Here is a 131,546-nt window from a genome sequence, read left to right on the forward strand (position 1 = left end):
AGTTTCTAAAGGAGTTGTTCCAAGTTTTGTTTCTTCTTTCTTTCGTTTGTTTATCTAGAATTTTGTTCATGTGGATTTTATTGGAACAGTTTTCAGAATTAATCAAACCTAACAGAAAAAAAACGTCCTATTTTGATTAATAAAATTCCCATCATTAAAAAAAAAATATTTTATTGAAAATTGGGCATGACGCAGCATGATAACCTGATTTAATTAGATGAATGATCACATTCACACAGTCACACTGCATGTTGTTTTAGCATGCTTCATAGTTTCTATCATAATTTGGACTGAACATGATAGATCTAAAATTCATAGCTGAGAATCTGTCCCGAAATCAACTTAAACAGTCATAAGAAAACAATTTATATATCTTTCATCCTAATAAATTCTGTGACCTAAACTTAAATGGTTCAATGCCCGAAAATCGTTATAAATGGGAGATCCTAATCATCAAAAGAGATCTTGGAAATTAGCTAGTATGGTCGCAGAAATTTTGGACCTTTGCATGAAAATTAATCTGTTTTGGGAAACCTTGTCCCCTCAGGTTTTTTTTCTTCTTTTATTCTGTTTCCTGATTATTATTTCTGCTGTAATTACTATTGATATCTGTAATTCTGCTGAGATCTACAATAAAATCTCTGTTACTGTTTCAAAAATAGTAATATGGCAAAATTCAAGCATGAAATGATACACATATAATGAACAAAAAAAAAAACAAAGAAGACATGGCTAAAATGGTTGATCCAGAAAGCATTTGATTACTGAATGCTTCTTAATTTAGGCATGTTGTGCTTTCTAATTAATGATCATGAGTCAGAATCATACAGTGGAATAGTAAGGTTCAGTAGAAGTTCATTTGATCATTAATTAGAAAGCACAGTGTTAAATATCAGAAAGAAATATTCTTGAAGAGGATAAATAGATTAAATCAAAAGATCTTTGTTTTTAAGAAAGATATTAAGGTATTGTATAATAATACAAGCAAACAGAAGTACTGGAGAAGGCCATCTATTCAATGATCAATGTAGTTTATATGCTGGATTCCAGTGTTGATGATTCAATCCTTTCCCTTTTGATTTGATGGTAAAAAAGAGGAGGCTCCAATGGGAAATCTCTACAAATTGGAGGGCTATGGTCATGGACCATGCATCCACTGAAGGGATTTTTTTTCTTCTAAACCAATATTTTTTGAACCAAGAACTAGGGGCAGAGGGACAGGAATATTAGATTGAATGAAGTGATGAAAGAATTTATCGAGTTGCATGATAGGAAAATCGTTAAGTTAGTTGTACTTGACCAAGCTAGGTTTGTGTTGTTACCTTTGAAAAGGGAACTCTTAAAAAGTTGGTTTCTGTCCTAAAGTTGAAATAATCTTAAGTTTTTGAAATCTCTAAGCCAAATTGTCATGATAAGACACCATGGTCAAAAGAAGAGACTCAACCAAGTCGAGCCCGAGTCATTAATTCTCGGTCTTCTTTTCAGATCTTCGAATTTTTACCTCCTTAGTTTCTTTTTCCTTTTCATTGTATAATGTTTGCTTTTTCTTTTTCTTTGTTCTGGACCATCTTGGTTTTCTCTTAATGAAATTTATTGCCATTATAAAAAAAAAGTTCTCGAACCAAGATTCAACGATAAGAAATGTTGATCAAGATCTCAACATATTGAAAGCCAGACCACCTCGTGAAGTTTTTTACAGTCAGAAAATTTGACCAACTTAGAGAATAGTTGGGTCAAGTTTCATTTCCATTTAAAGACACAAATTTGAGTTCATAGTGTATCAAGTCTTTTTAGAATTGAAGCAAATTCAATTAGGGCGATACCTCATGCATTTGTATTTTGATTTGGATTTGAGTTTTGGAAACAAAATACATCAATCATCTTCGTGATCATGTTTTGAGAGAGGGGGAGAGGGATGTCTCGCTGCTGCCGGATCAACGTTGAGGAGCAGCAACGGTGAAGGAAGTTGCCACAAATATTGATTTCCAAATAATGTCTCGCAGAACAGATTTGAAAATCGGAATTTTTGCACGGTTGTAGCTTATTTGGAAATCTAAGGATTTGATCCAGTTCAAAATATCAACTAAATCCAAATCTAAATCTTGTGGGTATCCAAACGTGCCCTTAAGTATTTATAAAAAAAGAGGGATTGTAAACTCACTGGCACCCTTGCAAATTTGAGCTCAAAGGGCGATCCTATTGGGTGAAAGTCACAAAAGTGCATTTTTTACTGACTTTTACCTGCTATTCATGCACTTTGGTGATTTTCACCTAATGGAAGCACCTTTTCACCTCAAATTTGCAAGGGCGCTTGTGAGTTTAGAATCCCTCTGAAAAAAAAAACACACAAAACTTAAGTTTGCTTGAAAACGCAATCAAGTGCTGAAAAAAACTAGATGGAGTCCACAATGTACTAGGAAAAATCAGATCATACATAAATAATTTAAACTCGAATAACTTGGTTAAGTACTTGATTAGTTTTTTACTTTGTAGATCTACAAAGAATAGAAATCGCATGCTTTCATGATGGATTACTACAAAATCCAAAAGAGGTATAGCACATACCTCAGCCTTAGAAATGGGTTGTTTATAAACCCCTTGTTCCAGCATGCTGACAGAAAATTTTAAATGGTCAAAAGGATCAGAATCAACAGATCATCTCAAAGATGTTCAGTGAAGTAGCATAAATGAATTTCACAAACCAACATCCTAGAATCACAGAACATTAACAAAGAAAATATTATCACCAACATTTTATTACAGGCACATGATCTAGCGTGGAAATCTAAGAGTTCTTTATTTGTCAATCAAGATAGTTTATGTCAATCAGGAAGGGAGAGCTTTCTTTGAGATGACTTCAAAGGATATTCCATTTTGTTGTAGTCTTTCCAGGAGATCCGTTGGGCCGAAAACAATTCCTGCTGGAAAAACACCTCCTTTCGGCAAGTTCGCGCGTTGACCCAATAGAATAAGAGCGCATTGAACTAGAATAATTGGAGTGGTCACATATCCAACTTCAGGTCCAGAGACTCTGGTGATTATTTCCATATCAGGTTTTTTGTTTCCCTTCGAAGCAAGACTAATGTCACTGTAACCATGCCCTACAAACCACATTTTAAAGGAAGCACTACTCACTTCTTCTTCTGTAGGGCCCGTCTTTCGGAACATTCCAAGGGTAAAGATTTCAGGGTATTTTAAGAGTAGCGACCTTCCAAAGGCAGTACTTCCGAAGAGACCGATGAAAATTCCTATTAAGATAAATCGAAATACCCCCAACAGAGATTTGGAGCCTATTTTTACTCCAAAATGTACTGGCTTCACAGTGGACCAGAAATTCTTTCTTTTCGCAATGTCTTCATCACTGTCTTTAGTCCCAGGAAGGCCATGAGGATTCTCTGTCAGAAATGAAAGTGTTCTTCGGACGACAATGGAGTCTGCAGAAGGTAGCTTTACTGCCCAGAGACCAATTGATTTCTGATGTTCTATTGTTGCTCCTTTCGAAGGAAGGGGGCCTGGAATCTGCAATAAAATCCACATTTTTTTATACGCACAAGTCCCGCACAGCAGTAAAAATATCTGTGAAGAGTCCACTGAGAATTCAAAGCAACCAACATTCTAAAATTCAGATTGTTCTATAAACAAGTAACAGGCCACATTGAGTCCATTATTATAATCTTTGTTAAATTAGTTTAGAGAAGTAGCGAAAATATAATAACAATTAAAAATATTTCATAGCATTTCTTAAATTACTAATGCAAACTTCATTAGGAAACCAACCCTTTCCTAAAATGCGACTTCAAATTTCAGTCAGTATATCACATTTCATAGCATTTCCATTGAGCATACTAACTGGAATAAGGAAAAACTATGTCTTATCTATACCATATACAATGGGAAAACTTGGTTTGTTGAGGACAAGCCCCCAAGTTATTCAAGACTTTTATAATGTAAATTTCCTTATAGACATTAAATACTTTTTAATATACATTTCTTTACAGCCATTAAATATCTTATACTTTATTAATGTAAATTTCTCTATAACAATTAAATACCCTAAAAATAAAAATTTCTTTATGTGTTAAATACCTTACATAACAAACAACTATATTGAAGGTATCTATATGGTGTTGTATGCTATACTATATTATCATTTACATATATGCAGATAAACATTCAACAAAGCCCGCAAAAAGGCTAAACCACTGATTTTTATCGACATTGATCTTAGAGATGGGGCGCCAATATAGCATAAGACCAAGATCATGTAGGTCACTTCATGGGGAACCACCAAGTCAATGGCCATGATCAGAAATGTATGTTATGCAGGGCCCAAGGTTGATCGTATGATCATATATATAAACAATGATCGTTTGGGTAACAAACTCATAAATTTAGGTCAGCTTTCGAGGTCACCAAAAACTGGTCCTTATTTGCGAATAAGGTTATTTCAGTTTAGTCTTATTTCCAAAAGGAACATTGAGGCCTATTTGGAATAATATTACATGCAAAAAATTTTGAGTATCCAAAGAGGCCAGTAAGCTCTTGATTCTTACCATCTCTACTTTCCCTCACACAAACTTAGTCATAAAAGCACATAGTTTTGCATCAATAATGTTCGTTTGGGCATAACACATGCTGATTTTATGTTATGCAAATTGCAATTCTGTCATATCTCTCTGGTCTGCATGATAAAACCAACTCAGAAAACCATCTAAATTCATGAAAACACCTGATTCCATTCAAACACACAGAGATGATTTTCTTATTACAACATAGAACTCGACTCCATATCGAAGCAAACAGGGTAAGAAATTCCACTTCAAGAGATCAGCATTCCACAAAAAAAACCAGAACAATAAAGATCAGAGAATCTTCAGCATGATTTATCTCCCCTGCCTTACAAAATGCAGCTTTTTCAATCCAAAGATTCCAAGCAACTATAAATAACAGACTGTAAACCCATAAATTTCTGACGCTACTAATGAACCCTTAAAACTTTCTGGAATGATAAAAATAAGCTCTCTAAAGACAAGATAGAATAAGAGCTATTCATGGGAATTGAAGAAACTACATATTTCCTTTTCACAATTTAAAGAATAGCCCTACCTAATTCCAGAGAAAAATTAACAGCGTCTACAAAGCAGAAAGTAAGAAAAATTAACAGTGTCTACAAAGCAGATGGTAAAAGAAATTCAAGATGTACAAAACAAGATTGTTCAACAACACAAGCATAGAAAATTTCACAATTTCAATAACAAAGACCAGAGCAAGAACACAAAAGCACCCTTTTTTCAGAAAAAAGATATCACAATCCCAAATAAATAAATAACAGAAAACTAAAACCACACTAGAAATAAGGACCCAGATGAAGATAAACAACACAATCAAAATCAGAATTTCAAAACAAATAGTCTACAACACAACTCTTGCAGTAAGAACGGGCGCGCGAGCACATTCACAAATAAAAAATCATCAACTATCGAACAAAATATTACCAGGACAATACAAGAAGGATTGTTGACACCGAAAGAAGTTTGTTTCAAACTGTGCTAAGGTTAATCTAACCGAGGCTGATATGATTACAGCTACAAAACAGATAGTAAAAATTCAAGATGTAGAAAAGAGATTTTTCAATAAAACAAGGACAGAAAATTTCACAATTTCACTAGAGAGAGAGAGAGAGAGAGAGAGAGAGAGAGAGAGAGAGAGATCACAAAAAAGAGATCCCAAACCCAAATACATAAAATAACAGGAAAATAAAACCAGTCTAGGAATAGAAAATACCCAAATGAATATAAACAACACAATCAAAACCAGAAGCTCAAAACACATAATCTACAATACCAATTCTTGTAGCAAAAACAAAAAACCCAAAACAAACTTCATCAACTTCCAAACAAAACATCACCCAAACAAACCCACAACAAAAAAAAAAAAAAAACAAACCAAAAAAAGATTCTTACCACAGGCCTAGCTTTTCTGGGTCTAGACCTCCTCAATTCCAACAACTGCCCAGCATTAGCCACCCCCAAAACCGCGGATTCCAGCGTTGCAAAATTCCCCACAATCCTCATCTTAGACTCCAAATTCACATATGCCTCAACCCTATTTGGAGCGGCAGGCCCCACCCACTGCCTAGAATTAAACATCAGCCCCATTTCAGCAGGAATTGAATCAAACCCACATGCAGAAATCACCAAAGAACCCATTTTTAAACCTTTCTCATTATATAAACACTCCATTTTCTCCATAAATTCAGGTTCCCCACTAATATCAAGATAGTCAGTACCAGCCTCTACGCAGGCCGCGACTACGGGCTCTCCGTAGAGGCGAAATGGGCCCACACAGTTTAGGACTAGTCTGGTTTTCTTGCAGAGAGATAGAAGGGAAGATGGGTCTGAAATATTGGTTTCTAAGATGGGTATTTGAGGGGGTTTGATTGGGTAAGATGCCCATTTGAGGGTTTGTTCTAGTTTGGTAGGATTTCGACCTGATAAAGCTAGGGTTTTGAGGGGTGAAGATGGGGAATTTAGGAATTTAAGGGTTTCTCTCACAACGTATTTTCCTGTAAAACCAGAGGCTCCAAGGATTACAACATCAAAGGCTCTCTCTTTTTCCTCTTCCATTCCGTCTAAGTTTCAGCAAAAAAGGGGCTGAAAATTGGAATGAACTAACTGGAAGAACAACTATTTAAGAAGGGGGAAAGTGATAAATTTGCTCCCCCTTTTTTTCTCGAGTCAGCCTCCTCAGTGTGTTTATGATCCTCTTAAAATGGCGTGCAACTTGGGTCGGGCTCAATCCGAACTCGACGGGTTCAACCCCACTTTGGCTCGGGTTGGGTTGGGTTGGGTTGGGTTGGGTTAGGGTTGGGAAAATCTGACCTGATTTAATTTCAGGTTGAGTTAGGGTTGAGACCTTGGAAACCCGAACCGACCCGAACCCAACCTCCGTCCTATAATTTTATCGTGACTATTTTAAGATACTTTTTTTTTTCTTGTATTTTTCTGTTTGGCACTAGATGAACCCGAACCCAACCAGACTCAACCCGACCCAATTCAGAGGGGGGTTAGGGTTGACCATCCTCAACCCAAAGGCTCGGGTTATGTTGGGTTGGGTTGGGTTAGGGTTGAGGGAATGCTATCGCAGGTTGGGTTAGGGTTGGCCTCACCCGAGTTGCACCCATAGTTTTTCACACTTAAAAGATGCTGGACTGGGGGAGAACAGGGGGTGGATGTATCATTCCTCTTGAGAAGGGTGTGCTTCCCCATTGGGTGTGCTTGCCCAACCATATTTATGGTTCCTTTAATTTTTAGAAATGATATAGCTAATAGCATCTATAGAGGCTTTTATGTAAGGGCTCTTAATAGTGTAAAATTCCCACTTCCAAAAGTGCCCAACATGCAATAGATGAGCTTCTAACTGCTTCTAACCTATTTTTGGGAAGACTTTTCTTCTAAGGTGTGTGGTTGGTTTTATATTAACACTTGAAGTGAATGTGGAAAGTAAGTAACAAGCTCAAACTAGGCTCCACCCACATGATGCTAATGCCAATATCCAACTCAGTCCTAAGACAACTCTTGTCAAGGGGGGATTGATTTAGGCCAACAATATAACACACATTGTATAATGGCCACAAGTTTGAGTAGAGGAGAGCCAATGCATGTGGAAAATACCTACTTTGGTGGCTTCCCAATATAATCAGGATACAGATATTGGCACTCTCAACTTTTACTAATTGCACAAGCTTGTCTTTTCTTTTTAGTTGGCTTCTGATAGCTTTTTTGGGAAATGTAATAACCTTTGACGTCTGTTTAAATAATAAAAGACAAGATGAGTTAGTGCAATTACTAAATCATGGTAGTGTCTGATATCAATTGCCTAAGAAAAGAACAAAAAATCATCAAAATGACGACTATCCGATGGGCCAACTGATCCGATGGGCCACATGAATGTAGTCTCTTTCATGTGATCCCACCGTCTGATGACCCTAGACCCTGATCGAACTCAATTGACGATAAGAAATCATGGTTCAAAAGAATTCATGAAAAAAAAAATCCCAATTCCAATAGGAAAATTTTTCAATTTTACAAAAAAAATCCATTCATGAAATTTTTCTAAAGGATTCATTTAGCCGACTCCAACTAGTTTGGGACAAAGGCTTTGTTGAGTTGAGTTAAGTTGAGTTGACAAAAAACAAATCCATAGAAAATAAGTGAACAAACTAAGAAAGAAAATTCCATAAAAAAGTTTATTGGGAATCTCTTGCTAGTAATGTTTTTCATCAGCTCCGACGAGGTTTTCTCTCTGCGTTGTTTAAAAGAGTATGTTGTATCGCTTTAAATTAATTAATCAATAATATATTAATAATTTGGGATTTGCTAGGGACCATTGCAGAAAGGCATTTCGTGGCTGGGTGTCTGTTGCATGTGAGAGCAGCCACACAGGCTAACTTTTCAACAGATTTTGTCTTATTCATTTAATTCTTCTGAGATGGTCCCAAGCAAATCCTTAATAATTTTTAAGTAACATATCAACAGGTGATATTAAAATGAAGAATGCTAAACTGAAGGGCACCCTTGCAAAAACCAAGTTGCAAGGGCAACCCATTGGATCCATATCACCCAATCCCATTTCTAATGACACTGAAATTGCAGAATTAAAGGAATGACAAAAGCAGTTGGCTGACGTGGACCACAATGTGGTGCATTTGAGGAATGCTAAATTGAAGGGCTTCCTTAAAAAACTTAGTCACAAAGGTGCCCCATTGGATCCACCTTGTCCAACCACATTTATCGCTCCTTTATTTTTGCACTTTTTTTTCTGTGCCATTATAAGTGTTTTGGTGGTCTAAATCCAATTGAGTGTCGTTGGTTTTTGCAGGGGAACAGTTTACCATTCCTCATTATATAATATAATCTCAACAAATATTAAATTTCTACTAGAATTTGACAACAAATCCAAATAAAGTGGCCTAAAATTTTTTTTTGTACTTGATGGTGTAATAAAATAGGCCTATATAAATTTGAGAAAATAAAGTTTGTGCAGCTGCACAAATAATCTATCTATTTGGCCCTGCCCCGCCACGTTTTAATATGCAAGCGATTATGAATATCCTCTTATTTTAGTGCTGTTTTAGTGTTTTTTTTTAACAGTAAATATTTCTTTTATGCTAGTGATATTAGCACTACCATATTTTGATAAGTGCACGAACACGGCTTGTTTTTTTCTTTTTTATGGGCATTAAAAAGCTTTTTTGAGGTGAGGATTTTTTGTATGGGGCGGGGGCGGGGCCGGATATTGCATCCTTTTATGGGGAATGCAATATCCGGCCCCGCCCCCGTTGCCAGCCGGGAAAATGGACAGACACGTGGATAGGGTCAGTGTCTGTTATGAATCCCAGATCTAAGAGACCGTTCAGAGAAGGAAAAACAAGAACACAGAAGAGAAGAGATGAGGAGAGAAGAAGAAGAGCAAGAAGATAAAAGATATTTTTCATTCATTGCCCTCTTTTACATTCTACATTCCTATATAAAAGGGATTGATAATGGTTTTGCTTCTCTGACATATGTCAATGAAATTACATTTTCCCCCTTTTTACTAAAGACAAAACTTAGGGCTAATTAGGAAAAACTAATACAAATTAACGACTAATTACTTGCTAATGTAATCATCCCTCCAAACAGGGGTGCGCCTGATTCTTCTTCCCTTGTTATTTTCTCCAGATATTTGCTGTTCTTCATGACTGATGGTATTCATCGCCTCTGTTCTATGACATGTGTCCTCTGTAGTTACATGTTGGTCGGCAATGCTATCAGTGTCTGTCCATTTTCCCCTCCAACTTTGATTGGGTTAGAATGATCCTATAGGGCTGATTTTTTGTACACAACCTATCCACGGAAGGGCCTTCCAAATGAATGCTTTGGATCCCAAAAAAATGAACCAATAGGGCTGATTTTTATACCTATCTGTGCTATCTGTGCAGCTGCACATACTTTATTTTCTCTATAAATTTATCTTTTTATCAAATTCGAGTCACATATCTTCAAATACTCAACTCAACTAAGCCATTGTCCCAAACTAGTTGGGGTTGGCTAATGAATCCCTTAGAAAATTTTCATGAAGAAGGTGAATGGATCTACCTGGCTCAAATTGACAAAGTCTATTCCTGACACAAGTTGGGTTTGTCTACATGGATCATTTTTCTTCCATTCTCTTTTATCCAATGTCATGTTCTCTCTTATGTTTCTAGCCCTCAAGTTTTTTCTCACTATTTCTACTCAAGTTCTTTTCGGTCTGCCCCTACCTCTTTTTACTCAATCAACTTGGCACGAGTCACTTCTTCTCACTAGAACATCCAAAGGCCTACGTTGGATATGCCCAAACCATCTTAGGTGGTGCTCTCTCATCTTCTCCTCAATTGTAGGGTTGGCAATTTCACCAGTGAAAATGGGGACCCGCCCCGACCCGAGCCGCACGGGACGAGGATTCCCCGACTTGAAGTGGGGATGGGGATGGAGATGGACCCACCCCGTTTTAATATGCAAGCCATTATCAATATCCTCTTATTTTAGTATTGTTTAAGTGTTTTTTTTTGTTAACAGTAAATATTTCCTTTATGCTAGTGATATTGGCACTATCATATTTTGATAAGTGCACAAACACAGCTTGTCTTTTTCTTTTTTATGGGTGTTAAAAAGCTTTTTTGAGGTGGGGATTTTTGTGTGGGGCGGGGACGGGGAGGGGATGGGGATTCGGTATTCCCCGCGGGGCGAGGACGTGGATTCCCCACCATCCCCGAAGCGGGGACGGGGTGGGGATGGGGAGGGGACGGGGACGGGAAATGCAACATCCGGCCCCGCCCCGTTGCTAGCCCTACTCAATTGGTGCCACCCTTAATTCTATCTAATCTTGTGTGGCCGTACATCCATCTAAGCATTCACATATTTGCTACACTCATCTTATGCACATGTTGCTTCTTGGTGGCCCAACATTCTGAGCCGTACAACATGGCTGGCCTCAAAGCTATCTTATAAAACTTTCCCTTCAACTTGGTAGGTATTCTACGGTTGCACAGAACTCCTGAAGCATGCTTCCACTTGAACCAACCTGCTCTTATTATATGGTTAACATCCTGTTCAATCTCTCATTCCTTATGTAGGATTGAATGTACCATTAAAAATTATTCACTTGTTCGAAAAAAATTAATATGATTATCTTCAAATAGGGATTAATATGATTTTAGAAATAATATATTTAGGCTTCAGATATTAGCACTGCTATGTTTTGATAATTGCACTAACTCACCTTGTCTTTTTAATTAGCTTTTTGAGAGCTTTTTGGGAATTGTAATAACCTTTGACAGCTGGTTAAATAACAAAAGACAAGGTGAGTTAGTGCAAGAATTAAAACAAAGCAGTGCAAATATCAGCAGCCTATATTTTATATATAAAAAAAAAATGGTTACATATAATTACCTGAAAATAGCGAGTACGATAATTTTAGTAATGATATAGTTAATAGCTTGCAAGGAGGGTTTTATGTAAGGGTCTTGGTAGAATGCGTGAAAGTGTAATACTCCTACTTCCAAAAGTACCCAAAATGTAGATGAGCTTCTAACTGCTTTCATACCTACTTTGGGGAAGACCTTACTTTCCAATATGTGGTTGGTTTCTTACATTCCAATGTGAGGTAGAATTCATATTGTGATTAAGTGAATGTGAAAAGTAGGTGACAAGCTCAAACTAGGCTCCACCCACATGGTGCCAATGTCAATATCCAACTCAGCCCTAAGAGAACTCTTACCATGGGAGAATAATTTGAGCCAACAACATAACACACACTGTATACTAGCTATAAGTTTAGTAGAATTTAGAGTAGAGGACTGTGCGGAAAGACCTAGTTCGGTGGTCTGGCCTAATTCCTCCTGATATCACAATAGCTCCTTGAATAAAGCTCCCATTCACTATGTGAAACAACCAATTACTCCAAAAGCTTAAGCTGTTAGAGTTGGTGTTCTTCAATCACTTATACTTCAACACTTCCCCTCACACGGGTCCCCTCCTTTTGGGTTGGCCCTACATGTGGATTTTAAATATCAAGGACTTATTGGGTTTTGAACCCAAAACCTGTTGTGAGGCAATAGCTCTAATACCATGTGAAACAACCAATTAATCCAAAAGCTCAAGCTATTAGAGTTAGTGTTATTTGGTCACTTATACTTCAACACACTATTATCAAAGTGATTGGTAACTTCTTCACCAACTTTTCTACATAGATTAAATTCAGGAGGATGTCTAGAATATATCTCACTTCCTTGAGAACCAATTTATAGCCCAAATTGGTCTCGATACTCATATCACTCATCCCTACATTTTTAAAGTGCCACTATTTTCCATACATATGGGAAGAAATCCTTTGGTGGAGTAGCACGGTATGAAGTAGTGGTGTCCATCACCCAATTTAAATTCTAACATATGAGACCAAGGCATGATTATTTACAGTCCAAAAATATAATTACATCTCCAGCTATATCACTGACTATCAGACTATGGTGTCCTCCTTTCTTTTCCTCCTATTTCTTTTTCTTAATCTTTCGGCATTCTATTTTCAAATATCTTGGATTGCCAAAATAAAAAAAAATTATAACAAATATTTCCTTTTTCTTGATTTGGATCTTTCCTTTGACTTCTTATGGTTGTGCGGCTTTATGTGTATGATAAGTATTATTATTTTTCTATTTCAAAAAAAAAAGTATCTTATTTTTTAACCTATATTATCTTTTAACAAGATGGCTTATTTGGGATGTTGGTTAGTTTGAGTGAGTTAGGTGTCGTAGGAGATAAGTATTAGCTAGTTAGTCAAGGAATCTAGGGATAAGTGTTAGTTGGTTAGATGGGTTTGAGTTAGAGTCCATGTTGGAAGTGAGTCTTATCTGTTAGGAGTCCATGTTAGATGGGTTTCTTAAGAGTCCTGATCGTATGTTATTTTCTTCTTCTTTTAAAAGCTTGTAACTAGAGATTTTAGAGAATAATAAGAAAAAGTCATTTGCAGTTGTCTTTCTTAGAAGATTAGGAGGCCAGTTCCCCTTCGAAGTGGACCATTAATCCATCTTTTGATTGTTAATCTTTGTTTTGAGTTTAGAACGTAACAAAGTGGTATCAAAGCCGAGCATGGAGGAGCAATATTTGGCGCGTTTGGAGAAGAAGGTAAGCTCTTTAACTAACGGTCAAGAAATGAAACTCAAGATGATAAATGAGATGTTTTCGACCATGAATGCTCGCTTTGATCAAATATCCAATAGCCAACTATTTGAGCAAAGGGATAGCTCCCTCAACCAAACTCGGAATCTTCGAGCAAGCGAAGATGAATCAGACGGCAAGCTTGGGGTTGACGAGCCTAACTTGATCAAAGATGGCGGTGACCCAACGCCAGAGATTTCTATGCACGTCTTTGCTGGAGCGGAAGCACTCCAAACCATACGTGTTGAAGGGGTTATTGAGAGAGCCCATGAAGAATCTTTGATGGAGCCAAGGATGAAGAGCTTGCTCAATCGGTCACATGATCATCGCATCCCACTTTGCCAAGACAACAAGCCAATATTTCTATGGCCTTATTGGTACCCTAAGTCTCCAAGGAATGAGGTAAAGAAGATAGTTCTAACCAAGCCCCAAGGCATTATTCGACCAAATTTCCAGATGGCAAAGGTTCCACTTTAAGGGGGGTGGAATGATACATATCTTATTTTTTAACTTATATTATCTTTTAACAAGATGGCTTATTTGGGATGTTGGTTAGTTTGAGTGAGTTAGGTGTCGTAGGAGATAAGTAGTAGCAGGTTAGTCAAGGAGTCTAGGGATAAGTGTTAGTTGGTTAGATGGGTTTGAGTTAGAGTCCATGTTGGAAGTGAGTCTTATCTGTTAGGAGTCCATGTTATATGGATTTCTTAGGAGTCCTGATCGTATGTTATTTTCTTCTTCTTTTAAAAGCTTGTAACTAGACATTTTAGAGAATAATGAGAAAAAGTTATTTGCAGTCGTCTTTCTTAGAAGATTAGGAGGCTGGTTCCCCCTCGAAGTGGACCATTAATCCATCTTTTGATTGTTAATCCTTGTTTTGAGTTTAGAACGTAACAGTGTACTGCGTCTCTAATTTCTTTGACAAGTGCCTTTGTTTGAGAATAACCCATTTGACTTTCATCTTGTGTCTTCATTCAACAAACTCCCCATTACTTGACTCACACTAATAATCCAATGAGTGAGGGGTGATTAACTCCTAATGAACTAGTCACAATTAACAGAAAAAAGATCACTTTTTTTTTTCTCTATAAAAGTTAGCCGCGTGATGAAGAATCGACATTAGAAAGCTGTCTTACGTATATGGGAACACATAAATTATATGATGAATATTGGGCGTATAAACACATACTCATCACCCCCTCCTTGATATTTGATCCAACAACAGCTCACTTTTTAAGCTGCTGTTGGATCAAATATCAAGGATGGTACTTCCATCGTGCCACCTTTACATGTCTATAAGCCCATTCATCATATAATTTCTCAGGAACACAAGTTTGTCTTCCTAGTGAAACTCAATTGCTCAAACCATTGTTTAAGAGATTTACAATTTATCAACTCTTCTGTGTCTACTATATTATTCCTTAATGAATTCTTGTCTGACCTAAGAGTTTTACCCTACCAAGATCATCAAATTAACGAAAAATTGACAATGTCAATTCTTTAATTTAGTCATTCGAGAAAGAGTTGGATCCTTCATGATTGATTGCCCCGAATAATTTGTCGGTTTCGGTTACAGGTACCCTTTTGTTGAAGGACGTTCGACATAGATATTCTCAGATACCCAAATCCTAATTAGGAATTACAAAACCAAAGTCTCTCCCGACTCCAATACTTTAGTCGGACATTTCGGATATGCTTTTTGTCAAACCTTGCGTTTCATCATGCTCAAGTAATTGTAAGACGAGTCTGACAATGTTATTTCCTTACGGTGATGATAAATTCACACCTCTTGTAGGATCATTCAAAGCCCTTTTAACGTAATTGGTAGGGGTGCAACTCGGGTCGAGTTGGGTCGGGTTGAACCCAACCCTAACCCAACCCAAAATAGCATTCTCTCAACCCTAACCCAATCCAATCCAACCCAACCCAACCCAACCCGAGCCTCGGATTGAGGATGGTCAACCCTAACCCAACCCCCCCCCCCCCCCCCCACCCCCCCCCCCCACAAATCGGGTCGAGTTGGGTTCTGATTAATCTAAGGCCAAACAGAAAAATACAAGGGAAAAACATAGTCCTAAAAAAATCACGAAAAAATTAGAAGACGGAGGTCGGGTTCGGGTCGGGTCGGGTTGCCAAGGGGTGTGTATTATCCTATAGAGGGTGCGAATTTATCATCTCCCTTTCCCCTTAAAGTAAATATCAAAAAACATTTGGCAGTTCGAAATCCATTCGTTCTCTTCTTCATCTTCTTCTTACTTTGCTCATCCCCCAAAACCCCTGATTTCTCTTTTTCAGATTCAAATTGCACTAAAAATACGATTCCATAAAATAAAAAAATTCCAAACAGAATATAATCAGGTAATTTTTTGTCCAAAACTTCAGCATTTTTGTAGGGTTTCGACCAAACTTTAGTTATGGCATCGATCTCGTCTTTGATTGTGTGATTTTTCTCTTCGTTTTGTATTCTGATTATTAGATTAAAAACATACTAAGTTTGCGTTTGTACGTACACTAAAGTTATAATCTTGGTGCAATTTTGGTGCAATTTAGATTGCATTATTGCACCAAATGCGCTCTAATTTTTTCCTGGTATTTCTAATTTGTTTGAATTTTTTTTTTATTTTTTATTCGAATGCTTGATTTAGTTAATTGGTTCTGTAATTTTAACATGTGAAACCCTAGACTCCTGCAGAAATCTTGAAGAACGTGGTAAGAGATAGATTAAGGGTAGTGATATTGGCACTACCATGTTTTAATAATTGCACAAAATCAACTTGTCTTTTTTTTTTTGTGTTATTTGGCTTCTTAGAGCTTTTTTGGTAACTGTATTAACCTTTGATAGCTGTTTAAATAATAAACGACAAGCTGAGTTATTGCATTTATTAAATCATTGTAGTGCCAATATGAGTAGCATAGGTTAATTTAACAACAGCATTTTGTGCTATTTTTATCAGGCCCTGATATTGGAACAACCCTGTTTTGATAATTGCACAAACTCACCTTGTACTTTCCTATTTAATTGCCTTCTGAGAGCTGTTTGGGAATTTAATAACTTTTGACTGCTGGTTAAGTAAATAATAAAAGACAAGGTGAGTTTGTTCAATTATAAAAACATGGTAGTGCCAATATCAGTAGCCTTCTATTAATGTAGCCCAATTGTTTTCTAATTGACTTAATAATGTTTAAAAGGTCAACAAAACCCAACCTCTATATTCTAGTTTTCTTTTTGGACTATTTTAGAGGTTTGAAAATTATAAATTAGTGAGTAGGAAATGTACAGCGTATGGGGTGTCTGTCTCTTGGAAGGGAAGTGTTTTTGAGGTGATTAGTGTCGATTTACATGTTGTAAAATACTGGTTTAATGGCCATTTTTTATTAATTGCAGATTTTAGCTTTCTTATTTTCAGTGTTCATGTTGTATTTGAACACAGATCTCAACCTCTATTGTTCCTTTCTTAATGATTTACATAAACCACTTGTGAGAATTGCAATTCATGTTTTTTTTTTAAAAATTTTCTGCACCATAGAGTAGATCATAATGCATTGGTCATTTTGCATAAGGCTATCATAATCATGCTTCTATGCTGATTTATCTATCGTGATCTTTTGGATATTCTTAAATGTGCGGAAGTATAATTATCTGGGCACGTCCACAGTTACAAACACATCTTTTATTTTTACAGGCTTTTCTCTTTTATTTGTTTTAACATTTCTTTCTTTGTGCTTTTTTCTTTTATTGCTTAAATGGCATCCTAGGTTATTACTTTGGAAGATCTTGATACTAAAAGAGTAAATTTTTTAATAGAAAATGCGGAATGTTGTCCTCAAGCATATGATACTAGTGGAGTAGCTGATAATCCATTGTTGATTAAACAATATTTGCTGAGTAAAATGATGCAAGGCATTTCAGTAAGCTCTCTAGCATCACCTGGAAGCAGTGGCAGTTATGGAGCGGTTGCTCTTTGGAGAAGTGATCCTAAGGTTATGAGTAAGACACAGTTGAATTCCGGGGTAGAAAAACAAATACTGAGGTTATTCTTGACAAACCCAAACAGATCAAGTCGTAGGGGTTTAAAGATCAAAGCTACTTGGCTATTTAAAGGCAGTGACAAGGGAATGGATGCACATTCAGAGCATAGTGAGAGTGCTAATGAAGATATCTTGATATTCTTTTTTCAGCTGGACTTGGCAACTCGAATACAGGTTTTGTCCACAGTTTTTTTTTTTTAATAAATTTATATTTTATATCATAATCGTTGTTACCACCACCATCATCATTTTCTTCTTTATTTTTGAATGATATCATTTTGTTCTTGTTATTTTTTTATGCAATTTCTGTTCCCCACAGTGGCTTAGAAAATCTTCTGCTTCATATTGCAAGATTTATGAAAGCCAAATTCGTCCCATATATTGGACAAATGAATTCTAATAGTTGTCTAAACTATGACTTTAGACTTAATTAATTGCAAATCCAAACTCTTATTTTCTGACAGCCATTTAGGTTCTTTAGTTATGTTTGTTGGAAATGGTGATGTGACAGTGTGCTCTAAATATGGAGCAGTATGAAATAGCGCAACAGTTGAGGAACAAGCTTACTGAGGTAATGAATGAACTTACATGTTAGTAGAAATAGTTGATTGTGTTACATAAAAGCTATCTGCTTCCAGTAAGCAGAGCATCAAACAGGTAGAAGCATGCTTAGTTTGTGTTCTTCTTGCAAGGTTGAAGCAGAGGTTATTAGACAGCGAGAAGCTCAAAGGGGACCAACATCCTCAAAGAGTGAGGCACAAGATAAAGATATAAGTATTTTATGTCTACGGTGAGTATTCATGGCATTTCCTTTTATCTACTTGTTTGCGAGACATGTGATGTTGTAACTTTAGATTATTTCCAATTAATTTGATGTTATGTCTTCGTTTTTTTTTTTTTGCTAGCTGCTTCTTTGTTGTTAATGATGAGCCAAATAAATACTGAAAAGACGCTTGGTTTTCTGCTTCTTTCAATTAAACATAAATTGCATTTATTTTGTGTTTTCCTTTTCCTTTCCTAATTACAAAGGAAAAGGATAAAAGATAAATGACAGGACACAAACACCTCATTAAGAACCCCAACGAGAGAAGCAAGAGCCATGGTCTCTTCCCCTTTGAAGTTCATGGTCTCTTCCTCTCTGAAGATTAGTGTACACACTCCCCCCCTAACTACTCTACCCCTAATCTCTCATAACAATCAACGACAAGGGCTCCCTTCTCATACACTAGCCTGTAGAGGCTAGTAAAGGCATGGCATAATGGAACATTCCCCTTCCTGACCGAAAAAAATCCTCTCAAAACCTAATCCTATCCTTCCTTTTCACCCTGTACCTAATGAAAGCGCCAAACTCATCTTTGACTCCACAAACCGACCATGCTGTCACGCAAACATGATTGTGGAAGGTGACTTAATGTTATCCGTTGGATGTAGATGGGGGGAGATATACTGATGCTATAGAAGAGATCTTGGATTGTATAAAGGGACACCCTGTGACTTTTTAGAATTTTCGGTATAGTGATGCCAACCGACTCGCTCGCTCTGGGTGTATAAACTTAGCTTGGAGATTTTTGGCTTTCTTCCTACATAAGGTTGAGTTAGTTATGGCTTCTCCTTTTTTTTTTGTATTGCTCGTATTTTGATCATCTTGGTCCCTATACTAATAAATCGTTTTGATTAAAAAAGTAAAATGAAATTTTACTAAGGGCATCCCCTGCCAACGTGAAAAGAAAGGGAAATAACAGATCCCCTTGTCTCAGGCCCCTTGTACTCTTAAAGAAACCAAAGGGCTCTCCGTTGATCAAAATGGAGAAGTGAAGAGTACATACATCCCATTATCCATTCCCTCCATCAATCACCAAATCCCATTCTCCACCCAATAGGACCGTAGTCCACAAGCTCCCACTACAAAGATTGTACGCCTTTTCCCTATGCACTTTACAAATAACACATATGTTTCCTTCACATTTTCTCGAGTCAAGGCACTCATTTGCAATAAGCAACCCCATCTAAAATATGGTGCCCCGTGCCCCTCAATGAAGGCCTTTGGTTATGAGTGTGGTGTCAGGCTCTGTATCATGTTGATTTTCACAGTCGGACGTGATGTGCTGGGATCTGTATCACACACACACATTGGGAAAAATGATTGTGTTCGGTCGAACGTATAAGCTTATAAGTTCGGTCGGGCAAAAAACAGTGGGGGCCCACATTGTTTGGGTGATCCAAAGCATTCATTTGATGGGCCCTCACATAGATAGGGTGTGCCCCAAAAATCAGCTCCATAAGGTCATCCTAACCCTTTGATTTGTGGAGGTTAAAAATGGACAGATTTGTGGAAAATTATACTCGCCCATTTTAACCAACCCAAATTGAAGGGTTAGGATGATCCTATGGAGCTGATTTTTTGGGCACACCCCCTATCTATGTCAGGGCCCATCAAACGAACATTGTTTTTTGCCCGACCAAACATATAAGCTTATATGTTCGGCCGAACACAATCATTTTTCCCTATATATATATATATATATATATATATATATATATATATATATATATATATATATAGAGAGAGAGAGAGAGAGAGAGAGAGAGAGAGAGAGAGAGAGAGAGAGAGAGAGAGAGAGAGAGAGAGAGAGAGAAAAGTGTAGCTATACATACGTGTAGCTAACTTAGCTACACCGACGCCTTAAAATACAGTGGGCCCCACATTGTTTTGGTGATGCAAACCATTCATTTGATGGGCTCTCACATAGATAGGGTGTGCCCAAAATATCAGCTCCATAGGATCATCCCAACCCTACGATTTGTGGAGGCAAAAATGGACGTGTAAAAACCTTCACAAATCTGTCCATTTTTGCCTCCACAGTTTGAAGGCTTGGGATCACCCAATGGAGCTGGTTTTTTGGGCACACCCTATCAATGTGAGGGCCTATCAAATGAATGGTTTGGATCACCCAAACAATGTGGGCCCACTATATTTTAAGCCGTCGGTGTAGCTAAGTTAGCTACACGTATGTGTAGCTTCACTTAACTCTATATATATCATAGGCCCTCACATTGATAGGGTGTGCCCAAAAAACCAGCTCCATTGGGTGATCCCAAGCCTTCAAACTGTGGAGGCAAAAATGGACAGATTTGTGAAGGTTTTTACACGTCCATTTTTGCCTCCACAAATCGTAGGGTTGGGATGATCCTATGGAGCTGATTTTTTGGGCACACCCTATCTATGTGAGGACCCATCAAATGAATGGTTTGCATCACCCAAACAATGTGGGGCCCACTGTATTTTAAGCCGTCGGTGTAGCTAAGTTAGCTACACGTATATGTAGCTACACTTTTCTCATATATATACACATATATATACATATGAAAGTGTTCCTGAGCTCGAGCTCAAAAACTCATGTGGGCCCACATTTTTGGGGTGATCCAAAACATTCATTTGATATATATGAGAAAACGGTTCCTACACACGTGTAGATAAGTTATCTACACACTAACTTAAAATACAGTGGGGGCTACATTATTTGGGTGATCCAAACCATTCATTTTTAAGGCCCTCACATAGATAGGGTGTCCACAAAAAATCAGATCCAGAGGATCATCCTAACCATTCAAACTGTGGAGGCAAAAATTGGACTAATTTGTGAAGGTTTAAAGACATCCATTTTACCTCCACAAATCGTAGGGTTGGGATGATCCTATGGATCTGATTTTTTGTAGACACCCTATCTATGTGAGGGCCTTTAAAATGGATGGCTTGGATCACCCAAACAATGTGGGCCCCCACTGTATTTTAAGCTAGTGTGTAGAGAACTCTCTACACATATGTGTAGGAACCGTTTTCTCTTGATATATATATATATATATATATATATATACACACATATGAAAGTGTTCCTGAGCTCGTGCTCAGATAAGCTTATCTGAGCTTGAGCTCAAAAACTCATGTGGGCCCACATTTTTGGGGTGATCCAAAGCATTCATTTGAATGGCCCTTATATGGATAGGGTGTGTACCAAAAATGAGGTTGTTAGGATCATCCTAACTCATCCAAAAGTGGAGGGAAAATGGACACATACTGTTTCTCCACGGATCTGTCCAATTTTTCCCTCTACAAATTGAAGGGTTAGGATGATCCTGACCACCTGATTTTTTGTACACACCCTATATATGAAAGGGCCTTTCAAATGAATGCTTTGGATCACCCCAAAAATGTGGGCGCACGAACTCAGATAAGCTTATCTAAGCTCGAGCTTATATATAATTCAAAATCTTTCGAGAGTATAGCATGATTTTGAATAAGTGAATACACTAAAATTTTATGATTTTGAATGTTTTGCATGATATTTTTTATATTCAAAATACTGCAAAAAACTTGCAATATCTGCAATTTTTTTTACCATGTTATTCTGAAGATTTTTTTTAAATATAAACAAGAGAATAGAGTGTAAAAAAAATATGGATAATTTTCTTTCATATTTTATGATAGTTCATTATTTCCTCTAAGTGCTCATTGTTTCACTTTTTTGTATATTATTAGTGTTTTTTTTTTTTTTAACATTTCTTGCATTTTCCTCCTATTAACCCAAGAGAAATGAAAATATTAAAATCTCCCCCTTTTCAGAACTTCCCTAACAATGGGATTTGTGTTTATGAGGGTGTGTTTGGTTGCACAAAATCTTAGCAACCATCGGAATTTTGGTTGAATTTGGGATGCCATTCCTTGTTTGGCTCCCAATATTGCATTGAACTCCCGGGAGACTCCTTGACATGTCTCGAGGTGGAATTATTCTCGCCTCCTTATAGCTTTCAAACCAAATTCCCCCCAAAAGGTGGAATTTTACTCGAAAAATCTTGGGAACAGTCTCTCTCTCTCTCTCTCTGTGTGTGTGTGTGTGTGTGTGTGTGTGGCTCTCTATATTGGTAATGACACCCCCTTCTTATTCCTCTACTCTCCAAGTCTATGCGGTGCAACCAAACACTACTTACCACTATTCGCTGAGGTAATTCCAGTAAAATCCAATGCTTGTCTACTCCTTTTTGACTACTCATTTCACTACTCTACGAGTCTATTCCGTGCTTGTATCCTCATTTTTACTACTCATTCCACTACTCTATGAGTCTATGCCACGCATCCAAACATACCCTGAGTGAAAAGATGGTGAATCTACTGCTTTTGTACACATTTAATAATAAATTTTCACTACCTTAAAAAAAAGTCTGACCCCGGAAAACTTGACATGCTGATATATCCTTATGTTACATGAGTTATATTGAAAGGAATATTTTGTATAAATATTAGTTCATAAAAGCCTAAGATTCCTGAACTGGTAATCGGTAAAATAGAATTGCGTTAAATATTAAAATAATGTATAACTAGTGCTAATGGAAAAGAATAAAAATGAAAATCTTACCTAATGGCTGTTGTTGATCTTTTCCAATATGGACTGGTGGTAGAACATAATTTGTAACAAGCTAGATCACCTCTGCTCTTTCTTGCAGTGCAGACATGCAGAAAGCAATTGAAAGTGAGAATTATGCTTTAGCTGCTGAGTTGCGTGATGAAATTTCAAAACTTGAGGTAAAAAAAAATGAACTAATTTGGGTTTATCAGTCTAATTTTACTAGAGGCTAAGGTTGTTTATTCCAGTTTGCCCATTTTTTTCGTCTCCACATTCTCATGATCTTTAAGTTCTTATAAAATTATTCGCTATCTTTGACTGCAGGCAGAGTCTCTGGCTGCATCAGCAAAGGCTCTGGCATATGAAAATGCACAGTTTGTATTCCGTCTGGGACAGAAAATAAGGCATAAGGTGTTTGGTAAGTGCTTCTATTACCGTTACTTAATTTTTACATGGCCAAGGACGGTGGCAATTTTGCCATAAAAAAAGGGACAGTGGCAATTTCGTCTGTTGTTATAAAGAGTTGATTCTTCATAAAATAGTAAGAAGGCTGGATTGAATTACAGCCAAAAATTGGATCAGCAATTGTAAGATTTTCTCAAATTCTTTTTGAATCTTAATAAAATAGTAAGAATGTTAAACGATCCAGAAAAGTAAGATACGGATAATGAGATCATATTATAGTAACATTCTGTTGATGTATATGTAGTACAAAATTATATAGTCTTAGACTCTTAGTTTGTTAGCTTCAACTCCATTTCATCTTTCTTTGTAAGATAAATTTAGGGGAGTGATAAATCGACCCCCATATATCTTAAATCGACCCTCCATGTGTCTATCTCTCTCCTCTTTCTCTCTCTGACCCAGAGGAGAGAGAAAGACACATAGGGAGTCGATTTAAGATATTTGGGGGTCGATTTATCACTGCCCTAAATTTAACTCAAACTATTGACAATCCTGGGCCTCTCTGTCATATCATCTTTCAGAGAATTGTATGATTCAAGCACTGCTTTTGTGAAATAGGATTCAACTTGGATCAGGAATCCTTCTCTATTGGATTTGACGTTGATAGCAAGATTTGGAACCTAAATTGTAGATTTTTAACTTTTAACCTCTTTGTCTGTTAGGTGATGTGGCAAAAAGTTCCAGGAAATAGAATTCAAAACTAGAACAACCTTAAAAGTTTCGAGCAATTTCTCTGAACAGATGTGGAAAACCCAGTTCTAAATTGATAGCAAAAAATTACAGGCCAGCAAAATGATTTAAGTGGTGCCTAATATAATTCAGATTTTCAATCGCATCACGCTTGAGATTGAGCATCTTTGAAAGAACTGGAGTTCTTATTCTTAGAAGAAAGAAGTATCCAACAATTCCAGAAAAGACTATATATAAACAGTCTCATTATGCTCTAAAGTCTAAACCCTATACATAGCCTTGGAATAGACTCCCACTCCAAAACCCCCTGTGGAAACCCCAACTCAATTCAACTCAACAAAGCCTTTGTCCCAAACTAGTTGGGGTCGGCTAAATGAATCCTTTAGAAAAATTTCATGAAAAAGGTGAAAGGAATATACCCGGCTCTAATCCTGGTTCTAGTTGGGTTCTTCTACGTGGACCATTTTCTTCCATTCTATCCTATAGTGGAAACCCCAAATGCAACCAAAATTCAAAACCCAACTTGCACTATATGTTCTTTTTGTTTTAAAAGCAAGTGTTTAAAGCTGACTTTTTTCCGCTAGTTATGCTAGATGATTTCACAAAACCTGCCTTACCACCTAGAAAACACCACTTGTAAGAGTCACACCCCAGGGGGAGAAATTGAGTCCCAGAGATGCTAGTTTGTATGGCATATTAATAGGGACAAAACCCACCCTATCACTTAAATCACAACTTGGAAGAGTCACACCCTTAAAGTCCTGTTTATAAAAAAAGGGGGGAAATTGAGTCCATAGATGCTAATTTATAGGGCATATTAATAGAGCCCACTTCCTTGGCACAATGGTAAGGTTGCTCCATTGTGACCTGGTGGTCACGGGTTCGAGTCACGGAAACAGCCTCTCTGCAAAGCAGGGGTAAGGCTGAGTACATCTAGCCCTCCCCAGACCCCGCAATGGCGGGAGCCTCGTGCACTGCCACCCTTTTTTTTATTAATAGAGCCCACTTTGTCATTTATATGCTACATATGTTATACGATTTCACAAAACCCTCCCTACCACTTAAATCACAACTTGTAAAAGTCACACGTTAAAAGTCTGTTTATAAAAAAAAAGAAATGAAAAAAAGAGTCCCAGAGATGCAAGTTTATAAAACTTATTAATATGGCCCAATTAGTCACTTATCTGCTAAATATGTTATAGAATTTTACAGAATCCACCCTACCACTTACATCACGACTTGTAAGAGTGGCACCCTCAAAGTCCCTTTTTTTAAAGGGAGGGGGAGTGGGAAGTGGGGGGTTCAGTTCAGAGACTAGTCATGCCCCGAAAGTCCTTTTTATGAAAAAAAGGAGTCCCAGCAATGCAAATTTATAGGATTTGTTAGTAGGGCTCACTTAGTCACTTAAGTGACTTAAATCCCAAGCAACTCCTTTTTAAAGCAATTTAAAACAAATCCCAAACTACTGCCCCCTAAACTGGAAAAAAAAGAATATCCTAACCAAATCCCAAACTACTGTCCCCTATACTGAAAAAAAGAATGTACGACTTTCAAACACCCAAAACCCTTTATTATTCATACACGGATACACCTCTATGTCCCAACAAAATCATCTTAATAAAACAAGAAAGAAAATTTACCGTTCCCCAGAAAATAAGTGATGGAAACATGTGAGCCCCATCAGACTTCTTCATCCTTTTTCTTCTTTTGTGGCTTAATGGACTCTCCACAACACTAAGATATCATCTTGGCAGATTTTGTATTATAATACACCATTAAAAGAGTTATCACAATGAGGTCATTGTATATCTGTGCAGAAAATTCAAATTTCTGCTATCTTCTATCGTCTGATAATCTGATCAAGATTTTATTGCCATATATAAAGTTTGAGCATAGTTACAAAACACACCAGTAGAAAGAGCACATACTATTTTCGAAATTCTGTTAGGACCTTCTATGCACATTGTCACAGATTTAAACTATCCCCAGATTTTAGAAATTATCACAATAGTTTCATTTTTATTTTTTTTTCCTGCAAAAATAACATTGTAACTTCACGATATTTTTTGTTTTGTAATTTTTTTTTAAGTCCATATTTTGGATTTTGTTTTCAATTTTTCCCAGTATAAACCCAAAAATAACCAAAAAACTCAACCTGCCTGAGAAATTTCCCCAGATAAATATCTGTGACTATGTTTATTCTCACCATGGTGGATTATAATCAATGAAAGAATTATTAATAATTTCCTTCTCTCAGTTTTTTGGGTTGCTGAGTTTTTGAAGGTTCATCACTTTGTTTCAGGCTACAGAGCTGTGGTTTGTGGAATGGATCCTGTATGCTGTGAATCAAGTTCATGGATGGAGACTGCACATGTTGAGAAGTTGTCTCGTGGGTCTAATCAGCCATTTTATCAGGTGAGCTTTATTAGTGACAAGCAATTGGGATGTGAATGTTGATTAGGTATGCGTGCACTTGTAATCTATATTATGTTCTGAACATAAGTTGTTTACTAAGTCAATTCATTGTTTCACGAAAGTTAAGTTTTCTTCTTAATCAATGCATGATTGTTTTAGGTTGATGCATTTAGATGCTTTTGAACTTTTCATCTGTAGTCGCATGGAATATCTTATTTAGTTATTGAAATGGAGTCACATGGTATATCTTGAAAACAAATTATTGTTTCTATGGCTGTGGAAGAAGCATTTAGTGACCGCTATCATGTGAACTTGGGGGAGGAAAAGGGAACCTCATCTCTGCAACACCCTCCCGACTAGATTTGTTATTTGTTATGGCTTCTCGTTCCCATCTTTTACAATGCATGTATATATTCCTCAACGGTAAAGGCATTTTTTTTTCTTAGTAAGTGGAAAAGGAGACAATTGGTTCTATTTCGTGGATGCTTTGCTGTGGTTTTGGAATCACTTCCTAAGTTATATGAAACTGTTGTCTCATGGATAATCATCATTGTTAAAGTATAAAAGATAAATAACACCTTTCTCCAACAACTTAAGCTTTTGGAGAAGTTGGTTAGTTAACATGGTATCAGAGTCAAAGGTCTCTAGTTCAAACCTCCCGGATAGCAAAAATCCACATGCGATGGTCGGCCCAAAGTGGGACCGCATGTGCCACGTGTTTGCCAAGTGGGCCACATGTGCGGGGGAGTGTTGAAGTATAAAAGATAAATAACACCTTTCTCCAACAGCTTAAGCTTTTGGAGAAGTTGGTAAGTTAGCAATCATGCGAACATTTACACTGTTCCTATTAAAGTTGGTGATGGAGTTCAAATACACACTTCGTATGGATGAAAGGAGGAGAATATTTGAGCGGAAAAGAAGAGGAGAGAGGAAGAAAAATAGAGGAAGAAAGGGAAATAATGAGAGAAGGTCCTAAAAGATGGCAGGACGAAGGAACGTGATCACAGGCAATGAATGGCAGGGCCGAAGGAAGGAATCAGACAATTGAAAAGTGGAAGGAACCAGGAAGAGGACGGTAGGAATTTTGTCCCGAAAAAAATGCTCATTCCTCAGACACACAAGAGCAAGGAATCCCTAAAAAGGGTGGATATTGACGCTCTAATGGTGACGAATCAACTAAATGGATGGTTTCTTAGAACAAAGAGACTGAAAGCTTGCAACCGCTAGTCATACAAGGAGAAGGGTTTTAGGGATTGGCATTGTTCGTGGTGTCTCTTTATTAATTTCTGCTTTAGAGTGGATTGTGTATGGTGCGACAAAAGATGGGCCACTGTTGATATGGAGATACCCCAATCTGATAAAAACGAAGTTGCAGGTTCTTACCAAGTTGAGAATGTATCTGATGGCGGGATATTCAAAGAATGGTTTCTCTCCCCTGAATGAGCAATAGAATGGAGTAAATATAATGATTTCCAGAAAATGGCCAAAGGTAGCAGAGGATCCAAAAAATCTATATCTCCGCGCTTACGACTAACAACAAATGATGTCTCTTCCCTAGTCTCCTTCCCCATCGGTCAATCAGTCGGTCTCAGAGATTCAGTTGTGATTCCGGAAGCTATGGTGGAGCTAAAATATCACCAAACTAGCGCACAATGTCATCGGAATCATCTTGTCAGAATATAACCCATTGGAGGAGCTTAGGAGTGTTTCAGCCGAATGATGGAGATTGGTAGAAGGCTTCAAGATCTTTTTCCTAGACCTATGAGGTATTGCTATATGTTGCATCGATAGATACATGCCCGCACCCCCTTTATCTCTATGTTGGAATGATGCCTTAATAGGTCACTGTCACCATTGTCTTTTTGGTTAACTATTGTTGGTGTTCCCTTCCATGCTTGGAAAATTGAGACCTTCCAATTGATCAAAGAAAGGATTGGGATGATTGCCGATGTCAATGAATAGTGCTCTTTCTTTTGGCTTGGGAATGAAGTAGAGAGATGAATCCACATTTTGATCATTGACGATTTCCCGAGGCTGATCTGCTGATCAAGGGAAGTTGTTCTGTCTGCCTCTGCAGGCAATCCGAGATTGAGTCTCTCATGATATAAAAGGTGTGCGAAAACCCATTTGAGGATCGTGCATCAATGGAGCTTTGTGACTTGGGATGACTCAGCTTGACTCAGTGGGAGGCCAAGGATAACTCGATATTCGTCAGATCATTATCCCATGAGGTGATCAATCACTGTCTATCCAGGCCTGGTGTACGCTCAGGATTGTAGGACATTAGTCATGACAACGCCAGACAGGTGTGCAAATGCAACCGACAACTGCCCCTTTTGAAAAGAAATTTCAAAAAGGAAGAGATCATTCGGGCACCAAAATGAGGATAAAAATTAAAAGTTTGAATGGATTGGATGGCGGTGGTCGATTTCAAGATAAAGTTAACCTCTAGGCCTTCTAGAAAGCTCTATCTAATGAGAAGAGGGCTGGGATTTTTAAGTTTCTAGATGCTAAAAAATGTAAAGGAAAGTCTTTGGATTTATCCATCGAAAGCCCATCTTGTTCAACCCAAACTTGCGAGGTAACCCCATCTTTGGCACAAGTCAAATAATCTCTGATGAAATCATTAAGAATGTTTATGAGATTATATCCTTAATCAAAATGGATATTATTAGATAGGCAATTACAGAGAATAGGAATTGGACTTAGTCTCTCACCGAAACTTTTCGATGTTGGTTTGCGGTCGTCAATAACAAAGTTTCTAAGAACAAAATTTTCCCGAGGTGGAATCCTCTGCTGCCTAGCATAATTAATCTTAATTTTGATGGGAATACAAAAGGCAATCCTGGTTTGACAAGTATTGGTAGAGTTATAAGAAATCACAGGGGTGAAATCATTAAAGCCTTCTCTGGGTCGATTGGTGTTGCTGACTCTAATGAAGCCAAGCTTAGAGCGCTTATGGAAGGTCTAAATCCTTTTGGCTTCTCAAGGAATCAATACTCAGTGTGAAGGCAACTTAGTGGTAATCATCTCTTGGGCTCGTAGTAACTCGGTATGCACATTCATGACATCAAAATGGAGAATATAGAGTTTCTTCACATTCGTCATTCGGCAAACGGAGTTCTTGGCGAGCTGGCTGAAGTAGGAGCGGATCGTGGGGAGTTTGTAATCTCTGATTTTTTCCCCTTTACAGTCCTTTTATTTTCTTGTGGTTTCTTAGAAGACCACCTGAGCCCTCACTATACCTTCTGTTTGGCTCACGGGTTGGCTCTTTAATTTTACCATTTAAAAAAATTAAACAAATTCTATTAGGGACATCCACATCCTAATGATGATCCCTATAAACTTAAAATAAATAACTAAAGTAAACACATGATTTTAAATTTCCACTGAAACCGACTGGAAACGGCCGAAATGATATGTTTTCATCCTCACCAAAAGGCATACCAAAACTGAAACGCTTAATGAAACCATTCAAAAAAGTGTATATATTACATTATTATTTCAATTGAAACTTGGAAACACATGATTTCATAGGGAAATTTAGTAAAAATCCTATAAAATCATTTAAAAAAAAGTAAAAATATGCAAATGATAAAACTTAAGCTGAAACTTTAAGAAATAGTAGAAATTAGGAAAACAATTAATTTCTTGTATTAAAATATTAAAAAAATTATTTTAAAGTCATAAAAATTTAGCGAAAATGACCAAAAAACCCTTTTTTGCAGGAATATTAGAAAGACAGGGGTGTTTTGAAAACAACCAAAGAAGAGTGGAATCCATTGTTCATATATTTGGGAGGACAAAAATGCCCCTCCCGCCCATTCCCACTGACAGAGATCTTGTCACTCACTAAAAAGTAAGATTTTAACCTTTTTGCCTTTTTCTCTTCTCATTTTCAGCTATCATCTTCAACCTTTTACCTTCTCCCTTTTTCCCCTTCCATTTTCCTTGGCCATGGTGAAATCAAACTATTAGAGGCATTTGAAGATTCGATTCCTGTGTAGGTACTCTCTCTCTCTCTCTCTCTCTCTCTCTCTATATATATATATATATATATATATATATATATATATATATATACACACACACTAGTAAAAAACCCCGTGCGATGCACGTGCCAACAAAGAACTGTACGGACCACATCATAGGTTGATCCAAACCGTCCATGTGATGGAACACAACATCAATAGGTTGTGCCCGTAAAATCATTTCCATAGGCTGATCCTAGCCCTCCAATCGATAGAGGCTTCCATAATGAAAAAAGCATAACGGCCGGGGTAGGATTGAAATTATGTGGCTTTAATGAGTGCCTTTGTTAAAAAGCATAAAGGAGGGGGTAGGATTGAAAATATGTGGGTTGAATGGGTGCCTTTGTTATAAAAAGTCAAAAAAAGTGATGTGTAATTCTCATAGAATTTTGGGAGAAATTCAAATAATTCTCTCCTTTTCTCTTCTGCTATATATATATATATATATATATATATATATATATAGAGTTAAGTGAAGCTACACGTACTTGTAGCTAACTTAGCTACACCGACGGCTTAAACTACAGTGGGCCCACATTATTTGGGTGATCCAAACCATTCATTTGATAGGCCCTCACATTGATAGGGTGTGCCCAAAAAATCAGCTCCATAGGATCATCCCAACCCTTCAAACTGTGAAGGCAAAAATTGATAGATTTGTGAAGGTTTTTACACGTCCAATTTTGCCTCCACAAATCGTAGGGTTGGGATGATCCTATGGAGCTAATTTTTTGGGCACACCCTATCTATGTGAGGGCCCATCAAATGAATGGTTTGCATCACCCAAACAATGTGGGCCCCACTGTATTTTAAGCCGTTGGTGTAGCTAAGTTAGCTACACATATGTGTAGCTACACTTTTCTCATATATATATATATATATATATATATATATACGGAAAAGTGTTGCTACTCGGTCTTGTAGCTAAGCTTATCTACTCAGTCGGGTTAAATACAGTGGGGGGGCCCACATTGTTTGGGTGATCCAAACCATTCATTTGAAAGTCCCTTGCCTAGATAGGGTGTCAACAAAAAATCAGACCCATAGGATGATCCTAACCCCTCCAACAGTGGAAGGAAAAAATGGGAACAAATGGACAGACACAGTTTGTCCACAAATCTGCCCATTTTTCCGTCCACTGTTGGATGGGTTAGGATCATCCTTTGGGTCTAATTTTTTGTGGACACCCTATCTAGGTTAGGGACTTTCAAATGAATGGTTTGGATCACGCAAACAATGTGAGCCCCCACTGTATATATGTATATATATATATATATATATGAGAAAACAGTTCCTACACATATGTGTAGAGAGTTCTCTACACACTAGCTTAAAATACAGTGGGGGCCCACATTGTTTGGGTGATCCAAGCCATCCATTTTAAAGACCCTCAAATGGATAGGGTGTCTACAAAAATCAGATCCATAGGATCATCCCAACCCTACGATTTGTAGAGGTAAAATGGATGTCTTTAAACCTTCACAAATTAGTCCAATTTTTGCCTCCACAGTTCGAATGGTGAGGATGATCCTCTGGATCTGATTTTTTGTGGACACCCTATCTATGTGAGGGCCTTAAAAATGAATGGTTTGGATCACCCAAATAATGTGGCCCCCACTGTATTTTAAGCTAGTGTGTAGATAACTTATCTACACATGTGTGTAGATAACTTCTCTCTCTCTCTCTCTCTCTATATATATATATATATATATATATATATATATATATAGAGAGAGAGAGAGAGAGAGAGAGGAAAGGGTTCCTGCCTAGCTGCTAACGTTAGCGTAAAACAAGGGCGAGCCACATTGTTGGGCTGATCCTAAGCATTCATTTGAAAGGCCCCATTATGGATGGGGTGTGTACAAAAAATCAGCTTCATTGGATCATCATAGGATGTCCATTTATGGGGATGAAAATGGACATATATTGTTTGTCCACTAATCTGCCCATTTTTTCACGCCACAAATGGACACCCTAAGATAATCCAATGGAACTGATTTTTTGTGGACACCCTATCCATGAAAGGGCCTTCCAAATGAATGCTTTGGATCCCCCCAACAATGTGGGCCCACCTTGTTTTACGCTAACGTTAGCAGGTAAGCTTACCTGCTAACCTTTCCTCATATATATATATATATATATATATATATATGAGGAAATGGTTTCTGCGCTTGAGCATAGAAACAGGGTGGGGCCATATGGGATCCAAAGCATTCATTTGATGGGCCCTTTCATGGATAGGGTGTCCACCAAAAATCAGCTCCATTGGATCACCTTAGGGTGTCCATTTGTGGGGCAAAAAATGATCAGATTTGTGGACAAACAGTATCTGTCCATTTTTGGCCCCACAAATGGACACCCTATGGCGATCCAGTGGAGCTGATTTATGGTAGGCCCCCCATCCATTACGGGGCCTTCCAAATGAATGGTTTGGATCACCCCCCAATGCCCCCCCTGTTTCTGTGCTCGAGCGCAGAAACCCTCCTTCTCTCTCTCTCTCTATATATATATATATATATATCTATATATATATATATGAGTTAAGTGAAGCTACACATACGTGTAGCTAACTTAGCTACACCGACGGCTTAAAATACAGTGGGCCCACATTATTTGGGTGATCCAAACCATTCATTTGATAGGACCTCACATTGATAGGGTGTGCCCAAAAAATCAGCTCCATTGGATGATCTCAACCCTTCAAACTGTGGAGGCAAAAATGGACAGATTTCTGAAGGTTTTTACACGTCCATTTTTGCCTCCACAAATCGTAGGGTTGCGATGATCCTATGGAGCTGATTTTTTGGGCACACCCTATCTATGTGAGGTCCCATCAAATGAATGGTTTGCATCACCCAAACAATGTGGGGCCCACTGTATTTTAAGCCGTCGGTGTAGCTAAGTTAGCTACACGTATGTGTAGCTACACTTTTCTCTCTCTCTCTCTCTCTCTCTCTCTCTCTCTCTCTCTCTCTATATATATATATATATATATATATATATATATATTAGGGGTGGACATGATTCCGGTTCGAACCGGGGAACCGAACTGAAGCGGCACATTTGGTTCGGTTCCGGTTCGGAAAATTTGGAACCGGTGGATATTCGGTTCGGTTCTGGGTTTGGGATCCAAGAACCGACCCTACTTACTTGAGGAATTGGTTTAATTTGATTTTTGCATTGGATAGTGGATATTAGGGCCTGTTTGTAGTCCATATATAAATGTTATCCCAAATTTGATAATGGATATTAGGAATTGCCCAAATTTGTAGTTCATAACTTCATATATAATTTGATAGGGCTTGTTTGTAGTCCATATATAAATGTTATCCGAACTTTGATATTCATTGGATAATGTACATTAGGAATTGCCCAAAACTTTGATATGCAGGTATATGTACCTGTTTGTAGTCCATATATACCTGTTCACATATAATTTGATAGGGCATGTTTGATAGGGCTGGTTTGTAGTCCATATATACCTGTTTGGCTGTTTGTAGTTCGGTTGGGTAAACCTAGAACCGAACCGAACCGATTATATATGGTTCTGGTTCGGTTCGGTTCCAAACTTATAGGTTCGGTTCTGGTTCCAATTTTAGGGAACCGATTATATATGGTTCGGTTCTGGGTATGCCCCAAAACCGAACTGAACCGAACCATGTCCACCCCTAATATATATATCCATTTTCATTTGTGTTGTGTATTGGTTGAGCTAAATCCGGTGGGTTGAGCTAGACTCATTTTCAACCACTATTTAGTGATAGTGAACCGCTATGTAGAGTGTTTTATGAAGAACTATTGATAGTAGTTATTGTGAACCACTATCTAGAGTTCATGTGCTATAGTGAACTACTATCTAGAGTTCAATCTATTGATAGTAGTTATCTTGAACCACTGTGTAGAGTTCAATGTAGACTTCAAAACGGGTTGAGCTACTCCTGTTTTGAACCACTATTTAGTGATAGTGAACCACTATCTAGTAGTTCTTGTGTTTACATAGTGTTTAGTAAGTGTAAAATAGTGGTTAAAACTGTGTAAATAGTGGTTCATAGGGTATAAATAATTAAATAGTGGTTCCAACTCTGCCAATAGTGGTTCATTGGTGTAAGTAGTGGTTAAAACAATATAAATAGTGGATTCAGGGGTGTAAATAGTGGTTCATTTGGTTGGATTCCATGTAGTTTAAATTGGTTCATTGGATTGGATTCCATCTATTTCAATAGTGGTTCAGGAGTGTTAGAGTAGTGGGTTATAGTGCTGGAATAGTGGTTCATGTATTTACATAGTGTTTCCTAAATGTAAATAGTGGTTAAAACTGTGTAAATAGTGGTTCATAGGGTATAAATAATAGTTCCAACTCTGCCAATAGTGGTTCATGGGTGAAGTAATGGTTAAAACAATATAAATAGTGGTTCAGGGGTGTAAGTAGTGGTTCATTAGATTGGATTCCATGTAGTTTAAATTGGTTCATTGGATTGGATTCCATCTATTTCAATAATGGTTCAGGAGTGTTGGAATAGTGGGTCACAGTGCTGGAATAGTGGTTCATGTGTTTACATAGTGTTTCCCAAGTGTAAATAGTGGTTAAAACTGTGTAAATCACTCATAGGGTATAAATAGTGGTTCCAACTCTGCCAATAGTGGTTCATGGGTGTAAGTAATGGTTAAAGCAATATAAATAGTGGTTCAGGGGTGTAAGTAGTGGTTCATTGGATTGGATTCCATGTAGTTTAAATTGGTTCATTGGATTGGATTCGATATTTCAATAGTGGTTCAAGAGTGTTGAAATAGTGGATCATAGTGTTGGAATAGTGGTTCATGTGTTTACATAGTGCTTCCTCATTACTGCTTTCGCCTAGATCGACTCCGGAGACGACTTTAACTCTACGGCCGCTTTCGCCATATAGGGTATTTTTTTTTTAAAATGCGAAAGAGAGTCGACTCTGGAGTCAGCTTTGAAATTATTGTTATGATCAACATCGACCCCAGAGTCGACTTTAAAGCTACTGTTAGGTAGTTATCGACTCTGGAGTCGAGTCCGACGATTCTGTCGCATTTCGTATACCTGAATAGAATCCTTTTGAGTCGACTCTGGGTTCAACTCAGAAATAAAAAAATTCCACTTAGAAATTCAGTTACAATATCAAAAATTCAGTTACAAATTCAGTTACGTTTCACATTTTGTTGCATTTCATAGACCTGAAAACAAAACAATGAACTTTTCCTTCCATTCAGTTGCATGTCACATTCTGTTACATTCAGTTACATAGAATAATTACAGAAATTAAAGTGGTCATTCAGGTCGGTCCTTCCATCTACATTCAATTACAAAAAACAATCAACGTTGCCAAAGTCCTATATATTGACACGCCCATACACACCCTCTAAGAATTCATCGAGTAGAGTTCTTATCATAGCAGTAATATTAGCTTGCACGAAGTCAAAACTTTCATCTATGCTCAGGCAATCAATTTCCTTAATAACAAATAGTCCACAGTCAAAGCTGCAAGGAAGGAAGACTATACGAAGTTAGAACTAAACAGATTTCAAAGTTATATGGACCAGTTCAAATTAGTTTACATCACCCTTTTTTTTGAATGGGCCGTTGAGTAGGTACAACCACTTGAAATGCACTTATATCTACTTTTTTGTTTCCTTGAAGAACTATTTGGACACTATATACACTTTGAACCACTAAATATACACTTTGAACCACTAATTACAAAATTCAAACACTAATTTCTCACTACATACACTTTGAACCACTATTTGGACGCTTTGAACACCTATATAGACACTTAAAAACCACTAATTATAGATTTCAACCACTAATTTCAAATTATAAACCACTATTACACCTACTTTCACATTTTGAACCACTATTTGGACTCTATAGACACTTTGAACCACTCATTTCTCACTATTTGGACACTTTGAACCACTAATTTGTTACTGTAAACCACTATTACACCTAGTTTCACATTTTGATCCACTATTTGGACACTATAGACACTTTCAACCACTTTCAACCACAAATTACATATTTCAACCACTAATTTCTCACAATAGACACTTTAAACTACTATTTGAACACTTTGAACCACTAATTACTGATTTCAACCACTGATTAGTTACTATAAACAACTATTACACCTATTTTCACATTTTGAACCACTATGTCGACACTTTGAACCACTACATAGACACTTTGAACCACTAATTACATATTTCAACCACTAATTTTTCACTATAGACACTTTGAACCACTAATTACAGATTTCAACCACTGATTAGTTGCTATAAACCACTATTACACCTATTTTCACATTTTGAACCACTATTTCGACACTTTGAACCTCTAATTTCATATTTCAACCACTAATTCCTCACCATAAACCACTATTACACATATTTGGACCACGATAGACACTTAGAACCAATTTCAACCACTAATTTCTCACTATTTGGACACTTTACATCTATTTCCATATTTTGAACCACTACTTTTACACTTTGAACCACTACTAGGGGTTTAGAAGGTTCTCAATAGTGGTTCTCCACACATAAAAACCCTAACAAAACCCTAAATGCAAAACCCTAACAAAGCCCTACGTCTACTTTGCAAAACCCTAATATGCATAACCTATCGCCGTTGAATCTCTGAAATCTGTAAAAAAAAAAACTATGAAGCAATATGGAAGATGAGAAAACATACTAGCTAAGGTGTGCTTCAACGGTGTGCTTCAATGGCAGGCAAAAACGGCGGGATTCACCAGCGATGGCATACGTTTTTTCCGGCGAGAAAGAGGTAAAAGACAGAGAGAGGTTTTTTCTGGCGAGAGAGAGGCAAAAGATAGAGGTTTTTTTCCGGCGAGAGAGAGATAGGTTTGAAAAAGTTAAAAAAAAGAGATGTGTGAATAGTTTAATCCAAAAGGGTAAAGGGCATTTTTGTCCTTTCCAAATTATGAACAGTGGAATCCGCTCTTCTCTGGTCGTTTTCAAAAGCAAACTGCATTTTTTATATTCGTGTGAGAAAGGGATTTTTTTTGGTCATTTTCCCAAAAAATTATGAATAAAATTATATTAATAACATAATATTTATAATATTATAACTTTTCGTTTTTTTTTAAATTAATAAAATTGTTAAACTTTTAAAAAACTATCAAAATCTAGGCATGTGCAGATTTAGCATGTTTGTTATACATAAAACTATTTAAAGCATTTGTGGTATACTATACCGATATATGTTACATAATTATATTTATATGAATTGAACGTGAAATGGTGTATGTATTATGTATAAATATTGATATGAATTCATATGAAATGTGACATGTCTTGAATTATTAGACATACATGACAACTCATGTCACTTGGTGTTCAATGTTAAATCACTTTTGAGTGCTTTTCTTGCTTATTTGATGGTTTTTGAGTGTGTATTTGTCCCTAGTCTATTATTTCTTGAAATTTCATCTTAAACATCTATCATTTCCATACGTTTCTATGATTTCATAGGATTTATACTGAGATTTTCATCCGAAACCGACTTTTTTATTTCTGTCACGATCTCATTCTGTAATTGAAACCTAATTATATAGAGCCTAGATTAATTTAATTCTTTTACACCCCACTCAAGCTGAAGCTTGGACACCAACATACCCATAATCAAACAGAACACTTTCGTACTGACTTTGGATGCTTCACTTTGCGTAGATATCAATCTCCCCCTAACAACATAGCATGATCATCTGCCAAAACTTCACGAATGAGCAAATAACTCGTCCCAAGAATAGTACTTCTATCCACGGGTATCACCATGTAGTAGCAACTCACACGCTGAAGGTACGAGAAGACATAATGGCCCACAGAAGTTGCGTAATAGCCACACAAGAAATGGTGTAACAGCCACAGGAATGGCTCGGCAGCCATGGGCCACAAGGAAGGCGTCTCAACAACTCGCATAGAAGCTTTGCAAGAGCCCACAGAAAAGGCTCCAAAGAAGTTCACAATAGCTCACGTAAGGGCTACAATAATCCAAACCAAGCCACACAAAGTAGCAGCTTCGTATAGTCCAACAGGTTCACGAACACCTTGCTTAGCAGTCCAAACTTTTTCTTTCTTTTTTTTTTTTTTGGTTTTTGATAGGTGAGCTTGGTTTGAACATATGACCTTAAGGTTGATGTTCAAAGTCTCAACCAATTGAGCTATATGCCCAACCCCACATAGCAGGCCAAACTTGATGAACGTGCAGTCCTTACACAACGGCAAAGCAACGATAAGAGAGAGAGAAGAATAACCTCATAAATACACTGTCCTTACGCAAGAAAGTGTAGTAGGCCATGAAGTTCAATAGCTCCATAAACGGATGGCGAGGAGAAAATTCTATCACATACGTATCAACATGGTAATTCATTCCTTTTGAATTTATCCAACAATATCTTATGCTTCTCCTAGATTTTGGGTAGATCTAGAATACCTGCTCTGATACTGTGTTAAAGTCATTGATGAAGCCCAAATACACACTGTATCGATGAAAGGAGGAGAATATGTGAGAGGAAGAGAAGAGATTAAGAAAAATGGAAGAAGGAAAATCGTAGGAGAGAATTTCCATTTACAGGTGCAACTGGGATTGATTTTTGGGAATTCGGATGGAGCCTTTACTATAAAATCGGGTCAGGTTCGCATTGATTCCAATTCATTTATTAGCTAAAGCTCAACGCGATCCGACCCAAGTTACACCCCTAGTTTCACTTCCATGTCCTAATGATGGGACCCATCAACTTAATGTAAATGACTAAAGTAAATTCTCAAAGACGCACACCTAAATTGAAGTAAACACACTGAAACATAACTAGATGGGGCGTACACTAATTCAATTCTCTAGTAGTTCCAAACATTTAATCCACATCTTTGTGGCTCATGCACCGTACAATTCTTGAGTATATTTATTCCTTACTTTACCACTGTTTTATGATTGTATTTAACTATTATAAAATAGTGTGCATTTTATTAAAAAATCATTATGTCAAAAAACTAATTTAGAGTTAATCTGTAATTTTGTGGTGCTTCATCATGATGGTACGATTCCAAGTTTTATAAATAAAATGATATGATCAACTTGAATATAATATAGTAGTTTTCAGTTTCAAGTCATATTTTATTGTTTTGCAGGTGTTGGTTGATGTACATGCAGACCCAAACCTACTGGTTGCATATGGTAAAATAACTGATTTTAATCTTCTCCTTTCAGCAGATATTAAATTTTCTTTTGTGTTCCTTAAATCAGCCTCTCTACCGGTGTGTTATCCGATGAATATTGCACGTATTTCAATACTATCTAAGTAATAGCTGAAAGCTAGTGTAACCTAGAAACAACCATGTATGTTTCCATTAGACTTAGTCACAAATATCTCCAACATTTATAAAATATTGCTATATTTTGCAATTTTTTGATAAAATGAGAGAATCTTGAAATTTTCTCAAGCTTTTGAAAAATCATAGAGATATCTTCATATTTTATTTTATTTACCTTGAAAATATCACCAAAATATCATGATGAATTCATGATATTATTTGTTGTCCTAATTTTGTTCTTATATTTATATTTTTAAATATTTTATTGTTTTCAGTTTTTTTCCCGATATAAACCTGAAATTAACAAAAAAAAAAACTTAAAATATTTCGAGACACACCCTTCCCGAGAAATTCCGGAGACAAATATTTGTGACTAAGCAGTTAGACACAGGTGAGAAGGTGTCACTCAGTCAGAAGTCAGAACAGTGACCCTGGAATACCCAGGCATGTCCGTGAAGTTATATGGTAATGTTATATTACTGTATAGCCATTATTTGGTGCCAATATAAAATATAGAGAATGACTTCAAAATTCCAGATCATCAGAACTGCTATGGCTTACTATGTAAGTGGGCTGTAATAATCATTCTGTACCCAAGAGACGTGTGCATAAGTGTACCTTAAAAAAGATGGGCTCCCAAAGCCATAAAGAGGTCAGGCGTGTATGAGTGTACCTTAAAAAAGATGGGCTCCCAAAGCCATAAAAGAGGTCAGAAAATTTACATAGAAGGCAATGGGTATGATGGATGTGAGGGTTGAAAGGGATTAAACTCTACTAAGACATTTATTTTTCTCAATTACCCTTTTTTTAGAGACTTATGATTTCATTTCTGTGTGAAATCTTTTATGCATCTTGGATGTAATTTGAATTATGGAATAATGTGGCGTCGAGTTACATTAAGATTTCTTGACTGGGAAAGTGGGAATGGTTAATTTACACTACATATATCAGTGTATGCTTTGATCTAAAGGTGCCCTTGAACTAGGTTGTGTAACTCATATGTTGATTCATTTCAATTTACTATCCTGTGACTTGTTTTGATCCTTTTTTTATTTTCTACTAGTGACCTAATGATAAAATGTTTGCAGTTCCTGAGGAAAATCTGTTAGCCATTGATCAACCAGACTCGGTGAGCACACAGAACTTAGAATTGCACCATTAAAAATAATAATAATAATAATAAAAAACAAACCTTAGAATGGCAGGGCTCTTGTTACCATTAGCTTCCTTTCTCTTACCATTATTTGATGATCTTATCACATGCAGGACAGGTTTGACCATCCTTACATTTCCTTCTTGTTTTATGGTATGGATGCCGCCGGAGACTTCATCCCTATCAAGCAGCTGCGAGAGAAGTATAATAGACCCCGCCACGAAGTGCCAGTAGACCCACACAATGAGGAGGGCGGCAAAAAAGACACCTAGGTAGGATTTTTTATTATCTGCTACAGTTTTCAATGTTATTTTTCATGTTCTTGAACGAAGTCACAAATATCGTTCTCGGGAATTTCTTGGCAAGGGAAAATCTCGGGATATATTAAATTTTTCTTATTGTTTTTGGTTTTGTATTAGGAAAAATGATAAAATAAGATTATTTAAAAATATGTTATTTAAAAAATTATAAAATAAACCGTATCGTAAAAAATATTGTGATATTACCGCAATATTATCATTTTTTTTTACAGTAAATGATAAAAAAAATAAAAATATCGCTACATTTTTATGAAATCTCGGGATTATTTTTGGATTTTGTTGTTTTATCATTTTGAAAATGTCGGGGATATTTGTGATAGTTCTTGAAGGGGTGCAACTTGGGTTGGGTCTGGTTGAGCTCTTGCGAGTAAATGAATTGGTATCAACCCGAACCTGACCAGATTTTATGGTAAAATCTCAACCCGAATTCCCAAAAATCGACCCGAGTTGGGGATACCCTACGTCATAAAAAAAATAAAAAAAAGTCAATCGACCCGAGTTGCCGCTTGAGATCTGCCCATCCTATCAAAGCGCACGACATGCCGCTCTATGAGTATCTTATATATGAATTTCCTCAATGTTTTATAGGTAAGCTGGGATCAGACCTGCAACCAGACTATTAGTATACGCCCGTATATCTGCATGACGACAAGGCTCAACAGTATGTGTTCTTCTCCAGATGTATATATGCTCTCCGGAAACAATGGAGAATTTTCTTGCCATTGACCATTTGATCTCATCGGAGAATCACCCATGAAACCAATAAAGACTAAGCATTGGCTTATCAAAACAGTGTAGCTATAATTGCTTCAAAATGGGTACAAGATTTATGTGTTTTCATGTTTGATGAAGAGATGGATGCTTGGAATTTGGTGGGAACTTGTCTTGATTACTAACCTTGTTTATAGTAAATGCTATAACAGAGATGATATGTGACAACCTTTGTCCTGTTAATGAGTGTCGCCCTTGTTCATCATGTATTTGGCGCTTGTGCAATGTGATCTTGGCCATTGATCTGGTGGGTCACCACTAAATTAGATGGGATGGCCCCACTTATTAGATGATCCTCATGCTTGCCGGGTTATCGATCAAAAATTGTTATTTAAAATCTAATATTTAAAAAGTATATTCCAAGCTTTGTAATTGTGCCTTTAACCTCACCAGTGATCTACTAGTAGTGAGATATACTAGTATGATCTCAACCATCCAATCAATTATCCAATAGCAAATTGTTAAATCCAACAGCTCATATTCTACGAGCATAATCTACGGATCAGATGGCTAAGATTGTCCAATCTGTGTGATATCTGGAGATTGGCTCATCTGGGTCCCACTAGATGACCAGTTCTAATCATCTATAGAATTGTACGGCCGAGATTGCAGACCACCATAAATTAATACATTGGAAAATGAAATTTCCACCCCCTGACGACTCCTAAATCAATTAAATTTCAACTTTCCACCCATTTTCTCAATGCTACTGATATTGGCACTACGAAGTTTTGATATTTGCACTGACTCACATTGTCTTTTCATTCTTAATTTTCTTCTAAGAGCCTTTTGGAAAGGAAATTGTGATATCCGTTGACAACTGGTTAAATAGGAAAAGACAAGGCGAGTTAGTGCAATTATAAAACTACGGTAGTGCAAATATCAACAGCCTTTCTTAATTTAGTAATTTACCATACCTTCCCTCAATCAGTTAATCCTACCATTCCTTGATGAACAATCCTATACTCAATCCAAAACTAGAAAAAAAATATAGTTCATAATTCTGTCTAGTAGTTCTCTCAAACAAGAAAATGACTTTATATATGCCCATCTTTAGATTTTGCACCACCATAAGAACACTCCTACAACTACATGCCCATCTCCTAATTTCTGGCCATCAAAGAGATGCATTGGCTGCCACCAAACTCATTGAATCTTATGCTAAAATGGGTAGCATTCAATCTGCTAGATGGGTCTTTGATACATTCTCAAAACCAGATTCTTTTATGTGGGGTGTATTGATCAAAAGCTATGTATGGAATCTCTTCTTCAAAGAAGCCATTTCCCTCTATCATGAAATGCAGTATAATCAACCTTTGCTCTCTAGTTTCATATTTCCATCTGTTCTTAGAGCTTGTTCAAGTCTTTCTGATGTTGGTATGGGTGCAAAGATCCATGGAAGGATAGTTAAAAGTGGGTTTGAATCTGATCATGTTGTTGAGACTGCCTTGCTTCACATGTATGGAGAGATGGCCAATTTAGAGAATGCTCGCCGGGTATTTGATGAAATGTCTCAAAGAGATGTGGTTTCTTGGAGTTCAATTGTTTTGAGTTATGTCAAAAATGGCAGAGCTGATAAAGGCCTAGAAATATTTAGTGAGATGAATTTGGCAAAAATTGAACCTGATTCTGTGATGATGAGCAGTGTAGTTCAAGCTTGTGCTGAATTGGGTTTTCTAAAACAAGCAAAGTTGGTTCATGGTTATATTGTGAGAAGAGTGATTGACATTTCTGGGTCATTGGCAAACTCACTTGTAGCTATGTACAGTAAATGTGGCGGCTTCGATAGCGCAGAGAAGCTTTTTAAGAAGGTATCTGAAAGGAGTGTTGTCTCATGGACTGCGATGATTTCGTGCTACAATCAGCGGGCCCGCTTCAAAGAAGCATTAGAGAATTTTCTTGAAATGAGAGATTTTGAAGTGAAGCCCAATTCAGTGACCATGGTGGGTGTTATAATGGCTTGCGCTCAGTTAGGATGGCTTAAGGAGGGGATGTCAGTTCATGGTTTTGTTATCAGAAATTGTATGGACCCAAATTTTGATCTCTTGGGTGCAGCACTAATAGATATGTATGCTGGCTGTGGGAAGATAAGAGATTGTTGGATGGTGTTTGAGACGATACAAGAGAAAACACTTGTGTCGTGGAATTCAATCATAACAGTCTATGCTCAGAGTGGCTTCTCAGAGGAGGCATTGACACTATTTGTTAGGATGCTGAATGAAGGACTGTTTTGTGATTCATTCACCTTGGCTAGTTCTCTCTCAGCGTGCTCACATATTGGTTTTTGCCGGTTAGGGAGTCAAATCCATGGCCATATTGCCAAAATAGGATTTGAGAATAACGAATTTGTTCAGAATTCCCTCATAAATATGTACTGTAAATGCGGGTTAGTGGATATGGGGCATGAGATCTTTGATGAAGTGAAAGAAAAAGGTGTAATAACATGGAATTCAATGATAGGTGGATTTGCTCAGAATGGTAATTCAGTAGAAGCAGTTATGCTATTTGATAGAATGCATTCTGGAGGTCTAGACATGGATAGATGTACCTTTGTAAATGCAATTCAAGCTTGTTCCCATTTGGGTTTTCTAGAAAAAGGAAAATGGTTTCATCACAAGGTTATAACCTATGGTTTGGAGAAAGATAATTATGTTGACACAGCTCTTGTAAACATGTATGGAAAGTGTGGGGATATAAAGATGGCAAGGAGGGTCTTTGATAACATGACAGAAAGGAGTGTGGTGTCATGGAGTGCCATGATATCTGGGTATGGAATACATGGCCAAGTTGACATTGCCATATTTCTTTTTACTCGAATGATAGATTTGGTAATAAAACCAAATGAAGTGACTTTCTTGAGCCTTTTATCTGCTTGCAGTCATTCTGGATCTGTGAAAGAAGGGGAATTCTATTTTGATTCGATGAGTCGGGACTTCCATATTAAGCCAAACTTAGAACACTGTGCATGTATGGTCGACCTTTTAAGCCGTGCGGGCCATCTTGACCGTGCATGGGACTTCATCAACTCAATGCCCACAGCACCAAACGGTAGTATTTGGGGGGCTTTGCTCAATGGTTGCCGTATTCACCGAAGGATGGATATGATTGGTAGGATACAAAGAAGCATTTTAGATTTAGAACCTAATAACTCAGGATATTACACACTCCTTTCAAATGTTCATGCACAAGAAGGAAATTGGGATGGCTTTGGAAAGGTTAGATTGATGATGAAAAATATGGGTCTTAGGAAGGTGCCTGGATACAGCACAATTGAACTAAATAAATGCATTCACAGATTTAGTGCAGGGGATACTTCCCATCCACAAAACAAGGAAATTTATAGTTTTTTGGAAGGTATTGAAAGTCTAGCGCAAGAACAAGGTTATATGTCATACAGAGTTTCTCATGTGCTTAGCGCAGACAAATGTAGAAAGGAACAGAATGTTCGAAGTCACAGTGAGAAGCTTGCACTTGCATTTGGGATTATCAACACAAGTCCAGAAAAAACATTACACATATATAAGAATCTTCGTGTTTGTGATGACTGCCATACTTTCACAAAATTTGTATCCATGATCACAATCCGAGAAATTATCATGAGAGATTTAAATAGATTCCACCATTTTAAGAATGGAAGTTGCTCATGTGGAGATTACTGGTAATGGTATGATGACTATTTGCAATATCAAGAGTTATATTTATCCCTAAGAGACTCAGATTCTTAGAAACAATTTGATGACGTTGTACATTCATCTCTAATAAGTCTATATAAGTCACAGGCCATTACATGATGTTGTAGTTAAATCATGGTTCATTAGGATGAGTATTCTATGGTTTGTAAGTAACAAGAAAACTATACATCACTACTCCACCTGTTGGAGGGCTGCTATTTTTCACATAACACGGAAGACGGTCTTCTATGGCAACCTGAGTCGTAGGGAGGATTCACTGTCCGATCATTCTTTCATCAGCTGTGCAACGAGGAAAGGGTTGATGCCTGTCGGAAAAACATATGGGGCCAATCAATCCCGCCAAGAATCTCGGCATTCGCTTGGACAGTGACACGTAACTGCATAAACACTGAAGAAAGGCTTAAACAGCGGCGTTTTCAAATAGCAAGCAAATGTGTATTATGCGGTGCGGCAGAGGAGACAATTGGTCATCTTTTTATCCATTGCTCGTATGCAAACAGAATATGGAATGGCATGTTTAGTTCATTCGGGATCCAATGGGTAATGCAGGGACAAATATATGATGTTATCCTATATTGGCGTGAGGCATTCTACAATTGTCTGGGTGAAGCACTAAGGAGTCCCCTACCATATGCCATTATATGGTCCATCTGGAAGGAACGGAACAATAGAATTTTCACCGATAAAGCCCGGCATTGGAAGCATGTAGTGCTGGAAATAAAATTATCTCTCATTTTATGGGCAAAGGCAAAAGGAAAAATCCCATACTCAACTGGGATGGCTCTGAGAAATTGGAAGGTGGTGTTACACGAAAGAAAACCTCGGATAGCAATCACTCCGGAATGGGTGGCTCCTGGAGAGGGGTGGTTAAAACTTAACTTCGATGGCAGTTCACTAGGAAACCCTGGACTGGCCGGTTTTGGGGGTTTAATTCGTGATTCCTATAGTAGAACTATAGTCTCCTACTCCGGATCAGCCGGAATATGCGATGCCAATGAAGCCGAGGCTCGGGGGTTGTTATTCGGCCTCCGGTGGTATGCCAATCGTAATTTAGGGCCGTTGATTGCGGAGGGGGACTCGTCAAATGTGATAGCTTGGGCCAGCAATCTTGGTGGTGGGCCGTGGAGATTGCAGAATACACTTGATGAGATTCGAGACCTCGTCAGGAGTATGCGTCCACTTTTAGTTCATCGTAGGAGATCGGCAAATTCCTCGGCGGATGAGTTAGCAAAAGCAGGGGTTCTTCTAACGGAAACAAATGTCACTTGTATAGAATCTCTACCATCTCAATAGGCTGATGGCCATTGAATTATCACTTGTACTCTTGAGCTGGGACATCTTGTCCCAATTTGAATCTAATAAAATTCATTGTTAATTTTCAAAAAAAAAAAAAAAGTAACAAGAAAATACTGTATTCAAGCAATGAGAAGGCCACTTTTACCTTTATATTCTTAGAAAAAAGAAAATCAAGACCAGCTATAATTATCTACAATATTCAATGACATTGGCAGCTTACTGGCTTTGAAATCCCAAATGGGGCTGTAACAAGATCCAAATAGTTATTGAAGGTCTTGAAAACTGATTGCTAGATTCTATTGTTCATGGAAAAGAGTGGGGACCCGGGGAGGACCTCAAAATTTTATTTATTAAGCGAAAAAAACAAGAGGACAAACCACATAGCCTCGAAACAAAACAGGGGAAACCATCACCCTCCCATACCTCAAAATTGTATAAACATTGGACGGATGGGCCATCTTCAAGTCCTTCAACTGTGCTATTGTTTGGACTAAGCTCAACAGAGTCACCCAGTTAGGATCCAACCCTTCTTTCTGCATATATCAACCAATTCTAAATGCTAGATCATCAGTCAATTGTGCATACCCAGTAATTATTGCTGTATAAGCAACAAGATCCCTCTCTGAAATATGATCGATCACTAGATGTGGATCCTTAATGTGGCATTTGAAGTACGAACCTATAAGTGAAGAACCCAAGGATTGCTGTCAAAGGATTCAAAATGATTGCTGGATTCTATGGAAGAGACCCCCTAAAGGAACTCTTAAGCTCAACATAGATGGAGCTTCGAAGGGGAACCCTGGAGAAGCAGGTGGAGGAGGAGTTATTCGAAATGAAAAATCAACGGTTATCTTAGCTTTCTCTCTTTAATACGAGAAAGGCACTAACATGGTTGCGGAAACTCGTGCGCTCTTGGACAGGCTCCGCTGTTGCAAGGCCTTTAATATGAGCAAGATGATCGTGGAATCATATAGCAAAGTTCTGATCGATCTCATCGACGGGAAAGGGCAAATCCCTTGGGCAATCCAATATCTCTGGAAGGAGATTCAACCACTTCTTTGCATTTTGTCTCCCACTTGCAATCACCAATTCAGAGAGGGAAACTCAGTTGCAGATGCCCTTGCAAACTTCGGCTGCTCATCAAGATCCAATTTGTTCTATCCCTCCTGGGCCTCTATGCCTCGCCTGGCAAGAGGGGCAACAAGATGTGATGCACTTGGCCTTCCCAACATCAGAAGCAAGATCAACTAAGGGCACTCTCCCTTATAAGCATTGATTGTTGTCTTTTTCCTATGGCTTTAGCATGCTATTTTGTCGAGTTAGAGGCTTCCCCTCCTCCTTACTCTCTTTCTAGGGCTACGGCTTCCTATATTGATGGCTAGGAGGTTTTCCCTCCTCTTGTATGGTCCCAACTTTTTATATATAAACTTGCTGATCCGCCCCGGGGTCGTTATCTTTCCGGGTTAACAAAAAAAAAAAAAGTGAAGAACCCAAGAATCCATCACTATTTAGGCTAAATTTGAAAGCATCTACTTTAATTACTCTGTGAGTTCAAGAGTCCCAAAACAAGTCTGAAAATTTCTTTTCTTTGAACTCATCTTCCAAGTTAGAGTGATGTAGACCAATACCCGGAATATTCTCATTTTTAATAACTAAAACCGAAATGAGAAAAGAGGCATTTTTATCTATAAAAATTATTGTTACATGGATTCTTCTAAATGGGCGAAGAATTCGTATCGGACACGTCTCGGATTCCAATACTTCAGGATTCCCCGAAACACTTCTATATCTCTTTTATCTATTGCTTCTGAATACTACTAGCACAACTTCACAATTATGATATGTTTTGTGTTTTACCCATCCTAATATAAGGGCTCTGGATTGGATCCACATCATTTTCAGTTACATTTGATGATGTGGATCCAATCCAGAGCCCTTTTTTGGCTCTTTATGCAAGGGCTCCCTTGTATCTATCATTGCTCATAGTCATATTATTATGTAAAAATAAATAAAAGTTGAGAATTAATTAAAATATTTTGGCGAATCCACGAATAGTTCTTTTTGACGTTTTCCGAATCCGACACTTGATACCAGTAGTGATGCAACATAGTTTGAATTTCAATACAAACAGAGTTTTATGAGGGGTATTGGTTGGGTTTCTAGCAAAACAAAAATAATCTCTCTGAATGGTTCTTGACAAACTGACCATTCTCCAAAACTACAGTGCAAATCTCTCTAAATGGTTGTTACTAATAAATAGAACCCAGATCGGAAGATGGGCATTTCTATCATTCAGAAGAAAAAAAAAGATCTTATATCTCAATTGCAGACAAGGTCTCTTGAGAGTTGATCAGATCTCTTGCAAAAAAATCTCCTTACAATCTGTAGTTCTTTAGTGACTGAACCTTCCCTAAATCTACGCTGAAAAGTTTTGCTCTTTCCATCATGTTTCCAGGGTAGGTTGCTGATGGATGATTTCTTTGGTTAATAAACAAAACCCAGATGGAAAAAGAGGCAACTGAATCACAATTGCATGAAAGGGTGATGAACTTATTTCATTTTAAAGAAATACAAAGCTCTGTGAAATAAATAGTTCTTGAGAGACTGATCCATCTCCAGCAAAAGAAGACTGAAAATCTCTCTCTTTTTTTGTTTAGCTATCAAGGTAGAATGCTCATGCGTAGTGAGGAGCGCATTTTCCTGGATTAACAAACAAAACCCAGACGGGAAAAGTGCATGTTGCAAGCAAAAAGTGTTGAGAAGTACATTTATTAGTTCTAGGATTTTGTCTGGGTTCTCAACAAAAAATTAATACTCTGGTTGGTTGCATGCAGAGTTTCGAGAATACTAGGCTTGTCTACTTGTCTCCCCCTTGTCACCAGCAAACTACTAGCAAAATCCAAGAAAAACTTACCAAAAGAGTATTTTAGTAAGAGAATTTTGGGATTGGTGCTTTTTCTCTATCTCTCTCTTTGTATTGGTAATGACACTCCCTACCACTACTCTATGAGGTCGACAACCAAATGCTACTACTTTAACTCTACGAGGTAATTACGACAAGACTACTTAGCCTGTTTACTTCTTGTTGATCAAATAAGTTCTAACCACTACTCTACGAGGTAACTATGACAAGACTACTTAGCCTGTCTCCTCCGTGTTGACTACCTAAGTTTTAACTCACCACTACTACACGAGGTAACTACCTGCAACCAAACGGAGCGTAAAGAGAAGAACTATTGTTTTTTTTATCGGTCCCCTTTACTGGTGTCTTCTGTGTGCGAGGTGGAGAAGTGGGGACTGATCATCCCACAAAAACTTAATCATCAACAAATCAAATAGTGTTCATCTACATGAGAGAGTGCAATTACCATTTTTCTGCAGAAAATTCAATATCCAATTGATACTTGTATTTTAAGAATGGAGCAAGGATTTGGTTCAATTACCCTCATCGGTCCTTTTGAAAATAGGGGGTGCAACACAGGTCCAATTTTAGGAATAGGCCCTATTTGGATTGGAGGAATTTTATGGAGAAGTTTGGGAGGAAAAATATTTCTAAAATTTCCTACATTTTTTACACTCAAAAAACCATTTACTTGAACTAACCTTATTCAATTTTTACTTAGAGGGGCCTTCAATTAATGATAATTTCGCTCTAAATTAATCATAATGCTACTACCATTTCCCTCTAAATCATGGGAATAAAAATTTTCCTTGGAATTTTCTTCGTCATAAATGTATTTCTTGCAATCCAAATAGGGGCTTAAGAAAATAACTAATAAAGCATATGTATGTTAAGAATTTTGTGCTCTACCTTTTATCATTTATTTTTCTTCAATTTCTTTATATTACTTTCTGCATTTGTTCTGCATTTCTTTATTGAAATACCAATTTTGAGTAAGCTTGGGAAAATAAAGTTGTAATTTTAGAGATTTGCCATTGAACACAAAGTAGTTTTGATTTTTGAGTCAGTGCATGAAAAACCTTAAACTGAAATCAGTTTTTGAGTTCATCACTTCAGATTCAGCTTAAACCAGACAAGCTCAAGGGCTGTATTCAACAAGAAATGATGCAACACTGTTTGTTGATTATACAAAATTCTCCATAAGGTTACAGAGTTGACAATTTTGCTTCCCAAATTTCTATATTACATAAAGGAAGGCCTTTTCTTATATGGGCTATTGAGTTATTCTCTTAAACCAGTGATTTTCTGTAGCTTATCAATAACACCCACTTGGGTTTGGGCCTGGTAGATAAATTGGACAAGGCCTTGTGGCTCGACATTGATGTTGCAGGTTTGGTCCCAGCATATCTGATAGAATAAAAAGAACATTATGAACTGCAGTGTTTCATAAGAAACAATGAGACCATATTCTGGAAAATACAAGTTGCCTATTAATTTCTTACTCTCAAGATTGTAACAAGTTCGAATTTATGATGGAAATTCCATGAAAATTAGGATTGAAACCTCATGAAAAATCTCAGTTGATCTAGTGAATGAACAAATCCGATCACCCAAGTTATTGGTATGAATTATACAAGTGGATTATTTTTTTATGCAGGAACACAGATATTTATGGAAAAATCCTCAACTGGTATCAGTGGTTTTTTTGCAGCTCAAACCACAGCAGTTGAAGTGCTGTATTTCATAAAAAACAATGTCACATTATTATGAAATTATACAACTTGTAAACTCAAGACAGATAATCAAGAGCCCAAATTTGGGCAAAGAAGACATGTACAAGGCATCCCATGGCCTACAACTACCTCACGCTAAAGCCACAGAAATTCCTACTTTGATTTCCCTTTATATAACTCTCATACTAAGTTAACAGAGCAGCAGCATTACCAGTTGGAAATCTCTGCCTGCGCCGTCTAATAGTTTTTCCCCACCCTTGTAGGCTTATCCTCTCGAGTTCCACATCGCTATTACTGGGATGTGTAGGTGGTGGATCCACAAAACTCCCTGCCCAAGCAGTGGCCGAGCCTCTCGACCGCCCCCTTCCCCTTGTATGCCATCCGTTTCTAGCAGCATTCCTCCTAGCCAACCCGGATTGCCAAAAGCATCCTGAGGCTCTCATCAGCCCTCCAAAAGTTTGGAGATCTTCGGTCACCTCGTGCCTCGACAGAGATGTGAGACCTGGAAGGATATCTTTCTGAAAGTCCCTCCGTTGCCTCCCCCTCCTTGCCTGGCCCCTGCGAGGCCGGGTTAGCAATGGAGTGGTCCCCGTTTCTTCCACTTTTTGATTCTCTTGCTCCCAAGGCTTACAACAGTCCTCCAACTTGGTCTCACTCAACTTTAATGTCATGGCCTCAAAGAAATCAAACTCGTCATCTGAGTACTCCTGATCAGCACCACTCTTTTCCCTCGAAACTTCCAGAGTGTTCTCGAGATCAATTGCATTCGAGGAAACCACCTCTGAAAACCAAATGAGAGAGTCCCTCAGAGCAATGGGCGACGGACAACTAGTGTTGTCCAAATGATTTGAGACACTTGATGACATGGTGATGATAGCTTCTGCGGCCATTTTGGCTAGTGTCGCCTGTGGGTCCTCTCTTTCACGCTCTGCTAGTTGGACTAGTGCAACCACTTGGTCTGTTCGTGGAGATTTTATGCCATCAACAATGTCCTCAACCACCTCGGGACTGATTGGAGCCTCCAAATCTATCTCAATGGTATTCTTTTTTGGAATATCAGCATTGGTTGTATATAAAATCTCCAGCGACTTTGGCTTCTCCTTACGTGCTTCAATTTCAGAATTCAAATTAATGGCATAATTGAATCCCTTAGGGCTGTCATCAATCCCCATTTTGACGGTTGGGTTATCTGCACAAAACTGCTTTTCAGATTCGGGCAATGTAATATCACAAGACAAGTCGACATTAAGTAAACCATCCTTGACCCCATTCCCTGTATCATTAATTTCTGATTGGTCCCGGCATGACATGGAGGGTGAGCTAAAAACACACTGATTCAAATCCATTTGGGTTGTACCCCCTCTTATGCTTATAGTATTCTCAGGTGGTAGCTTTGTTTTAAGCCAAGACATCCCTCCCAATGGATCTCCATGCTCTTCTTCCCCATCAATGAACATAAGATCTTGTTGCTGACTAATTCTGTCACCGAAGCCATTTGGAAGACACAGATTCAAATTCATATCTTTCACAGATTTCACATCTCTGCAATCCAAATCCTTCAAATACTTTCTGGAACCACGATCTTCAATATGTTCGTAAGCTAAATTATTGCTCCCATTAGCGTGATTTAGCTTATTGAATTTGACCAACGGGGAGTGCAAAACTGACGAATTAGTCTCCGATCCAAATGGACTGTGAAAACCATTCTGATAGGAAGCTTCACTTTCACAACTTGGCTGTGATCTGTGATTGCCGTTAAGATACCAGTTTCCCCCAGTAACATCAGGGCTTTTAATCCACTTTTCTTTGGAAACACCTGGGCTTTGAATAGATGAGTTAGAACTCTTACTCCGGGTATTCAATCCCGCAGATCCATTAAAGCATGGAAGAGCTTGAACTGCTATTGGAGGAGCTGACAGTCCTGAATAGTTAGAGACGGTGAGACTGTAATTTCTTTTAGAGATCTCTACACCACAAATTGTTTTTTCTCTAAGATGTGCTTCTTTTTTACTCTGATCAGACCGAAGAAATGGTGGAAGTTCATGAGCATTCTTAAGCCCAAGTTGTGTCAATTCAGATGATGTGGTAGATTTCTCATGACAGAAAACTGGAGTAAAGGGATTTGTATTGCTGCTAGTTTTCCCTGTAAAACAAGTATCTGCATGAAATTATAAGTTCTAAAAAGCCAACTACAGAAATGCTACAGATATAAAGCAATATCATGTGCCTGAAAGTTTTGAGGACAAAACTAAAAATTCCTATCTTTGATCTAAGCTGTGAATAAACCAAATTTAAACTGCATCATCAACAACAATTCAAGCTGGATTAAGTGACCACAAATCAATTGAAATATAGATAAATGTGAAGTAGTGTATCAAAGTATTTGAATGATAAACATGCAAATGTTTAATGGTAACATAAATTTATCGAGGTAAAATATATACACAAAGAAAGACTCAGCAAGGTCAAGTTAAATATTAGGCATATAATGCTACGATTAGTAAAGGGAAATGATAAATGCGCCCCTTTTCATCACTTGGGACACCCAGCTGCATTCTACGTGGCAATCAGGTCACTTCATTCCTTCAAATGTGAAGTACATCAGCACCTTTTCAGTCATAGATACACTGTAGCCGGGTGTCCCAAGTGATGAAAAAGGGGGGCGCATTTATCATTTCCCTTAGTAAAGGGGAGTATTTATATGATAACTTGACAAAATAATGTTTTTGGGTAGACTCGTGGCTAGGGGAGCCCTTGTTGTGCCATGCATTCCCAAACCTATACTGTCTACCAATCGATAAAGGGGCTAGAGTGTGATTATGTGGAAAGGAGGAGAGGGGTGTTTTTTTTTTTGGCTGGGGGGATGCGGGGGGATGAGATAGAAAGTCGATGTTGGGCTTAGAAGAAACCTTAAGGATGATGAGACGGAGAGTCTTTCCCATTTACTTGGCCTTCTGGTACCCAATATTGCTCTCTCTTGCCCTGATTCCATATTCTGGACTCCTAACTTACTGGCTCTTTTTATGTTCGTTCTTTTTTTTCATAGGTTGATTGATGGTGTTGGGTCGGGAACCCTCTACACTATCATTTAGCTATCTCCGGCTCCACCTCGAGTCAGTCCCTTTGTTTGACAGTGGCAAACAAAGGAATTGATACCTGCGGGAGTCTCAAAAGGAGAATCCACCTCGTCAGTCATGGATCATGCTTTACTTCATTGACCTTTCACACTTTGGATTTGGCGCTCTATCATCAAAAGATTTGGTTTAGTTTGGGTCTTTCACAGATCCATCAAGAAGACAATTCTGTATTGGAGTACCGGACCTGCCAGTAAAGGACGGCAGATCCTCAGGAGGTTAGCACCTTTTGCTTTGATTTGGCACCTATGCAAGGAGAGGAACAAGAAAATCAAAATATACAAAGAAATCCCCCCGAACCACAAGCCTCATGGGGGGGGGGGGGGGGGGGGGGGGGAATCAAAAGATCTCTAAAGCCGCCCTCCAAACACCTGCCCTGGCTAACATGTTAAACGCACAAGAAAGTCCGCCGCTCTATCCTGAATTTCATCGATTATGTGGGCAAATTTCCAGGGCAGGGGTTGCTGCCATCCATCCACCTGATGGCATTAAGCGAATCTCCCTCCACTATCAACATGCTAAAAACACTAAGATCTGAGATTCTGATATCCGGAAGGACGGCTCTCAACTCCGGCTCATTAGAATCTGTGATTCTAATGGGGGCCAAAGAAATCCCACCTTAGGGAGAAGTGGAACAACTGCATATGTGAAGATAAAAAAGAAGCTTTGGGAGGATTGTAACAAAAATTAGGACTGACCCTATCTCATGGGGAAGAAATAAAAACATATATTATCTCATTATAGCAGAGGGGGGATCCTAAGAAATTGGAGCACGGTTAATGAGAAAGGGAGGAAGCTTGAACTAGATCCTAGGTGATTCCATCCACTCTTTGAGTGGGCGGAATTTAATTTTGATGGGTGTTCTAAAGGCAATCTGGGTCGAGCAGGCATTGCCAGACTCTTTCGTGATAATAACAGTCGCAATATCTTTTGCTTTTACAGGCCAGCAAGGGAGTGTGATTCCAACGAGGTGGAAGCGAAAGCCCTCCTTTGGGGTTTGATGGTACATGAGTTCAATGGTGGGACCTCTAATTATTGAAGAGGATTCAGAAAAAATGTTGGCACGGGCATGCAAAAAGTCTCGAGGTCCCTGGAAACTGGGAAATATCATATTGGAAATCCTAGACCTACCTTCAATTGTTTGCCTATAGTTCATCCATATGACGAGTCCTGCTCATGATTGAGCTAATATGCTTGATAAAGAAGATGGTATGGTAATTTTGACGACCTCCATTCTTCTCTACTTTAATCACCACAACTTAGGTAACCTCCTTTTCGTTTACACTAACATGGTTCATCAAGAAATTCGGAACCAGTTTGGCAGAAAATGTCCGTGTACTATGTTCTGATAATGCTAAAGAGTATTTATCACAAGATTTCAAAAATTATACCGGCAGTTATGGAATTCCGCATCATACCTCTTGTTTAAATACTCAACAAAATAGAGAGCCAAAACATAAACATTGTCATCTTATTGAAGTAAAACATACTTTTATGTGAGATATGGGGGTTCCAAAAGTATATTGGGGAGATGCTTATTTGACTGCATGTTATTTGATTTAATGTACATACAGTCGTCAGTCTTGGAAGGAAAATCTTATTCCATTCTCTTTCCAGCATTGGCTTGTTTTTTATTCATCCTCATGTATTTGGTTATGACTGCTTTATTCATTCTATGGGTCCAGGAGTTGATAAGTTAGATTCTTGTGTTATTAAATGTTTTTTTCTGATATTCTCAAACTTCAAAAGGGTTATCATTGCTATCTTCCTCGTTTTCAAAAGATGTTTGTATATTGGTGTTACTTTGAGAACTTGTCTCCTTCATATAAGAATTTAAATTTTGCATTGTCTCTTTCTTCTATATCTTCACTTAAGACATGTCACGGAACACTTTCTCATGATGGATGAAAAAAGAGATATACGGATGATGATTGTTCTCATATGAAACGATATGTGAGAGTTTGCTGATTCATCAGATAGAAAGCATGCAATTGGTTGTAGATCGGTCTATGCGGTCAAGTATCTCCCTGGTGGTAAGGTTAAGAGGCTAACAGACAGGTTGTGACAGCCAGGAGACAACTTGTATTTCGAGCAATTTAGTATTTCATGGGAGGATTAAACATATAGACGTTGATTATCGCTTTTTTAGAGAAGATCCCGAGTAAACATTTTTTTTTTTGCGGTGTTTCATGGTTAGAGCCGGGATTAAAGCTGGGTAGATTCCTTTCAGCTTCTTCATGAAATTTTATTAGAATGTGTTTTTTGTGGTTTATTTTATGTTTTAGTGGTTGGCTTTATGGGCTGTGATAGGGCCCTTTATCAATGATGGCATTATTATAAGGCTACTGTTATTGGAACTACCGTGTTTTGATAATTGCACCAACTCATCTTGTCTTTTATTATTTAAAAAGCTGTCAAAGTTTATTACAGTTCCCAAAAAGATCTCGGAAGCCAATTAAAGAAGAAAAAACAAGCAGAGTTTGTGCAATTATTAAAATATCGTAGTGTCAATATCAGTAGCCTATTATAATTTTTGTTTTTCAGCCCCTTCATACATGTAAAACTATGGATTTTGTGGGGTTAGACTTCCAACCCATGGTTTTAAAATTTCGGTGGAGACCGAAACCGAAATTTGCCAAAATTCCGGATTTCGCGAAATACCAAATTTCGGTCTGAAATTTCGAGAAAATGTATATTTAAAAAAAAAAAAAGAAAAAAAAAAAAGATTACAAAATTTTGGAATTTCGGTCCGAAATTTCGAAATTAATTAAATAATATTTTTTAATTATTACCAAATTTCGACTCGAAATTTCGGATTTCGGTGGGGTCCGAAATGGGTACCGAAACCGAGATTGAAAACCTTGTTCCAACCATATGAACTCCTTTCTCTCCACAACTCGGGTGGTTTCCTACAAGTGATTTCTCCTTTTCTATTATATAACAATACCCATGTTTCATTTAGCATCAATACTACTCAAGCCCAAGATGGAGGATTCAGATCATTCAACTTCACTAGGGAATCTGGATTTTCTAATTATTCTAATCCCCTACGGAAATCTTGATTTTCTAATTAATCTAAATCCCCTAGTACCAGTTTCCTTTGATTAAGTTGAGAAATCTAAGAAGATTCATCTGAACAAGTTAGGAACAAGAATATTTGATGATTACAACCAACAGCACACACAAGATAGTTATTCGAAAGAACCAAATGTGAAATATATATATATAAGGTTCTCTAGTCGATCGACTAGAAACCTTCAAGAAGAGGCCTTGCACTCCACAGATAGTCTTCCAACAACATTCAAGTTTGATTCCATCAGAAACCCAAGATATCCAACATTTGGTTGAAAGAACACAAAAACATACACCAAACCCTCAAAGCACAAGAGATAGAAGCAAGACCACATCTATCTGATTAGCTCATAAAAATGATCCAAAACAAAAAATAAGAGAGCAGAAGCGACTAGAAAGATATTAGAGCAATCTTCTGCATATTTGGGGTTTAGAATTTTACTTTTTCAAGCCCACAAAGGGAAATAAAATCCTAATCAAATACCCTCAAAGAAATTGATTGCATACAGAATAAATATTTAGAAATCAAGACCTTCTAGATGAACCCTCAACCCTAGAAATTACAGTCACGGGACAGGGTGGGGGTGTTGTTCATGTCACTTTCAACAATATAGCTCTACTCGTTGTGATCATACTTCTAGAATCAAACCGGTAATTTGGTGGAAGGAGCTTTGTAGATCTAGAAATATCCTTACTACCAATGGTAAGTTTTTTTTTTTTCGAATGCTAGCAATTAGATTAAAAGAGGGCGACCCTTGGCGCAACGGTAAGGTTGGTCCATTGTGACCTGGTGGTCAAGGGTTCGAGTCACGGAAACAGCCTCTCTGCAAAGCGGGGGTAAGGCTGCGCACATCTAGCCCTCGCCAAACCTCGCAATGGTGGGAGCCTCGTCCACCGGGCCGCCCTTTTTTAGCAATTAGATTAAAAATATGGAAGGATATAATACCCATGATTGAGATGCTATATGCTAGATGCCAAGGATAATTTGTACCTATCTCATCCATCTCATAACATTGAGAGAATCTCCTTTAACAATGGTTGTAGTAAGCACCTTAATTCGTCTCCTTAAAGCCAACACCTTTGCTTCATTAGAGTCCATTTCACTTGCAAGACCAGAAATAACAAATCCCGCCTCACCTCCATGGTCTCTAATTACATTCCACCTACTGGATCCAGGTTCTGATTGCATGACCCTAAAATATTCAGCTTCAATGCATCAACAGCTAGGGCTTCCTATTGTATAGTGATTTTTTCTCGAAATTTCAATATTAAACAAATGGTAGGCCCACATTTTCTATCCATTCCCCACCTCCTTATAAATGATCCTCCAAGCATCTCCATCAACCTTGCCACCGGTGTGATCTCCCATTCCTTTAAGTTACTATGAAATGGATGAATCCCATACCACATGCCCTCCTTTCCCCTTGCATAGGAACCTACAACTCTGGCTACCATATCTTTAACCACCCTAAAAAGGGTAGTATAGAACGCCCATCAGTGCAAATATCATTCGCTGCCCAAAGATCATCCTATCAGTGCACCGAAATCCATTTAGGTAAAACCATATCTTTAAGAAGAGCGCATCACGTTTACAATGACTATTTGTGGGATTTCAGTTCTTCTGTAGGGTCTATTATCAGTTCTGTATGATATCTTGGCTGTGAGAGTTGTAAAGCAAGATTTGTACCTTGAATCTTTTCTCTTCTTTAATAAAGCTCTGTCATTACTTTTTTTAAAAGGCAACTTTTGTCATTAATATAAGAAAAATGAAAGAGCTAGCATTTTTAGGGGATTGATATTTATAGGTCATTGGGAATAACATCTAAGAAAAAAGGGTTGAAATAATGAGATGAAAGTACATACAAAAACAAGGAGATACAGCTCCTTTGCTTATATATTCTAGTCCATGTTATATTCCCCAAAATTTTAAAAAATAAATTATATGGAATCTGGTTACATTTTGTACACTTTATACTTATACAACAATTTACCTTTCAATTATAATATAACTTTACAAAAACAAAATTACCTTTCAATGTTACCAATTAATTGTATAGACATGCATACATCCTCTCTCTTTTTTTCCTCTTAAACGACAACAGAGGGTAAAAGAGAACAAGTAATTTAACTTAAATCTACTGTTGTCTCTTTAACAAGTACGAATATCCAAAGCACATATATGAAAGAATCCATATAAATAAATTAAATTCTGCTTCTTCCACATCATGAAGCATTGGGTAAAGAAGCGTTACCAGGTTCAAGGTTAAAGCATAGTCTTTCACATCTAGTTCCCTCATTCTCCGCATGCAAAAGGCTTGAGAAAGTCCTGTGGTCTCTGCCTTTCTGGTTATCTTGGAAGAAATCCCTCGGCGAGCCTAGGGTGCTTAAATTTGATTTCACGGACCGTTGCCCTTGAGTCGCTCCATGGGAAGCCACGGGGCCCACAAAATTAATGGAAGCCGAAGCCGAAGCTCCCTCATTGCCACAGGTGGGCTCATTCAAGTCAGCCAAATAGTGAGTGTTCAAACCATTTCGAAAATGTGACCCAGATTTCCAACCATCTCCAGAAGTACTAGGATTCCCACCAGTGCCGAGAGTCAGTTTCACATTACAGTCAGGCTCAATACCACAATTCTTATTGCATGAGTATGTTGCCTCCAAAGACACATCACCAACCTTTTCTTCTTCACTGTCAATATATTCATCGGCTGGAAGTTGAAGGTCAAATGTCCTTCTCGGAAACTTCCTGGGTTTGGATTCCGAGACGTCACAATCATTTACACTACTTCCATTTTGCAATGGACTAGAGCCCGCCTGCACGATGCTTTCCTTTAAAAGGTTTAAAGGAGATTGTATGTTGTCAGTGCTTGAAATAGATGGCACATAACAATTTGAGTTCACCATGGAAAAGGCGGGCATTTTCCATTTCTTTTGGGTGTCTTCATATGGCACTTGGGATGAAAATGGATTTGCTTGTGATGTTACTGCCGATGTGGAATATGTGTGAAGTTCTTTCTTTTGAAGATCCTTCATCAAGTCCCTTTGTATTCTATAAAGGCGGTGGAGTTCATAAACCTGGAACACAAGAATGTCAATGCGTTTAAAAAAGATAATTGCGGTGTTTAAGGGGAAAAGAAAGGTGATTTATAAATTTCAAAGTTCGCAGATCCCATTTGGTGAGGCCAAGGGACTCACTGTGATCACTAGTGATCATAAAGGCCCTCATCGTTTTGGATTTTGAGAATTTATTTTGAGTCCAAAACTAATTATTGGACTCAAAATCAAACACAGCCTAACTACTTCAGACAATGGTTCCCACCCATAGTTCTTAATTGAGAATTTATTGACAATGAAATCAGATTCTATGATAAGCTTTTAGAACGTAAAAGACTCAATCAAGTTGCTAGTCAACTTGTACTTGGGCCCTCGTTGAGTTGGACTTGACTCCTAAGCTTCTAAACCTTGATAAATTCTATAAGATACTCAAATCAGACTTGCCACAATATCCACCAAGATGGCAAAAAACCACAAGAGGCAAAAACTTGCAAAAATGCTATTAATTTTTGCACAGTTCAAAGCCTCATTACAGATCAAGTAATTAGAAAGTGCTAAGCATACCTGCTTTCTGAATACAGCTTCATGTTGAATCATGGTCTGCTTTAGTAATTCTTTGTCATGATCCAGATACCCATCCACAGGCCTCTGTGTGAAACCATTGTAATATTGTGAAGTCTTAAACATTTTATCTTCGCATAAGAGCGACCAATTACCAGTATTGGCATCCTCATTTAGATCCCCCATGAAGTAATATCCTGGAAAGTAGTTTTTAGACTGTACTTTTGTTCCCATTCCTGCCAAGTTCGAAAAAGAGAAAATGAGAGAAGCAAAAAAGAAAGCAGAAAAACATACTTTGACAAAAGCATTTATCCATTCTTGTCTTGCTTTCCTTTTTAGAATCCTTTTCTTGCCGTGGTTAGCTATTGTTAAAGTATAAAAGATAAATAACGCCTTTCTCCAACAGCTTAAGCTTTTGGAGTAAAGTGGTAGTTTACATGGTATCAAAGCCAAAGGTCTCGAGTTCAAACCTCCCGAATAGCAAAAATCCACATGCGATTGTCGGCCCAAAGTGGGACCACATGTGCCACGTGTTTGCCAAGTGGGCCACACGTGTGGGGAGTGTTAAAGTATAAAAGATAAATAACGCCTTTCTCCAACAGCTTAAGCTTTTAGAGTAAAGTGGTAGTTTAACACGTGCGGGGGAGTGTTAAAGTATAAAAGATGAAATAACGCCCTTCTCCAACAGCTTAAGCTTTTAGAGAAGTTGGTAAGTTAACATGGTATCAGAGCCAAAGGTCTCGAGTTCAAACCTCCCGGATAGCAAAATCCACATGCGATGGTCGGCCCAAAGTGGGACCACATGTGCCACGTGTTTGCCAAGTGGGCCACACCTGCGGGGGAGTGTTAAAGTATAAAAGATAAATAACGCCTTTCTCCAAAAGCTTAAGCTTTCGGAGAAGTTGGTTATTTAACAGCTATTGACATGCTTCTTTGGAAATTGCAAAACATAGTAGATGAAGAGCAGCAATTTCGCCCATAATGAGACTTATGGGCAACAGACTAGATGTAAGCGTAAATAAGACTGTTGCATTACAAATATAAGTATGAAATATCAACATAAGAGAAAGTCCTTTCATATTGATCTTATCACTAAAATCTTATAACAGACTAGACGTAAGAGCAAATAAGACTATTCAAAATTTAAATCTTATAAATCAAAATTATAATATCTTAGCGAAGCAGCATAACCTCGTATATCAGTTGAGGATGAAGTGGATCAACATGAGAAAAAGTTTCATCCAAAGGTTGTTAAAATATATGTAAGGATAACCAAAGCCAGGTCCAGTCATGACCCAGAAATGGACTAGCAGCATGAACCAAAGAAGAAAGGAGTTGGGGCAGTTTGTGAGACAGATTCTGACATAGATGGGCCCCATTTCAATGCATGACAGTTTTATGCCAATGAGGCCCAATTCAATAAGGCGCAAATGAAGAGATTTATTTATGTTTTAAACAGACATTAGTTAGAGAGTTTAAGTTATTAGAACTAATGGTATTGGAGCGATGTATCAGTATCAGTCCTTCCTTCGATCGTCCTGCATCACATACACTTCAGTACAGTTGTATTTCCTTAAACCAAATGCCACCCCACGCATTCTACTAAAGCTCCTCTTGTTCATGCCTCCACTCTCCAGAGAATGATAGGAAGCCATCGCTCTAGGTTCAATGCAACATGAAATATTATGCTAGAATGGATAGACCAATGAGAAACCCGTTAATAATGGTTTTCCATAATGTAAATGAAATCTCAAATAGTAATTTAAGAAATTGAGATCTCTATCCCCACCAACTCAAGAAGGTACCAACAACTTGATACAGAATTCTATTAAATCATGAATGGTCAAGAGCTTCAACCTCTCATATGCTCAATTGACATATATCTAAATATACAGATTACAGACATTACAATGGTAACCAAAACACTAAATGCAAGCACGTATGTTGACCAAGAGAAGTTCAAAGAAAAGCTCGCCTAGGTTCCCACATTCTAGTAAACTATAAATTTTAAGAAGGACGTTATGATCAGATATGTGGTGTGGTAAGATGCCCCTCAAAGAAAGATTTCCAGACATTTTTTCTTTGGTGATGGAGCCGAAGAGGACCTTGAAAGACTTCTTTGATAGAGGTCACGACAGAGGAGTTGGTCTATCCCTTTTTGCATGAATTCCTTTGATAGAGAGCTTGGAGAGTGGGTTTACTTCTGGAGTCTCTGAAGTCATTATATTAAGAAGGCTGGAGAGGATAGGAGAGTCTAGATTTGGGACCATGAAGGAGATTTTTTGTGTTCATTCTTTCTATCAACACCTAACGCAAGTTTTGTATTCCTTGTTGGCACAAAAGATTTACAGGATTCTGGCCACGCCTAGAGTATGCACGCTAAATGATTTTATTATCCCTTGATCCCTGTTCGGTTTTTCTCTTTCCTCTTTTTGTTTGGCTTGAAGGTGACCAAGAGGCGCTGCTCCTTTTCTTTTTATTAATATATTGTTACCATTCAGTAAACTTGTCTAAGAGATGTCAAACCTCGAATTTATTCCCGAGAAGCAGATTGTAGAATTTGAATAGCTAATGGACCATGAAACTGTCATCAGAAAACTTCATATCACACTCACTTTACCGCAACAAAATGATACTCAAACTCGAATCCTAAAATGGGTAATAATCCCAAAGACTAGCATTTAAAAAAAAAGCCAATCCCAAAGACAACTCATAAACCATAATGTAGTACAACAAATCGTACATCTTGTTTGGCAGCTCTACAAACAGCACAGAACCAACATTCAATCCTTCAAAGTAAAGCCTATATCATTCATCTAATCAACTTTTTACCCGTGATGAAAATCAAGCCTGAATATTATATTTACACTCATCAAGTTAGTGCAGGTGAGCACGGGTCTTCGAGTACAATCAAAACAAAACAATGCACAGTGATATAACCTTCCAAGTATAGAACAAAGATAAAACCAAATAATCTTTCCCACAGCAAATCGTTTGACTATTAACTTAAGAGCATGAAAGAACAAACAATGTGATCCGCAATTATAGGACATAACAGAAATCCGGCTCAGGTGGTCCAAAACTTAAAAAGGTAAATTCTTAGGAAAAACTAAGTAGTCAAAAAAAAAAAAAAAAACAGCATATAAACATCATAATTATAATCACTGGCTTCTGTGCTTCCAAAAAAATCCTACTTTGCAAAGTAAAATTGCAAGTTGGAAAAAAGAAAAATAAAAATAAAAGAGATCCCAACATCCAGTCACAAAGAGAAGAGCAAAGAAAAGAGGAATGCATCCCTAAATTAGAAATCCAAAACCCTCAAGGTCACCCAAATCATCAAACACAGAAACCAAAAGAAAATCCAAACAAAAAGAAAATCCAAAACCCTCTAGGTCACCAAGATCATCAAACACAGAAACCCACCAAAATCCAAAACCAAATAAACTGGAAGAACAAAAACAAATCTTAAACACAATAACCCAAATCACAAAACACAAAAACCCATCAAACCCCAAAACAAAATACCCAAAATACAAGAAAAGAAAGCACCAAATCCCAAGAAAATAAAAGCAAAAGGACATAAAAATAAACACTTCAAACCCAAATAAAAAAATGCAACCAATGAAAAAAAAAAAAAAACCCAAAAAGGAACAAGAAAAATGAAGAAAATTTACCTTAAACCCAGATGGGAATTCACAATGAAGAGAGAAAAAAACAAAGTGGGTTCTTTTCTGACGCCATTTAAGAAGGCTTAGATCATCATAAGGTAGAAGAATAATGGATTGAGATTTTGATCTGATGGGCCAGTCTCTGAAACAAGGGAGAGAGATCCCAGATAAGAAATCTCCACAAAAACAAACGACCTTCTAAGAACAGTGACATAAAATTTGTCAACATCCGGTCTTTTTATTCCTTGCCTTTTTCCCTTCCCTTTCATTTGTTGATTTTTTTTTTCTGGATTTTTGAGGATAGGGAGAAAATTGGGTTTGTGTAGATTCTCTCCACCTTCCTTGCTTTTGGGTATAGAAACAAAAATTATAGAAAATAGAAGCACACCTGCCTTACTGCAACAAACTCCCAAATCTCCAAACCCAGCTTTCTTTTTAATTTTTCTTTTTTTATTGATTTTTTTCCTCTTTGAATTTCTGTCTCTTTTTCAATTCTTTATCTATTTCCTTTTTTTAATGAATTTGAAACAGTAGACAGGAATGGGCCCCATTTATGCAAGATAATATATGGTGTGTTTATTTAGAGGGATCTTTGATAATTCCCTTGGTTTCCTTCATAATTACAAAAGTAGGATCAGCTCTTCCTTTCTATATGGCACCCATGATTATCTTCTTGGATTTTTTATTTTTTTATTTTTCTATCATATTCTCTCAATTTCAATCATCCGTTTTTTAATAGATTTATGCATATATTAAAGGGATAATTACATTTACACCCCCTCTAGTTTCTGACACATCCACTTCCACCCCTATAGTTTAAAACGTGACAAATACACCCTTGTAGTTTCAATTTGTTTAAGGTTTGCCCCCCTCAGCTGAAGGTTCGTCTATAGATTGAAGGGTTAGGATGATCTGATGGAGCTGAATTTTGGGCACACCCTATCTATGTCAAGACCTATCAAATGAACGCTTTGGATCATCCAAATAATGTGGGCCCATACCCGAATCCAAAGCGTTTGGTAGTGTTTGGATTCGGGTATGGGCCAACATTATTTGGATGATCCAAAGCGTTCATTTGATGGGTCCTGACATAGATAGGGTGTGCCCAAAAAATCAACTCCATCGGATCATCCTAACCCTTCAATCTATGGACGAACCTTCAGCTGAGGGGGCAAACCTTAAACAAATTGAAACTACATGGGTGTATTTGTCACGTTTTAAACTATAGGGGTGGAAGTGGATGTGTCAGAAACTAGAGGGGGTGTAAATGTAATTATCCCTATATTAAAATAGACTCTTCAGCCTCTTAACTTATAGATTTGCATTTTTCTTAATCCTTTTCCACTTTCTTATCTTACTTGCTTATCCTTTCTAAGTTATTGTAAGATTAGAGAAAGCATGGGGACCCCTTTTTTGTATAAAAAGGGGCTTTGGGTGCTATGGAACTTGGATAAATATGCTTTTCTCAAGAAAAATATGAGTGGCATATTATTTTTCATATAGAATGGACAAAATTGCCCTCTTGGTAACATAAAAATCAGCCAAGTAAAATCAAAACACTTGATTTTGTACATAATTGCAAGAATAGGACTGGTGCATTTCTTTACCCTTTTGTGGGCTAACATAAATTGCTCCCCATCACAAGGCTTATGTGTGCTAGGGTTAAAAGGAGATTTATTAGTTTTACTTCTTTTATTTTTCTGTGTGGTTGACTGCTCTTTTATCCATTAGTATTAGTAAGGTTAAAAGGAAATTATTAGTTTTAATTCTTTTCTTTGGTATGGTTGACTGTGACTATTCTTTTATCTGTTAGTGAGACTAATGAAGTATTGGTAGGGATTAGTTCAATTAATCTTTCCATTTCTTTCGACATAAAACGGGTGTAAAATAAAAGTTACGCCACTTAAAAATGGGTGTAAACGGAATTGAGCCTCTAGCTCAATGGGAAGGCTTTGGTCTTCAACCTTGAGGTCGGAAATTCGATCCTAGCGTATACATACCAAAAAAATGGGCGTAAATTTTGTTTTATGCCCATTTTACTTCGAAAGAAATTGACGGAGTCTTTTACAAAAACAATAAGTGACAACAAATCTAAACACCCATGTTTAAATTCTGCTTAAGATGATGTTCTAATGATAAGAATTATCTAAGATTGATTTATTATACAACATATTGATGGTTATCTAACTGTCCAGTCTTCGATTCGATCTCGCCTGCCATTACATCAGGGATCTAAGGCCAACATTGAATGCAGATGCCATGATAAAGATTTCATTTATGAACCTTACTTCCTTGATAGATCATAAGTTTTATGTCAGCATCCTTTTTCATGCAAGCCACTATACCCCTCTTAGGTCATGCTTTTCCAATATGGTATGCTGGTGGTACCATATTTTTTGTACCTCACTTCACTATAAGGGCTATTTGCAAGGAAAATATTTAAGACGGAAATTTTTTCTTAGGAATTTACTTTCAACAGTTAGAGGAAACAATATAATTATGGTTAATATAGAAGGATATTATCATAAATTGAAGGTCCCTCTTAGTAAAAATTGCATAGGGTTGGTTCAAGTCATCTTTTCTTGTGTGTGATAAAGTAAGAAAATCTAGAATTATTTTTCCTTTCCAAACTTTTTACAGAAATTTCTGCAATCCAAATAGGGCTTTGAATTTGATAGGGGGACCATCACTTAAACCAATGGACGCTTGCCAACTATGGCATAACTAGGGCCCTATTCTTTTTTAGATTTTGAGTCCAAAATTTAGTATTGGAATCAAAATTATGTATAACTTTGTGTTTAATTTTGATCCCAATAATCAATTCTAGACTCAAAATCCAAAACGAATAGGACCAAGACTTAGAACAAAAGGAGTAAAGGACTTGAAAAGTGGATGTCCATGTAGGGTTATTTTGGTCATTTTAGTAGGGTAGAATAAAGTACAATTTTTTTAGTTTTATATAATGGGGCATGTACTTGCATGTATTTTAAAATTTATAATGGGGCCTAATCCATTCGATGATCCTCGAGTGGATGTCAATGTAAGGTTATTTTGGTCATTTTAGTAGCGTAGATTAAACTATTAAAGTACAATTTTTTCAATATTTATATGGTGTTTGTAGGGGTGCAACTCGGGTTGGGTTGGGTCGGGTTGAGGCCGACCCGAGGAACCCTTTTTCCCAACTGAACCCGATTTCCAGGCGGACGACGTTCATGCCGACCCGACCTGAGGAACCCCTTTTTTCCAACCCGAACCCGACCTAATCCGAGTTCAACCCAACCCAACCCGACTTTTTAAGCTTACAAAAAAAATTGATAAAAAATTATTGGTTTTCATTCAGTCGAGCTGCCCAAATCCTCAACCCTAGCCCGCCCCGACGTTTTTTTGGGTTGAACCAAACCCGAGTTGCACCTCTAGGTGTTTGCATGTATTTTAAAAATATATGATGGGCCCTACTCCATCCGATGATCCAAACCATTCATTTGTTGAGCTTCACTGTAAAGTAGGCCGTACCCCGAAAATCATCTCCACAGGATAATCCTAACCCTCCAATCTATAGTGTTTTCTACATTGTATTATCATTTACAAAAAATCAGAGGGTTAGGATCATCCTATGAAGATGATTCTAGTGGATTGGCCTATTAGTCCCAAGAAATGAATGGTTTAGATCATCTATTGGAGTGGGCCCCATTCATTATTTCAATTAGTGTAAGTATGTGCCGACACTATGTACAAAAAGACTGGTTTTTTGTTTTTGGTTAATAGGGTTAATCTTGTAGTTTTATGGAATATTGAGGGTTGTCTTATTCGTCCGTACTACTACTTACACTCTCGAACCCTTGCGGCGGAAATTCCTCCCGCGACCCACTCTCCCCCAATCCCGAGGTCGATCTGCGTCCCTGAATCTTGGGCTCCTAAACGACTTTGCCCCTGAAATAATATACCCTTTTTCTTGCCCAAAATAACAGATACGCCCTTATAAATTTAGAGGTCAAAACTACCCTCGTCCCACTCTTCTCTCTCACATCCCCTCACACGCGACTTTTATCCAATTGGTTATCTGAGTATGCGGAAAATAATAGAGAAACTATTTAGTGTAATCACTTATAGTCCCGTATTTTTATAAAAGTACTGGACGTCCTGCACCATAGGATGATCCAAACCGTCCATTTGATGGGCCTCAATGTAAATAGGTTGTGCCCAAAAAAATATTTCCATAGGATGATTATAGCCCTTTGATCTATTGACAAAATGCATATTGTGGGCAAGGTTTTAAATTTCGGTTTCAGTGCCTATTTCGGCGAAATCCGAAATTTGGTATTAAGCTTCAAAAATTTGGGACTGAAATTTCGGGCTGAAAATTTGTAACATTTTTTTAAAAATGCCATTTTCTCGAAATTTCGGATTTTGGTCGAAATTTAAAACCATGATTGTGGGAAACTCTATAGATGAGAGGGGTTGAAATCATCATAGGAATTTCCGAAATTCCGAAATTCGGCCGAAATTTCGGATTTTGGTCGAAATTTAAAACCATGATTGTGGGAAACTCTATAGATGGGAGGGGTTGAAATCATCAAACGTAAATGATTTTTTGGGCACAACCTATTTATGTTATGGCTCATCAAATGGACGGTTCGGATCATCCTATGTAGTACTTTTAGAAAAATACAGGACTATGGGACCAATATGTCATGGCTTGTGTGCCCCATCAGGTACTTTTAGAAAAATCATCTTAAGGCTTATTCCATATAAAATCTAGAGGAAAAGGTAGGGATGTAAACGGATCTACTTGGGATCCGATACCTTTATGTCTTAGTCACGACCCGTTTGGATCTGTCATTGAATCCGAAAGTGAAAAAATGAAGGGTTTTCTTGTTTTTTTTTGGTAGTTTGTAGGACTTTATGCTACAAAAAAAGAAGAAGAGATTTTATACTATGTGTGCGTAGTGAAGTCAAGTACTCTTTTTAAAAAGTACAATGGAGCCAATGATCCAAACCATTCATTTGACGGGCCACAACGTAAATAGGTTCGTAATTCATCTCCATATGATGATCCTAACCCTCCGATCTGTAGAGGTTTCTGTAATGTGCAGTCCCTTTTCAGATTGGAGGGTTAGGATCGTCGTATGGAGATAATTTATGGGGGTACGACCTATTTATGTGGTGGCCCATTAAGTGAACAGTTTGGATCATCCTAATAAGTGGGCCCCACTTACTACCCATCATATAAAACCTCCAAAAATACCCCTCAGACATAAATGGAGAAAGTTATGAAGCCTGGAAATAATTTCGGATCTTAGGATATTGATCCAATGGGCATGCTGGGATACAATTATTGTACGTACAAATCATATTGGGTCCCAACGTTGAATGATCTAAACCGTTCATTAGATAGGTCCTGCTTTAGATCTCCAGTAAGTGACCTAAAATTAATGATAAGTGGGTCCCATCATATATCACATTGGGCGTGCCACATGAGGTTGTGCCCTAATGAAATAGTCCTCGGGTCATAGATGTTGTGCATGGTGTGGACCCTAGGGCACACGGTTTGAACCACTTTGGATGTTAACAATTGCATTTGAAAAGTCACCCAGTTGACTCCAAAATCGACCGAGTCGACTTAGATAGTCCACTATTCTACAAAGAAATCGAAATTACAAGGGCTTTAAATGTGGGCCCATTTTGAAATTACAAGCCATTGATGATGCTTTATTTGCTCAATCTGTCTACAATCGACAATAGACTAATGATCTGAACCGTTCATCACGTGCCCTCGACCTGGATCGATCACTACAATCGACGATAGCCTTAAACAATCTCCCAGGTTGAAGAATTAAAAGGAGATGTATAGCTAATGGGCGACGTTCAACTGGAAATCCTCTATAGTTGGTATGTTTAATTGGTGAGAATTATAGACCCATGCCACGTTTTAGGGGTGCAACTCAGGTCAAGCTTTTACTACAAAATTGGGTCGGGTTTGGGTTAGTTCCCATTCATTTTTAGCAAAAGTTCAACCCCACCCGCACCCAAGAAGTTGCACGACAACCTCATGTAGTCATGTTAGATGTCGATAGTCTTCAAATATATTGATAGACTACAAATATTTGTTCTGGTTATGGCATTTTCTTCTTTAGCAAAAACAAAGTGGTTCCATCTTGTCTACTTCAAGCAATCTCTTTATATCTTTTGGGGGAGACCACATACAATCAACATCAGAGGTAAAAATGAAAATCCTCTGATGCATTAGCTTCTCTATATGAGATATTTCCACGTTGTTTCCATCAACCAAGGAGGTCTCTTTCAGAGATAATGACTCTTCACTAAAAACATAGAAACCCTAGAATTATTGTTGTAGAATCACCTTCAATCCAAAGCTTAGAAATTCTAAATCTAACCCGAATTACCATCTTTAATATCTTGCTTGAGATTATCTTTTACTCCATGTTTGGCAACCGTGAAATTTTTTTTTTGTCATGGAATATTAGCTTAACCAAGTGGCCGGAAAAAAATAAAAAATAAAAAATTTTCATGTGTTTTCATCATTAAAGAACCATCAAAGGATCTTTAAACACCGACTCGATGAGGGCTTAGCCCTAATAATAATGTGAGGATTGAGATAGAATGGGCAGATCTTTGAATTGATGTCTCCTTTCATTTTTTCATCAATTGCGTTGGTCCCGTCTATCAACTGTCTTGATTTAATGTTATCGGATTTGCTAAGCGATTTCGTGGAAAGTCATTTAGCGGCTCACTTTTTCAGAAAGTAAAGTGGGAGCCACTTCATAGGATGATCCAAATCGTTCATTTGTTGGGCCACAAATTAAATAGGCTGTACCACATAAATCATCTCCATAGGATGATCCTATCCCTCCGATCTATGGATGTTTCTATAATTAATGTGGATTCCCTTTACATATCGGAGGGTTAGGAACAAGCTATGGAAATGATTTTTGATTTACAACCTATTTACATACTAGATAAGCTGGGGTTTGGGGACTATTTACATACCCATTTACATTGTGGCCAAACAAATGAACTGTTTGGATTAGACGAAGTAAATGAATAAGACAAAATCTGCTAAAAAGTGAGCTGGTGTGGCTGTTCTCTCCTGCAAAAGTGAGCTGCGGAATGGCTTTCTGTGGAATTGCCGAATATTTTCATGCCCTTTTCCATCATTTTCACTTGTCAGGCTTCATGAAAATCATGGCATTTTCAACTTTTGTTTGTTTTTCTTGCAAATAGTATGAACCCGATAATGTAGCTTCACAAGTGTGGATTATCCAATTAATGATACGACACGCTCTCTCACAAGTCACAACTCACAAGTCACAAGTCACAAGTCACAAGCCAATTAAATACTTGGACACTAGCAATGAGAGCGTGAATAACAAGTCATTGAAGCGCTGAGATCATTACCCTAATAATATTAATCCTTATTATAGTCGATCTCTTCGTAGGAGTTTTTATTAGGCACCTCGGGTCGGGTAGGGTCGGGTTCAGGTTGAGTTTTCTCTACGCGGGTTGAATTCAGGTTGAAGGCATGGGCAAGCGGACCTGAGTAAAACCCGACTTTTTTATCATTTTTATTTTTACTAAGCATAAAAACTCGGATTGGGTCGGGTTGGAAAAAGGGGTTCCTCGGGTCAGGTCGGGTTGAACCTTATCGCTTTGGAACTCGGGCCGGGTTCGGGTTGGCCTCAACCCGACCCAACCGACCGGAGTTGCATCCCTAGTCTTTATATGGTGTTTCAGGAAAGGAAGCACACATACTTTTCGAAAAGAATAGGAGTGTGATCCAAACGGTTCATCTGTTGGGCCACAATGTTAACAGGCGGAGACCCAAAAATCCTTTCCATAGGTGTTCCTAACACTCCTATCTGTAGAGGTTTCTATAATGTTCAGTCCCTTTACAGATCGGAGGGTTAGGATCATCCTGTGGAGATGATTTTCGAGGTACAACCTATTTGCGTTGTGCCCCAACAAATGAACGGTTTGGATCATCCTATGAAGTGGACCTCACTCTATTTTTTCAAAAACACGCTTTTGCTCGGACACTACAGAAACTCCTCTAGCTATGTATTACCTTCATGGTTAGCATTATCCATCCAAGATGTTGGAATTGATACATACGCCCCCTTTTCTTCTCCAGGACACCCCCTTGTAGTTTAAGAAGAGCAGTCATAATTCATAAATAAACCAGAGGTGTGGCGGGATGAAGAAAACAGGGTAAATATATCACCTGTTTTTTAGGTTGAAATGAGAGGAAAAACTCACCCTTGCCCAGGGCCAAGTCAGCTCTAGTCAAGTCATAGGCCAAGTAGTACAAAAACAATGAATCAAAATAATCTAATCTAACTAATATATATATATATATATATAGTTCATAAGGTGTCACCTCATATAGCTTATATGAGGTGGCGCTTAAAAACATAAGGGGCCTTCTTTGTTTGGATTGTCCAAAGCATTCATTTGATAGGCCCTCACATAGATAGGGTGTGCCCAAAAAATCAGCTGCATAGGATCATCCTAATCATTTGATTTGTGGAGGTTAAAAATGGACAGGTTTGTGAAGTTTATACACGTCCATTTTAACCTCCATAAATCGAAGGGTTAGAATGATCCTATGGAGATGATTTTTTAGGCACATCCTATCTATGTCAGGGCCATCAAATGAATGATTTGGATCATCATTAACGTGGGCTCACTGTGTTTTTTAGGCACATCCTATCTATATATATATATAGAGAGAGAGAGAGAGAGAGAGAGAGAATAGAGTTCCTAAGGTGTTACCTCATATAGCTTATATGAGGTGGCGCTGACAAAACATAAGGGGCTCACATTTTTGGGGTGATCCAAACCACTCATTTGAAAGGCTCTTAGATGGATATGGTGCCTACAAAAAATCAGGTCCATAGGATCATCCTAACCCTTCCATTTATGGAGATTAAAAATGGGCAAATTTATGGAGGTTTATACCCATCCATTTCAACCTCCACAAATGGAAGGGTAAGGATGATCCTATGAAGTTCATTTTTTGGGCACACCCTATCTATGTGAGGGCCTATCAAATGAATGCTTTGGATCACCTAAACAAAGTACGCCCCTTATGTTTTGAAGCGCCACCTCATATAAGCTATATGAGGTGACACCTTAGGAACTCTATTCTCATATATATATATATATATATATATATATATATATATATATATATATATATATATATATATATATATATATATATATATATATAAGACAAAATGATGGGTTAAGTTCTTTCACCTTTGCCATTATTTCCGCTTGTGTCCCACTGCCATAATTCCAATTGTATCCCACATGTAAGGGCATCTGTGTCATTTGCAGTTATTTCCGCTTGTGTCCCACCTTTTGATCCACATGTCAGCATTACTCTTTTACCATTAACCCCTTTGCTGATATCTGACATTTGTCTCTATGAGAAATTATTTGAGGGTAAAATCCTAATCTACATACGAATACTAAGAAGAGGTAAAGACATATGACAATGACTAAAGAACTACTCATGCAGGACACTTGCAAAATATTGATGGATTCCGGGCACCTGAAAATGAACAACAATTATGGAAACCCCTATCGATTGGAGGGCTAGGATCAGCCTATATCGATTAGAGGGCTAGGATCAACCTATGAAAATGGATTTAGGGGCACAACCGATTGATGTTGTGTTCCATCACTTGGACGGTTTAGATCAACCTATAACCCTCTATAGATCGGAGGGTTCGGATCAACCTATGAAAATTATTTTTGGGGCACAACCTATGTAAGAAGTGGCCCATCCAAAAGAAATTTCTTTTCTTTTTGTCTGGGATTTACACGTCAGCATTACTCTTTTACCATTAACCCCTTTGCTGATATCTAACATTTATCTCTATGAGAAATTATTTCATGGTAAAATCGTAATCTACATACGAAAAGTACTGACACAGGGTACGGGCCATACCGTACATTTTAATAGAGTGAGGAGTGCGATCATCAAAATACGGTGAGTAGTGCCATTATAAAATATGGTAGTAAGAACATTAGCACTATATATAATTTCAAACCGTTGTTGTAACTTGGATGTTCCCACACAGGTCGGGCTCAACCCGAACCCGACGGGTTCCACCCGAATTTGGGTTGGGTTGGGCTAAGCTTTTTCGCCAATCGGGTTGGGTTGGGTTGGGAAAAATCAACCCCAATTGGAAATCGAGTTGGGTCAGGTTGGGCTGTCGAGCAACCCGACCTGACCCGAAACCTGAATTTGGGTTCCATCTGATGAAGTTCTGTATATGTGTGTTTTTCTTTTTCAACATTGAAATAGTCTCTACAATCCACAATGGACGGTTTGGATAATCCTATGGTGCGGGCCATACCATACTTGAATAAAGTGAGGAGTGTGATCATCAAAATATAGTAGTGCGCACAATATTTTCCTTTGTTAATTGTTAGTCCCTGTTTGGTGTGGATTTTGAGAACCGATTGTGAGTTAAAAACTGATTATTGGTGACTCACTATTGGTTCTTAAAATCCAAAACAACCCGGCTTGAGTTGAGGTGGTCAACAATTGGTACCATATCAAATCGGGTCAGCCCGACCCAACCCAACCCGAATTGGGTCGGGTTGACACCCAAGTTGCACCCTTAACGATGATGAAAAATCTACTTTTCCTTATTCACTATGTGCGGGTCAAATTACAGAAATGTTGATATTACGAATGCTAGACACTTGTCAAAATATTGACGAATTCTGGGCACCTTAAAAGGAACAACAATCATGGAAACCTCTATAGATTGGAGGGCTACGATCAGCCTATGGAAATGATTTTACAGGCACAACCTATTGATGTTGTGTTCCATCACATGGACGGTTTAGATCAACCTATGATGTGGTCTGTACAATTTTAAATGGATAGCACGTGCACATTTTTACTAGTAGACATAACATCTCATAGAGGAAGAAAATAAAAAAATTCTAACTCTGCTCTAGTCACTCCCGCACAAGCAAGGTGATCCACTTCACAATTTGCCGACTTCTTGACGTGATGGTCAGGGGCGATGCCACATGAGAGGAAAGGGGGGCAATTGCCCCCCTTATTTTTTTGGAAAAAAAAAATATGCCTTTATTTTTTAATAATTTTTTAATACTTACCCCCTTTTTTTAAAAATATGCCCCCCTTTCCAATAGAAAATAAGTTTAAAATTTTAATTTTACCATTTTTATCTCTCTTTTTTGTGCAAAATTTACTATAATTTTTGCCCCCTTGTGCAAAATTTCAGATAGAAATTTTTTCTATCTTAATTTCAAGATAGATAAAAAATTACTATAATTTTTGCCCCCCTTGTGCAAAATTTCTGGCATCGCCCCTGGTGATGGTAGCGAACCGAAAGACCCTAGTGTTGCAGAATTGGGGCTCAAAATCAGCCCTCCGTGATGACCCGTTAACAATCCGAACACGAAAGTGTGTTTCCGGATTTTCGTGTTAACAATACGCAGCGTTTCCAAAGTAAATTTGCAAAGAACGAAATAATAAGGTGCAAGCCAAACCAAATATAAAGCACACAAGAACACTAAGATTTTACGTGGTTCACCACACGATGTGTGTAGCTACGTCCACGGGAGAAGACTTCAAAAGATTTCACTATGTGGAAAATAAATGGGGTACAAGAAGCACTCAACGGATAACAAAAGCCAAAAGCTTTCTTCGGATTACACAAGAAATAATCCTTACGCCATCTAGGATCCAAGCGCCTTTACTCCTTATCGGCCCATGCTTCTTCTTCTACAAGAGACCCCAAATCAGTTGTATACTCTTCTCTTGTTCTACACAGGATAGATGTACAAGCCCAGGAGATGTTTTTCTTTTTTCTTCACTCGGTAGAACTTTTTTCCAATAACGTATTTTCGTTATTTTTCTTCTTCTGTTGAAGCCGTACCAAGTCGAGCCTTGCTTTTCGCTTTGGGTAACTTCCCAAACGAATAAGCCGTACTTGTGGTTATTTTTTAAAAAGCTGATGCAAGAGTCCAATTTGAAAAGGACACGTAATATGCCTCTGAGAATTCAAGGCAATAACAACACCTAGACCAGATCCAATATCTCATCAAGGAACTCAGAAAATCTCCTTGGGTGGGGAGAATGGTCTTCCAACCATTTGATGATATTTTGAGAATTGCCCTCCACAATAAGGTCATCCAATTCTCTTTCCAACAACAGTCTAAAGCCTCATATCCTCTTCATTAGAGTCCACAATTCCTATCAGCCCAAAAGGCCCACTTTGTGAAACTGTTCTCCTCTATAAGAACACTGCCCATATATGAGGTCCCCGGGTTGCCCAAGCTAGAGCCATCAGAATTCAGTTCCAATCACCCAACGACAAATATATTACTCTCCTTACTCTCATGCGTGTTGAAGGTGTGTTGGAGAAAAAATGCAAATCGGAGGCACAATTCGGTTTTTTAGGAGAATTCGCACCTAAAATAGGGTTTAGGGCCATGTTTAATCATGTAGTGAACTAGACACACATTCATTACAAGATTGGGAATGCATTAGGCACAACATTTCCGATGAAATTTCTACTTGCTAACGGGAGCCCTAAGGGCACTCGTCAAGGTGCATTGGGAAAGGAATTTTCCAATCATTTTTCACATTGTTTGAGAATTTTACAAATGTTTTGAATCATTTTTATCAAAACATTTGTAAAATTCCTTTCCTAAGGCACCTTAACGAGCACCCGTTAGCAAAAGCCCATACTTAAATTGGCTTAAATTGATCTTTAAAGTTATATTTGCAAATAGATAAATACATAATAGACCTTGTAGCAGAAAAAAAATTAAATAGTTAGAAGAATTAGGTCACCTAACACCTTTATAAACATTGGTTTATAAAAAGGCCACTGAAATGGGCACTACCATGTTAACATGTTTTGATATTTGCACTTACATTGTCGTTGCTTTCTTAAATTGCTTCCAATAGCTCTTTTGGAAACTGTGATAACCATTGACAGCTGGTTAGATAGTAAAAGACGAGTTAATTTAGTGCAATTATAAAAGCAAGGTAGTGCAACTATCAGTACTTTAAAAATTAGAGATGAAATTACACTTGAGAAGCTAGTGTAAAATTAGAAGATCTGACGGAGTATGGAAGATTTTATATACTCTGTGACGATAGTCCAGTATTTTTTATAAAAAAAAACTCTATAGACCGGAGGGTTAGGATCATCCGATGAAGTGGGCCCTACAGTACTTTTCAAAATACACTAGACTTCACGTGCACATACCATCCTATAGCTATTTAAGTCAGTGTTTAAAAATGCGGATTTGACGCGGAACGCGGCCAGGAAAAATCCTTGTCGACTCGGCGCGGACGCGGCCAACAACGTGGTTGACGCGGTCATAACTTGGGAGAGTCTCGACTCGGGGGAGTTCCTTGTCGAGTCAAGGAGTTTTTAAACACTGATTTAAGGAGTGGACTAACAAATGAATGGTTTGGATCATCCTATGAAGTGGGCCCTACAGTATTTTCTGAAAAACACTAGACTTTGTGGGCACACACCATAGAAAATCTCAGGAGTACATGCATCTGAGATACAACATTTATTGAAACATAAAAGAAAGTATGAAGACAATTTATTCATTGGAGGAAACCTAAACATCCTACTTCTCTAACTAGCCCTTTATGTTTACTATTTTTTCACACCTCTACCCATCATTATTTTTACTATCTATACAAAAATGAAATATTCATTTATACTATGCTTCCCATTATTTGGTCTTGCCTTGTTTTCCACTACTTCTATTACCTTATAGAGGAAGTCATGATGGTGATGTGCGGCCAATAGGAGAGCCCTTTCACCTCTTTTTTGCAAGGGCGCATGATGGTGATGTGTGGCCAATAGGAGAGCCTTTTCACCTCTTTTTTGCAAGGGCTCCCTTCAGTCTAGACTTCCTCTAAAATAACTAGGCGAGCTAGGCCTTATTATTTTGGTGGGAAGCCAAAATAGATAAGGTGTTGTTTTAGGGTATAAAAAGTCTCCATGACAAAGAGGGAATAAATAAGGAGAAGGAAAAGACTGCTTATCTCTTGGATCTCGTTTGGTTGCATCTGGGAAAACCTTAAGAAAAAGATTTTTTTTTTTTTTTTGGAAATGTTATCAGCACAGCCATATTTGATATTTGCACAAATCCAATTGTCTTTTCTTCTTTAATTAGTTCGTGAGATATTTTTGGGAAAAACAAACAATAGAAAAACAAGAAATTGTGAAAAAAATTTCTTTTCCAAACATTACAATAAAACTCCTGCAATCCAAATAGGGCCTAAGAGGGAATTGCACCATTATATGGTGCAATTGAGTTGCAACTTTTCTGATGAGTTGTTTCATATATAGCTCTTTGGGAATCGTAACAACCTTTTGGCCATGTTTGGCGGCCTTGAAAAAATATTCCATGGAGTATTTGTAAAAGCCAATTGCTAGAGATAGGAAGGAAAGGGAGAAACTTGAGAGGGTGGGAATGAGGGAGGCATGACAAGCCTCTAAAAATTGCTTACTTTCTTTATGCCCGATTGTGACTGCTACTGATTTTGGTATATTTAGAAACCCTACATTACATATTACGGGAAAAAAAATTAGGAAAACAAAATTCCAATTTTAAGTGGGAAATATCAATCAAATACCTCAAGCTACTCTCACATGCAACTTCAATTAGTCAATTGCATGCAAGATGAGTGGGGTTGCAATGGTGTGCTAGTCGCGGATCGACGATGAGGATTGCCTAGCAATGGGATACTTCCGGGCATTCTTCACTAGCTTCAAGAGGGCCACTTGGCCGAGATCAAGTCCGCACACATCAGCAAGGCGAACAAGGTAGAGTAAAACATCAGATAATTCCTCTTCCAGATGCTCTCTATAGGAAGGAGACCAATTTGGAAGCCCTCTTCCAACCTCGCCCTTCCACTGGAATATCTCCGACAGCTCTCCTACCTCTCCCACCTACAAGAAGGTGATGCATATCAATAGAGTAGTGTTTAAAAACGTGGAACGCTGCTGAAGAAAATCCTAGTCGACTCAGCACGACGCGGTCAAGTACTCGGTTGACATGGTCATAATTCGGGAGAGTCAATAGAGTGTTTATTGAATCACCGGAGCAAAACATGGAATGCGGTGGCAAAATGCAGAATGCAGGCTAGGTAAAAGGGAGTCGACTCGGGGGAGTCCACAACGACGCAGGGGAGTTTTAAAACTATGCAATAGAGATGCCACATTTTCATATAAGATTATTTGTATATAATCATATACAACGACGCAGGGGAATCCACAATGACCATTTGTATATAATCATATATATCTTGCCCTCTTATGATACCCTTTCAGTATTCTCTGAAGAAGAAATAATCTCATTTGCAAACAATAATTATAATGGCTTTATATTTAACTTTGGATGATGTAGTTAATGGCTTCCAACAGCTTAAGAGCACCCTTGCAAAAACCATCCTCAAGGGCACCCCTTTGGATCCACTTCACCCAACTGCATTCATCATTCTTTTAATTTTGTTTTTTAGTGCCATTTTAAATGTTTTTCTGTGACGTGGATCCAATGGAACGCCTTTAACGCTGGGTTTTTGCAAGGGCGGCCTCAATCTAGCATTCCACACACACACACACAATTTTTAGAGGTATCCAAAGAAGCCCCAAGTTTTTATAGGAGTTACCAGGGCTAAGAGAAGGTTTCTGGGGCTATGGAACTGATCCCATTCCCTTGCTTTAGCAAACTCTGCAACCATGTCTCTTAACTCTGCAAGGGAAACATCCTTAGCTGTTAGGGGATATTCATGAGAATGCTCCGTCCCTTCTTCACCTTGGTCGTTTTACACTCCTCACACCCATGCAGACTCAAATATAAAGGGAGGGAATTTTGTGTGTGTGTGTGTGGGTGGGGTGGGGGGGATGCTATTAATATCCGAACACTCGATGCTCTTTAGAGTTAGTGGATACCTGAGTATTCCCATAAAATAGTAAAACATGTGAGGTATGACAAGATTTTCCCCATATTCTCATTCTTGACTTGATGCCACTTAGTCTAGTTGCATAATTTTCTTCATTGATTGGCCGATTTGTCTGGCTCTTCTTGCTCTAGCCACTTATCCATGAATCTAGGTTTTGTAAAAAAGGAATTGGGTTCCTTCTTCCCCTTTCCACAACCCACATCTTATGAAAAGATTTCTATTCGAAGAGGACCATATATGGTGGCTGCACCATCTATTACTAAGGGTATTGTTTCCTATCCCTTAAGTGCTGAGACAAAACATACGTAATAGGGGCACTTTAGTGACACATACTGAATTTTTTTTTGCAAAATAGGTTAACTTCCATTATCGACCTCTCGACCTGATATGCGGGCCTGCGTCACACAACTTGCCCACACATCTATGGGTGAGTCAGATATATATAGATGGCGGTGCATGTTAAACTACATGACTAGAATCGATCCCTTCGATCCTTGGCATTCAAATCAAAGAAAAGCTCCTCATCTAATTAGAGATATACCTAGCGCAATTGCCGCTTTAAAAATCTTTTGAATCTCGCTTTTCCGTGCACAACACCAACCAGGAAACGCCACTTGCTCTTCTCTTCCTTCTACTCTCTACTCGGTCAATGGGAGACCTTCCTTTTGACATGAATTCTCTCTTACAAAAGGAGATGGAAAACATAAGAGAGAGGAAGAGGGACCAGGGGCCATATTATAAGCGAAGAAAGCTCCCATAAAGCTTTCCTATCTAAGCCATTTTCATTTGGTATTGTGGGCCCCCTTTCCCTTTTGCCTGCAAAACTTCTAACCTCAGTGAGAGCTCCTATTAGATAATTGGTTGAAACGACAAGAATAGCAACTTGGTAGAGAAATATTTGGAGCCCAAGAACCTTCCAAAATCTTAGTGAATAATTGACACAATCAAGAATTGCCTTATTGCAAAGGCCATATAAGGTTAAAAAGTTCTAAGATTAGAAACTTCTAACAGTGCATGCTTGCATTGTCTTTGTGTCCATCTCTGGGTCACTGTATGTATGTTTACATGTGCACACGGAAATTAATTAGTTAGTTGCTCTTACATAAGGGATACATGTTGAGACAGGACATATGGGGTGCTTTAGTGACACATATACTAAATATAAATATAAAAAAATATTTGCGCTAGGGGTTTCTTCTGGTGATAAAATCCGCCGGGCAAATCATTCCGATCGTGCACAAATTAACGAAAAAGATAAATCAATTAAAAAAAGCCACAAGATGTACACCAAGATTTTATGTAATTTGACCAAGCGTACATTCACGGGCAAGAAACACGATCTTCCACTATGAGAAAAACAATATACAAGAATTAATTACAATGGATTAAACCCGCAGCCCGCAACCCGCAACCCTTTCCTTTCTTCTTAACCCATGACCGTACACCCCAGAGAGAAAACCCCACGAGAAAACTCCAAGAGAAAACCCCAAGAAGAAAGCCCACAACAAGAACGCAAGAAAAAAACTCTCTTCTCTTGTCTCTTTTTCTCTCTCTCTTTTCTCAAAAGGTAGCCGACACACCTCACCCAACAAACCTTGCCTTTGGAGAATGTTTTATCCCTAGGTTATCAAGAACCTAAAAAACCCACTTTCCAAAACATAATGGAGCTTCCATTTTGTCTCTGCCTTGTCCCTTCCCACCGACAACCAGCAACCTTGTGCCTACCAGCAACGGTGGTGGGAAATAAGGCAACTTTCCCAACATCTTCTATAGTTGACACACATGACATGTCAGCATGCTACCCACAACGGCGTGTGCAGCTATGTGCCTACACATCCACGGCTAAGTCGGATAGGTATTAGGCGGTGGTGCATGCATGCGCTGTGTCTCTCTACATGTGTGCGCGCACGCACACACGAGCATTCATTAGCGGATGTCACTTAATTATAGGATAAAAATGCAAACATATATCAATATAGAGTAAGGGCGATGATAAATTCGCACCTGTAGGATAATTCACACCCTTTAAAGGAGGGTATGTAGCAGACTTTAATGCTTTTTTACGTCAATTCATGTTAAAGGGGTGCAAATTATCCTAAAGGGGGTGCGAATTTACCACTGCCTTAAGAGAGAATGTGAGATGATAAATAATCCATAGATATCTAAACAGAGGAAACCATGCTTCGTTAGGGTGCAAATTCTTTGTAAATGTTGGGATTGTGATTTGTTTTCCAAGATAGACAAGTGGGACAATCCAAGTTTTAATGAGAGTTTCTTTCTCTTTTGGTTCACTTGTTTTAATATGAGACAAAGAGATAAATTTTTTAGGTTCGATCTTTTGAGTTGAGAATGATCAGTTAAGGGATTGACTGTGATCCCACGAATATAGGCGATTGTCAAACCACGTAAACTTGTGAAGATCTTGTCGCTCATGATTTATTTATTATCAAAGTTATGGTTGGAGTGACTGTTACTGAACAACAATCACGAATGATGTGGTTTTGAAAGCTTGACATATATTCTACTTATAGATGGAGTTTTATAAAAGTTTGTTACAATGTAACATCAATTCAAATATCTGAGTGGTTTAGTTTTGATTTTGAGGTTGTGGATTGATCAAAGGAGATTCTGAACGATTAAGAGTCAATATGAGCAAAGCTCTCTTGGATTTTTGAAACTTGTATTCATGTATCTAGATGATCGCAGTTTCACACAGTTGTAAAGCTAAAGTTGAACTATTTCCTTTCAAAATTTGTGGTGTGATTGGGATTGATCTAAAATAGTGGCAAATGAATCAACATCAAAATTTGAGATTAAAAAAAATTAATTAAAAGAGTAGAGTGAAGGATATCATAGTTCAATAGGTTTTTGTCAAGGCATTGAAGGTAAAGATGAGAAGCCGAAGAAGATGCGGAGTGCCAGACATCAAAGAGGAATGTTATTTCACAGGGGATCCAAAAAGTAGTAGGTCTAGATCTAGAGTTGACAAGAAATTCGGGCAGTGTTATTGTTGTAACCATAGTTTTAAAACTCTCCCACGTCCGCATTGACTCCCCTAGTCGACTCCCTTTTAGCTTGGCCGCGTTCCGCATTAAACCGCATACGCATTCCATGTTTTGCCCTCCAAAGTCAATAAAAACTTCTTTGCATGACTCCCGAGTAATGACCGCGTCAATCAAGTATTCAGCCACGCCAACCATGTTCTTAGCCGTGTCTGCGCCGGGTCAACAAGGATTTTTCTTGACCGCATTCCGTGCCACATCCACGTTTTTAAACATTGGTTGTAACAGTTACAGTCAAATAAGAAGGCATTGCCTAAAGGGAGCTGACACGACAGATAACATAACTGGAAATACGATGGCAGCAATAATGGATGAGCAGGGTCAGTTAGTTGTAGATGTCCTTGCGGTCTCCATAGATAGATTAACTTTTCGGGATGATTGAAGCTTAGATTTTGGTTGTTCTATATTCTCATTATTCCTTGGGAGTATTTTGGTATTTTAGATCATTAATGGCACGACTGTAATAAAGTCGAAGAATGAGGGCTTTTTGTTTGCTCTTGAGAGTGTAGAGATTTTGGGGATAATTTGGGAATTACCAAGTTTCTTTTCTCTATATAAGCGAGTTTATGGCTCATTCTCTACACATGTAATATTCTCTCATCCCTCTTCTTCTTCTCCCTCTAGCATCTTTCCATCCACCATCGATCTCATTCGTCCATCTTCATCGGACTGAGATCTAACGGGTGTACAGTTACAAGCACCCTAGTGGTGTACGTACAAACCCAAACCCCGTCAGGGTTTGCAATCATCTTCCATCTCATTGTTTTGTAGCCTCTTTCGCTGCATTCTACGTGATTACGCGCCTGGTTCGGAGATCCTGGAGAGAAAAATGTTGAAGTTCGCTTCCGCATCAACGAACAATGGTATTAGAGCCATATGGCTCGTTTTGATATTAACTTCCTTTTTGGCTTCCGTATTTCTCGAGCAGAATCACATCTTACACAGCTCCGTACTCCATAAGGTTTTCTTATCTCTAAGGAGATAGAGATGAGATGGCGAATTCATCTAGACTCGTGTGAGTCGTGTAGGAGAGTCGTGCAGCCTAAGGCAGGGATTCTCTCGCCCTGGTATTTCGGGAACAATGACTACCCTGCTTGAGTTGTCGTGACCTGTGCGAAGACCGGCTCGAGTGGGAATAAGAATAAGATAAATATTAAATCATTATTTAATATGATTAATTCTGATTCAACTTGAGGTAATTGGAGGTTCTTAGAATTAATTATCAATGAGCTTTCATAATCATGTGGGCCCTATCTCTACTGTGACTATATTGCAATCTCTTGTTTATGTTTTATACTGTCTATAAGTGAATGCATTAAATATTAATGGCCTATTAGAGGGCTACATGAACCCATAAGTCAAGGGCAATGATTTTGCCAGTTGTTTAGACCCTGTGTCTATTGGAGTGTGTCCCACTGAACATTGTAACAACTAGTGGGCCCATCCAATTGTAAAAATATTGGAAATACCTACTTAATTTGTACACCTGAGTATAGTGAGAGTTTCCAATGTTTAGAACTGGTAGTTAATTACTTCTATATCAAGGTCTCATATGCATGGGACTCTGATTATGTGAATGCATTTTAGTTGTTAATTTGAATTATATCATATCATCTGTGTGATTGATTAGATACACATTTTGAGGATTGCACATAAGTAATACATGTGAGTGCAGTGAGTTGCACATATGATAGTTTATGGGGAATTATCTGTCATGTAAATCAGGAACTAGTCTTTTCTGTTAATTTACTATATACTCTGAATTTGATTTCTCATTCCTGTTGGGTGTTTTTTCGGTTCAGAGATATGGTGACTAATTGAAAACACTACTTTCTTATAGAGTATGTGACATCATGTTGATATCATTTTTGATAATTTTTGAGAAATTATCTTGAGTAGGTTTTCAAGATGGAAAACCAATTTAATAAGCAAAACAAAAAGCTTGCATTATCCTTGTAAATGCATGTGTTCTGGTATTGATGGCTTTGAATAGCATTAATTAGGATCGAACAATAGAGCAACGCTGGCCATGTCCCATTGTAGAGGTTTCATGTTTCTCTATTTTGAGTATAGAAAAAAATGCTACCTTGATTTCTCGAGTCAAACCCTATGACACACCGAGAGTTACTAATTGACATTGAAGACTTTGAGGAATATCTCAAAGTGGTAGTTGATGCTAAGGGTTGTGTTTTGAGCATCTAGTAAGGACCTTTGTTTTATCACTATTGAAAGTGAGCAGTGTAGCCTCTGTGATGTAGAAGTGTTATAGGATTGACAAGTCATCACTTGATTTGATTCTTAGGATCATGTCTTAGATTCCTAATTTGGAACTATGTCCAAATAAGGTTGCATTTGATCTTAACTTTTATGATAATTGTATCCCGTGTCGAGGGGATGATTATCATTCCATTAATGAGTTTTGTGTTGGCCTCTTGAAAATCAAGGAGCCTAGAGGACATGAACTTGATTTTGAGTTTCTTAGATACTAGGTTCTTTTATGATAAGACTTGGTATTGGGAATGCTTGTCTTGACTGTTTGCTCTTTTGGTGAGCTTTTCATTAAGGTTATGTGTACCTGAGTTTGCCTTTTTGAAAAGTAATCCGATCTTAAAGAAAACCAAAATTCTATTAATGACATTGTTCGAAAGCTCGTCTATGTGAATGGAATTCACTTTAGGTCTAAGCATTTGCATTGGGTTATATTCGTACATCTAGGGTCTTGTCCACTGAATGTATCTTACTGTGTTTGAGCAAACTTGGAGTTTTTATTTCGAAGGAGTCATCCATTGACTGACTCGAGTGTAACATAGTGTATAATTCTAGATAAGAATGTGTTCTATGTCTTTCTTTTGAGGATTTTCTAAAGATTTATTTTTGACATGGTATTGTTTGCATATGGTAGAAGGTCGCATTCTTTTGGGACAAGTGACCATTCTAGAGTTTTGCGGATGATAAAATCTTGTGAAATGTGAAACTCTTCATTAGAATATCCAGCATCTTTGAGTGTCATAGGATCGTCTTTCCTTTGTACCCAAGCACTGTAATTTATGGTTTTACACTCCAATATTATTTGATTGATAATTTTGGAGCCTAATACTTCTTGATTTTTTTTTAGGTACTCTCTTGTGTTCCTAACCAATTGAGGGTTTGAGATATAAGTATTGTATAGCCTGCTTGTGTTGAATGAGCAAGGTGAAGGTTTAGAGAACTGTCTATTATGAAAAGTATCCTCAATCTTTTTAGAAATCATCTTGGGTCTTTTCTTAGATACCGCATCAGAGTAGCGCAGCTGATGAGAGCAAACTTGTCTAAGATTTGTTTCTTGGAGACCGGATGTGTTCGATGGTCTTGTGATGTATTGAGAATGTCACAAGCACATAAGGTTTTAGGCTCTCTTGTCCTGTGCATGACAAAGTTTGATCCATTTGAGAATGGATCTTAGTTATCCTTTGCATTGAAATTCATTTGAGTTTAGACCTAGTCAAAACTGAGATTGCGTCCTAGTATGAGCTTTCGTGTGTTTTCCAAACCAGCTCTCTATGGTAATACCTAACTCCCAAGGGATATGCTGATAGTTAGTGGGAGTAATCCTCTAGTTACTAGTGATAGTGTGAGTGTGCTTCTATTATTGGCATTAGCTGGAGAGCAATAAAGCTTAGCTATGAGATTGGTTGGATTGGACTTTTGGATTGGCTACATTAAATGGAATAAGTTTCCATGTTCGTATAAAGGTACCTCATGCCTATGTGATGGGCATCATCATACGTGTCATAGTATATGTACTTTCGGGTATGCGTTATGAGCCATTAGTTGGATAGTGTGATGTCTTAAAAGGATGTGCTATGTGTCGTGCTACCATTCGAGTGATTATGGTGCTATGGTTCCCAAGTGCTTGGTAGAGAGGCATTTGGTGATAGTTGAGGATCATCTTTACACTGTGTGTGCTTGTCTGATGGAGATGAGATCTTTATTTCAAGCTTGAAGTTTTGTCGTATGCTCTATTGTCTATGAAGGGTTAAAAGGTATTGCTTGTAGAGTAGTGTGTCATTGTGATTTGAAAATTGTTGATAATTTTCTGAGAATTGTTCTAAAATGAGAGTTTTAGCTAGTAGAATCACTAGATGAGGTACTACTATTTAATCCTTTGGATCTTATACCAGAAATGTAATTTGAAGCGCATCAATACCAAATACTTATAGCCTTGTGTGAAGGCAATTGATAAGGAAGATGCCTTGACATGCTCTCATGTTATATGTCAGTGTATCCATATGTGGCCTTTGTTGAAAAAGGCTTTAGAATCTCTTGTGCGAGATATATGTGCTGGGTACTTTGCTTGGCAAAAATTTACTTTAGGCCAAGTGGGAGCTGTTAGACATTGGTATGGCCTTTTAGTCAATTTTACTTGGATATGGTGAATGCTAGCTATTTTAAGCATTATAATAATTGTGATTATTTTTGCTTAGTATGCAGAAGCTTGTTTTTGCTTATTATTGCATTATTGTAGAGATGCATGTTAAGTAACTAGATGGATTTAATTATTTGTTAAGATTGATTAATTATCGTCAACAGTTATGGTCTGCTACTCACACGGCATAGACCGGCCCCGACATTTGGGATGTGCGGGATGAGGCCGATTACGAGGAGGTGATACCTGCCCAACATCTAGGATGTGTGGGATGAGGCCGATCACGAGGTGATTGGTCGCCTCGACATCTGGGATGTGCGAGGTGGTAATTGGCCGCCCTGATTCCACAGGAGATCAGGATGATTAACCTGTTTAAGAGCCAGGATGAGGTATTCCCGAGATGAGTCGGATGAGCCTTATAGTTGTTGAAGACTGATCCTGCATGGTGTAACCGTATGACGATATATCTAGTTTTGGATAGCTGTGTACTTTCCAGATTTACACCATGGCATGTGCACCGGGTGCAACACGTGGTTGAGACCACTACCTACAGGTGCAAGATTATCCCTTTTACCTCGCACTGTATGTGAGGAGCCGATTCCGTAGGTAACCCTTGTGCCCTTAGGACCCTTCATTTTGCTATGAAGTTGAGGTCTGATGCTCGCTATTTTGGCATGCTAACCTGCGGTTGTGATCTATTCGACCTACTGGCGCATTGCTGAGAAAGCAGTTACTGATGCGGAATAGCATTGTGGTTGGGGAAGATCCTATGAAATTTACACTATAGCTGGGCTATGGCGTGCACTTGTTTCTCTTTATCGGCCACGACATTTTTATCGAGTTTTATCGGTCTTATTGCATTTTGTTTTCTAACTATATTTATATAATTACATATGCTTATTTTGGAAAATGATTTTACAAAGCATTGGTTTACTCGACAAATGAACAAGTGCATGCTGACGTGGATGGGAGCACTTTGGGATTAGAGCAGTTCATCTCGGTGTATATCGTTGGGGGTCTAGGGCAGGCTAAATGGGATTGTAATGTTGCCGTACTGGTCAGATGGAGATTTGGTACGGTGCTCTCGTTGAGGAGATGATTGGTCTCTAAGGTCTCACCTGTTAGGTTTCATTATTTGAGATTAGGTGTGGATGGTTAAGATTGCTATAAGGTTAGTTTTGTGATGTTGATCTAACTGCCTTTTGGGTTAGGCAGGTTGGAAAACATCATTATGCCTTGGGGGTATTTTGGTATTTTAGATCACTAATGGCACGACTGTAATAAATTCGAAGAAGGAGGGCTTTTTGTTTGCTCTTGAGAGTGTAGAGATTTTGGGAGTAATTTGGGAATTACCAAGTTTCCTTTCTCTATATAAGCGAGCTTATGGCTCATTCTCTACACACGTATTATTCTCTCCTCCCTCTTCTTCTTCTCCCTCTAGCATCTTTCCATCCACCCTTGATCTCATTCGTCCATCTTCATCGGACTAAGATCTAACGGGTGTACTTACAAGCACCCTAGTGGTGTACGTACAAACCCTAACCCCCTCAGGGTTCACAATCATCTTCCATCTCATTGTTTTGTGGTCTCTTTCACGGCATTCTACGTGCTTACGCGCCTCGTTCGGAGATCTTGGAGAGAAAATTTTTGAAGTTCACTTCCACATCAACGAACAGAGTTTACTAATATCTGAATATTTGATGGAGTGGTCAACACTTTGGGTTATGTAGCATATATCCCAAAGGTGTGAAGAAATCTTGTGTCGCTAGGCCTGATGGATCCTTTCGTTGCAAGTACTCGGTTGACTGATACAAGACCAGAACAAAATATTCGAAGGACTCTTCCGACCAGACAAAAAATCTGTAATTGTCAGCAAAGTTGCAGGTGGATCTATGAAAATCACACCCAACTCATGTTCTTGATGAAAGGGGAGTAGTGTCACGTTTGTAGTATCATCTGGTAACGCAATGAAATATGAAGTTTTTAATATCTAGACAGGTGAATAAAAATAGGATACATGGAATCACAAGGCTTTGTATAGGATTTCTTTCAGTAGGTGCGGAGAAAGGTTTATAAGTTGTAGACAATAGTGAGGAGGTGACAATTCTTGTTAGTAGAGAGGACAAGCTGAGGTCCCTCTTTACATCGAGTTAGCTAGTTGAGAGTTGACTCGGGGCAAGTTACATATATGTATTAGCTAGTTGAGAGTTGACTCGGGGCAAGTTACATATATGTATGGAACATGTTGATCGAGTCATGTCGAGGCAGTACCAAGTTGGTTCAATAACGTGTAGTTAGTATTTTCAGAAGGCCCAGAGATGTTTGTGATAACAACAAACATAGAGATGCCAATAAAAAAATTTCATTGTGACGGGGAATCGAGCCAAGATATATAGATAGTTGGGATTGCATCTCATTTCCCAATAGAGACAACGGGAGCGCTAAAGTAAGGACTGTTCTTTCTTGGGGCAATACTGATAACAATAGTGGGATAAGCATATCCAGACCTACCTATGCCCCAGCATAGGGTGCTCTCGCTACCCATTACTCATCTATAAGGGGTCTCTTCCTCTCCCAAAAAAGGGCTAGTGTGATTGTACTTTTTACCAAACTCTATTCTATCTTTATCCTCCCCCCCACGAAAGACCATAATTCTTGCGATTTTCGTCTCTGTCTCTGCCTAGAAGTTTGTTTCACTTGTAGTTTACTTGTTTGAATATGAGACTCAATGAAATGAGAGAGAGAGAGAGAGAGAGAGAGAGAGAGAGAGAGAGAGAGAGAGAGAGAGAGAGAGAGAGAGTGCTTAGGAAATCTAAATCTATAAAACGTAGTATTTTAACTCATGCAAAGTGATAGAAGAAGATATCTTGAACTCATGAGAAATGAAAGTGTTAGGTACTCTTCGTTTCAATCTTCGGAGTTGTGAGGTTGAGCATGTAAGGGTTGAATTAAAGGATTGAATATGATCTTCTTGTAATCATGTACTTGTTGCTCATAGTGAAAGATGGGTTCTCTCCATAGATGTAGACAATCTTGCCGAATCACAGAAACTCTTGTGCATCCTGTGTAGTTTACAATTTCTATTGTGATAGGCCAGATTATATACAATAGTAATGCAAGAGGCTCAATGGCTCTCACATTTGACTATTTTGGGGTGTCCGTCTGAGAGGCCTTCGGATCTCCCATGGAAAAAAAAAAATCATTTTCCACCCAAAAAGAGAGATGTTCATCTATCTCTTGCCATGCAAAAAATAGAAAGCGGCATTTTTAGCTTCTAATATGAATATCAGGCTTGGTGGATAGACATTAAATGTCAATTTGAACAAAAATAGAGTAACAATACATGCATAATATCACTGAGATTGAGAGATATTCTAGTTAGGGAAGGTATCCATAGCTAGTGAACCCTTTCTAGCGAAGGAGCTAGTTTGTTAAGACACCCAAAGGTAGGGAACTAGTTTGTTAGTGACATCTATTTTTGCACTCCCCCTTGGGGACCTATTTGAAGTCCCATTTGTACACTTTCTTACACTCTTGGCATTACCCAAAATTACACTTTGAGTCACCAAACCTTCCTTTCTCCCATGAGCCCTAAGATCTCTTCCCATAATCCACCATTCCCAACACTATTCAAGCCAATTACACTTGGGCTACAGGCAACAACCCTCCAATATCCAGCTTTGATCTCATCCTTCAATTGCTCTTTCTCCCACCCACAATACCCATCAAAAAACCTGAAGTCCCCCACTCCAACCACATTCCTCTTCACCATCTCAGCAGCACAACCCACACTCTCTCTAGTCCCATAGTACAATCCTTTCATCACCTCTTCAAAGACCCCACTCTTTCCCACGCCATCATCCACCCCTTGAGGGCTCACTAAGAACAGACCCTCCTCTAAGGGCCCACCAAAGAACAATGGCCGATCAGAAAACGTGCCACTGAGGTCTAGACTTGTAGATTTCATCTCCTTGATGGACATCAGAGATGGCCGATTGAGTATGATGCCTGTGGGGCCCACCGGGCCCGTCGATACGAGAAGAATGACTGTCTTTTCGAAGATGTGGACCCCATCTAGCTTCTCAGTGGCAATGAGTAAGCAACCCCTCTCTGGACCGTGGATCGGGTGGGCCCACTTCTCCCCTAGCTCGACATGTGGAGGGTTGTTTTCCACTGTATCGGGGTCGACCCAAGTGGCGGGCTCTTCTGATCTTGACGCGTGTTCACCTGCGACTAGCCTCGCTCTGAAAGATCGCCAATCGGAGTCAAGTATGGGTTCACCGTCATCATCCGACGGTGATGATCGAAGATTGCAACCTGTTGTTTTGCACACCAGCATCAATATTTTTTCAAAAAAACAAAGGAAAAACATCAATTAGCAATAAAAAATGGTTACTCACTTGCTCAATTTTCAAATAATGGTGAATAGAAATGTTATTTTCACCACCCTCCCTTTTCTTTGCAAATTTGGACTGATCTCTCTCTCTCTCTAAACTGTGGGAGAGAGATTGTAAATTCTCTAGGACCTGTTTGGATTGCAGGAATTTTCTTGAAAAGCTTGGTAAAGGAAAATTATTTCTGAAATTTCTACTTTTTTCCAAAGAACAGAAAAAAAAAAATAACATGAACCAACTCTATTCAATTTTTACTTAGGGTCCATCAATTTATGATAATATCCCTCTAAATTAATCATAATCATGTCATTTCCCATTAAATCCTACAAAGAAACAAAAAATCAGAAGTTGCAATCCAAACAGGGCACTCAAATCCCACTCTCAAAACCAACTGCAACCATCTTATTTTGAAATTTTCATTCTCCCATTATAATTAACTTGGCTACAATGTAAACTATCTAATATAGTAGATATAAAAAAAAAAAAAGGAGAATTAAAGAACTTACTTGTTATAGAAGAGGGAATAAAACCTCCATTTCTATAGAAAATTTGACTGACTTTTCTCTTAGAAAAGGCTGGCACTCTTGCCTTGAGTGAAGGAACAAGGTCTATGGTTTTTGTGATTGATTTGGAAGTCAGAAAACAAGCCTCCATCATCATCATCTTCTTATTTCTCTACCCTTTTCTTCCTTCTTTTTTTTTTTCTTTGTGAAGATGGTGAGGATAATAGGATAATGGCTTATATATATGAGAAGGTTATGAATCTACACCACAAGGTTTTCCAACCCCAATTCAAACTCTCTTTGTAGCTTTCACAAGAAAAAATGGATAGAAAGACCTTTACATGTGGCACAAAAACAGGGTTAGGTGGGCTCCTCCACGTGCACTCATGGACTACTTTAACCAGCTTTATTTGGGTCCAAGTATTCATAGTATGGGCATGTAGAATGACGTGGGATACTCACATCCAATGGATTAAACCCTAAACTCAAATTAAGAACTTGGATTAACAAATGGAAAATGGTAACAAAATAGGCTGTTAGGCTCCTTCCTAACAGACAATTATTGGGTCTCTCTTGTGCCTCTTGTACATGATCGGATGTGAACGGGGACCATAAGTCTGGACAAATTCCGTTGAGAACATCTTGGTTGGATGATCTTGGGAGCTTGACCCATCCTGCCCTTGGATCACTTGGATTGCCTTTCTAGGTGTCATCAAAGTTGAACTTAACTCATCCATGGAGGGAGTAGAGAGGGTACCATTGAACTTCGAATGTGTTAGAATTGATCAGACCTTGACCATTGATTGTAAGGAAATCTTGACAGTTAGATTGGGGTGTGATAAATCAGCTAGTTTGGATAGATTAGGTAAGTAAGCTAAATTTAGTAGTTAGGATTTGTATCCTTGTCACACTTTCCATGATTATGCTAATCTCCTTCTATGTTTATCCTTTGAGTGTGATATATAAACACTCATTAGGGCTTTTGTAATCAATCTAAGAATTCAAGATTAATAAAAATCTCGCATCCTAGAAATCTACGTTTTGATTTCTTTTTGCATGAGTTTCAAGGGGGTTTTCTTGCTGTCCTCGAGAGTAAGAGCGGGTCTCGTACTCGAGGGTTACCTTCCTTGCACACGAGCCATGCTTTGCAGCTGCTACGTAGAAGAAAGGTTACTAATTTTGTACACATAAGTTGGTCCAAATTCACTTAAGATGATGTAAAATATGCCACACTAGTTTTGCTGAGAAAGACTTGTTCATCTAGGCAAGATTTCATAGTTCCAAGTCTTACATTCGCCTTTTAAGAAGAAATGGTCTCCCATTTAATCATACGAAGCCCCTTACAATTGTCGGATTCGTGGTAGAAGAAGTTGTAAGACCTTATGTGGGTAACATTGATCTTAAATCTATGCTTTGGATTAAAGAAGAAGATTAAGTGTGAAATTACATGATTTACTTATTACTTAATTGATTATTAAAGGGTAAAGAGGTAATCAGTGCATCTAAAATGTCCGACTCTAACATGGATGTTTTAGTGTGGCCCTTATTAAACTAATGTGAATTAGTAGTTAATTGAATCAATCTCGATTAGATTAATTAATTGATTAGAGTTTTTTTATGAGTAGAGCACTAAGGGGCCGTTTGGATACGCGGATTTTAGAATCTTGGATATTCTCAAAATCCTGGATGGGAGACTAGAGAAGAATGAGAGCGTACGTCGTTTTTTTTATGAATTTTTGCCCTTTTTCCATCAAGCGAGAGAGTAGGAGATCGTCCTGTGTTTTCAGGATTCAGAAATCTCAAGATGGGGGAGGGAATTCTAAAACTTACATTCGTACTTAAAATCCAGGATAATGGATTGTAAAATCCGGAATTCTAATCATCCAGAAAGTCAGTAGAGGATCCGGTGCATATTGATTATCTTCCATGTTAGTTTCAGATAACTTTCAAAAGATCTGTAAGATAGTTTGAATAGATCTGTTGTATGTGCTGATGTCATTCTAGATCTATAAATTATGAGCTTAGATGAATATATATTTGAAGGTCCTGATCCTAGATTTACTGAAGTTTAATTTCTTTGAAGTTGCTTAATCTATGAGCGATGTATTGAAGTTGGCAATTTGACATACGCAAAGGCATGGCTAGCAATTGTAAGATCCCACATCGGAAAGGGAGATCAAGAAAGTTCCTTGGCTATATACGTGAACTCTCCTTCTCCCTATGTAGACTTGTGTTCAGCATCTCCAACGGGTGGCCCCCCAGAGTGGGTCAAGCATTGTTAGTGCTGCTGGAAAACAAAACCGGGGAGGGTAAGAAAGCCTAGAGCCAGACAATATTTACATAGTGGGGTCAGGTCATGACAAAATGGTATCAGAGCCGTACTTCTCATAGTACGGTGTGCCAGCAAGGACGCTGGGCGAGAGTGGATTGTAAGATACTACATCGGAAAGGGAGAGCAAGTTCCTAAGATACAAATGTGAACTCTCTTTCTCCTTATGTGGACGTGTTTTTAGCATCTCCAAGGGGCGGGCCTTGTAGAGTGGGTTGGTCATGGCCTTGCGGAGTGGGTCGAGCACAATTATTGCTACAAAACGGGGGAGGGTGGGAAAACTCAGAAGTTGACAATATTTACACAGTGGGGCCAGGGCATGACAACAATACTATTCCCTTCATAGATTTGATGAGGGTTAACTGCTGAAAGCTCCATAGGAGGAGCACACCCTTCCACCTGGAAACCTGTTGGCCATATGTCTCTTGGGGTTGACTTGTTCTCTTATATTGAGGATGAAAATTGTTAGAGAACCCAAGGTGGAACTTCTTCTTGTTAACTTTGAATTGATTGAAACTTACGGCGGACACTTTTATGGCATGGATATTTTTAAGAAAGGCCTTTGGGAACAGTATAGTGTCATACGCACAAAGGAGGGGTGTGATGATTTGACCATCCTGAGTAACCTTAATCGGTGTAAGGTTGGAAAATGTTTCAATACAAATAGACCTGGCAAGAATTGACCCGGACCCGCGGGTCGACCTGGCCCGCCCGTAATTTCCGGGTCCGGGTCAGCATTTTGTGACCCGTTTCTAAGTTGACCCGTGGGTGCCCGTAGAAGTGAAACAAAGTAGTTTTTCAGTAATTATCATATTTCTTTTTTTTTTTGAAAAGGAGTAATTATCATATTTCTATACCTCTTTTTTGTAGTTTTTCCCATAATTGTCATATAAAGGTACCCTTTTCGTTACTTTTTTCCGTAATTTTTCTACTTTACAGTACTTTTCCCGTAATTTTCCTCCAAAACTTTATTACCTCATGATTATTATTGCTATCTTCTTTCAGTACTTATTATTGCTAGCCACCTTTCTTTCCAGAAACAGTATTTCCGTGTAGTTTTCACCACGTCTAATAAGACAAATCTCTCAACATATACAATTGCAAAGGATGGGCGAGAAGTAGCCTTTGGAGAAGGTGGCTAGCAAATACCTATAAAAACAAAAAAAAAAAAACAAAAATTTACTAAAAACTGTGACCCGCGGGTCTACCCGGCCCGTACGTGCCGGGTGCGGGTCCAAGCTTAGTGACCCGTAAAATTTTCCGGGTCATTTTGACCCGGACCCGTACTGGCCGGGTCAAACCCGGCCCGCCCTTTTGCCGGGTCTAAATACAAATGAGACATAGGTGTGGGGAGAGTGGGTAATCTTGTCGATCTAATTCCTTTGTTGGAGTGTACCATGTAGTAGGGTGCCATTACAAAGAATGGAAAGAGAGGAAATGGAGATTAAGGATTTTCCGCCACTTACTTTAAATCCTATTGCAACTAGAGTTTTGTCTTTTGAACTATTAGCTTATACCATATAACATAAGCCTTTTCCATGTCAATTTTCACACAAATAGCCCTATGCTTATATGTCATCCCGGGTAATGTTGAGAGCATCTCATGAACAAAATGAATTTTCTCAGTAAGTTTCTTCAGAGACATCCGTTAAAATTGAAATGATACAAAGATTATTAGCATGGCCTCTGCACAAATTGAGAAATGAAGGGAAAAAGGGGACTTTCCCAGTATGACATCAAAAGAGAGAGGGGACATTGGGATTTGGAAATGGTCTTAGGAAGAAAAGTATTTAGGCATGCAATTGAGTAAGAGCAATTCTTTGCTGACTTATGGGCCTCTTTGGATACCGTAAAAATAATGGGAAATGATATCAACACTCCACCGTTTCAATAAGATGCACGAAAGCATCTTATCGTTTAGTATTTAAAGGGTTGTCAGGGGAATATTACAGTTCTCAAAAGCTCTTTAAATACTAAACGACAACATACTTCACGCATGTTAAAGTAAACTTATCTTAAATAATGGCTTCCAAATCAGTTGTGTTGTCACACTTACAAATAAGCCTAACTTAAAATAAACTTATTTTTAAAGAAAATATCTGTATATCTTAATTAATGGCTTTCAATGCGGTTGTGATGTCTAACTTGCAAATAAGACTAACTTAGAATAATCTTATTTTTAAAGGAAATATCTCTTAAGACAAGCAACATTTTTGTTAAGAAAAATGCCCATGTAAAGCATGGAACCACTTGCACATGTACATCAATCGATAATCTAGTCCTTGAATATTGATTGCCATCACAATTTCAGCTTTAATCCCTTTGAAAGCACCCTCATGGGATGATTCTAGACCTTTTATCGACCAAGATGAAAAATAAAGGGATATGATATTTTCACCCCTCTGCAGTACGCATTCGCCCCCTTTTAACGTGAACAGTGGGCAACTTTAACGCTTTTTGACGTCAAAATCACGTTAAAAGGGGGCGAATGCGTACTACAGAGGGGTGAAAATATCGTCTCCCAAAATAAATCCTATAGATTTATTTAAGCCGTTGATTTTTTTACGTTTGTATTAGATTATGGTCATTTTTATTCTTCGAGACGAGATGAAGAATTTTGAATTTTCACTCATTCTTGGATGAATTTCAAGGAGAATCAGTCGTGCTTATATAGAGCACTTACATGATAAATATAGAACGAAATCAAGTTTACCATAGAAAGAAATAACTATAGAATATTCTAATCTACCCTACTTACTAATTCAATCTAGCTGCCTAATCTAATGGGTTTACCTCAATCGACCAACTTGCCTAATCTGACACCATATGATCCAACGGTGAATCTCAAACCATCTCACATATTCTAACAGAAGAACATCTTGCAAGTCAATCTCATTTGTAAATAAGAACAGATATTAGTGGTATCGAAAGAGACCCTTCATTATTAAATTAAACATTTACTAATTATAGAGTTAATTATTTGTTAATCTAGATATCAATCTCACTTATTATTCTTTTAGGGCACGATTGGCAACCATTAAAAAAATTCATGGAATATTTGTATTCCTAATGTAAGAAAAATAAAAAAAAACTATTACAAATAGCAAATTTAGGCAATGATAAATTCGCACCCCATGTAGATGATTCACACCACTTTTAACTGATTCCTGAGAGACGGACTTAGTCACTCTCTGTACCATTATAAACCCAAAAAGGCGCTCTTACATTTGGATTTTTTAAGGGGGCCCTTGAGTTTAGCATTCCTCGCCTTTACTTTACATATGTCATGTGTTAGCTGCCGTTGACGTTCACCATCTACGCAACCACGTGGCGCCTCACACGCCACGTTGTGTAATTTTAAAAGTAAATGATAGATTCGTCCCTCTTTCTTCCCTTGGCCACCCCAATTGGGAAAAAAATTAGTATAAGTACACCGCAGGTGGGTGGTCGTAGGAAGAAAATGGGGCAAAAATATTCTTACATTTTCAAGTCTCAAACCACGTGGCTATTTCTAGCTTTGGTTCTTTAGTGCTAATTAAAAAGAGAGATGATTTTTTCGCCCCCCTGTCGGATAATGCGCCCCACTTAACGTGAATTGAGGCAGACTTTAACGCCTCATAACGTCAAATCACTTTACAAGAGGGGCGAATTATCTTACCAGGGTGGCGAACAAATCAGGTCCCCATTAAAAATCTAAGTTTTATTCTTTATACCATTTCTGTTGTCCAATTCAAAGAACGCCAGCGTGGTGTTTCGTAAGAAAAATTAGCATATAATAATCTTCGGGAAATGTTATATTCTCCCCGCTTTCTTCCTTAGGCCACCTTATTTAGTATAAAAGTGTAGATAAATATACTAGAGGGGGCTGTCCAAGGGAAGAATAAGGAGGCGAATATATCATTTCCAAGAAATATCATATATGGCCCACGTGGCCCCCACCTTTTATTCCCTCCTCCGCCCCTCCCTTTAAATTCTTCGCTCTCTCAAAATCCAATTAAGAGGAATTTCTAATCTCAGATCTGAAGTTCCAAATCCCATATTTTAAGAAATGAAGAGAAAAACTTCAACAGGAGTGATTCTGTGTCTCGGATTTTTAATCGTCTTCTCGCTTCATCAAATCTCTTTCTGGAGAAGTTCAAGAAAGTTTCCGATGAGTTCATCAGAGATTAAAGGTATGTTGATTCGTGAATCCTTGATTTCTATTTTAGTTTCTTCACCTTTCAATTAAACAGATTTACTTCTCTTTTATCTGTTAGGGATTTGCTATGGATTGTGAAACACAAATCCAACCGTCTATATTCATGGCCACAATAGATTGTACCTCAAACATATTTACATATTTCGTCTGAAATTTCGGAATTTCGGTCGGAAAAAACGAAATTTCGTCCCGAATTTCCAAAACTTAACCCAAAAACCTGTTTTTTAAAATTAATTTAATATTCTACTGAGATTTCGGTTGGAAATTTCGGCCGAAATTTGGTATCGAATAAAATAATGTTTTTATCGTTTCCCCGGATTTCTGTAGAAATTTCGATTTTGGTGGGGTCCGAAACTGGTACCGAATCAAAGTTTTAGGATTATGCTGCGGTGATAATTGTATCAGAATGGTCTATTTACGTTGGGGCCCAACAAAGGGAGACTTTGTATGTGGCGAGTCTGGCGACTTTATCAGCGACTCTATTTACACTTCCCTAATGAGAAATCATATGTGGACCCTACCTTTCATGGGCAATAACTCTCCCTTTCCACTCTTGTCTCATCTCTGCCTCATCTCCTTCGGATTAGGTATGCTTCTTATTCAGACATTAAAAATAAAATAAGGGAAATGTTATCAACACTACTGTATTTTGATGAGGGCACTCCTCACTTTATTAAAAAGTACTGTATGGCCCGCACCATAAGATGATCCAAACCGTCCATTATATGGGCCACAACCTAAATAGGTTGTACCCCAAAAGGTTGATCCTAACCCTCTGATCTACAAGGGTTAAGATCAACACTCTAAGATTCAGATCGGAGGGTTAGAATCAGTCTATGGAAATGATTTTTTGGGCACAAATTATTTAGGCCATGACCATCTAATGTACGGTTTCGATCATCCTATGGTGCGTGCCATACCGTACTTTTAATAAAGTGAGGAGTGCCCTCATCAAAATACAGTAGTGCTGATAACATTTCCCTAAAATAATTAAAAGAAATACAATATATTTTTTCAGCAGCATAAAAAAACTTTATAAAAATGAGGAAAGGGTTCTTGGCTTCCTGCTAATGGTGGCCCACATTGTTGAGCTGATCCTAAGCATTCATTTGAAAGGCTCCATCATGATTGGGGTTTGTAACAAAAATCAGCTTCATTGGATCATTATAGGATGTCCATTTGTGGGAGTGAAAATTGATAGATACTGTTTGTCCACTAATCTTTCTATTTTTTTACCCTACAAATGGACACCCTAAGATGATCTAATGGAGCTGATTTTTTGTGGACACCCTATCCATGAAAGGGCCTTCCAAATGAATGCTTTGGATCCCCCCAACAATGTGGGCCCACATTGTTTTACGTTAACGTTAGCAGGAACACTTTCCTCTTATAAAATACAAGATGGCACCAAAACAATCTAAAACATATCTAATGGGGAAAAAATTGTTATTGTTTTAAGCATTTGAAGTGAATTTAAAACTTTTAACAATAGAAAAATTAACACATCTAAAATTCCACCTTGGTGACCCATCATTTTCATCTCGTAATCCCAAAGATGTTTCATTTTAAAAGCTTATTTGTTACAAAAAGTAAGAGATATATTAAGAGGACGCAAAAAATAGGCAGCTAGCCGCCTTCGAATGACCAATTCTTTCTTGCCACATTTCTCAGTTGCTTTCAACAAGCATCAGTTCTCCTATCATTTTCCATAGAAAAAATGTAATAATAAAAAGGAATTGTCTAGACAATCCTTAATAATATAATAAGGGAATTGATATTTCCGCTCCCCTTTTAGACCAATCCACTCGAACTTGGAGTGGATTGGTCTAAAAGGGGAGCGGAAATATCAACTCCCCTATGGTTTGGTTATTTCCGCTCCACCTTTAGACCAATCCACTCCAAGTTGGAGTGGATTAGTCTAAAAGTGGAGCGGAAATATCAGCTCCCTATAATAATTGTAAAGTGAAATATTCACCCTTTTTTTTTTTTACTTAGGGACCACCTCTAGTGTATTTATGAATACTCTTTTACACTAGAAGCGGCTGTCCCAAGTAAAAAATGGAGCGAATATATCATTTCCCTAATAAAGGGTCCCAATATATAAAAAAGTATGTAGGAGTGCCAATATCATCTTGGGCAAAAAATTATAAGCTCTGCATCCTTTAATTTGATCTTTGTCGTGCTTATATCAACTTATTTTAACGACACAATGAAGGTAGTATTTTCCTTTAGTGTAAGAATTGTGCACAGATGGATTTGTTATCCTTATCGAGTGTCAAACCCCTTCCCCTAGTTTTATCCCAGTCCTTCAACCAAAGGTGATTATTTATAAATGTGGGACGATACATTGATCGGGGCTGTTGATCTGGTGGACCCCATGTGTCTAATCGATCCGATGATCCCAGCCCTTTTGCCAATGGTGACTTAGAATACCACTTTTGGCTACATATGTTCAGGCGGTTCAGCCATTGGTTCTTTGCAAGCCAATATATATATATATATGAACAAGATGATGGGTTTCCATTTGCCATGGGACTAGAACCCATTGTGTTGGCTAGTGGTGGTGCCCCACCAAAACAATGGTTGTGATCACCAAATTATAGGGTATCTCAAAAATAATTAAGGAAGTGAAATATTCGCCCCTTATTCTTTCCCAGGCCCCTCTCTAGAGTATTTATAACCATGGTTTTAAATTTCGACCAGATTTCGGTGAGGACTGAAACCGAAATTCTCGAAATTTACCAAATTTAGTTCGAAATTTCAGGAATTTTGTCGAAATTTGTATTAAAATAATAATATTTTTGAAATTTTGGTAATTTCGGTCGAAATTTTGATCCCAAAAATTAGGCGTTTCAAGAGCTAATACCAAATTTCGCCCGAAATTTTTGGATCTCGGCTGAAATTTCGGTCTCGGATAAGTCTGAAATTTTAGCCGAAACCGAAATTTAAAACCATGTTTATGATTGCTCAGGAAAAGGGGGCAAATATATAATTAAAATATTATGGTTACCTTTAATATTAACAAAATGCTACTAATACCCCCCTGACCATGTTTTGATAATGGAACAACTCACTTTGTTTTACACTTAATCTTCGAGAGCTTTTTGGGAATTGTAATAGCCTTCTACCTGTGGTTAAAACATGTAAAACAAAGTGAGTTCCTCTCATTATCAAAATATAGTTGTGCAGATATATGTCCTCTAACAAAATAAAGTTTCTCAAAAGTCACTCTTTTTTTGTGTAGAGGTATTTTCTAGCATATTTAGCTATTACTAAAAATTTCCCAAGGTTTATACCTGAAAAACAATTTTTTCAAGCTTTGATAATTGATAGAGGAACTCTAAACTGAAGGGCGCCTTTGCATAAATACGGTGAAAGGGCGCCTCAATTGGTTGAAAGTAGATTTAATGCTTTGACTTTTACATCTTCGGCACTATTATAAATGCGCTTAAATGCACTTTCAACCAATGGGGACACCCTTTCACCTTATTTATGCAAGGGCGCCCTTCAGTTTAGACTACCTCTTGATAGATAATGCCTTTTTTTAGCTTGGCGTAGGAAAAAAAATTAAGAAAAAATTATCATGGTTGTAGCCAAATATTGTGACTGCTCAGTTTCAAAAGTAGGTGGATTCATCTATATTTGTTTAGGATTTCTAAAAATATGTTATCTTTTCTCATCCTCGTGTCTCTCGGTCTCTCTTTAGGTGTTATATCTTTGTCGTGATCAGTTGGGTTTTGCTTTATGAGGTGTAACCCTTTAGGTTATAGAAGGTACCCTCCCTTCAAGGTACTCCAACATTGGCTCAAAACATTTTCTACCTACATCCCTTCTTGCCCTTGAAATGGAAGTCTACCTCGTGTCCTTGAATTGATAACCATGCATCTTTTGAAGAACCTAGTAGCAATAACCTTCACCCCAATGGACCAACAAGGGGTAGTATGAAAGCCTGCTTCAAAATGGAAGCACTAGAGTACCTCTTAATAATGAGGATTTTGAAGCCTCCTTCAAGGTAAAGCTTGATACATGATTGTGGATCATCTATATCTGTGATTTCACGTTGAATAAAAAAATATGTATCTTCTCCGGTTGAATATTCACATGTTGAAATATTCACCTTTTGTCCATCAACTAAATACAAATTCTCATAGGACCCATTTCGATGCCTCATATTTTGTATTTGGATTTGGAATTGAGTTTTGAATACAAAATGAATAGATCCACCAGCTCATGGTGAGGGATACAGAGAGGGAAGAGAGGGGACTTCCTAGTGGAGGGGAGAGGTTGAGGAGCAAAGAGGGTGAAGGAAACTGCCGATGTAGAGGCTGGATACCTCATATTTTGTATTTGGATTTGGAATTGAGTTTTGAATACAAAATTAATAGCAGCGAGGAGCCAGTTTCCATGCAAAAAAAAAAAAAAAAAAAAAAAAAAAATCTAATAAAAATTTTCCATTTTCTGAAACTCTCGAATAATTTGACTTTTACTTTTTTGTTTTATTTTTAGAAATTTTTTCGTATACTAAAAAATTTTCTTTTCTTCTTTGCAGAACAAATAGAGGACTGGCGGGCCCCAGTGCTCAACGAACCACCAATCAATTGCGATCGCTCCAAATACCGTTATGATCTCTGCACTCTCAACGGCCCAACGGTCATGAACCCAACTAACTCTACCTTCCTAATAGTGGACCCCACCACCCAAACCCCACCCACAACCCAAAAGATCCGTCCTTACCCTCGCAAATGGGAGACCCACGTCATGTCCCAAATCAAAGAGCTCACCCTTTCCACCTCCGGCGCCCTCACCACCGGAACTTGTCATTTCCGGCACGATGCTCCTGCACTCGTCTTCAGCTCCGGCGGGTACACCGGGAACTTCTGGCACGATTTTAATGACGGCCTCGTCCCCCTCTTCGTCACCATCCATTCTTTATTCCGCGAAGATCCGATCCTTGTCATTGCCAATTGCCGCAATTGGTGGCTCACAAAGTATGTTGAGATCCTCAGGCAACTTACGCGATATCCGATCATTAATCTTGATAACGAAACCGCGGTTCATTGTTTCCCCTCCGTAACCTTCGGCCTAATAAGCCATGGTGATCTCTCCATTACCCCCTCCCTCATGCCCAATTCCGAGACCCTCCTCGATTTCCGACAATTACTTGACCGCTCTTACTCCCCGGCTAGGGACCATCACCTGCCGCCACCCACCACCCGCCCACGGTATTGTTCGATATTTTTAAAATAGAAAAATGAGATTTTTCTAAGACTTCTGTTCTAGTGGTGCAACTGGGGTCGGTTTTCTGGGATTAGGATTGAGCTTTTAGCTTAAAATTGGGTTGGGTTCAGGATCATTTCAACTCATTTTTCAGCAAAAGCTCAACCCGACCCGACACAAGTTGCGCCCCCTATATATTCTTTTTATTTGAAATGGTATTTCTACTCAAAAGCCACTTATGTTGTGAAAAAATGCTATTTTAAAATGTAAGGGAAATTTCATATGAATTCATACTGGAGCATTTTCTGCATCGGTGGATGAAGAATCGCGAACATCAGAATTTCTGGTCTTTTTATCTTCTACAAAAGAAGGCTTAAGGTCTCATTTTCAATAAGGGCATTCTCCTCTTTTACCCTTCTCCTTTAAGTAAGGGCATACTCGTTGTCTTGAACTCGGGGTGCAGCCCTTGTTCTTGGCGTAGGCATTGTATCCTCAGGACTTATTTCCGTGAAGTCACCTGCATAAGTAGGAAAATAAAGTCTATAAGAGAAAGCTTCTTCCTTTGTTCTAAATCGCATTTTGTTCATCCACCATTACAATTTGTCCCGACAGGTTAGTACTGGTCTCTCGGAAAGGCAATGTCAGCCGTGTGATCCTCAATCAGGCCGATGTGATTCGAGCCGCGGAGGAGGTAGGCTTCAATGTGGAGGTTTTCGAGCCCAACAAGTTCACATCTCTACCAGAAGCATATGGGCTGATCAACAGGAGCCATGCGATGTTTGGTGTCCATGGCGCGGCACTGACCTACTCGTATTTTCTCCGGCCCGGCGCCGTATTCATACAAGTGATGCCACTTGGGCTTGATTGGGTGTCTGAGAATTGCTTCGGCGCGCCGGCCCAGCAACTTGGATTGGACTACATGTTGTATAAGATCAAGGTTGAAGAGAGTAGTTTGGTAGAGAAATATGGAAAGGATGATTTGGTGTTGAAGAACCCTAAAGCTGTAGTGAAGAACAATTGGCAGAATACTCATAAGATATATTTGAAGAATCAAGATGTGAGGTTGGATTTGGATAGGGTTAGAAAGTATTTGAAAGTGGCTTATAAGAAGGCTAAGAGATTCATGGAAAAAGAAATTCAGGGTTAACGTTTAGACCTTTGGTTTTTTCAAGAACTAGGAGCATGTTTACAATTCTTTCTTAGAAAAAGGAATTCTGTCAGAAACAGAAAGGAAAAAGGTGAAACAATCACAATACACAGGTTGTTGATTAAAGATATGTGATATACATAGCAAAATTCGTGAAAGGAAGCATCAATAGCCTCCAAACATCTTTTCTCAGAGACCAGGTATCCTCCATTTATTGGGTTTTTGAGAAGGGATGGCATTTTAAATTTTTTTTTTCCCTGGATCATTTCAGTTGTGGATGTTCTTGCAGAAACTAGACAGTGGAAAAAGGAACCTCCAATTTTATAGTTGAATACTAAATAGAAAAGGTACATAAATGAAGATCTCGTTTCTCAATCTCTTTTTGATTTATTTCATTTTTTTAGAGGTGGGGTGGGGGAGGACATTTCCATGGAGGGTGGTGATTTACTAATCTTTATGCATCTTCCCAAGTGAAAAGTGTGAGTATTTCTAGGGGTAGATCTTTTGAAGGCAATAATCTGGTAGCTTGGTCATCTCATATCTCCGCAATCCAAAAAAAAATAGGAGCATTTCATCTTCCATAATAAATAAATCCAACTGGCAGAGTTACTCTGCAAGACTGCAACCCATCAAAACTTAAGTCCACACCAATGAAATTAAACCATAAAAATCCTCCTAATTATCCAGAAGAACAATTACTCACATGTCTCAAAATAAAATAATAAATCCAATAACTAGAAACTCAAAAAGCTAGTCTACGACTCTACGTAGCCACTCTCTCTGGTCCCAAGCAATGTCAAGTCTGAGAATCTAAAAAAATGAGAACAACATGAGTGAGCTCGAAAGCTAGTTAGAAATATAGCACAGCCCAAGATGGGTCTTAAGCATTCCAAGAACAAAAGGCTAAAACCGACGATTAAACATAGCATTATCAGGAATGACTGGGCACGCACCATAATATCAGAAATTTAAAACCAAAGCGGAGTACTCGTAACCATATAGAAAACTCAGAATCTCATGTGCGTAAGCTGATCACATCACAGACTCAACTGCTATTTCACTGGCAGCACAGATTGAAACAAATTTCTCAGAGTACAAGTCGGCAGGGCCAACATATCACTTCCTATTAGTGGGAAGGACAACGTATCACATCCCATTGGCGGGAAGGGCTAACATATCATGTCGCATTGGCGCGAGGGGATCATAGCCAACATGAGATGCCACATAAAATGCGAGCAAAATAGTTTTTCTGATCATGATCACAAAGTAACTGAAACATGTAGAAGAAGGCATGCTAGACCCTATTTTATAAAACAGAAGTTTGTTAAACACAAATGCTTGGAAATCATTCAGGAAAGCCCGAGAACACAAGTAACTGAAATATCTCGAACAAGGCATGCTAGAGTCTATTTTATAAAATAGAAGTTTGTTGAACAAGGCTAGGTACAAATCTAAAAGATTTCAGTATCGGTACGAAATTCCGTCCGAAATCTCATAGGGCTCAATAGGAAGCAATAGTTCTAATAGGGCTCTGTTCATGGGAAAAAAATAGTATAAGTACACCGCAGGTGGGTGGTCCTAGGAAGAAAATGGGGCAAAAATATTCTTACATTTTCAAGTCTCAAACATTTCCCCATTTAAAGCTTTGAATAATGATATGGCATTTCACAATGTAGGACCCACCGTAGACATGGCATTTCCTAATGATCAGCACTGTCGAGGCACGATCAGCACCGTTAGATCAGTGGCAAGCCCGATATAAACCACGTGGCTATTTCTAGCTTTGGTTCTTTAGTGCTAATTAAAAAGAGAGATGATTTTTTCGCCCCCCTGTCGGATAATGCGCCCCACTTAACGTGAATTGAGGCAGACTTTAACGCCTCATAACGTCAAATCACTTTACAAGAGGGGCGAATTATCTTACCAGCGTGGCGAACAAATCAGGTCCCCATTAAAAATCTAAGTTTTATTCTTTATACCATTTCTGTTGTCCAATTCAAAGAACGCCAGCGTGGTGTTTCGTAAGAAAAATTAGCATATAATAATCTTCGGGAAATGTTATATTCTCCCCGCTTTCTTCCTTAGGCCACCTTATTTAGTATAAAAGTGTAGATAAATATACTAGAGGGGGCTGTCCAAGGGAAGAATAAGGAGGCGAATATATCATTTCCAAGAAATATCATATATGGCCCACGTGGCCCCCACCTTTTATTCCCTCCTCCCCCCTCCCTTTAAATTCTTCGCTCTCTCAAAATCCAATTAAGAGGAATTTCTAATCTCAGATCTGAAGTTCCAAATCCCATATTTTAAGAAATGAAGAGAAAAACTTCAACAGGAGTGATTCTGTGTCTCGGATTTTTAATCGTCTTCTCGCTTCATCAAATCTCTTTCTGGAGAAGTTCAAGAAAGTTTCCGATGAGTTCATCAGAGATTAAAGGTATGTTGATTCGTGAATCCTTGATTTCTATTTTAGTTTCTTAACCTTTCAATTAAACAGATTTACTTCTCTTTTATCTGTTAGGGATTTGCTATGGATTGTGAAACACAAATCCAACCGTCTATATTCATGGCCACAATAGATTGTACCTCAAATATATTTACATATTTCGTCTGAAGTTTCGGAATTTCGGTCGGAAAAAACGAAATTTCGTCCCGAATTTCCAAAATTTAACCCAAAAACCTGTTTTTTAAAATTAATTTAATATTCTACTGAGATTTCGGTCGGAAATTTCGGCCGAAATTTGGTATCGAATAAAATAATGTTTTTATCGTTTCCCCGGATTTCTGTAGAAATTTCGATTTTGGTGGGGTCCGAAACTGGTACCGAATCAAAGTTTTAGGATTATGCTGCGGTGATAATTGTATCAGAAAGGTCTATTTACGTTGGGGCCCAACAAAGGGAGACTTTGTATGTGGCGAGTCTGGCGACTCTATTTACACTTCCCTAATGAGAAATCATATGTGGACCCTACCTTTCATGGGCAATAACTCTCCCTTTCCACTCTTGTGTCATCTCTGCCTCATCTCCTTCGGATTAGGTATGCTTCTTATTCAGACATTAAAAATAAAATAAGGGAAATGTTATCAACACTACTGTATTTTGATGAGGGCACTCCTCACTTATTTAAAAAGTACTGTATGGCCCGCACCATAGAATGATCCAAACCGTCCATTATATGGAAGGTTGATCCTAACCCTGTGATCTACAAGGGTAAAGATCAACACTCTAAGATTCAGATCGGAGGGTTAGAATCAGTCTATGGAAATGATTTTTTGGGCACAAATTATTTAGGCCATGGCCATCTAATGTACGGATTCGATCATCCTATGGTGCGGGCCATACCGTACTTTTAATAAAGTGAGGAGTGCCCTCATCAAAATACAGTAGTGCCGATAACATTTCCCTACAATAATTAAAAGAAATACAATATATTTTTTCAGCAGCATAAAAAAACTTTATAAAAATGAGGAAAGGGTTCCTGGCTTCCTGCTAACGTTAGCGTAAAACAAAGGTGGGCCACATTGTTGAGCTGATCCTAAGCATTCATTTGAAAGGCTCCATCATGGGTGGGGTTTGTACCAAAAATCAGCTTCATTGGATCATTATAGGATGTCCATTTGTGGGGGTGAAAATTGATAGATACTGTTTGTCCACTAATCTTTCTATTTTTTCACCCTACAAATGGACACCCTAAGATGATCTAATGGAGTTGATTTTTTGTGGACACCCTATCCATGAAAGGGCCTTCCAAATGAATGCTTTGGATCCCCCCAACAATGTGGGCCCACATTGTTTTACGTTAACGTTAGCAGGAACCCTTTCCTCTTATAAAATACAAGATGGCACCAAAACAATCTAAAACATATCTAATGGGGAAAAAATTGTTATTGTTTTAAGCATTTGAAGTGAATTTAAAACTTTTAACAATAGAAAAATTAACACATCTAAAATTCCACTTTGGTGACCCATCATTTTCATCTCGTAATCCCAAAGATGTTTCATTTTTAAAAGTTTATTTGTTACAAAAAGTAAGAGATATATTAAGAGGACGCAAAAAATAGGCAGCTAGCCGCCTTCGAATGACCAATTCTTTCTTGCCACATTTCTCAGTTGCTTTCAACAAGCATCAGTTCACTCGAACTTGGAGTGGATTATCTAGACAATCCTTAATAATATAATAAGGGAATTGATATTTCCGCTCCCCTTTTAGACCAATCCACTCGAACTTGGAGTGGATTGGTCTAAAAGGAGAGCGGAAATATCAACTCCCCTATGGTTTGGTTATTTCCGCTCCACCTTTAGACCAATCCACTCCAAGTCGGAGTGGATTAGTCTAAAAGTGGAGCGGAAATATCAGCTCCCTATAATAATTGTAAAGTGATATATTCACCCTCTTTCTTTTTTTTTTACTTATGGACCACCTCTAGTGTATTTATGAATACTCTTTTACACTAGAAGCGGCTGTCCCAAGTAAAAAATGGAGCGAATATATCATTTCCCTAAGGGTCCCAATATATAAAAATGTATGTAGGAGTGCCAAGATCATCTTGGGTAAAAAATTATAAGCTCTGCATCCTTTAATTTGATCTTTGTCGTGCTTATATCAACTTATTTTAACGACACAATGAAGGTAGTATTTCCCTTTCGTGTATGAATTGTGCTCAGATGGATTTGTTATCCTTATCGAGTGTCAAACCCCTTCCCCTAGTTTTATCCCAGTCCTTCAACCAAAGGTGATTATTTATAAATGTGGGACGATACATTGATCGGGGCTGTTGATCTGGTGGACCCCATGTGTCTAATCGATCCGATGATCCCAGCCCTTTTGCCAATGGTGACTTAGAATACCACTTTTGGCTACATATGTTCAGCCATTGGTTCTTTGCAAGCCAATATATATATATATGAACAAGATGATGGGTTTCCATTTACCATGGGACTAGAACCCATTGTGTTGGCTAGTGGTGGTGCCCCACCAAAACAATGGTTGTGATCACCAAATTATAGGGTATCTCAGAAATAATTAAGGAAGTGAAATATTCGCCCCTTATTCTTTCCCAGGCCCCTCTCTAGAGTATTTATATCCATGGTTTTAAATTTCGACCGAAACCGAAATTCTCGAAATTTACCAAATTTAGTTCGAAATTTCAGGAATTTCATCAAAATTTTGTATTAAAATAATAATATTTTATTCTAAAATTACCAAAATTTCGCTTCGGTCGAAATTTCATCCCAAAAAATAGGCGTTTCGAGAGCTAATACCAAATTTCGCCCGAAATTTTTGGATTTCGGCTGAAATTTCGGTTTCGGATAATTCCGAAATTTTAGCCGAAACTGAAATTTAAAACCATGTTTATGATTGCTCAGGAAAAGGGGGCAAATATATCATTAAAATATTATGGTTACCTTTAATATTAACAAAATGCTACTAATACCCCCCTGACCATGTTTTGATAATGGAACAACTCACTTTGTTTTACACTTAATCTTCGAGAGCTTTTTGGGAATTGTAATAGCCATCTACCTGTGGTTAAAACATGTAAAACAAAGTGAGTTCCTCTCATTATCAAAATATAGTTGTGCAGATATATGTCCTCTAACAAAATAAAGTTTCTCAAAAGTCACTCTTTTTTTGTGTAGAGGTATTTTCTAGCATATTTAGCTACCACTAAAAATTTCCCAAGGTTTATACCTGAAAAGCAATTTTTTCAAGCTTTGATAATTGATAGAGGAACTCTAAACTTAAGGGCGCCTTTGCATAAATACGGTGAAAGGGCGCCTCAATTGGTTGAAAGTACATTTAATGCTCTGACTTTTACATCTTCGGCGCTATTATAAATGCGCTTAAATGCACTTTCAACCAATGGGGACACCCTTTCACCTTATTTATGCAAGGGCGCCCTTCAGTTTAGACTACCTCTTGATAGATAATGCCTTTTTTTAGCTTGGCGTAGGAAAAAAAATTAAGAAACAATTATCATGGTTGTAGCCAAATATTGTGACTGCTCAGTTTCAAAAGTAGGTGGATTCATCTATATTTGTTTAGGATTTCTAAAAATATGTTATCTTTTCTCATCCTCGTGTCTCTCGGTCTCTCTTTAGGTGTTATATCTTTGTCGTGATCAGTTGGGTTTTGCTTTATGAGGTGTAACCCTTTAGGTTATAGAAGGTACCCTCCCTTCAAGGTACTCCAACATTGGCTCAAAACATTTTCTACCTACATCCCTTCTTGCCCTTGAAATGGAAGTCCACCTCGTGTCCTTGAATTGATAACCATGCATCTTTTGAAGAACCTAGTAGCAATAACCTTCGCCCCAATGGACCAACAAGGGGTAGTAGGAAAGCCTGCTTCAAAATGGAAGCACTAGAGTTCCTCTTAATAATGAGGATTTTGAAGCCTCCTTCAATGTAAGGCTTGATACATGATTGTGGATCATCTATATTTGTGATTTCACGTTGAATAAAAAAATATGTATCTTCTCCGGTTGAATATTCACATGTTGAAATATTCACCTTTTGTCCATCAACTAAATACAAAATCTCATAGGACCCATTTCGATGCCTCATATTTTGTATTTGGATTTGGAATTGAGTTTTGAATACAAAATGAATAGATCCACCAGCCCATGGTGAGGGATACAGAGAGGGAAGAGAGGGGACTTCCAAGTGGAGGGGAGAGGTTGAGGAGCAAAGAGGGTGAAGGAAACTGCCGATCTGGAGGCTGGATACCTAGCATTAACCTTCGTCCCAATGGACCAACAAGGGGTAGTATAGGAATATTTATGTGTTGTAGTCCATCAACTACAAAGCCTGCTTCAAAATGGAAGCACTAAAGTACCTCTTAATAATGAGGATTTTGAAGCCTCCTTCAAGGTAAAGCTTGATACATGATTGTGGATCATCTATATTTGTGATTTCACGTTGAACAAAAAAATATGTATCTTCTCAGCTTGAATATTCACATGTTGTCCATCAACTATAAGTTCTCTTAATTTTTTTGTTATTTTATGTTGAAATGTTCACCTTTTGTCCATCAACTAAATACAAATTCTCATAGGACCCATTTCGATGCCTCATATTTTGTATTTGGATTTGGAATTGAGTTTTGAATACAAAATGAATAGATCCACCAGCTCATGGTGAGGGATACAGAGAGGGAAGAGAGGGGACTTCCTAGTGGAGGGGAGAGGTTGAGGAGCAAAGAGGGTGAAGGAAACTGCCGATCTAGAGGCTGGATACCTCATATTTTGTATTTGGATTTGGAATTGAGTTTTGAATACAAAATTAATAGCAGTGAGGAGCCAGTTTCCATGCAAAAAAAAAAATCTAATAAAATTTTTCCATTTTCTGAAACTCTCGAATAATTTGACTTTTCCATTTTTCTTTTATTTTTAGAAATTTTTTCGTATACTAAAAAACTTTCTTTTCTTCTTTCCAGAAGAAATAGAGGACTGGCGGGCCCCAGTGCTCAACGAACCACCAATCAATTGCGATCGCTCCAAATACCGTTATGATCTCTGCACTCTCAACGGCCCAACGGTCATGAACCCAACTAACTCTACCTTCCTAATAGTGGACCCCACCACCCAAACCCCACCCACAACCCAAAAGATCCGTCCTTACCCTCGCAAATGGGAGACCCACGTCATGTCCCAAATCAAAGAGCTCACCCTTTCCACCTCCGGCGCCCTCACCACCGGAACTTGTCATTTCCGGCACGATGCTCCTGCACTCGTCTTCAGCTCCGGCGGGTACACCGGGAACTTCTGGCACGATTTTAATGACGGCCTCGTCCCCCTCTTCGTCACCATCCATTCTTTATTCCGCGAAGATCCGATCCTTGTCATTGCCAATTGCCGCAATTGGTGGCTCACAAAGTATGTTGAGATCCTCAGGCAACTTACCCGATATCCGATCATTAGTCTTGATAACGAAACCGCGGTTCATTGTTTCCCCTCCGTAACCTTCGGCCTAATAAGCCATGGTGATCTCTCCATTACCCCCTCCCTCATGCCCAATTCCGAGACCCTCCTCGATTTCCGACAATTACTTGACCGCTCTTACTCCCCGGCTAGGGACCACCACCTGCCGCCACCCACCACCCGCCCACGGTATTGTTCGATATTTTTAAAATAGAAAAATGAGATTTTTCTAAGACTTCTGTTCTAGTGGTGCAACTGGGGCTCGGTTTTTTGGGATTAGGATTGAGCTTTTAGCTTAAAATTGGGTTGGGTTCAGGATCATTTCAACTCATTTTTCAGCAAAAGCTCAACCCGACCCGACACAAGTTGCGCCCCCTATATATTCTTTTTATTTGAAATGGTATTTCTACTCAAAAGCCACTTATGTTGTGAAAAAATGCTATTTTAAAATGTAAGGGAAATTTCATATGAATTCATATGAAAGGGTGCCTTCATGTCTTTTTATCTTCTACAAAAGAAGGCTTAAGGTCTCATTTTCAATAAGGGCATTCTCCTCTTTTACCCTTCTCCTTTAAGTACTCGTTGTCTTGAACTCGGGGTGCAGCCCTTGTTCTTGGCGTAGGCATTGTATCCTCAGGACTTATTTCCGTGAAGTCACCTGCATAAGTAGGAAAATAAAGTCTATAAGAGAAAGCTTCTTCCTTTGTTCTAAATCGCATTTTGTTCATCCACCATTACAATTTGTCCCGACAGGTTAGTACTGGTCTCTCGGAAAGGCAATGTCAGCCGTGTGATCCTCAATCAGGCCAATGTGATTCGAGCCGCGGAGGAGGTAGGCTTCAATGTGGAGGTTTTCGAGCCCAACAAGTTCACATCTCTACCAGAAGCATATGGGCTGATCAACAGGAGCCATGCGATGTTTGGTGTCCATGGCGCGGCACTGACCTACTCGTATTTTCTCCGGCCCGGCGCCGTATTCATACAAGTGATGCCACTTGGGCTTGATTGGGTTTCTGAGAATTGCTTCGGCGCGCCGGCCCAGCAACTTGGATTGGACTACATGTTGTATAAGATCAAGGTTGAAGAGAGTAGTTTGGTAGAGAAATATGGAAAGGATGATTTGGTGTTGAAGAACCCTAAAGCTGTAGTGAAGAACAATTGGCAGAATACTCATAAGATATATTTGAAGAATCAAGATGTGAGGTTGGATTTGGATAGGGTTAGAAAGTATTTGAAAGTGGCTTATAAGAAGGCTAAGAGATTCATGGAAAAAGAAATTCAGGGTTAACGTTTAGACCTTTGGTTTTTTCAAGAACTAGGAGCATGTTTACAATTCTTTCTTAGAAAAAGGAATTCTGTCAGAAACAGAAAGGAAAAAGGTGAAACAATCACAATACACAGGTTGTTGATTAAAGATATGTGATATACATAGCAAAATTCGTGAAAGGAAGCATCAATAGCCTCCAAACATCTTTTCTCAGAGACCAGGTATCCTCCATTTATTGGGTTTTTGAGAAGGGATGGCATTTTAAATTTTTTTTTTCCCTGGATCATTTCAGTTGTGGATGTTCTTGCAGAAACTAGACAGTGGAAAAAGGAACCTCCAATTTTATAGTTGAATACTAAATAGAAAAGGTACATAAATGAAGATCTCGTTTCTCAATCTCTTTTTGATTTATTTCATTTTTTTAGAGGTGGGGTGGGGGAGGACATTTCCATGGAGGGTGGTGATTTACTAATCTTTATGCATCTTCCCAAGTGAAAAGTGTGAGTATTTCTAGGGGTAGATCTTTTGAAGGCAATAATCTGGTAGCTTGGTCATCTCATATCTCCGCAATCCAAAAAAAAATAGGAGCATTTCATCTTCCATAATAAATAAATCCAACTGGCAGAGTTACTCTGCAAGACTGCAACCCATCAAAACTTAAGTCCACACCAATGAAATTAAACCATAAAAATCCTCCTAATTATCCAGAAGAACAATTACTCACATGTCTCAAAATAAAATAATAAATCCAATAACTAGAAACTCAAAAAGCTAGTCTACGACTCTACGTAGCCACTCTCTCTGGTCCCAAGCAATGTCAAGTCTGAGAATCTAAAAAAATGAGAACAACATGAGTGAGCTCGAAAGCTAGTTAGAAATATAGCACAGCCCAAGATGGGTCTTAAGCATTCCAAGAACAAAAGGCTAAAACCGACGATTAAACATAGCATTATCAGGAATGACTGGGCACGCACCATAATATCAGAAATTTAAAACCAAAGCGGAGTACTCGTAACCATATAGAAAACTCAGAATCTCATGTGCGTAAGCTGATCACATCACAGACTCAACTGCTATTTCACTGGCAGCACAGATTGAAACAAATTTCTCAGAGTACAAGTCGGCAGGGCCAACATATCACTTCCTATTAGTGGGAAGGACAACGTATCACATCCCATTGGCGGGAAGGGCTAACATATCATGTCGCATTGGCGCGAGGGGATCATAGCCAACATGAGATGCCACATAAAATGCGAGCAAAATAGTTTTTCTGATCATGATCACAAAGTAACTGAAACATGTAGAAGAAGGCATGCTAGACCCTATTTTATAAAACAGAAGTTTGTTAAACACAAATGCTTGGAAATCATTCAGGAAAGCCCGAGAACACAAGTAACTGAAATATCTCGAACAAGGCATGCTAGAGTCTATTTTATAAAATAGAAGTTTGTTGAACAAGGCTAGGTACAAATCTAAAAGATTTCAGTATCGGTACGAAATTCCGTCCGAAATCTCATAGGGCTCAATAGGAAGCAATAGTTCTAATAGGACACTGTTCATGGGCGTATGTTCGATTTGCATTAAACGACGGAAAGGAGTTTTATCTAACAAATCCTTATGCTCTCTTCTAAGTTCTAGGGATTTGTAGCACATGTGCAACTTGGAGGCGGTGCAACGGGAGTCATATGGAATCTGCACAAGATTAATATACAGATTTTACAATACAGAAAACGCCATAGTATATGTGAAAATATCTAACAATAGCTCTATTTACGGCAACATTAATCGATATAAAAATATTACATTAGGTTTAGGAAGGCAAAATTAGGTTACCTGTTAAGTAAAAAGGAAAATAACTCGCATATTTCTTTGGGTTTTCTTCTCGGGTTTTTCTCATGGGTTTTCTTGGATTTCTTCTTGGGCTACTCTTTGTGTACGATCATGGTTGAGAGGACAAGGGAAGGGTTGCAGGTTTTTGTGTGTGTTTGTTAATCCATTGAAATCCTTGTATAATGATTTTCTCGTGGTGGAAGATCCTGTTCTCGCCTGTGGATGCAGGTCCGTGTCGAACCACGTAAAACCTCGATGTTCATCTTGTGGTTTGCTTCTTATTTTACTTTTCCGTTAATTTGTGCACGATCAAATGGGATTTTCCCGGCGGATTTTCTCAACGGATAATAAAGTTTCTTTCACCACTACTTGCTAGAGTTTATAATAGAAATATAAATATATATATATATATATATATATATATATATATATATATATATATATATAGAGAGAGAGAGAGAGAGAGAGAGAGAGAGAACATTTCCTACACACTTGTGTAGGTAAGTTACCTACACACTAGCTTAGGGCCCACATTGTTTGGGTGATCCAAACAATTCATTTGAATGATCCTCACATAGATATGGTGTCCACAAAAAATCAGATCCATAGGATCATCCTAACCATTCAAACTATGGAGGCAAAAAATGGACTAATTTGTGAAGGTTTATACACGTCCATTTTACCTCCACAAATCGTAGGGTTGGGATGATCCTATAGATCTGATTTTTTGTGGACACCCTATCTATGTGAGGACCATTCAAATGAATTGTTTAGATCACCCAAACAATGTGGGCCCCCACTGTATTTTAAGCTAGTACGTAGGTAACTTACCTACACAAGTGTCTAGGAAATGTTCTCTCATATATATAGGGTGATCCAAACAATTCATTTGAATGGTCCTCACATAGATAGGGTGTCCACAAAAAATTAGATCCATAAGATCATCCTAACCATTCAAACTATGGAGGCAAAAAATGGACTAATTTGTGAAGGTTTATACACGTCCATTTTACCTCCACAAAGCGTAGGGTTGGGATGATCCTATAGATCTGATTTTTTGTGGACACCCTATCTATGTGAGGACCATTCAAATAAATTGTTTGGATCACCCAAACAATGTGGGCCCCCACTGTATTTTAAGCTAGTGTGTAGGTAACTTACCTACACAAGTGTGTAGGAAATGTCCTCTCATATATATATATATATATATATAAGAATAAGATTGTGCGGTCGGCCGCACCAAGCTTAGGTGCGGTCGAGGGCCCCAAACTTATGTGGGCCCACATTGTTAGGATGATCCAAAGCATTCATTTGAAAGGCACTTACATAGATAGGGTGTGTACAAAAAATCAGCTCCATAGGATCATTATAACCCATCCAAAAGTGGAGGGCAAAATGGACAGACACAGTTTTCCACAAATCTGTCGATTTTTTGCCCCCACTTTTGGAGGGGTTAGGATGATCCAATGGAGCTGATTTTTTGTACACAACCTATCTATGATGGAGCCTTGCAAATGAATGGTTTTGATAAGCACAAAAAATGTGGGACCCATGTGTTTGGACCCTCGACCGCACCTAAGCTTAGGTGCAGTCGACCGCACACTCCTTTTCCTCATATATATATATATATATATATATATATATATATATGAGAAAAGTGTTCCTACGCGATGGAGTAGATAAGTTATCAGGCTTAAAATACAATGGGGGCCCATATTGTTTGGGTGATCCAAACCATTCATTTGATAGGTCCTCACATGATAGAGTGTGCCCAAATATCAGCTAAATAGGATCATCCTAACCCTTCGAACTTTATTCAAATTTAATTGATTTTTTCTCTTTCAATTTTTGATAGAAACCTAGAGCACAGATGCATGTGATATTTAATCATTTATACTTGAGGAGATGGGGATTATTCCTTCAAGGAAGGAGGAGGCTCTGGTACGGTAGGTGCAGCAAAATCACTTCTAAGGTGACGACGAGATGGGTTTTGTACTTATGAGGAAGGAATCGAATCTGGTGAGGACCGGGTTTGTACCTGATAAAATAGAAAATTTCTATTAATCTTGGATTGAATTACATAGAGCAAGTGTTTAAATTGAACACTCAAAAGATAAACATAGAAAGATAAGAAACAATAAAACAATCAAAAGATAAAACACAAAAAGAAACAAGAGAAAAGCGTTAAGGAGCTTAACTGTGCTTTAGTGGTTTATAAAGCCTCCCATTGGTTCCTTTCTTGCGGACCTGCTACATGTTTCAAAGGATGACCCTCTATACGAACCAATGGGAGGCTTTATAAACAACTAAAGCGCAGTTAAGCTGCTGTTCTGCAGCGGAGGAACTCTTTTCTCAAGATACAATGCAACATAAGACTGAAAAGATAAACAATAGAAAGATAAAGAAGCAATTGTAGAAAGAGATAAGAGATAGAATCATTCTTAATCTAACCAGTACGTCTAAGAGATAAAAGATCAATACAAGTCTTACAATAGCAGCAAAAGGACTTAAAATGCATAACGCAGAACAAAGCTCGAGGACGTAGAAATCTGCAACGTTTGTGGGAAGCACATATAGAGTGACATGGGAAACGAGCGGGTGCGGACTATGGAGACACAAGGCTCTTCGTTTCTGAGAAGTGATATATTCTCCTCCTTTTTTCACTTGGGACATACCCCTTCTGGTGTATTTATGAGACAATGGTTTCAAATTTCGGTTTCGGAAAGTGCTTCGGTCCTCAGTCCTCACCAAAACTGAAATTTCTGCCGAAATACACCGAAATCAAATAAAATCATACAAAATTTCGGCCCAAATTTCGGTAAAGTATTAACTAATGGAAAAAATCGAGTTTTTTAGAGTGAAATTCCTTAAATTTCGGGGGAAGCAAATCAAAATTTTGAAATTTCGGTCAAAATTTTGTATCGTGTGGGTACATGGTATTAAATTTCGGTTTCGGTACCGTTTCAGACCCCGCTGAAATCGAAATTTTGGCTGAAATCCAACAAAACAATAAAAATATTATTTTATTCAATACCAAATTTTGGTCTCAGAAAAACCGAAATTTCAAACGAAATAAAATACTGTTTCGGGCATGGTATGTTTCAGTGTCAGTCCCGACCAAAATCCGAAATTTCGGATTTCGGTCAAAATTTAAAACCATGGTCGGGTATACCCGATTTTAGTTTTGGACTTTTGATAGAGACCGAAATCCTCGAAATATAAAACCATATAAATTATTACTACACTTTTACAATAGATGGGGGTGTCTAAGCACATAATGACGAGGTGAATATATTATTGTCCTCGTTTCTTGGTAAGACAAACCGTCTATTTTATAGGCCCAAAATAGGCATGCCTCGAAAAAAAGTTGAGAGATTGGAGGCCCCTCATTCATTCATTGCAGGCCACAATCTTACAAAAGAAAGATCTTGGCGTGAATCCTGACCTTTCATAATCTCAAAATGATGATCATCAATCATATCACAGTTTAATCACTAATACAGTGAAGTGATATGTCTTGTTTTACACTAGAGTGGGTTGTCCCAAGTAAAAACAAGGGTGAATATATCATTTCCCAACGCCCTCTTCGGTTCCCCTAAGACTAGTTTGCCATTGTCCCGAAGTAGAATGGCTTGAGTTCCCACCTAAACGGAGCTTGTATGCGCATTTCATTCTTCTATCTTTTCAGTTGTTGTAACGGATTAAGTGTTAGAACGGGAGTTAGAATGCCCGAATGTCTCCACTCACTGAGGTGAATTGGCTAAGTATGGCCAACTTCTGTGGTCGACGACACATCTAGCTCAGTTTGTGCTATGGCTAGAAACAAAAGCGTTCCTTGGAATAAAAACCTCTCTCCGAAGTTTCTCCTAATTGGTTGGTTAGTGCGTGCCTTCTCGGGGCTCACTCGTCCCCATGAAATTCTATGCTTTCCATCTCTCGCCATGAGAATAATTGGCTTAAAATTAAGTTTAAACGGTGAAAAATCTTATTTCTAGCCGATTTTCCCAAGTTCAATTTGAATTTTAGCAATTTTTTCTTTCTTCTTCTTCTATACACAGAGGGTGATTGGGATCATCGAATGGCATAACAGCAAGAGGGCGACCAGTTGGAATTTCGCACCTACTCCGCCTTTTACTCCTTAACTTTATTTCTAACAAGATGCAGAGGCTATATAAATTGAAAATTTACCTTGAGAACATGCATCACAACTCGTCCATTTGATGGCCACAACGTAAATAGGTTGTGACCCCAAAATCATTTCATAGGATGATCGCAACCCTCCAATCTATAGAGGGTTCCATAATATGCAGTTTCTCTTTAGATCGGAGGGCTAGGATCATCCAATAGAAATGATATTTTGGGGCGCAACTGATTTACGTTGTGGCCCATCAAATGGACAGTTTAGATTATCCCATGGTGTGGGCGTGCAGTTCATTTTGAAATGGGGCCTACCTTATTCAAAGATTTCAACAAATTAACTGTTGGGCCCACCAACGGTGAGAGAGAGAGAGAGAGAGAGAGAGTAGTGTTGTACCGGTTGTAGACTATAAAAGGGGATTTTATGCTAGAAGGGGTTGGGGGACATCACTGCTCTTCTTTTTCAGTTTTCCGTTGGTTCATTTATAGGACACATAAACCTTATTTTACATGAAATACATGTATTTTAGTCATTTTTCATGAAATATCACTTGGCCAATTTTTGAAAAGAAAAAACATTTTGGTCAATTTTTATTAGATAGGGCTGCTTAAATCATTTTTCCTTTACATATAACTAATTTTTTATTTTCCATCAGATAGACTTTTTTTATTTTTTAATGGTTTTATCCATGGTATTAAATTTCGACCGAAATCCGAAATTTTTATTAGATAGGGCTACTTAAATCATTTTTCCGAAATGCATCAAAACCGAAACGGTCATTTATTTAGGCCAAAATTTCAGTTTTTCCGAAATTTGACCAAAAAAATCTGTTTTTTTTATATTAATTTAATATTTCACAGTAATTTCAGCTGAAATTTAATATGGAATAAAATATTCGTTTCGGGTTATGTTCCAGATTTCGACCGAAATTTCAAATTTTCGGTCGAAATTTTGAAATTCCAGGGGCTGAAACCGGTATCGGTACCGAAATTTTAAACCTTGGTTTTATCAGATAAAGATACATTGAGTATTTCCCACGAAATTGAGAGAGCTTGGGGTGATCCCTATCTATCTCATTTTCAATATTGAAGAATGCAGGTCAAATTGCCTCATCTCGGGTGAATGTAGAAGAGAGAAGGAGCTATTTACCACCACTGGAGAGGTAAATAGGAACGAATATTTTCATTGGAACAACCATCATTTCTTAGGAGGAGGTAAACAAACGCTTTACCCCTTATTTACTGGAACAAATCAGGGATGAAGTTTGGAAGTTGGAAGCTTGAAATCCCTACAAAGAAATTTGGGAATGTATAGGCAATTTCACAAAAGCAATTTTGGTGCTAAGGCTATTTTGCAAAAGCAAATTTGCAGCCCCACTTTTTCACCAGAGAAGTGTCACCTCATACACCATGTTTGGCCACCATGAAAAAATACTCAGTGGGATCTTTATGGGGCCAGCTTTGTTGAGTTGAGTTGAGTTGAGTTGGTACACTGACCAAATGTTGTTAGAACACCTTGAACGAATGGAGTTTATCTATGTAGTAAATAGTAGTCTGGCCAAATGCTATTAGAAAATTTTGATCCAATGGACCTAGATCCATGATCTATCAAGACTTTTTAGGGTTCTGCCAACAAACCTAAACTAATGAGGGGTACAACCCTACAAGTGCCCTCTTTTGCCTTAGGTGATCAAATCTGTTGACCCAAACCAACTATGTGCTGCCCAAAGAAGGTCGAGAACACCTTTGATCCATCAAGCCTCCTTTATAGGATTATAAACAATAAAAGGTAATACGAATAAAAGTTTATAAGATTATGAATATACTAGCATTGTTGGCCCATGCTATGAATGTGTAAAATAATGGACCCCAACCCATCAAAAAGCATGAGGTGTAAAATAGTGGACTCGCCTGATGGCGGAGATTGTGTGGCCCATCCCATCAAAACATGATGTAAAATGAAGGGTCGCACCTGGATGCATGGGTTTGAGTAGAGTTGATGAGACCCACTCTATCAAAATATGCTGTAAAATGATAAGCCCCACCCCCTATGCATGGATTTGGGCGGAGTTAGTGGGACCCACTCCATTAAAGCATAATGTAAAATGGGGAGTCCCACCAGAATCAAAACATGATGTAAATAGTGGAGATTGTGGGCCCACTCATGGGTGTAAAATGGTGGCCCCAGCATGTGGATGGGTTTGGGTAGAGATAGTGAGCCTACTATATCAAAATTAAAGATATGAGGTGAAAAATGGTGGGCACTACCCATGCTATGGATGGGTGTAAATTTATGGTGGGGGAATAGAATTGTACAGGAGAAAAAACTATCATAGGCTTGAGGGAAGATTATTGGTATGAGAATATGACAGCAGCTGCTTACGAGATCTTGTGACAACTTCGATTGGGTTGATCTCTCCATAAGAGATGCCCCAACATGGAGAAAAACCATTAGGACATTAGTCAATTTCTATTGAAGCATTGGTTGATGAAATAAAATCTCTGGTGCTGAAACTAAGAAAGACAGGACAACAAAGGAAAAATGTCTTTCATGGTTGGAGGAAGAACATGAAAAAGCATTAAGAACATCAAAGAGAGTACTCTTTCCAAATTAGAGGTATAACCTCTTACCAAATTTGAGGTATAAAAAATCTGCTTATGATGAGGTTATAAAGATGAAGTTGGTCCTCTGTCACACCCCGGAGACCCAATATATTGAAGTACCAACTTCTTTTGAAGGCCTTCAAGGTGTCAATAAGTGAAAAAATCACAATATTGAGGAGCTCATTCCCTTGAACATGAATGAGATGTGGGAATTAACCAATCTCATGTCTTGTTTGTAGTCAAACCCGTGATGTGCAAGCTGATACACAAGGTGAAGAGACCGTCTAATAGTATAGATTGAAATTGATACTGCGAACCTAGTATGGAAAGGTCGTGGAGTGACTTATTTTCAATGGGTACGAGATGGAACTGGTGGATTCCAATTTGTTTCCCGTACAAGAATAAGGTAAACTAGAAATTACGCTCATCTACATTGATGACATGACTTACTTGAGATGAAACGGAGGAGCAATATTGATAAATGATAATCTTGAAACGAGATTTGAGATGGAGTAGGGAGAGCTCAACCACTTCATTAGTCTAGAAGTAGATAGATGTGATAAGGAAGTAATCATACGACAAAATAAGGACACACTTGCCTTGTGTGATTGGAATGATGGATTGTAATTTGATCTCAATAGTTGTGTTGAAGAGTATGTAAGGGTAGTTTACATGTAGTAGTGAGGGTATTATAGTTTTTGTACTCATGTTGCCCTAGATAGGCCTATATATACATCATTTACATGAGGAGCTCCCTAATGGAGACTCTCCATCCTCTTCTTCTTCCTCTCTTTCTAACACTAGCTCATTTCTAACATGGTATCAGAGCTTTAGGTCTGATCCTCCACAGAAGAAAAGAAAGAAGAGTCTCTCTCTCTCTCTCTCTCTCTCTCTCTCTCTCTCTCTCTCTCTCTCTCTCTCTCTCTCCTGGCTATGCCGTAACCCAAAACCCTATCTCCCCCAACCCAGTGCTCCCATGGCCCCACTCCCCACCTTTGCAACCCTCTATATAACGGAAACTCCCCCCTTAACGCTAATCTCCTATTACGCATCAACGCCCACGAAACCCCCTTAACGCTACTCTCTAATCCCAATCCATTATTGCGCATCAGCGCATCTATTAACCCCCCTTTGTTGTAACCCTTAACCCTTCCTGCTCTGCCATAAATCCACATCCTCCATTTTGGGTTTGTCATAAACCCATTTTTGGGTTCCTCCACTCACAAATTTCCATTCAAACTCTATTTGTCCATCCAAACCCTAAATCTTAGGGTTGCAACTTGGGTCGGGTAAAACCCAACCCACATCAACCCGACCCGAAAAACACCAGGGCCGGGTTTAAGGAGTGTGGATCTTGGGCCGGGTAGGGTTTGAGAATCTAAAACCCGAGTTATTCTCGGGTCGGGTCGGGTTTAATGGCTCAAAACCCGGAAACCCGAGAAACCCGTTTTACTTCCACTTTTATCTTTTTTATTATTATAAGATGGGATTTGCTGAAGATTCTGCGGATGGATAAGTTTGAAATTAAAATTGGAAACTACTTTATTCACTCATCAAATTCCCTAGCCTCGTGCTACTCTCTCTCTCTCTCTCTCTCTCTCTCTCTCTCTCTCTCTCCTCAACTATAGGCAATTTGTTACCGTACCGGGTTATCTGTATTTAATCATCACCTTGCTTTTATTTATTGTCTATCGCTTTATTTATTGTCTATCGCAATCCCCTGCAAGTTGTCACCAACCCAATTCGCACTAACCAATTAGCACAAGCTCTGCATTGGTTTGCTATTTTTCTACTTCTAACATACTTGGAAAACCTACATCTCTAGTGCAAACAATTCACAGAATAAAGTATTGTTTGAAAACTGACTGGCCAGAAGACTGTTTATAAGATCATCAACCCAACCCAAGGTTGCAGCCCTGAAAGTTGCTTCTGTAGATGCCCATGATGGCCTTCCACATGCGGCTCCACTCCTGGAAAGGCCAATGCAATCTCTGATAATCTCCATGTTGAGAGAGGTAGAGAAAAGAGAGAAAGTAAAGAGTGAGAGAAAAGATTGAGTTAGGGTTCTCCCCCTCACTCATGTAATATAAATAATAAAGAGTGAAGTAAAAAGACAAGTATGCCCTTGGGCATTACAATAAAGACCTAAAGACCTGTTAACACTCCCCCTCAAGCTGGAATGTAGATATCTAACATTCCTAGCTTGTTACAATTATCAACTAACTTAGCTCTACTTAGAGGCTTCGTGAACATGTCTGCTAATTGATCTGTAGATCTAGTAAACACGGGAGATATGTAGCCTCACTGAATCAAATCTCTAATGAAATGACAATCCACTTCAATATGTTTGGTCCTCTCATGGAAGACTGGATTCGTGGCAATGTAAATGGCGGATTTGTTGTCACAGTATAACTGAGCTGGAGAAGAAGAAGGAGAAAATCCAATCTCTGAAAGTAAGGAACGTAGCCACATGAGTTCCCCACTCGTATGAGACATAGCTCTATATTCTACCTCGGCACTGGATTTAGATACGACATCTTGTTTCTTACTTCTCCATGAAATAAGATTACCTCCAATAAAGGTGCAATATCCTATAGTAGACCGCCTATCAGCCGGAGATCCTGCCCAGTCTGTATCAGTGTATCCTTCAATTCTCTGGTGCCCATGCCTCTGAAATAACAACCATTTACCTGGCGAACTCTTCAGATATCTCAATATCTGAAGTACAGCAGCCCAGTGTGAAGTGCGAGGTGAGCTCATATGCTGGCTAACAGCGCTAACTGCAAAGGTAATATCTGGACGTGTAACAGTCAGATAAATGAGCTTACCAACTAACCGTCTGTATCGCCCTGGATCTTCTAACAGGACTCCCTCCTCAGGGAGTAATTTCATAGTCTGGTCCATAGGAGTTGAGGCAGGCTTGACTCCCAAACAACCTATCTCATCAAGAAGATCCAGAACATACTTCCTCTGTGAGAGGTAGATACCCCTAGTCGAATAGGCAACCTCAATGCCCAGGAAATACCGAAGACGACCCAAATCCTTAGTAGAGAACTCTGTCTGAAGGAAGGATTTGAGCCTCTGAATGCCACCTGTATCGCTACCAGTGATAATGATATCATCGAAATATACTATCAACAGAACACAACCAGCCTCTCGGAGTGATCAACTGCGCACTGCTTCATGCCAAAGCGAATAAGTGTAGCACTGAACTTCCCAAACCAGGCTCTCGGAGATTGTTTGAGACCATAAATGGATTTCCTCAAACGGCAAACAAGAGAAGATAGACCTCTTCATATAGACCTCTTCCTCCAAATCACCATGAAGAAAGGCATTATTTACATCCAACAGAACAACACCATGAAGATAGTGATCAAGCCGAACAAGAAAATCTAGGGCATAGCTATGACCCAAAAGAAGAAGAAGAAGAGATTATGATGGATCAGATTAAGACAGGGAAGAGTGGGAAAAAGAGGGTACTTCTGTAGCGATGTACTGTAGCAGTACTGTAGCGATGTACTGTAGCGATGTGCTGTAGCGATGTACTGTAGCAAAGAATGGAGGGGTTATGGTTAGTGTTAGGGATGGAGAAGATGGAGGTGGATGTTAAGGTTAGGGTTAGGGAAAAAAGAAGGAAAGAAAAAAAAATTGGCCCTAGGCATCCATGCCCTGGAGCTCCGATACCATGTTGAGAGAGGTAGAGAAAAGAGAGAAAGTAAAGAGTAAGAGAAAAGATTGAGTTAGGGTTCTCCCCCTCACTCATGTAATATAGATAATAAAGAGTGAAGTACAAAGACAAGTATGCCCTTAGGCATTACAACAAAGACCTAAAGACCTGTTAACACTCCGTACTGGCTGAACTATCATCATGGACAAGATCTAGGATTGACTCAAATACTTGTTGTTCTTTTTGACCACTATGCCCACTGCCTGAAGTTCTATAAATCTTAATCCAGCCCTTTGATTTTCACAGCTTTCAGATAATGGTATTTCTACAAACCAAAAAAAAAAAGTCCATTTGATGTGTTCTAATAATACAAAGGTTTGATGTTGCCTCTTGCTAGAAATTAATCAGTCCTCGTCACTAAACCTCATAAATGCTCTGGACCAATCTACAGAAGCAGGATAATTGGACTACCCTTTTGTATGTTGTCATTTCTTATGAACATTCACATTCATTCTTGGTTACGATGAGTATTTTTTTTTTCATTTCTAAATTTGTAAGATATTGCGGTACATGTATCTCGAGAGTGTAGGAAAACCCAGCCCAACCCGACCCGAAAAAACTATCCTGGGTAGGGCGGGGTTTAGGAATCCCGGGTTTTTTAAAATTAGACCCGACCCGAGTTGCAACCCTACTAAATCTCAACCTAAAATCCCCAATCTCAAATCCCAAAACCTAAGTCTTTCCTTTCTTTATCTTTTGAATTCCCATTTGAGAATAACTCTTCTTCCCAAATCCCTTTTGGCATGCCCAAAACCCTAAATCTCCATCCATAACCCCAAATTCATTCATCTAAATCCTAAGCCCTCGCTTTTGGGTCCCTAAACCCTAAATCTTTTCTTGTAAATACCATTTGTAGATCCATCCATCTTAAAAAAAAACAAGAAAACCCAAAAAAAGATCCACTCTTTTATATTCTTTTCCCTCTTTTCTTCATCCATCCGATCCTTTCTCGTTCTTTTTTGTCATAAATCCATAAATCTCTCTCTTTTACAAAAAGATCCATTCTTTTACGTCTTTTCTTCTTTCCTTTTTGTCCAAACTCCATAAATCTCCTTCTTTTCTCCATACAACTCATTCTTTTTTATTCTTAGTCCATCATCGGGTTCTTTCTAGTTTCTTTCACCTCTTTCTTTATGGTTTAAATCATTTCTTTCTCTCCTTCTTTATGTCTTGAAACCCTCATCCCCCTTCCACTCCATCCTAATCTTTATTATTTTTATCCATCTTCATTGTCTTCCATGACCTTTGTCTTGATCTCCAAGGTGCAAACCACATGTTTGCTCAAATGTATAGGAGAGGTATTATGCCTTGATTGTCTTCTTTTTTGTTAAAGTTGAAGGCCTTCGGCCTCAACATGAGGCCGAGTGTTGAAACCTCCATGTAGCTCCATGGATGGAGTGTGCTCTCTTGTTGTCTAGTGTTGCTTTATATTCTTTTCTTGTTGTCTTGTTGTTATTATCTTGGTGTTGCCTTATCTTGCCTTGTTGTCGTCTCCGAGCTCATGTAGTCTCGCCCGAGGGGGAGTTTTGGTGGTCGGTTGGTGTTGTTCTTCCTCATATGTCTTGTCGCCTTCACTAGTTGATGTTTTCCACCATTTTGGTGTTTGGTTTCATCCTTTGCAATGTTAGTTTCTTCTTCGCAAAATTCAGATTGTTAGTGCTTCATCTTGTCAGTTGTTCATTTTGCATTATCAGCCCTGGGCGACGTGCTTTCTACCGTCGTTGGTCGGGGTTCTCTTCAGGCGACAGAGTCCCCGTCGACCTTGTCTCCAGACGATGGTGTCCCCATCATTGGTTATCTTCAGGCGACGGTGTCCCCGTCAACCTTATCTCTCCAGGCGACGGTGTCCCCCGTCGTTGGGTGGTTTTGATCACCTTTCTTCTCTTGGCGTTGTGCTACTCAGCTGATGTCTCTGTCAGCCAGTGCTACTTCGTCGTTGCTCGTGCGCGCCTTTTGTGCTTATTTTGCTCGATGGATCGCTGCTATTTCACTGCCAAGGTGTCACCGTTCGATCCTTCGTGGTTTGCAAATTCATTTGTTGTGCTCTTAGGGGGGGGGGGGGGGGGGGGGGCTGTTTTGATCTATCTCGCCGTCATGCTGATTCGGGGGGGCACTACTCTGTTTTGATGGTCGTCGATCTCTCTGCTGTACTCTTATGGCATTTGCTATCTTTTTGTTATGATTTTCATTATGTATTCACCACACCAGCTTGGGGAGGAGTGTTGTACCAAGATGGATGTGTGTATGATATGATTATCTTCTTTTTTTCCAAAAAAAAAGCACTAATTCAAAACAGTAAAGAGACAAGATAGAGACAACATCACCACAACAAAAACACACATAAAAAAGAACAAACAAAAAAAAACACAGGAAAGCAAAGAGACAAAACCACTTCAACATCCTAATAGAACTGCTACATGGGAGGGAAACAGCCACCCAAAGATTTAGGATGACTAGGGGACAAGCCCCCTACCATTGAGAGGCCCAATGCCTTTGCTTTCCCCTTATCCTTTTAAGGGGAAGATTGCACCACAAACGTGTCGTTGCCTTTGAACTGTCCCATGGTAGTTAACAATCCTCCGTCGTTGATGCGAACTCCCTCGCCCTTCGGCACGATCACTACTGCCCCTCACATCTTCCATCCCTGATGTGATTGTGAAACTTATTCTCGTCCTTGTAAGCATTGCCACACACATCACAAATCTCAGGGAGATTTTTGTGACGAGATTTGTTGTGGCTGATAATGTCTTTGATCTTATAAAAGGGCTGATATTGTCGTTGATTGCTCTTACAACGAGCAAGGGATCCATGCAATTGATGTCAGATATCAACCAGGATGAAAATTATTCTCTATCGATTATAGCGAGAATGCAATCCAACTATCAGAAAATCTATGTTTCATGCAACAAAACAAATTGAAGTACATTACCACTTTATTAGAGAGTAAGTGTTGCAACCAAACACAGATATCTTACTAGTTAACATCCAAAAGCAAATGGCAAACATCTTCAGAAAAAGAGTGTACAAAATACTCAAAGTTAAGAGAAAAACAATACTCTGAGCAGAGAATCAATGGTCAGGGGGAGAGTTGGATTAATAACCGACTCTAACACACCGAAGAAAAGGATGGGCCGATTGTTTTCTATTTCGATGTCTCTTACTTGGAAGATGTATTTTACAAGAAAATCTATTGTTTCTAACAAATCGGTAGGGGTCCCCGTTATACCCCAGCTTACACATAAAAATGAAAAAAATGAAAAGAAAATCTATTGTTGCTCATTATTTGTCTTACACTCAACTGATGTATTCTATTTGGTTATGTCAATTATGTATTTTACAAGGAAAACTAAGCGAAGTGTATTATGTATTTGATGTGCTGTACTTTTGCTGCCTGTATTCATATAAGTGAAGGAGAACTATATATAGTATTGACGCCTTCTATTTCATTCTATATTGTTCATTGATTTGAGAACTAAATAATATATGCTTATTGCATATTATTGAGATAATATAATCAAGTTTATAATAGGGCCCACATAACATTATGAATATAGTTTTTAACAGTGAGATTCAGAACATCATATGAACTTTGAATGTGTATGCTTCATTCAATTCGCATTGGAATGCTTCTTTTTTTTGGTGTTGTTGAGGGATTTGATGCTCAGAAAAAACAAGGAATTTTTGGGTTTGTATTGGAACTTCAGACTACAACGCCATGAAAACACAGCACAAAGCTGGTGATTGCAAGCTATAAGGTTGCTAATGTAGTACACAATAGCTGCTGCAACCAGCCTTGCAGTAGCATGGAATCAAAGGG

General features: G+C 38.3%; 7 protein-coding genes and 2 pseudogenes across 12 annotated transcripts; 5 read left to right on the forward strand and 4 right to left on the reverse strand.

The window, feature by feature from the left end:
- Positions 1-2,641: 2,641 nt before the first annotated feature.
- LOC143857197 (Saccharopine dehydrogenase) lies at positions 2,642-6,711 on the reverse strand. Its single transcript, XM_077367597.1, has 2 exons — positions 5,964-6,711; positions 2,642-3,519 (listed from the first exon to the last, which is right to left on the reverse strand). Exons 1-2 carry the CDS (start codon positions 6,624-6,626, stop codon positions 2,827-2,829), a joined length of 1,356 nt encoding a protein of 451 aa, XP_077223712.1. The 5' UTR covers positions 6,627-6,711; the 3' UTR covers positions 2,642-2,826.
- Positions 6,712-15,433: 8,722 nt separating this feature from the next.
- On the forward strand, positions 15,434-42,045 carry LOC143857205 (uvrB/uvrC motif-containing protein). Of its 2 annotated transcripts, none has more exons than XM_077367605.1 (11): positions 15,434-15,593; positions 17,041-17,438; positions 17,776-17,835; positions 17,957-18,054; positions 22,764-22,842; positions 22,988-23,081; positions 26,121-26,233; positions 39,436-39,481; positions 40,707-40,747; positions 40,885-41,043; positions 41,680-42,045. In XM_077367605.1, exons 2-10 carry the CDS (start codon positions 17,127-17,129, stop codon positions 41,041-41,043), a joined length of 1,002 nt encoding a protein of 333 aa, XP_077223720.1. In that variant the 5' UTR covers positions 15,434-15,593; positions 17,041-17,126; the 3' UTR covers positions 41,680-42,045. The 2 variants fall into 2 exon arrangements, with proteins under 2 accessions (XP_077223720.1, XP_077223726.1); XM_077367611.1 differs by having other exon boundaries at positions 15,446-15,593; positions 16,992-17,438.
- Positions 42,046-42,820: 775 nt separating this feature from the next.
- Positions 42,821-46,929, forward strand: LOC143863769 (Tetratricopeptide repeat (TPR)-like superfamily protein). Its single transcript, XM_077374529.1, has one exon. It carries the CDS (start codon positions 42,894-42,896, stop codon positions 45,522-45,524), a length of 2,631 nt encoding a protein of 876 aa, XP_077230644.1. The 5' UTR covers positions 42,821-42,893; the 3' UTR covers positions 45,525-46,929.
- Positions 46,930-51,476: 4,547 nt separating this feature from the next.
- LOC143857209 (uncharacterized) lies at positions 51,477-65,484 on the reverse strand. 2 transcript variants are annotated; one of them, XM_077367624.1, is made up of 4 exons: positions 64,981-65,484; positions 61,310-61,542; positions 59,944-60,766; positions 51,477-53,643 (listed from the first exon to the last, which is right to left on the reverse strand). In XM_077367624.1, exons 2-4 carry the CDS (start codon positions 61,538-61,540, stop codon positions 51,671-51,673), a joined length of 3,027 nt encoding a protein of 1,008 aa, XP_077223739.1. In that variant the 5' UTR covers positions 61,541-61,542; positions 64,981-65,484; the 3' UTR covers positions 51,477-51,670. The 2 variants fall into 2 exon arrangements, with proteins under 2 accessions (XP_077223739.1, XP_077223747.1); XM_077367632.1 differs by having other exon boundaries at positions 51,477-53,628; positions 64,981-65,483.
- Positions 65,485-79,564: 14,080 nt separating this feature from the next.
- Positions 79,565-81,030, reverse strand: LOC143869984 (uncharacterized; annotated as a pseudogene). The gene is made up of 3 exons (XR_013244918.1): positions 80,976-81,030; positions 80,693-80,838; positions 79,565-79,973 (listed from the first exon to the last, which is right to left on the reverse strand). The product of XR_013244918.1 is annotated as an uncharacterized LOC143869984 (transcript).
- A 10,675-nt stretch (positions 81,031-91,705) lies between these two features.
- On the reverse strand, positions 91,706-93,616 carry LOC143857222 (PPR containing protein (DUF179)). Its single transcript, XM_077367640.1, has 2 exons — positions 93,354-93,616; positions 91,706-92,770 (listed from the first exon to the last, which is right to left on the reverse strand). The coding sequence occupies exons 1-2, from the start codon at positions 93,508-93,510 to the stop codon at positions 92,016-92,018; spliced, it is 912 nt and encodes a 303-aa protein (XP_077223755.1). The 5' UTR covers positions 93,511-93,616; the 3' UTR covers positions 91,706-92,015.
- A 3,692-nt stretch (positions 93,617-97,308) lies between these two features.
- Positions 97,309-97,404, forward strand: LOC143870143 (U6 spliceosomal RNA; annotated as a pseudogene).
- A 2,284-nt stretch (positions 97,405-99,688) lies between these two features.
- Positions 99,689-106,616, forward strand: LOC143863775 (xylan glycosyltransferase MUCI21-like). Of its 2 annotated transcripts, none has more exons than XM_077374548.1 (3): positions 99,689-99,851; positions 104,427-105,099; positions 105,707-106,616. In XM_077374548.1, exons 1-3 carry the CDS (start codon positions 99,728-99,730, stop codon positions 106,239-106,241), a joined length of 1,332 nt encoding a protein of 443 aa, XP_077230663.1. In that variant the 5' UTR covers positions 99,689-99,727; the 3' UTR covers positions 106,242-106,616. The 2 variants fall into 2 exon arrangements, with proteins under 2 accessions (XP_077230663.1, XP_077230657.1); XM_077374542.1 differs by lacking the exon at positions 99,689-99,851 and adding an exon at positions 100,250-100,464.
- Positions 106,617-108,512: 1,896 nt separating this feature from the next.
- On the forward strand, positions 108,513-115,827 carry LOC143863790 (xylan glycosyltransferase MUCI21-like). Of its 2 annotated transcripts, none has more exons than XM_077374556.1 (3): positions 108,513-108,678; positions 113,681-114,353; positions 114,918-115,827. In XM_077374556.1, the coding sequence occupies exons 1-3, from the start codon at positions 108,555-108,557 to the stop codon at positions 115,450-115,452; spliced, it is 1,332 nt and encodes a 443-aa protein (XP_077230671.1). In that variant the 5' UTR covers positions 108,513-108,554; the 3' UTR covers positions 115,453-115,827. The 2 variants fall into 2 exon arrangements, with proteins under 2 accessions (XP_077230671.1, XP_077230679.1); XM_077374564.1 differs by lacking the exon at positions 108,513-108,678 and adding an exon at positions 109,172-109,279.
- The last annotated feature ends 15,719 nt before the right edge of the window (positions 115,828-131,546 follow it).

Source organism: Tasmannia lanceolata, unplaced genomic scaffold (genome assembly GCF_043159265.1).
Source record: "Tasmannia lanceolata isolate RefF3 unplaced genomic scaffold, GAP_Taslan_0.1 ptg000003l, whole genome shotgun sequence".
In the NCBI taxonomy this organism is placed as follows: Eukaryota; Viridiplantae; Streptophyta; class Magnoliopsida; order Canellales; family Winteraceae; genus Tasmannia; species Tasmannia lanceolata.

Bases quoted from the DNA above. Each gene is read 5' to 3' on its own strand.
- LOC143857197 (XM_077367597.1), bottom strand. From the start codon at position 6,626: ATGGAAGAGGAAAAAGAGAGAGCCTTTGATGTTGTAATCCTTGGAGCC. The intron at 3,520-5,963 runs GTAAGAATCTTT...ATTTTATTGCAG, and splicing joins CCAGAAAAGCTAGGCCTGTG to ATTCCAGGCCCCCTTCCTTC.
- LOC143857205 (XM_077367605.1), top strand. From the start codon at position 17,127: ATGATGCAAGGCATTTCAGTAAGCTCTCTAGCATCACCTGGAAGCAGT. The intron at 17,836-17,956 runs GTAATGAATGAA...TCTTCTTGCAAG, and splicing joins TGAGGAACAAGCTTACTGAG to GTTGAAGCAGAGGTTATTAG. The intron at 39,482-40,706 runs GTAAAATAACTG...AAATGTTTGCAG, and splicing joins AAACCTACTGGTTGCATATG to TTCCTGAGGAAAATCTGTTA.
- LOC143863769 (XM_077374529.1), top strand. From the start codon at position 42,894: ATGACTTTATATATGCCCATCTTTAGATTTTGCACCACCATAAGAACA.
- LOC143857209 (XM_077367624.1), bottom strand. From the start codon at position 61,540: ATGGGAACAAAAGTACAGTCTAAAAACTACTTTCCAGGATATTACTTC. The intron at 60,767-61,309 runs GTATGCTTAGCA...CTTGTGTTCCAG, and splicing joins AAGCTGTATTCAGAAAGCAG to GTTTATGAACTCCACCGCCT. The intron at 53,644-59,943 runs GTAACGCTTCTT...AATTTCATGCAG, and splicing joins ATGCTTTAACCTTGAACCTG to ATACTTGTTTTACAGGGAAA.
- LOC143857222 (XM_077367640.1), bottom strand. From the start codon at position 93,510: ATGATGATGATGGAGGCTTGTTTTCTGACTTCCAAATCAATCACAAAA. The intron at 92,771-93,353 runs GTAAGTTCTTTA...GCAAAACAACAG, and splicing joins TATTCCCTCTTCTATAACAA to GTTGCAATCTTCGATCATCA.
- LOC143863775 (XM_077374542.1), top strand. From the start codon at position 100,284: ATGGTCTATTTACGTTGGGGCCCAACAAAGGGAGACTTTGTATGTGGC. The intron at 100,465-104,426 runs GTATGCTTCTTA...TCTTCTTTGCAG, and splicing joins CCTCATCTCCTTCGGATTAG to AACAAATAGAGGACTGGCGG. The intron at 105,100-105,706 runs GTATTGTTCGAT...TTGTCCCGACAG, and splicing joins CCACCCACCACCCGCCCACG to GTTAGTACTGGTCTCTCGGA.
- LOC143863790 (XM_077374556.1), top strand. From the start codon at position 108,555: ATGAAGAGAAAAACTTCAACAGGAGTGATTCTGTGTCTCGGATTTTTA. The intron at 108,679-113,680 runs GTATGTTGATTC...TCTTCTTTCCAG, and splicing joins GAGTTCATCAGAGATTAAAG to AAGAAATAGAGGACTGGCGG. The intron at 114,354-114,917 runs GTATTGTTCGAT...TTGTCCCGACAG, and splicing joins CCACCCACCACCCGCCCACG to GTTAGTACTGGTCTCTCGGA.